Below are 103,981 nucleotides of genomic sequence, written 5' to 3' on the forward strand. Positions count from 1 at the left end.
GTTCCTCTTCCAGGCCGGATCGTTTCGCGGTCGGAATCGACGTATTTATGGCTCCGATCTCCGCTTCCGCTACCCGGTAAAGCCGCCCGGCAAATGTAACGGCACGTACTCGGCGCCGCCGCACGTACACACGTATCCGATGCACTAACACCACCGCACAGCGGCGAGCATAAGTCAGAAAGCAGAGACAGACAGCATAAGCTGCAACATAACCCCGCTTCCCGGCATGCACGGTGGTATGGGTAAGGAAGAATTCCAACCGCTCGCAAACCGCTCGCACACACTCGCAAGTGCCGTAACATCTGCTACAGTTGCACCGGTTGTGGGTGGCTGTATCCTTGCCGGCGGTGCCTACCCGTGATCGTACAGTGACCCGTAACCGGAAAGACACACCATTCGTAAACCATCAGCATTCCACTTCCGGTGAAAATTTGGGCAATTGAAAATGTTGAAACCCACTCATCTCACGCCTACGTTGTGATCTTCGCGGTGTTGAGTGACGCGGCACTCAGCAGGATGCACGATCGACGGAATGCGGAATGCGTGCCGGACCGGTCGTGAATGTGTGTGTATGTATGTGTGTTTATGGGAAAATGTATATGTTGCTATGTGTGTGTTATGTTTGAGCTTGGAATAGCGCTATCTCTTTCTTGCTTAGATTTTTTTCTCGCCATGTTTTATGCTTTCTCCCTTTTGTAGGGTTCTCACACTATGGACAAGTTGAGGTCTCCTGAATATTCAACTTCATAAGAAGAAAGCTTGCTCATATGTCAAATCGCTCTTTTCCCAAACCAAACTTTCCCATTGAAATTCATTAAAATGTCATTAATCGAATCCAGCTACTACGCGTACTAAAGTATCTCTAATAAAACGAATCTAACTGACGCATTTAAACGTACGATTCGAATTTCGGTTTACTCGTATCTCGAAGCAAATTATTTATTTATTTCATTAACAATTAATGGGTCTGGTACGACATGGACCTTGACCCTTGTATACTTAAATTAAGGTATAAGCTTAGTTGTGGCTATTGTCGAGGGCCTATGAATCTAAAATATTAACCTTAAAACACTAAGTAGTCATGTTGAAATCGAATAGGTCAAAATGTGTGTCAAACTGCCTACACATTATCAAAAAAGGATCGTTGTACGATGCTACCGTTCTTCTATATTCATTGTGCATTGCTCTGTCAATAATGCTCTCAATGTGCGTCCTGAAGGTAAGCTTGTCGTCTAATTCGACACCAAGGACTTTTATAAGCGTTTTTCGTTGCAACACATTTCCTCGAAGATTATAATTGTATGTACGTGGTTTCTTTAGACGATGGAAGGACATTATACAACACTTATTTTATGATAATTCCATATTATTGTTCGAACACTACTCACAGAAAGTATCTAGAACCTTTTGCAGCTTATAGCAGTCATCGTTATTCCGTATTGTTGAAAATATTCTAACGTCGTCAGCATAAAATAAATATTAGCCATCTGGGAGAACATAGCTTAGGACAAAAAAAATACGCTCGCTCGTCAGCGCGAGATCTAAAAAAAAAACTCGTAACTCGAAGTACCACCGTACTCTATTCAGCCTAAATCTGCACTACGCACAAGAGGCATCGTTGAGGAGAAGTCTCAACATCATTCATCACTACGACTCTCCCCGACTATAGTCCATCATGCGCCTTTGTGTCCCAGCGCAGTCCTACTGTGCACGCATAATTAAAAATCGCGTGAGCGACCAACATACTCGCCGCGTGAGTGCCTTTACTCCAGTTGCTCAGAACACGGCAAGCAGGTAGGACGCTGTCGCTCCGTCGTTCCACAAAACGTTCAAGCTTGCGCGTAGCATGCATTTCCGGCAGTTACGAACTTCGCCGTGATCCTTCCTGGGTGGTTAGCTGCAGCAGCTTTACTGTCACGGAACCAGTGTCGGGGGTGGGTGCATAACAAACAACTTCCCACGCCCGAAAGTGCGAGTCCAGTGTGCGGAGATGTGGTGTCCAGTGTAAAATGTCAGTTTCTACCCTTCTCGTTCGCATTCCAATGCGCAAAGTGCTGCTGGTGATGCTGTAGATGATGATGATCATGATGCTGATCTTTCGAATGTGAAGTGGTGTTTGTTTTTTTATTTTGTTTTAGCCAAGAAAAAGCGCTGTGCGCTACGAAGATCGAAGAAGAAAATTAATTGAAAGCCCAACCTGTGTGTCCAAGAAGTCATTGACGAGTCGGTTCGTGTATGGGTGCTGTGTGAGTGGTGTGAGAGAGTTTGATCGCGTTTATGTTGTGTTGGCCACTGGTGGGTTGTAGTGTGTGTGTGTGTGTGTGTGCATTGTTTCAACGACGACCACCCAGGTGAAAACAACATGAAGCAAAATGCCGTTCGTGAAGCGTGTCGTAACCCCAAAGTACATCGCCCGCTCGTCCAAGTTGGCACTGCAGCCGTACGCGGCCGCTCCGACCATCCCGGTGGCGGACAATGAGTTCGAGGCCCTGACCAACGTCACGCTCAGTAACGCCCTTCGTCAGCTCGCTTCGCTCGTGTTCATCTCCAACCAGATCTTCACCGAACTGCACGAGGAGCTGTCCAGCGTCAATGAGCGGTCGCTTGGCATCAAGCAGCGCATCGACCGACTGTCCCAGAAGGTGGAACAGTTCGACCCGAAGCAGGTCACAGTCCGTAAGTACATCTGGTGTGCTCTGCCTGTACCATTCGATCGAGAATTCCCTTCAAACTCGCTAGTATCAGTTTTGGAGAGCTGTAACTGAAGATTACAATGTCCGAACATGCTTCATCAAATTGGCTTAGGCATCTCCCCGGCCATGAGACTCTATATCCGACGCACATATGCGTATGGTTTAAATCAATAACCCATTAACTCCATCTGTGGCGATCAACGCAAACCAGATTCCCCAAGCAACGAGAACTCGCGGGGCCTAACTACTTAGAGCCATTTGCTTTCCGGCTGTTCCGGGCCCTTTTGATTATTCTCTGTTCCGCTTTCCTTGCTGCAAGCATTTACATGGTGGTGAAAGAAAATCTCCAACATCCCAATAATAGTTAAAGCCATACGCCGAGCAGAGATTACGTGACGTAATGTTAAGATCCCGGCACAAGGCCCGCTTACCAGCCCGGGTGGGTTCCCAGTACCGAGAGCAAATAAAAGTTGCCGGAAGAGAAAAGCAGATAGTGCGGCTTCCCTCCTCGCTGCACAGACGAGCCCCTTTTTTAGGTACTCTGGCACACGGCGAAGGGAGCGAAAGCGCACATCGCCCAGAATGCATCGTTGGCATCTTAAAAACCTTGCGTCGGGGTTTCGACGTCGGGAATGGCAGCAGCAGCTGCTGCTGCCTGTTGTTTGCAGCATCTTTACGAGCGCCTGCTGTTGGCTGCTGTCGGCTGTTACGAGCACGGTTGTCCGGAGTTGTCACCGGAGCATTCCCATTTGCGACCATTTTTCGGTGAGCGCGCCCTTCCTTCTTTCCCGTCGTCTGCGCACCAGTTTCAAAATCATTACCAACGTTGGTCGTGCGTCTTCTCGCAAGCAGTGCCCTTTGGAAACGAGGGATGAAACGATCGTCTTCATCGTTGTACGTTTGCTTTGGAATGCCCTGCGCGACTGATCGAGGGTCGGTTGCCGGAGACGCGATGGTTAGTGGGGTCCGTGGACCGTGCACCGCCAAGCAGTGGATGCTCGAGAGGCGGATGGTTGGCGTGTTCGCGAAGGGATGGATGGAAAAAGCAGCAAACGTGCATGAGTCGGTGCGCAACTCGTTTTGCTTCTACCTGTAGTGGTGTACGTTTGGCGTGAACCGTTCGCACACCTTTACGGTTTGATGCTGGACACACCAATACGAGGCCAAAGCAAAACACGCGTGTTTGGGTCGCGCAAAACCCGTCCATCACTTCGGTATCGGCGTTAAATCTTCAGCTAAAGCGGCGATGCTGCTGGCAGGGGTGTAGAAACCTGTTCTTTGATAAACTTGCAACGGGTTAACGGGCTCTGGTCGCACTTAAAACCATATCGAGGGTGTAATGCAATTGCTACATCGAACAGTGCTCCAGACTGCGTAGGAAGGAAGTGTACATTTTAAATAGCACCGTCAGCATTCGTGTGGTACAGCGCGAAAAGCTTTAAAATGAAATCAAACAGCGTATACTTGGCTTGTTTGATAGTGCACCAATGTTTAACCTCGTTCCCTGGCTGACTAACTGACCACTTAAGGGTAATTTATTGAGTCACAGTTAGTCAGCGAGCAACGTCGCTAGAAATCGTAAACCAAGCGACTTAAAAGAAAAAGGCATACAGAATAGCTGAAACAATCAACTCGCCGTATGTATGTGAGATCTGATCTAGCTGAGACGTTGACTCAGAACGGGCTCGGTGATTAAATCACAATAAACAATGTGTTGCTATAGAACATGTAAGCCACTTCTAATAATAGTTGCCTTAAATGAAACCTCAATACCTCAAGAAAACAACCTTAAAACTTTTTTTGTGATAAATTTAAAATGTTTTTAAACTAAATTATGTGTCATTAAATTGTTCTCCAAATTGCAAAAATAATGACAAATAACAAAGTAACGTCCAATATCGCCTTGCGTTCATTTTCAATGTTCAAACGCGTTTTTCTCGCAAAACACCGATACAACTACAACAACGAATCGGCAACTAGAAATTTTAGATGATCTTTGAACCGATCGACTCGAAGTTTTTACCAAATATCCAATTTACGTTTATTGTTTACCTACTCTTGTCCCCGGGACAGGCTATCTCGAGCAGTGTTCGAGATAGCTGATCGCGCATTTTTTTTTGTCAAGCCAGAACACTACTTCGGCTGTTCTTTTCATTGCTGATTCATGCTTTACTATTTATGTGATTTATGTTTGATAATATTTTTATACTAATTATCAATAAAACAATAAAAATTATACATAAAAAATACTCTTCTTTATTTTGCTAAGAGCCATTGTCCATTGTCGGACTTTAAATTATAGCAAAATAGAAGAAAATAGAATAAAGCATAATTCTTTCTATAATTTTACAGCAAAACCTTTCATAAAATGTAACAAAAACAAGTGACAATTTGTTGACCCTATTTTTTAAAAACTCGTGACTGTTAGGAACAACAAGGAACATACTTTCAAACGAAAACGCATTTCTTTTTAAAAGAAATCCCAAACCTTCTCAACGAGCATTTCAATATTGCTAATATAATAGGATCCACCACTTAAAATTTACGACTGGGTAAAGATTTCTATTTCTAGCAGTATGCATCGACCCCGTTCACAGCTGCAGTTAAATAAAATGAAAAAACCCGAAATGGAGAAGAAAGTTTAACACCAATCGATTGTAAAGTAAAATTAAATAGTAATTGAATTTAAAATTATCACAAAGGTTTCTTAACTGCATTACCTCCCTTAAGTCGCTGCATGGAAAATTTATGAAAACATTAATTTTTGACCCATAAACGTTCATTAACTCCTTACATCATTTGACACCTCTGGAGCGATATGCGGTGTTACGGTGCTCTACTCGCATTCTCAACCTCTCCTCCGGTCCATGCCGTGGCTCTACCTGCAATCATCATCATCATCATCAGCACCATGCCGACCGGTACCGGATCGTTCCCATAACGCTCACACACAGGCATCATTTGAAAAACCCATGGCAACCCCATGGACTATCCACACCATTCATTTGCCAACCTACCCTTCCCAAAACCTCCGACAGATGGTCGGTCGTTCCTGGGCCCTGTAATGCTGCTGCGCCGTTCTCGGTACCGCGTGCGCACGCCGCACGTTTTCTTTCTCCCTCCAGCCAGACCCTTTTCCGGGGGCCGGTGTTTTTTTGAGGTCGAAAAGAAATCTTCCGTTTGTTATTTAAATCGAGAGCAGCAACACAAAACCACGTACCTAACATGGCCACCGAATGGTCGTGCAGCATGATCATTATGAATGCCGTGCATGGTCAGGACTTCCGCTGAGCCGGTTGTGTCGTTTCGCAGTGCGCGGCATTTAATGTCACGCTCGCTGTGAGATCTTTCACGCGCGTATGTGCTGCGATCGCTTGAATTTGCCTCTCTTTTAATCATTTCATCCTCTTGCTTCCTTTGGCTGGCAAGTTTCGAACGGAAGTGAAATTAAATTTGACATTGCCATTTGCCATCTGACGAGACAACAATGGATTCGCTAACAATGCGACCGTAACACCATCTTCTGAGGCCCATACACATACACAACACTCTGCCAGCCGGCATTATCCCGTCCCAGCTTGTGGTGTGGCAACGGTGACGCAGGCGGTGCATGTTGCACTAATTTTCAATTATGTTACGACCGGTATTAACAACCAGCCCAGCTCAGCTTATCAAAAGCGGCGCATACAAAGTTGAGGTCCCCTCCTAATTTACACATTCCAAATGGTTGTATTTTTAAGTTCCGAGCAACTACCTTTCGGCCGGGTCTCTATCTAATCAACTGCCACCGGTTTCCGTGTCAAGGGCTGTCAGGGGAACCGGCGTGTGGCTATTTAGAGCAACGCCGGCATTAATTATCAGCACGGCGTAAAACAATCCACCAAACCGGGTGCTTCCCATACCCTCTTGCGTCGGCATCGGTAAGACCTCCGGACAAAAGTAAAAGCGAATTAGCATCAGCTACGAATGGGGATGGAATTGCGTACGGCGGTCTCGGTTTCTCCGCCCTAGCGGTTACGTGAGAAATCTCATGCCACAATCGCTCTAGCCCGGACGCTTTGGTTCGGCAGTCTCCTTGGGTATCATTTGTCCACTTCACTCGCTAGACTCACCTCGTCGGTCATCTCGCGGTTGCCGCACACTAATTTGCTTTCGCTTGCCGCTCCGATAATTTTCCTTCTTCACGCCTTTTAATTACGGTTCCCCTACTCCTTCCCAGCGGAAAGTGACCTCGATACGTTCGTGCAAATAAAGGACCACTACGCGACGAAGTACCATGTGGATACGGCACTGTTCACCGTGGCCACCCGGTCCGACACGGTGCGGGAGCTGTACGAGGCCGCCGCCAAAACGCCCGTCGCAACGATCGCCGAGATGGACCGTATCATGGGCAACATTGCCGGAAACAGCACGGAAGCGTTCATCTGCACCCCGGTGTTAAGTCGGCAGCGGCGCAACGCCCGCGCCCACAATGTCGACATGGACATCGAAGTCAGTCTGGTATGTATCACGTTACCGGGGGAAATAATTCTTCCCTCACATGAGTGTGTGTGTATCTCTTGCGAAGGTCTTCATTAGTGCCCGCCGGTAATGAGGCCGGAATCAGGGTCATGTCCGGAATCAAAGCATACCGCGCATCAGTGCGATCGGTGGTAGACCTACACTTTTTGACCACAAAGACCGTATTTATTTACGTCGGTTCACAATCCCCTTTTCCGTCTTTCTTGGTTCTTTTGTGCCGGTCTGCTCTCAGTTCGGCAACCCGATAGCCATCTTTTCCCCCGACACCTGCGGATCCCGGCAACTCCGTACGCAAAGGACCACGGTACAATCTAATCAGTATCAGTGCTCTTGTTGATTGATGTTACCTCCCCAATGCACGGTGAACTACATTGGACGAGTAGTGGAGTGGGGCCTAGTGTCGCTATCGATAGACAAACACGCTTGACCAAGTGTTGTGTAAACAGATCGAGGGAGACGTTGTTTGATTTGCCATTGACTAGCGTGTGTTTGGCTATCACTTTGCATCTTGAAATGTATACGCACCTTCCCATTTTTTCCTGCCTCGATTGGATGGGCAATTTACAAAAGTTGACGTGTCATGTTATTACTTCATGTTACAATGTTTTGAAAAAAAAAACTACTGATTAAACAAATAGCTCTTCCTACTAATAAAGCCATCATTCTTTGGAGGGATTGTTTCTTCGGGACCTTCGGAATTAACAATCATGTTAGACATGGACTGTGTCTAAAACTGATGAAACTCTCTTAGCTGCGTTCGAGAGGAAGATAATGTATTTTTGGACCCATATGTTTCTAGCTACGATAGGCTGGTAACGTCATGAGAATGACACCGGACAACCCAACCCATAAAGTTTCGTTGTTTAGGTTGTCCACATGGCCAGAGGAGTCGTGGTAGGTCCAAATTGGGGATGGAGTGATGGCTTTGATGCGTTCGCCGAAAAGACCGCTTAGGCTATGGCCATAGTCTCCTATCTATGACCACGTAAAATCTCGACCACGAATTTCTGACGAACGAGTGGGACATTTACATTAAGAACCCTTGCGATCGTATTCTTCTAAAATTTTGGCATCAGCAAAATGATCATAGAAAAATTTGGACATTCTCTGGAGATAAGCTTTGTCGAATCAGTAAGTTCGGCTATCGATAAGTCAACATCTTCAGGAACATCTTCAGTCAACATCTTGTTGATTTCGTATCGATTTCAGGAGGCTTTTAAGCTCAACAATCCAGTATGAGGTAATGGCTCTTCTATATATTAGCCTACTGTAATTATTTTTACCACGTAGCCAGAAAGTCAGTCTTTGCTCTTTTGCAGATAAGATTCATTTCTCGGACTAAACCGTACACCGAATCAAAGGGGCATTTTACAATCACCGAGTACACACATTAACCTTGCTTCACAGCAATAAAAATAACACTTGTATAAACTCACGAATTCCTTCAACTCTTTAATACTGCAGCCTACTGCCGTACAAGATCTACGCAAATGGACATCGTCGGAGGCAATCGGCGACGTCACTACCGGTGTTGCGTGCTCTGTTAAGATAGCGTCTAATAACAATTCCGTCCTACCGCACATAACCGAATCATGTACGACACCGTCCGATCTGACCGACGCACCAACAACATCCAACATGGCCGACGAAACGGATATCGATGCCATCACGACACTGGCGGAAACGGTCACCAGTAGTGGCAGTGGAGATGATCGTGTCGATCACCTGCTGCCATCGCCTACCGAGCAATGCCGTATTTTGGCCTCAAAGTATGTGTTTACCTTATTGAGGAACATTGAGTGCACGCCCGCATTCACTTCCTGTTTATATTGTCCTCTCTAACTCTCTCCCACCCCCAACTCACAGATTTCCAGCGGAAACTATCAAAATCGATACCTCCGGACGGGCGTTCGATCGTATGTCGTCGACACGGAAGTCATTGGTGTGCTATACGGCGACACGGGCCAAGAAGGACGATGCCAAGCCAGAAGAGGATACGGTTAGGCGGCGTTCGCGGTTACGGCGACCACGAGGCAAAAGACGCAACACTATCGCCAGCTCAGATCAGCGGGAAATTGCGGAGGTTATCAACAAGGGGTACGGTGCTCAATTCCATCCACAACCGAACGATCAAGACATTTATATCATCGATTGGCTTTTCTCATGCCCATACACAATGTTTCTAATTTATCACACAATCGACCGTTGTTGTGTATTTATGTAAAGTTTGCGCCTTTTGTTTGTGTGATCATCTGATGTTGTTTGTTGCTGGGTTTTGTTAAGTGTTGCATTTTAATAGAGCAATTTGCATCTAACTCGGCAATCTTGTCTGCTGACATTGCGCTATAGCATTTAATATTTCTTCAGCATTATGGGACAGGCGTATGGATGGCGATTTATTATGCTACATGCAAAATTTTAAGAAAAATGTAAAATATATCTCACTACGCAATCGGTCACACCATAATGCTGAAGTTTCATCACCGTTCTTGACGATTTCATTACTTTCGATTATGTTTTTTTCACAGTGAACCAGACAGCGGTGTCGCTGACGAGCATGAGGTGTGCGATTTCGGTGAACTAATGCCAGCCATTCGCAGCAAGTCGGGCGATCTGCTGCGCAAGGAACCGTCCTTCTCGGCCGAGTGGGCCAAAAGCTTCAACAAGATGTCACACTTCAACTCGCTGAAGCAGTGGGGCATGAACCGGCTGCGGATGATCAACCGCGAGTCGGCGAGCCACCGCGACAAGGATCAGGACATTGACGACTTCAATATCCACGATACCACGCTCGCGCGTCAACCCAGCATCGGCGGTAGCCGGCGCCGGGGCACCGACAGGGAGAAACGCCTTTCGCACGACCGAAAGCCGTCTTACTCATCGTCGGAACGCAGCTCGACCGGCATCCTGGGCGGCACGACATACCTGCCAGCCTCGATCAATCCGGTGAAGCTGAGGGAAACGTCCACGATTCGGCGACAGCGTCGTACAGCACTTGGCAATAGGGACGAACCGCACTCGTCCAGTGGGAACTGGAGTGCGAGCTCCGAATCCGGCAGGACATCGATCGGTAGTGAGATCACCACGACCAACACGCATCCCAAATCGAGTGCTTCGAGCACCTCGTTAAACCACAGCAATCCAATCAGCTCGAGTGCACCTCCGAGCTCGATCGTTAGCAGAAGGCGATTCTTCAACACGTCGGCATCGAGTAGCGTCACGAGCGAGGGAACGATCACGCCCGATCTGCAGACGTTTGATTATCACGATGAGGGCGGTGAGACTAGCTCAGTGTACTCGTGCGATACGGAGGGTTACTACACTTCGTTTCACGTGGACTCGGGATTGAAAACACTTAAAGAGGAAGAACCCATGACACCTCTCCAATCGACAACGGCTCTATCCAGCATCACATCATTCTCCAGCTCCGGCAATACGACCGTTGTGTCTGATTACGATGTGTACGGGAAGGGATCGACGTCAACGACTACCAGCTCGGCAGGTACAATCTGCACGGTGCTGGCAGAAGGTGACAAGAACGTCAGTGCAAGTGCCTCCAACTTACCCAAGATCCCCGAGCGTAAGAGCTCCCTGACGAAGCTGAACCGTAGCAACAGCACCGCCAGCAATGGCACACTGGAACGGAGCTACTCAAGCAGTACGCTCGGCAGTACGCTGGACAGTACCGGTACGATCAAACGCAACGGTGTACTGATCCAGAAAGAGGTGCTAAAGATCCTACGGCAGGAGAATAACAATCGGCTCGATGTGGCGGATGGAAACGCACCCAAGGTAACGTCCGCACAAGAACAGCAGCACCAACCGTCGAGTGGAGCTGCATCCAGTGAAGGTGGCAAGCTACCCCCCACTGCCGAACCCGAACACTCCGAGTCATCCGACGTGGAGTGCGTGGAGCGTACTGAAAGACTGAAAGTGAAGACAACCATTAACACGAGCCGCATTCCTTCCATGTGCATCATCACCCCAACGAACAGTGACGATGAGCAGTCGCAGCAACAACAGACTGGCACATCCGGTGCGAAGACAATCGCAACTCAATCATCGAAACCGTCCGACAAGGGTAGTGGCAACAAGCGACGACCCTTGCTTACCGAGTCTGCCTCGTTCGAGCTGAAAAAACCGAAAGATTTCCGCAAACATTCGCTTCTGCCACTGAACAACGTGTTCGATAGGATTAAGGGCGCATTGCCACATTTGAAAAAATCACCCACAAAGGAAGACGGCACTGGTGGGTTTGCAGCATCCAAGACGGTGGCCGGAACGGGCGCACCGACGGAAGAGGGCGAAGGCGAGTACGTTGAGATTTCCAAGGGTCGTAAAACACCGAACGAGCTGACGGTGCGCCGCAATTTGGCCACGGTACTGTCCGGCAATTTGAACGAAGAAACCGAATACGTGTCGCTCAACGAGCTGCCCTGTAATATCAAGTGTGAGAGCGCTAACTTCCTGGCGGTGGATGCGACCAAGTGCGCACCGGAGAGCGGTACCGACGGAGACGCAGGTGCGCTGCAACAATCGGGTCAAGATGGCGCCGGAAGCGGTACGGTTGCTGGTACGGCCGGGTGCGGTACGCGGCACGCTGCGCTGAAGAGTGCTGCGCGTGTGAAGCTGGATGCAAACGGGCGAGTAATTTTCTCATCTGACAGCTTGAAGCGACGGAAGGGTGCCCATACAACGTTCGCTCCCGGACCATGCGTAAAGGATGTGTCGTCACGCGAAGCGCAATGTAAACAACCGCACGTCGTACTACAGCATCCACAGCATCCACAGCAGGAACAGCAGCATCAGAAGCAGCAGTACGCAGGTGGCGATGGTGGTGGAACAGTGAGTACAACGAACCCAATAGTGGTTGGTGTCGACGGTGTACCAGTAGCAGCAGCACCATCAGCAATACTTCCCACGGTGCGACAACTGAAGCGACCCCTGGTTTCCGCACGGTACGGTACACCCCGTATCGGACCGTCACCGCTCGGGTCCGGTGTGTTGTTGGAACCGCCGAAGAAAACACTCGTGGCAACGATTCTCCCTAACAGTGCCAAACAGCAGCCACCCGTACAGCCGCCAATCCGGCGGGAAACCCGTGAACTTACCAGCATGCACTCCTTCTCCCCGTACGGCACTGATATGACTGACGCTGGTGCTCCACCGTACTACGGTGCTGCACCGATTGCAGCCTATCAGGCATCTGCAGCAGGCCATGCAAAACTGTATCCCGAAGGTAAGCTGCCTTTGCGCTTCCGTGTACACGAATTTTATGCACCACAGTAGGCCTCCTACGCAATCACCCGTAAGCACAAAACGTTGACAGAGAGTGTTGTGTCAGGCAAACGGGCGACAAAGGTACACTGGGCAAGTAGGCGATACCAGATAACAAACACGCACAAAAATTGCAACGCCATTTTGGTGCGCTTTTGTAATTACATTTGTTTGCTTCCTTATTCCGTTTCGTGTTTCTCATTGTGGTCTAACAAAACTCTTTGCCACAGCTACATTTAAGTGTACATAATCAGGCTTCTTTGAAAAAAACGCATTAACACACCACACTGATTGTTTTTAACGATACTTTTCGATACGAGTTAATTTTGCAGAGACATTGCGCGAGCGAAAAACAAACGAAACGCGACTCCTTCTCGTGGCATGTAGGATAAACACAGTGTGTTTTTTTCTTTCAAAGTATTCTTACAAATGGTACAAAAACAAGTATTCTTATTTACGCGGTGGGCAGGTTTTACTTACTATTTACGTGCGATTAATTGCTTTTGTTTTTTTATAATAAACTTTTGCTGAAACAATGTTCGTGTTCTGTTTTTCGAAGCTAATCTAACTATGCTCTTTTGATCAGTGACTAATTGATACGTTTGTGCCGTGTGTGTTTCGCGGTTTTATGTGTGCTTCATTTTGTGTTTCTTTTCCCTCCACTGCACTTTCACTTTATACATCTTGGCACAAATCTTGGAAACGGTAGTTCAATCACACACCCACCCACACAGTAGTAAAATCATCCTTCATCTGGCACGAGCTCACCTTACCGTCAGCTCATCCCTGAAGTAATTATGGACCTCGCCTCTACCGCTTCTTTTTTTGCAGGTGCTCACTCACTGGACCGTTCTAGCATTAGGAACTGGTACCCGGACAAGCTAACCGTCCAGCGGAACCTCGCCACGCTACCGACCCGGCCGGACTATGCGCGCACGTACCGGGCAGGCGGGTTGCAGGATTACGAAGCTCCGCGCGCACTGATGGCGGGAAGTTTCGCAAGTCCACCGGCCAGTCCACTCGTGCCGGACACGCCCGATCCGAACAGTCTGTACGCGGTTCCGAACAAACTGAAACCTTCGCCGTTGGCCGTCGGTAGAAGTGCCGTGCCAAAACCGATGGATCGCAGCCTGCGGACGATACTGGCCGAACAGAGTGAACTGTCGCCAATCAAACCTTGCCAAACGAACCCATTCCGTACGTCAACGCCTTCGAAGGAGGATGATGTGATGGGGCCACTGCACCATAAGCTACTGCTGTCCACATCCACAAACGTTCGCTCGTTGGGTAACTCGCCGGTACATTCAGGTCGTTCGACTCCGCGCGAAATGCTAGAACCTCAGGCACCGAGGGGCCGTCACAGTTGGGCGTCGAACAGCGTAGAAGTACCGAAGACATGCTCGGATCGGCTTGGGACACCTAAAACAAGCTTAATGGATTTCAAGAAGCTGCTGCTAGCTCACGGCACTAAGTCACACGCAAGTCCCGGCTCTAAAATGTCGGCCGTGGAGCTGTTGAAGAAGAGCAAGGAAACGGCCGCGACGCGTCCGAAAGAACAACCGAACTCATCACCCGCAAGCAATATGGCGATCCTGGATATGTCTGCTTCGCCGAAAATGTACAGCTACCGACGGATAGCACAGCAGGGCGGATACGGTGGATCCCCAACGAAGGGTGGTGGAGGTAAGGGAGGTGCGGCTCGGTCCAACTGGCGCTACAATAATATGCGCACGGGTGTTATCTCCACTGCCATACCGGAAGCGAACAGTGAGGAAGACATATTGCCCACGGATGGTAGGAAATCGATCGAGAAGGAACCCACCACAAGACCCACGCTTGCCAAGGAACCGGAACCGGAAGTGGAGGACACGATCAGTAGCTTTAAGGAGAACATTTTCCTCAAAGAGGACGAAAACAATTTCATGCGCGGTGAGATACCACGGTTGGCCAAATCGTTTGCCGGCTTTTCCACATCCGATGGGCCACGTGGTGGTAAGCTGGTGAAGGACATGGCAGCGAAACTGATTGCACGGGACCAAGGTGCGACTGGGGAGGATTTACACTCCACCACAGCCAAGCAGTCGATGGCTTCGGCAGCTCTCGAAACGGCATTTTAAACCGGTTCGCTGTTTTCAGCAGGCTGACGGCCCTCGCCTTCACCTCAATACTGTCCACCTTTCACAAAAACGAACCCCTGCTTTAGGTAGCTTAAATATGTGTACGCTGTTTCTTTTTAGCGCGCGTCTTTAAAATGAGCTCGAAAGTCTCATATTTATCCTTATTTATTCTAATTTATTTCACGTGTTTATTCGTTCAACTGTTGTTTAGATATTTATATTTTGGCGAAGGATCGTGCAAAACCCCCCTTTCGCGGGCTTCGTTTCAATGGAAGCTTTTCTTCTGTTGAGAAATTGTTTTGACAAAAATGACTTTCTTTCGCTATAGTATTTTGTTCCCCTTTTCTATACACGGTAAGCCAAGTACGATGCGGATGCATATTGTTTTCCCACCGTATCGGGTGCTTCGGAGGAAAAAACATAAGGCTTGCGAGACTTTTAGCTTGAACTCTGTCCCAACTTCAAGCGGTGATAGCCAGTCTTCATTGAGAGCAATAGAGCATTGATTTCGATAGGTCGTAGTAGAAGAGTAAAGTTTTGCTTATAGAATTGTGCGACAAAACGCCGCATGCTTCGCTTGGGCAATGCCAACGGTTAAAAAGATTAAGTAATGTGCCCCGAATCTTGCTAAGGTTCCAGTGCCGATTCAAAACTTCTTCAATTATCCAAATCCAATCCGTTTGTAGAGAGAGAGAGAGAGAGAGCTACATAAATTCGATCGCTTGAGATATCATTAGGAGAACTAAAACGAAAAACAAAGTATTACATCTTGCAAAAGAGGCACGTGGAACTAAACATATTGGAATGTAGTTTCATATCAAGGCTATATAGCATTTAAGGCTTATCGTATGCATTTACACCTAATTGCCCTCCCGTTTAGGTTTGGTGTGGTTAGTTGCAATTTCGACAACGCGACAGAGACGGCTTCCCCCATTTGGGGAGAATAGCAGGAAGATGGTTTTACAAACAGCTATCGATCAGTGTTCAGGAGCATCATCCCAATCTATAATTGTTACATTATTGAATGAGACATATTTAAACGAAGCAATTCAAAATAAAGCATTAAAATATTTAGCAACTAATTGATGCTTGTTCAGTTCGAATCATCTTCCAGTTGATGAACTGAGCGGCAGTTCTAGTACGATACTTGCCTATCATGCGCTACAACCGTTCCCGGTCAAACGTCATCGTGAAAGAATCTGGTACGCCGGACTTTGTTCCGGACGTCCTCTCTGTACGATTCGTCTTATCTGCACACATATTTGTTATATTTTCGTATTTTCTAATGATACACAAATAAACCTTACGGAAGAAGAACGTAGTAAATACGGCCATAAATCAAGGCTTAGCTTTTCTGGTTAAGCTGTGGCGGTGCGGTACTCATTACCGGGGGTCGCATCCCTAATCCCATCGGTGGCATACCCATCGTCGGTACCATCATCGGCGGAGGACGCATTCCCATCATCGGTGGCGGCAGTGGTCCGTTCGGTCCCATCAGTAGGGGCGGTGCGCCTGCCGGCATGCCGGGAATGATGCCTGGCCGGGGCGGCATGTTCATCGTCGGCGGCGGAATGGAAATGTTTGGTTTCGGTGGCCCAGTAGTGAACGGGTTCGAGGCAATCTTGCCAGCTTTGTACGCTGCCGTTGTCGCATCGATGAGATGCTGCGCCTGTTCCTCCATCCATTTCTGGTAGTAGAATTTCACATTATCTTTGTGCTTGCGGCCGGTGCAGTGTGTCTTCCGGACGCTGGGCGAATCGTGCGTGAGGTAGGTGTCACAATAGTCACAGTAATACTTCGGCATCGTGCGGAAATTCACTGTTTCAGAGCAAACTGCAACAAATTCTGTAGCTTCTCCTACAGCCCACCAAAACAAAGTTCGGAGAACGTTTGATGCCACTGTCAAAATGAGTCCAAGTTGTGTATATGGCAGGGTGTACTGAAAATATTTTCAAAATTTGTGGATTGAATTTCAGTATTTTTCCAGACAGTTCTGAATACTGAATAAATTAATAATTTATTTATAATCCTCTAGCAATTGGAAGGTGCGTTCATTTATCAATTATATCCCCTTTTTATGTTTTAGATCATCCGCCAAGAAATTGATCTAGATCAGTTGGAACACCGTTTACATATTCATCTTGCGCCACCCAGCTGCTCTTTGTTGACATTCGATTTGTTTATAATGTGCGTCGTAAAGTTTTCCCGTGTGGTTGCCGCAAAAACTATCGTGCCTCCTTGAATTACATGAAACTTCCTGTACACTTTCGCCGCATAAAATGCTGGTTCAACCGCTGCTGTTCATGTTGCGACCGGCAGTACGACCGATCAGTCAATTTGGTAAGCGAAGTCGAAGTACATTCCCGGGGCTCGGTTGTTTAGGACAGCGATGTTAACTAAACCTTTGTAGCATAGTATGATGTTAATTACGATTTTGCACTAAATTTATCCCTTGTAGTTTTTGTGTGGCAGTATCATTGGCAGTTAACCACGTAGTTGTGAGCTGATTTGAACGCCATTTGGCACCTGTGACGACTTTGCACAAATCATATGTTCCATTCTTTCCAACGCGTTCGGAAGGGTCGCTCTTGTGGCTGCATATAATGAAATTGTAACAGGTGAAAATTATTTTAAAGTTTCTGTACCTATCGGTATTCCTTCCACATTGTAAAGAATTCCATACTTCATCATATTCCCCGATAAAATACGTTTGTTTACAAATTGTTCTGGAAACAAACCGCGACTTTATATGTCTTCACCTTGTGCGACGTAGGCGCGATTTGAAGTATTTGAGCTAGCGTATGTAAACGTGATCGTGTTTGTAAACTTTTGTAGGAAAAAGCGAATCTCGTTCCATTCAAAATTTTCCGGCCGGTGCTTTTGTTTCGCTGTGGCAGCCTGTTTTCCCCTAGATAAAATTATCCTCGTGTATTTTCGTAAACGAATCGAATGTTGAGATCAATTTTGCGCAGCCAGATTATTGAGTGCAGTTTACGCATGTGACGTTCCGTTTTTGGCGCGATATTGCAGCTGGCGCATGGAAACTGACAAACGCCCAGAAGGGGTTGAATTTTCGCGCTTAAAACCGAGTTTTCTTTCACTTCGCGTGAGCCTGCCTGTTGACGCGTTCATTCGTTCTAGTCTGACGAAGAAATTTTACCAGTTTTGACTCAGCCTGCTGTGGTGTTTGTCTGTTTGTAACATTTGTCCATTTCATTTGTGTCGTTTACCATTTGTTGGTATAGTTTTTGGATCCATTATTCAGTAAGAATGCAACATTTTAAGCGGCGTGCGTGTTTCGATCCGGTGGAAATCTGATCGTGTCGTGTTGGGTTTTTCTCCCTGTTCACAGGACGCAACGTTTACAGCATGTTTTCGATAGCGAGTGAAAAGTTGGGTTCCAATGGAAAGAAGCCGTTCACGGTGTTCGTGGAGGGTAACATTGGAAGCGGCAAGACGACGTTCCTGAACCACTTCCAGAAGTTTGACGATATTTGCTTGCTGACGGAACCGGTGGAGAAGTGGCGCAACTGTGGTGGCGTCAATCTGCTGGATCTTATGTACAAGGAGCCCCACCGTTGGGCGATGCCATTCCAGACGTATGTGACACTGACGATGCTCGGCATGCATACTTGCCAGACGGACAAATCGGTCAAACTAATGGAGCGGTCATTGTTCAGCGCGCGGTATGATCATTATGAGTTGCAATTAGGCGTGGTGTGTATTTTGCAATAACTTTAATTTGCTCTACTATCATGAATAGAAATTGCTTCGTGGAGAGTATGCTGGCCTCAGGTTCGTTGCATCGCGGCATGTACAATGTGCTCCAAGAATGGTATGACTTTATCTGCTGCAATATCCACATACAGGCGGACCTTATTGGTAAGATACGGGTAGCAACACGGTGTACCCGTGTTGGTATGAATTTGCATTTACAATAAGCGCTTCCCTGTTCTTATATTCTAGTGTATCTTCAAACGAGCCCCGAAGTGGTGTACGGACGGATGAAGGAACGTGCCCGTTCGGAAGAAAGCTGCGTTCCGCTCGAGTACCTTAAGGAGTTGCACGAACTGCACGAAAACTGGCTCATTCATGGCGCGTCACCACGTCCCGCTCCGGTAAGCACGTTTTACTTTTGTTTCTTTTCCTTCTATCAATAATGCCGAGAGACCGGTTGGTGTTATTTCTCCCTTCCCTCAAAAAAAAAAAAAAAAAAACAAGGTGTTGGTGTTGAACGCAGACCTCGATTTGAACACCATCGCGACGGAGTACAAACGGTCAGAAACGAGTATATTGAAGCCGATCCTAATAGAAAATACCAATCAGCACTCTATTCTCACCTCGCCAGCAAAGCGCGCCAAGACGGAGTTTTAAACATTTCCGATAACCGATACCGGCTTTAGTTTGTAACTTTGTGCAAGCATCTTTCCTTTATTACTTATTTTATTCGGACGACCAGTCCACTCCCAGTGATGGTGAACACTTGATCGATCTAGGCGTAACTTGCCGATGGTGGCAAAGTTGAACAAAACGCATGCAAACGTATGATTCAAAATTAGTGTTTACCAGCTATTGTCCTTGGTAGTATAAATGGTGTAGTAGTGTAGAAACAATACGATGTTTGTGTTTTTACAACATTATGTATAATTTACGATAATACAATTATATATTCGAATAAAACTTGTGCCAGAAAATTGTAATCTTGACAAGCTGGCCCGAATGCACATGCAATCTTTTTCTTGTTCGCCAAATATCGTGGAGCTTACGAAACTCAACTGAAAATAAATTATTAGAATTACCTGCAAGCTAAAATTTTTTGCAAGTTGCAAGAGTTGTTTGATAACCAATGGAAAAATAGGTTCTGTACGCGCCCTCCCCTAGCTGTAACGGTCGCATTTTCCAACAACAAAGCGCTTGTTGGTCGATTGTGTGCAGTTTGAAAATTATGCTCGCCTGACAGCACGACGAAGACATTTCACGCACACAGGCACACTGGCGCTGTCAAGCTGTGTGTGTGTTTTCCCCGGACATCAAACGCTCGCTGGCAGCACTGCTTTTGTTTGGATGTTTGGGATTAACAAAAAAATAACAAATCTGCAGAATCTGCTGTAGCCATCAAAGTGGTTCTGGAAATCTCTACCTTTTTTCGGGTGTGTAATAGGGTTGTAATTTAGGAGTGTAATTAAGCGTGAATAAAGCGGCTTCTAAGCACGGGCACGGTGTGTAAAGGGTATCGGAACATTCAAATTGTGTTCGCCAGTGCACTAAAAACCGGAGGACGGTAAGGATTATCGATTTTTTTCCTGTCCATATGCAGCGAAGGTTTCATCGGCATTTTTTTTTCTTTCTTGCTTTTTGTTTGCCCGTCCGTGCGGTTTTCTTGGGGTATTCGATTGGTGCCGTTTGTTTGCAGGAATTTTAACCAAATGACCAACATCGAGCAACACCATGACGTGGTTAAGGAAAGCTTTTTTCACTTTATCCGTAAACACATACCGAAAGCGGACCTGAGCATTGTGGACGAGATCGTCCTGTCGTACGTAATATCCATCCTCGAGGAAGCCTCCCAGGATCCGTGTTTCGATGTTGAAGGTAAGCAACACACCTGCCGTCGGCGGAAACGAAAGGATGTGGGATTCTGTGTTGTATACGCGTTCTGTAACGTTCTTTAAAACAGGTTTCATCGAAATGATGTCGGCGTACTTTAATGACTTTGCCAACATTGAGCCGGAAACGGTGTGCACTTGGATATTCGAGCTAGAAAATCAAATCTCCAACAAAAATCCGATCTCGAAGACGGAATCGAACAATCTTTCGCTGAAGTAAGTAAAACCCGCTCGTATAACGTATGTTGCTGGTGCATTTTGCCTACGCTAATGTTTAATGTTATTTTTGTCCCCCAACCACAAAAGTTCCCTGTCCTTGGTGGACATGATACCGGAGGAGAAGCTACGGGGACGTCACTCGTCGGAAAGTGATCGTGAAGGGGTGGGCCACGATTCGCACAAACGTACCCACCGCCTGTCCGATAGTGATGGTGGATCGACCGAGGGATGCAATTACGATCTATTTGCGGAACAGTGCGATATACTGCAGGAAATGTTTCCCGACAGCTCATTCATCGAGGTAAGAAAGGTCACAAAGAGATGGTTGACATACACAGGCCCTTCAAATAGTTACCATTTTCCATCTCGCCCCCCTTTTTGCTAGGTGAAGCATTGCATTTTGATCGCAAATGGTGATGTCGATCGGGCGACACAAATTCTTCTCCATCGCCAAGAGGCGGGCCAAAGCTTGAAGGGCCCATCGAACAATATGTTGCAGGCGGGCAAACCGCACCAGCAGGTGGACGAACACGAGCTTAAAAATCGTATCATCTCTAAGTATGTACTACCAGTTACTAGAGTTTTTCGACAAAAACGTTTCTATTAATTTCGTTCTACATTTTTCCATCAGATATTCGTATGTCGATAAGGAGGACAACCGAGAGTATAAACCGGTTGCGCCGAAAGTGGAACCGAAGAAGCTGATCCGGTATCGGGACAATAAGATTGTTTCGTTCAAGGGCGAGCGGTACACGGAGGTGTCCCGTCGCGGTGGCGAGGAAGAGACTGAACTCAAAAAACCTAAGAAACCTATCTGTCCGTAACTAATGATACTCATCCCCACACTCACTAGTTCATAGCGAAACGTTAAGAGCTTCATCGAAGCTGTAGTCGAACGTGGACGTACCAGAAAGACCGCCAAACAGCAGCAGCACCACCATCAACATTGGCATAATCCGTACCGGATCGTTCCAGTTGATGCGTGTGGCGGCATACGAAACTCCCTTCCCCGTGCAAATGACTGCCTGCCGGTTAATCTCAAGACTTACAGTCATTCTTCTCGAAGTAAAATCATATAAGCATACGCATAGTGAAGATGGAACGATCTGAACCAGTTCAGTAAAGGTGTGTTGTAGTAGTTTTCATGGAAATTCGGTAATTTCAGCTACCTTATTTCAACGTATTTTATAGTTGTACAAACAAAAAAAACCCCCCCATGTTCGTAACGTAACGGTTAGTCAGACAGACGAAGGCGACCCGAAAGGATATAGATGTTTGTAGGAATCATCTGTACTTAAATTATATTGTGACGAGTAATGTGAAATGCACTTACGCATTGTTTTGTCGTAAGTGGGTTGCCGCGCAAGAACATTCACGGTCCCATGCTTTCTTGCGGACGGTTCTTAGCATCGACAATTTTTTGGGTTTTGTTACACTTAGTTCCTTGCAAGGGAAACATTGCCGCTTCCTCCTGCATTCCTTTTTCCTTTGTATTATTCATAGGTAATCGTAATACGTGTATAATAATAATAATAATAATAATAATAATAATAATAAAAGTGACAGTCAACCTTAACTTAACAAACTGCTTTTGGGTAGTTATTAGGGATTCAGTTTAAATTTTCGATACTGTCACACGCGGTCGCGTTTTCACGATTATAATACTCAGCTTAAGGTATTATTTGAACATTTAATTTTAATTGTAGATTCGAATGTTATTAGTGGCATCCACTAATGATTGCTCGTAGCCCGATCCAACCAGATCTTGCTCGCACAGTCATCGGGGGAAATAAAACACACTACACAGTGTAACCAGTTTTGTATGCAATAATACCGTGCAGATAGGATTTGCATTTAGGATTGCACATATACTACTATTGCTACTGCTGCTACGGATGCTTAGGGTATGGGTCAGTTTGGTAACGCTTGACTGGTTCGAAGCGTGAACCACGGACCTTAAATACCCTCCAATACTACAAGGGTGCAGGTCATTTGGGATGTGCAGGTGCAGTTGGTTCGACAACTCTTGCAGACACATGCAGGACGGAAAGCACTCCATTACTCAAAATCTTCATCACTATCGATGATCTGTTTGAACGAGAATGGCTGGAAACCATAGCCCAAACCTTCGTAAAACTTGCTCATAAACTCGACCCTGCAAATGAGATGGAACGAGATTAGCTTAGTTTGGTTCGAGAAGTACAGCGTGCAATGGATAAAAGTCCTACCAGTGCAAACGCAGGGTGTGCAGGAAGGCGGACAATCCTTCCATCATGACAAGAATGGCAAGTGTAAACAGGGACCAGGCGCCAAACACTAAGTACAGCATGATGGCACCTTTGTAGGACGTTTGCTTAAGACCCATCGACAGCACCATGTTCCACAGTACCTCGGACAGTTCTGACGGTATAGCAAAGAGCGTTATGCAAAAGTACCGCAAAGAGACATTTCTTATGGGAGTAATGGAGGATATACTTACGAGCATGGGCAAGGGAAAGAGCCCACAAGCGAAGATAGGACGCGGTATGCGAAACTGTACTGAGCACATACTCAATCGTGTGGATTGCCTGATGGATGAAGATTTCAGCCATCGGTTCTTCCTCGTGCGAGTCGTGTGGTTTCGGGCTGGAGCTATGGTTCGATTCACCTCCCTGATGGACGTCTCCATTATTGGGAATGGGTGTCTAAAGTACCACGAGGAAAAGAAACCGTATGTTATCTCTTATGTCGAAGAACGTATGTGTGCAACCTACCGGTGATGCATTCTTGCGCTTGAACATCAGATAGAATGGCTTGCCGAGCAGCATCCAGGGAATGCAAAGCAACGAAATGAAGACGAACGTACGCTGCAGCTCATTCTGACCGGCAAACATAAACTCGTCACAGCCGTGGAATGGTTCGGAGTTCTTGAACAGCATCATGTTGATGAACATAATCAGCACGGACGGGGCACAGCCGGGCGTGCGCGGTTGGTAATCGGTTTTGGCGGTATAGGCGATCCACTTCATGAACATCATGAACACCATGTACGCGAACAGCAGCACCAGGAAGATGATCTGTGGCAGGAATTCCAGCACGATGCTGATGCGCTTGCGGAAGAAGTTATGGTTGACGACGCTCATGCACACACCGAAGATCATGTGCACCACACCGAAGATGATCGACAGCTTCATTTTGTACGAGTTCAAGAAGATAATCTTGTTCGTGGCCAGCTGCCAGACGGGATCCAATCCGACCGGGTAGATTTCCGTGTCGTAATCGGTCGAACCGGGATTCAACGTAAGATCCTTGTTGCCCATCACCGTGGAGGTGTTGTAGTTGATGCTCCAGGCCGATCCGAAGATGTTCATCGACTTCGAGAAGACGTCGTTGTACACGAATCCGGTGTACATGGAGAACAGTCCCATCAGCAGTATAATATAGCGTCCGCCGAAGAAAATGTTCCAGATCTCGTTGGTCGACTTCTTGGCACCGAGTTTCTTCTCGCCCGTTACCATCCACAAACCGAACAGTGCCATTATCAAGCCGTGGCCAAGATCACCGAACATAATGCCGAACAGGAACGGAAAAGTGATGATCGTGTACAGGGCCGGATTTGCCTCACGGTACGATGCGATACCGTACGCATCGATCAGATTCTGGAAGCCGCGCGTGAACTTGTTCGTTCGGTTGTACGTCGGAGGCGCCTCGTTCGTATCGATCACGTTCAGGAAGGATGGGATGGTGCTGCCTACGGCAGCGGACCCATCGGAGAGCGCCTTCTGGACCTTGGGTAAATCCGGCACCGGTACCCAGCACTCTCCAATGAGACACTTCTTCGTCACATCCATGTTGAACAGATTCAGCGTATGGTAGATCGCCTTCATCTTCTTGACCATGATGCGCCAGTTGAACAGTTCCTTCGCTACGGTAGCCAGGACGATCGAACGGTGATCCTGCGTTTGGTTGAGCACCATCTTCAGATCCTCGAGGCGCGTGCAAACGCCCTTCACCATCTCGGTACGCTCGGAACCGGAGCTCGGGCACGGATACAGCGACACATGGTATCCGGTGCATACCTTCTTGATGCGCGCCTTCAGCTGCTCTCCTTGGAAGAACGCCACGAATACGGTTTTGAAAATTTCATTACCCTACACCGGTGAGAGAGATAGCGTTAGCTTCTATTTTTTAACCAGCCATGCTACCCAGGCCACTTCGCACAACTGTTTTTGTCGCAACTCTTAACACCTCAGCTGAAGGAGAACAGATCAGTTGTGTTTGATTGTCTTACCGTAGCCGGATCTTCCAACGGGTCCTCCAGTTCGACCTGGCGCAGAAAGATGTTACCGCGCGAGATACGCCACAGCATCCGCTCGAAGCCCGGCATCTTTTCGCGCTGGATCACACCGGCCACAAAACCCAACCGCCCACGGCTCTGGGCCGCGGTCGGATCTTCCGCAATCAGGTTGCTCTTGGCTGCGTCCGTACTGACGATCACCTCCTGCTCGAAGAAGAACGACTGCGTCCGTTCCAGCACATGCTTCAGCTCGGTCAGTTCGAGATAGTTCGACTTCAGGTTGACCGCGTTCTGCGACAGTTCCAGTATTTCGTTCTCCGTCTTCTCGAGGCGCGCTTCGAGATCGATGATTTCGCGTGGGTTCGGCGCCCGGGGCCAATCATCCACCGAACATTCCGGGATCTGCACGCTGTCCTTCTTCACCTCGCCCTCAACGTAACGCAGCTTACGCTCCATCTCATCGCAACGGCGCACCTCGCTGACAAACTTCCGCTGGAACGCATTCACGTCGGCGTTCAACTGTGGGAAACGAAAAGCAGCAAAGCGTTAGGGGGAGTAAGTTCAGGCAGGGTAGTTCGGTTGATGTGTCTCACGTCGCGGAACTGGACGGCACCCGTCTCTCCCAGCTCGGACACGGACGTGTAGGCCGCCTCCGGCTGGATAAACATTTGGCACAGGGCCATCTCTTCGCTCCGGAACATCATCGCCATGGTTAGGCGGTTCTTGCTGCGGTGCGCTGGTGTACTAGATTAAAGCTGCAAGAAACAGAACACACCATTAGAACGAATGAGAGCTGAACGCAAATTAATCTCAACAACTTCACAAAAAGATACTCAAGCTAACAATCATCTGTTTAGGCAACGATCGCTCCGCTTCTCTCAAATGCGTGTGTATGGAAAGAACTCGTGATGCCTATCACGTGATGCGCGGCGCGATCATGATCGTATGCCACAGAGCCCGTTCGCACAAAATCAATCACCTGACACGGCATCTGAGCCCCACAGTGCCTCGAGGCTCGATTCTACACCCTCCCGACCACTTACTTTCACCAATCTTCGCAACACTTGGCCGTCTGGGTCTGTCGGTGCGCTTCGCAACCTGATAACCCTGGCAGGGTTGGCTGAACACGATATTTAAAGTTCAAGGACGGAAACGGTGCCCGATCGAGCGTGGAACGCTTAGCAGATCGGGTGAATGCTGTCTTCCGGTCGAGTGTCACTGAACGACTGAGAGCGCGATTGTGCGGCGGGGTGCTTTCGCGTTCCGAGCAACGATCGATCGGTCGACGCGCTCTCCCCACCATTGTATGCGTCATCGTGGCCTTACTCTAGTAGCAGCAGCAGTGCTGTTCTAATTGCAACGGCCAACTGATGGTGCTGTTGTTTTGTTTGGTGCTCTGTGCGTGTGCGGTCCCTAGAATGGGTTCTATTTTACATTCGCTGGTACGGTCCCGGAGGTCGGTCGCGTATCAATGTAACCTCTTGTACACACACACGCGTTTTATGCTACTTTCGAACCGTATCGATAACGCTTACTTACACCACACAAAGCTGTTGATCGGTGATCTCTGGACCACGTGAAGGCGATGATTGTCGTTGGACGGGGCCAGCTCAACCATTAATCTCCCAACGAAACAAAATGTCGCTCCTTCCGCTGGGAATGGTTATTTGCAGATCCGCACTAATTTGCACCTCAAACAACACGACACGGCGCTGATGCGCGATCATGTGATGAAGAATGCCTCTTCCTCGCTACCCAGTCGACAGTACGTTGCACACGGATGCAACCGAAGCGAGTGCGCGGTTATCACTCGCGCGTTCGACCAACACCGCCTAAACCGTAGTGTGCGATCGCGATGATGCCTTGCTACCCGGACACATACGCAACGCGTACCGGGTGTCCATACCTCGTACATTACCAGAATCGCGGGTGCGGTAGCTGTCGTCGTCGTGGTCGGAAGGTCACGCGCTTGTACAGGGAGCGTCGAAAACGTGGAGGTTTTGCTCGCCGCGATCAGCAGGTGCGTTTCCTTTTCCCTTTGCCGGCTTCATCAGCCCATTTCGATTGATCGGGCCATTTTTGGTTTCAGGGTACGGTCGTGGTAGTGCACGCACTTGCAACCATGGAATAAAATGTATGTGGCAGACGTCGTACGCGTGAGCGTGTGTCGAGTTTAATGGTAGCTTGGTTTGTGGTACGACTGTGTTGTACTACGCCTGGTGCGGGATGCAACATGTGCTGGTACTCAGCTCTGTTTGCTAGTTCGCCGTGCAAACATTGACTCTTGGGATAAGGTGAGACAGTAGCATTTGGTACTGTTATTTTGCACCAAGACCAACGCACATTATCACCCTTATAAACGTTATATTAATGTTGATTTTTGAATGATGCTTCATACAACGTTTAATCGACTTCTTTTGAAATTTGTACCTAAACCAAGCACGATGTTAGTTCACTTGCGTAAAGAGATACACGCAGGTAATTATTTGCACAGTTCAACTATTACAACTGTTACAACAGTGAACACAAAATGAGGTCGGTTACTGATGGCCCATTTGAAAAAGAAAACTATTCACGCATTGGATCCAAGTCATGGGACAACGAAACTGCTAATGACATGTATGTAACGATTGGTGTAAATTATGTTCTCAGACGGTCAGCATCCGTTGCAATGTGATCCTCAACACGACTCTTTCTCTGGTATTGCGTAAAGATTCAAAAAACGTTATGGATGTCATCGTTTATGGGGAATGTTCCCCCAGCAGTATAGAAACCTAATCTTGTATTTTAAAATATGCAGTTTCCATTGTTCCAGGTCTGTTTAATTGATGGGTCGTTTTTTCAACTTGCTCTCTAATACATGGAGTTGTATCCAGCTTCGACCTTGATTACTATGAATGCAGTTTCCTCTCCGTTAGCAAACACGAAGGTCATTAAAACCGATTCTCCCACGGTACATTGATATCGATCGCATATCTTGTTGTGGTAGCGAAAGCGATGAAACGTTTCTAATACTACGCTTTTTATGTTCCATATTCGACTTTAGATATAGAGCACGAAAGACTAAGTCGTAAGCCAAAAAAAAGGAGTGGTCAGCCTTGTGGGAAGTCTGCCCAACATAGAAGGATACATCCCTGCCTCGGAAAATAGAAGACGAAGAAGAAGAATATTAGACTTTTTTATGGATACTCCCTGGGATACTTTGAATTCCGTAGAGATAACCATGAGTTAAGTTGTCGAAGATATCTGCAAGGTAACCTAGATCCAGTTCTAGCAAATATATTGAGAACTTGCGCAACAAATGTGATATTTGGTTGATTTATAACACCAAATGTTGCTATACCATCGTTTATTTCAATAGTGGCATCTACGTACGGCTTCGTTTAGTCGTTTATTCGGCTTCTTCCTGCTCCAGCATAGCCTTGAAGGAGAACGGCATGAAGGCATAGCCGAGACCGTCGTAGAATTTGCTCATGAATTCGACCCTGTCAAGGAAAAAACAGAAAGATGTTAATTACTTATTGATATGGGAAGCCAGTTATAGCAACATTAACTCTTCTTACCAGTGCAAGCGAAGCGTGTGCAAAAAGGCAGAAAGACCCTCCATGCCTACCAGGATACCAATGGTCAGAACGGACCAGGGCCAAAACACCAGGTAGATCAAGATGGCACCAACATACGAATCATTTGACAGCCCAATCGTGAACACCATGTTGTAGAGCACCTCCGATAATTCTGCAGAATGAAAAGAATAATAAGTGTACCATTCTTACTAGGCCTCCAGCGTTCTCGGGTAACTTACGGGCGTGAGCAAGGGACAACGCCCACAAACGCAAGTACGATGCGGTGTGGGAGATGGTACTGAGGATGTACTCAATCGTGTGGATTGCCTGATGGATGAAAATCTCACTCATCGGCTCATCGTCATGGTGGTTCGATGACGATTGATGTGCCACCTCCGAACCATGGTCGGTGCCCTTCTTCTTCCGCTGGAACATGATGTAGAACGGTTTGGCCAGCAGCAACCACGGAATGCAAATGAGTCCCAGCACGATGAAGATCACCTGCAGCGTGTCCTGACCGTCGAACATGAACTCCTTGCAGGTGTCGAGCGGTTCCTGGCTCTTGAACAGCATCATGTTGATGAACATAATCAGCACGGACGGTGCGCATCCCGGCTTCAGATGGTCTTCATCCGTAACGGCTGAGTACATGATCCACTTGAAAAACATCATGAAGCACATATAGGCAAACAGCAGCACCAGGAACAACATTTGCGGGATAAACTCCAGCAGGACGTTGATATTCCTGCGGAAATGATTGTGGTTGACCAGGCTCATGCTGACACCGAAGATCATGTGCACCACGCCGAAGATGATCGACAGCTTCATCTTGAAGGAGTTCAGGAAGATGATTTTGTTGGTGGCCAACATCCAGAGCGGATCCAACCCGTACCAGTACACCGTTTCCGAATAGTCGGTCGTGGGATTCAGCTGCAGCTCCTTGTTTTCCATCACCGTGGAGGTGTTGTAATTGATGCTCCATCCCGATCCGAAGATGTTCATACCCTTGGAGAAGAGATCGTTGTACACGAAACCGGTGTACATGGAGAAGATACCCATCAGCAGAATGATGTACCGTCCGCCGAAGAACAGCTGCCAGATTTCCTCCTTGTTCTTGTCGAGTGTCTTCTCCCACAGCACCATCCACAGGCCGAGCAATAGCAGAATCATACCGTGACCCAAATCCCCGAACATGATCGCGAACAGGAATGGGAAGGTGATGATCGTGTAGAGGGCCGGATTCGCCTCACGGTACGTTGCGATACCGTACGATTCGATCAGGTTCTGGAAGCCACGCGTGAACTTGTTCGTGCGATAGTACGTCGGAGGATCCTCATTGGTTTCGATGATGTTTAAGAATGACGGTACAGCGCTACCAACCGCAGCCGATCCATTCACCAGAGCGGTCTTTACATCCTGCAGACTGACCGTCGGCACCCAGGCCTCTCCGAACAGACATTTCTTCGATACGTCCACGTTGAACATGTTCAGCGTATGGTAGATGGCTTTCACCTTCTTCACGATGATCTCCCAGTTCGGCAGTTCCTTGGCGACGTTTAGCAGAACGCGCTGGCGCTGATCCTGCGTTTGTCCCAGCACCATCTTAAGATCCTCGATGCGCGTACGAACGCCACGAAGCATCTCCTCGCGCTCGTTGTACTCGTTCGGGCACGGATACAGGGAGGCATGATAACTACAACAAAAAATCGAAAGACATCCGTTACCTCGGCGAATCAACTATCCACGCGCGGACGGTTCCGAAAGCGTTGCTTTACCTACCCAGCGCACACCTTCTTCACGCGCGACTTGAGCTGTTCGCCTTGGAAGAATGCAACGAACACAATCTTGTGAACCGAATCACCCTGCGGAATGGTCAAGATAAAAGGAAAGTTAGCAAACAGATGGTAATGCAGAGTCAATACAGATATGACGATAGCCTGCGCCCCGGAACAGAGGTTGTACGGGGGAACAAAAATGAGGCCAAATGCCTCATTACCTATGGGAAGTCTGGCCGATGTTATGTAACTTTCACTTTATAACATTAAACATACACTGTGCGTTTTACCAGTTTGCACGAAATTTTACTAATCAGTCTTGATTGCTAGCAAACCGTTTCTTTACGGTGCGCCATTACACCTCGTGACCTTATCTGTTACAACTCAACAACCCCATGTGACCAGTGCTTGGAAGTTGTTACGCTTGTGAAACACACGGCAAGACACGGCCCCACTCGATCTAACTAGCGTTTTGACGTCTCCGACGTGGGCAGAGATAAAATCCATCACCTGCCCGTATCGCGGGCAACAACACGCGGCGTCACTTACCGTTTTCGGATCAACCAGCGCTTCGTCCAGGGCGGCCTGACGGAGGAAAATGTTACCACGTGATACGCGCCACAGCATGCGCTCGAAGCCGATGATTCGCTCGCGTGTAATGACACCGGCCACAAATCCGAGCGGCTTGCCATCGTTTGCTGCCTCACCACCGGTAGCCTCCAGGTTCTGGACGTTCGATTTGTCCGAGAAGAACACCTGCGCAATAGGAGAGGATCGAAAAAAAGGAAGTCGTTCATAAGAAAAGGTTTTACATTCGCGAGATGCACCTGGTGTCTACCTGCGTCTTCGCCAGCACATGCTTCAGCTCGGTCAGTTCCATGAAGTTCTGCAACAGTGCATGGTTGTTCTCCGACAGCTCCACAATCTCGTTCTCCGTCTTCTCGAGCTGCGCCTCGAGGTCGATAATTTCACGTGAGTTCGGTGTGCGCGGAATTTCTTCCGGCATGTCCGGGATTGTCACCGAATCCTTCACGATCTCACGGCGAATGTATCCGATCTTGCGCTCCATCTCCTCGCAGCGTCGAATTTCGCTCGTGTACTTCCGCTGGAACATGTTGATGTCCGCGTTCAGCTGTAAAACAAGCACGGTCGCGAATGCGGTTTCATCTGGTGGTCTGAACCGAGCGTTGCTTGTATGCCGGTTTACTCACATCACGGAACTGAGCTATGCCCAGTTCACCCAGCTCAGCCACCGATTGATAGGCAGCTTCCGGTTGGATGAGCAGCTGGACCATGCTCATCTCCTCGCTTCGAAACATCGCGCCCATGGTTGCGGCTTCAGCAGAGGAAGTTACCTTCCTTCTTCGTTAACAATAAACTTAAACCCGACTGAGCTAGGAGCACTGACACACGCGGAAAGGATGAACACCTGCTTGTTTCGATTGCAGTTTCACGACTGTTCCGTAGCACTGCTGCACGGCATCTGCGGCGTCTACGCATCGGTGACGAGCCAATCTCTGAATCGTTGATGTCTGATAGCGATATCTTATTTCACCTCCGCGGACGAACCCTTAGTGTGTCGTGTTCCGCAGGCGATAAGAACGTCACGTGAGGCTTAATGGTACCCAAGAATTTCTAACCATCATATGATTGCTTTCGTCTTCCAGTATAACTTGCCACGAAGCTGCGGCATTTATTGGACATGCTTTGGCCCTACTTTTGCTTGGGTTACGACAACAATTTATCTCCAAAAGTGGGCATTATAAGGAATCCATTTTTTATCCAAAAAAAGAAACATTTCTAGATAGTCTCAAAGTGTCACCTCTATCGGGCACATCTATGTGCGTGTAATTCAGTTGTTTATCTAATTTAAATAGAATACAACCGTTACCAACTCCATAAATCTTCAGGCTTTCACGGTTCATCACTAATCTCCCCCCTCCCTCCACATCGGGTTCGTATGTGTAGGCCGGCTTAGGGCAAATAGGTTGTTGAAGGGCTTTTTTTCGGAACACTCGGTAACCCAGGCGATAACGGGTGCGATAAGGAAATGCCATACACCAGGTGAATCGCATGACGCGCATCGACATATGCAGTATCGTGGTAATTAAGCACACAAGTTTATCTCTCAACTGTTGCACAGAAGCCTTTACCGATTGTTACGATAATTGGAAAACAAACCCGTACCAGTCGGTGGCTCGATGGGCTGCAGATGATGTAGTATGCAGCCATTCTTGCTTGCATACGAATGTGCTATCTTGCACAATTAGTACGCCATGTTTAGTGCTGCGTTGTGAATAGTTAGTAAAGAGCGCCTAGAAAGGCAAATAACCGTTAGGAATGTGTTGTTTCTAATAATGAACCTCTATGTCTATGTTATATCCGAGACAAAGACATAATGCCATGTGTGTATCAATGGAAAAATTGACTGAGACTAGTCTCAATAAGTTTTTCCACGTGTGTACTATCTCAACCTCTTCAAGAACTCTATAGACAAATAATCTGGGATTAGCGGTCCTTATTCTTGAACAGTAGGGCTGATACAGGTTATATTTCTCCAATAAGAAGCGAGGCTATTAACGGAATGGTTTTTAAAAGAAAACAAGCTATCTCATAGCATAACTGCCATGAATGTGCTATTCCTTACACCGTCATAGAGCTCGCTTATAGTCTAATCCACACGTCTGTCTACGCACTTCCCATCTATCCATCCCACTTCGACAAGGACATTTCTAAACAGTAATCCTGGTTTACAATCACAATAGCACATACTCTGCATGGCAGCTTACAGGGTTCGTTAGCCTTATATTCCGAGCTCCGCCTATTGCAAAACTAACTGTCAACGTACGCAGCCACTTATCACGTACAACGTGATTTATGTATTGACCCTTTTCCGTTGTGCTGGTATATGTTATCACGTTGCAAAAGAAGCATAATTTCCCCTTCTTAGTCTCTAAACGTTTTAGCCCCTTTTCCCCGCAAAACCTTTGCATTTCTAGTAAAATCTTTCTCACGCTAGATTACCGTACCCATACACAAGAACAAAACACATCCTGCGTTAATAACGTTACTGAACCGCAACGCGCGATCGATTCATTCATTTTTGTCTGACCTTTTCAGCCAATTCACTCGGTTTCAGTACACCGCGTTCGGTGATAATGCCCGTTATCAGTTCGGCCGGCGTAACGTCAAATGCCGGATTCCAGCACCCAATCCCGGGCGCGGCAATCCTCTGCCCACCGATGTGTGTTAGCTCGTGTTCTGGTCGTTCCTCAATTTTAATGTGCGAACCATCCGTAATAGCGACATCGATCGAAGTGAATGGTGCAGCCACGTAAAATGGTACACCGTGATGTTTTGCCACCACAGCCATCTGATACGTGCCAATTTTGTTAGCCGTATCACCGTTTGCCGCGACACGATCGGCACCGACGATGATGGCATCAATTTTACGGGTGTTTAGCAGGGCGGCTACCATGTTGTCTGTGATTAGGGTAGCTGGAAGTTTATCGTGCACAAGTTCATAAGCGGTCAGACGGGCACCCTGGTTGTACGGTCGAGTTTCAGTACAGTACACGTGTTCTAAAACGAGTTAGATTCAAACAACACCTTATTACCTCCTTTCATTGATCTTTTTCTTCAAACTGACCTAGGAGGCTCCTTTCATTTACACTCCGTATTACGCCTAGAGCCGTTCCGTAACTAGAAATTTGTGAGTTTAATATTAACCGTTAAATAGAAGAGACCCTAAGTCTTACCCTGCGGTTGCTAGCGATCCAGTGTTGCAGTGAGTTAGCAATTTCAATGGCCTATCTATTCCTTTCAACAGAACATTGGCACCGTTGTCGCCGATGGCACGATTATCACTTATATCCTTCTCCAACATGTGTTCAATCGACTTGATAACTCTAAAAGCATAAACATACAGCACATAAAATAATTAGAAAAATATTTTTCATCACTTTGCGGCAAAAACAACAACTTACTCCTGCTTCATCCCATCAACATTCACCGTTTCGTTGGCCAAACAACTTTCAACCAGTGACTTCACATCGTCAGCTGCCAGCTTCAGGTTGACTGCCGTCGGTCGTGACGTGACGAGATATTGCAGATGTTTGCTTACTTCCTGCTCGAGCGCAGCCTTCGTGTCATACTGTTTATCGTAAATCTCCACCACGAGCGATAAACAACCAACGATGGCGATGGCTGGTGCACCTCTCACCTGTGCGGAAAAGCGAAAAACGATTTACCGTGTACCAAAGTAACAGGTTTCCATGTGTTCCAACCTACCTGCATCTTATGAATCGCGATCCAACCATCCTTAACGCCGGTAATGGGAATGTATTTCGATTCCCCGGGCAACAGTAGCTGGTCGAGTATTTGTAGTTGGCCAGCTTTGTACTTGATGGCTTCGAGAGTCATTTTTCAACGGAAAACAGCAGCTAACTTTCGAAATATCACGAGGAAAAGACTCAGAAAGACGTGTATTACAGCCCTCGTTCTTATCACAACTGATTGTTTACTTTTGTGCGCGGCTTTTTGACGTTGACGTTTTGACAGCTGATCGCCAGCGCTTCTAAACTCATCGTGGCTTTGTGAACAACGAATCGATTTTCCAAGCATTTTCCTCAAAAATTTATTCCTATCGGAATGATATGGTCTCCTCACTAGCTCAAAGATGATTATTCTTAAGTAATTTGTACATTTTTTGTGCCATTTTTCGAGTTTTGTTGTGATTGCTACTCGCGTGCAATGTTTTACGTGCTCGCGCCAGTTTGCTGCAACTTGTATGCTACGCATGCAAAGCATAACCGAAATCATAATTTCCAGAGCTGAGGTTTGGCTTTGCCGGAAATCGTTGATCCGTTCGAAATAATGGTTACGTGCTGAGGGCAATGAAAGAACCGCATTTGTCCCTTCAAACCGATCGTTATCTTGCATAAATATAAACACCAGAAAAGGGTGCTTTACTTCCGGTCTCCAAACTTGGTGTGAATATTGAACGATTTAAGTCTTCCGTGCGATAAAAGAGTGTGCTTAAGCATACATAACCTTTTCCCCTGCATTGTCGCCAAGCGTTGCGAAGGGATCGTATCGGTGTATGTTTCTTTCCTTGTTTGAATAGCATCGGATACTCCACATCCATCAGGGATGCGCAACATGTATGGGGTGCGTGGTTTATGGGACCCTTTTTCTCACATGGCGGTTCGTTTTACTCTTTCCCATTCACGGCACACCGACCACATGCACACCAGACGCGCTGTGGCGAATGGGCTAGCCTGCCTACGCGTTTGCCAACCTCCGGGCCTACGCTTCGCTACGTAGCTGCTGGAAGCCAGCATCGACGGTTCGACAAACTCCCAAAAGCCTCCGTGTGTTCCGAAACGGGCAAATAACATACGCTTACAATATGCGCCTGTGCGCATGTGGGATGTGCATGAGGGCGATGCGGTGCGCATGTCAATAAAAACACGCTTTCGTTCACGCAGCAAGCGGAAGAGAAGCGCAAACCGAAACCAGCCCTGCGCGACCCTGCGTTGTGGCGATGAATGGGAGCGAAAAGGAACGCAATAGTAAATTGAAAAAAGAGGGAAAAGAACCGAAAGCCATGAAAACGTACTCGAAATATAACCAAAACCCTACAGCGCGCAGACGATCGTGACGGAGTGACAGGGCCAGGCAACATAGCGTGTACCGGAGTAGGCCCTGCTAAGGGCAGTGAGCGAGATAGCTGCATGTAAACATTACAAGCCCTTGTAAAAACGCATTGCACGGTGACTACTGGGCGATGCGCGCGACGATGATGAACGACCCGGCATGAAATTTGTGTCTCTATTTGTGAGTGTGTGTTCGTCGGTTCCTTTTCCGACTGCGCGGGATGCGCGACGCCGAGGACGAGTTTAGTTTAGATTAGATAATTCGATCAGATGCTCGTCGTCTCACGTTGGACTCGCTGTCTCGTCCCGGGTGTGTGCGGTGCCTCTTTGCTGTGAGACAGTCGCGAGAAGCCAGACGATCGAGAACGACACGTTTTTTGCGAGGTTGCGCGCTGTTGATGCTGGAGCGAAGGCAGATTTGTATCTGCGGGTTAGTGTAGGGAAGTGTTGTTTTTTTGTGCGTAAAACGTGGGTGTATCTGGCAGTGTGTGCCCAGAAAGCGTTGTGACTGGTAGTGCTTTGTTACATCTTTTCACTAAAATAGTGAATCCCGACAGTGTGATCATCGAAACGTAGTGAGAAAAAATGATACGAAACATACAGAGAAAGTAAGAGAAGTGAAGAGAGAGAGAGAGAGAGTGATAGTATGTGTTGTCGGATTGAGCAAATAAACATACGCTGGGAGATTTGATCCGGATTGCTTGAATGGAAAACGACAAAAGTGCAGTAGTATTTCCTCAGCCCTTCGATCAATAGCAATTCCGAAGCATTATTCGCTTCCTTCCGCTCACATTCCAATAGGCGGACGTGTGGTTTGCTAGTGTATGAGTGAGTGCAACATGCAAATTGCAGCAACGCATCTTGCCGTACCGAGGCTAGATCTCAGATAATGGTGTCTCACGATGCATTGAACTTTTACCACAGGAATGGAAGTCTAAGCGTTTGAGTGCTGTAATGTTTATCCCTTCGATCGATCGATTGTCTTTGTGATATCGTGATCCTCACTTTGAGTGGACCGAGTGGAGAACCGCTGCAAGAAAGTGTACTAACAGATGGATCCACTACCGCTGTGTTCAGGTGAGTGAGATGTGGCTGTTGCTGTGGCCCCAACAACGTTTGGTCTCGTCTGGTCTGCTCTTCATCTCAGATCCTCCATGATTGCATGATTATCCTCAAGTCCGATTTTTCAATTGATTCTACCCCGCTCTGCTTCCCTCCACGCGCTCGCCCACCGCGGACAGATAATCCAAACTACTTTAACGAAGATGCCGCGTCCGGTCCGGGTGAACCGCCGGAGGTGGAGCAGAAGAAGCACCGATTCTACCATCTAAAACGCCTGGTGACCTACTCGAAGCTGAAACGCACCGCCACGATCGCGGACGGCCGGGTAGGAGCCGCGGAGTACGCAGATTCACCACCGCCCGTCCGTGGCTCCACCACGATCTTTCGCTACCGGAGCAACAGTGCGTCATGTACGGGCGGTACGCTCACCGTGCCGGACGGACCGATCCTGGAAGATGGTGCACCGCGTCCCATGCTGGCCGTCGCATCACCACCAGCGCTGTCACTGCCGTTTGCGTAAGTGTTGTTCGGCTGTGGCGTCGGTTGTTCCACTTTGCGCTAATCGAAAGCACTTTGTAAACATTCCAAAACACCTCCCAGCAGCAGTGGACGGTCGGGGACGTTGCCGGAGCGGCGCCGACATTCCTTCGGGACGTCGACTCATCATCGCCTACAGCTACAGCCGACGCAACAACAGCATCCGCAGCAGTTGGAGCACAATGGTGGCCGCGAACTGATGTTGAAAAATGAAACCTCCATCGATGAGGTAAGTGTTGTGCTGCGTTTTTCAGTTCCTTCTTCTCAGCTGCCCTGTTCCGGTCCCTTCCCACAAGCCACTCGCGTCAGAACTAGCGGATGGTTTGCATCAATTCGGTGTTAAAGTCCTTCTATGTGCTTTGTTTCCGCTGTTCCATCATCACCCCGCCACCTTCCCATCCAAACCCCACCGCCAACGGGACGTATGCCAATCGGAACCAAACTAAATGCCGCTTTTGGACACGTCCATGTTACTTCTTGCAGGTGCCCAACTCGCCCGCCCCGAAAGCACCCTGCCAGCCGGCTGGGAACACATCCGATTCCGGTAAGTGCGATGCTCCCGCTGGAACATCAAGAAACATCAAGAATCGCTTACCATAACGGCGGTTACCGGCCCCTGGTGTTGTCTTTACGATTCCAAACAAGAACAAGAAAGCCCCAAAGAGAACGCACGCAAGCAGAAGCGTTCATCTCGTTCCGTGTATGGTACGGGCGTACTTCCTCCTCGCGCATTCTTACGGGTATTCTATGGAGGACGGGTTTTTGATGTCTATTTCCGCGTGTGTATATACACTTGTGGCCATATTAAAACTGTGCACACAAATCATCATCCGCCCAGCGAGGGAAAGATTTGGGAGAGGTCTCGCGTGTCACTATCTCACCCACCACTCCAGGAAACCGACTCTATGACCCGTTCTAATGTTTGTCCCCCTTCCTTCCTTCCTTCGCTTCCTAATTACCCACAACTCCAATCACCCGGCCGGGAGTCATCCACTCTCACCCGTAACACACGAAAAAAAAAACGCATTTGATTCCCGCATTCCCAACAGCAGGACGCCTTTCCCTTCCCATTCTATCTATCTCTCTCTGGTCGATGCTGGTCGATGCGAGAAACATCACTACACCACGTCATGCATTCAAATTTGCCCCCACGGGTTGGACGCGGCACGAACTGGACCCCGCGCACGCTCGCGCGCTATTGGCCATTTTTTTCCTTTCTTTCTTTCTTTCTTTATTTTGATCACGTTCCTTCCTTCCCGCGAGTGAACAAACGGCGGAACGGACGCGCTCGTGCTACACCACCACACCATAATACCGCGCACTGTGTGACGGTGGTTTATGCGTGCACTGTACACACAAACGACCGGAAAACAAACACATTAAACAATACCTCGCTTCCATCTGCGCGAGATCGGCCGGCCCTGGCCGCGGAACCCGCGTGTGTAAGGACGGGCGATGATGATGGCGAGGAAGACGATCGTGCTTTTTTTCCAGCGATCAGCCTCATCCGCCCGATCGGCTCGAGCTCTTTCCGGAGCTGCATTTCGTCGGCTAAGCACACTGCGTGCAGTGACAGTGGCTCCCGGTTTTGCTCAAGTGCGCGCTGCCAGCGGTTATTTGCCAGTGCCAGTTTCCGTGTGGCCTCTTGTGTGTAGCGTTTCTCGCTTGCTTGTGAAATTGTATCAAAACATTCGGCGTGTAATACTGGATCTCTGCTCTTGTTCCGATCTTGGTTTGTTTGGTGTACAGGAACGCTGCCGGCGGCTGCAATGGACGTGCTGTTCGTGACGGCGCGCCATAGCGAACATGGTATGCTGTGGGTGAACCATCTGAAGGTGTGCTTCGACAAGATCACCAAACAGCGTGGAAGGCTTCCGTTCAAGTGAGTACATTCTGTGTCGCTGATGGAACTGCAAGTTCAATTCTGCAAGATGAGTCCATCTGACATCTTGTTAATCTTTCTCCAACAAAAGATCGCGCTTGAGTTTTGTTGAATGACTTCAGCTTTAACGTTGTGGCGTTTTTTCTTATCTGTCAGATTCCTGCACATCAAACTGGATGAAGATGTGGTACAGCAATCAACGCACGTAATACAGCAGTGTGAATCCACGAAGCTACAGATCGTAGTCGTTTGTCCGGCACTGATGGGACTCTCTCCGTCGCTACTTCACACGAAGCTACACACGCTGCTCACACCGAACCGAGTGCTTGGCATGCTGCTGGATGTGTCCGAATGTGCCGTGAACGAATTCGCAAAGACCGCCCTGCCTGGGTACAACCGCTGGCGGACCTGTCCGGTGCGCGAAAAGGACACAGCGTTCGTCAGCGAGCTGCTCGGCATTGCTACCGACATTCTCGGTAAGGCGCTACGGCAACAGACGGTGCTGCAGCGCACGCCATCCGGTACGGAACCGAAGACGCCCACCTCACCGACCGGCCCTGCCGGCAGTATGGCCGGTGCGGTGGGAAACGCCACTAACGGGCACCGTTCCCACGAGTCTTTCGTGCTGTTCCCGCGCAAGGTAAAGGTGGGCCAGAGCAAGATCCTGCTGATCCTGCACGAACCGCTAACGAAGGAGGACTGGATAAAGATCAAGGTGGAAAAGGCGGACCAAACGATCGAGATAACGAACATCAAGCGGCGCAATCCCTACACCATACAGTTCAACGTGCCAGGTAGGTTGGGTTTTGTGAATGCTTATCCGTTTCTCACCTTCAAACCCGAACCGGGCCCGTTCCACCGATGGCTGCAATCCGAAACGGAAGTGCCATATGGATGGATTTGATGGATGAATGGGAAACTGACGTGTTCTTTCTTCTCTTCTTCTTTTCGTTGCCTTTGTCGCTTTGTGCACTTGATACACCCTGAAGAGGTTTGTATGGAGATATCGATGATGATTAAGATACGGCTGGAGAAGAATAGCGTCGATCTCGGCAGTCGGCCGCTCAAGTGTGAGAGCCAGATGCGCGAGCTGGAACAGATCCTGTCGTCGAAGGATGCACCGATGGAGTTGATCTGTCAGTCGGTCGGTCTGTCGACGAACGATCGGGACAAGCTTGATCTGCTGCTGCTGAAGGCATTCCTGCGAAATGTACCGCCGAACTACAACCTGCTCAACTACGGTAGCGGCGGCGGTGAAGTTGGAATGGGGTGCCATCGTGACATCTGTAGGTATCTCCCACGGCAGATATAGCGAATAGCTGCTGTTTCTCACGATGTGTTCTATTCCTTCCTTTGCCCTGTTCCCACAGATCCTGAAGAGTATCCAACACTGCTGCACTTTGCCGCCAGATGGGGCCTGGAGCGACTCTGCATGCAGCTGATCGAATCACCCGGCGGCGAGATTGCGTGCGAGATGCGCAATATCGGTGGAAGAACACCGTCGGACATTGCGGAATCGGCTGGCCATTACAAAATCTCAAGCGCATTGAAGAATTTCTCGGTAAGTCGTGAGATCGTGTAAGGTTTTTGGGAAGTACTAACGGTCACCGATGATTCTTCTGTTGCAGCAAATGAACGAACTTACCACGATGTATCACTACTTCAAAGGCGTAAGCGGTACCAGTTCGGATCAGGTTATGATACAACCGAAGCAGTTTGTTGCTGGCGGCGGTTCGGCTGTCCTTGCAGTACGCACACAGAACAAAACGGACGCGGAAAAGATTATGTCCCATGTGCACGCACTCAAACAGGCGGAGGGCTACATCGACATGAGCTGTGCGAACGGTTCCGATCAGGTGGACGGTACCGGGGCAAGCGTCGCTAACATACACTACTTGAACGATCGACCCGTGGCCGAGTTGACACCGCCGGGACCGGACGAGAAGGATGTTTGTGGCGAGAATGAGCACAATTTTGATGTGGGCCGCGACACGGACCGACGCTGCAACGGATCACTGCGGTCGATGGAATCGTCCGAACGGTCCAAGTACGACATCTTCAGCAACGAATGTTCGGATCTGTTGGAAAACTGTGAGGCCGGATCAACCGCATCGGCGGAGTGCGTTGGCAGCGGTGACTATATGCTGCAGCCTTCGAATGCACCCTTCACCCCTGCCGAGCAGACACCGACGCCGCCACCACCGCTGCCGACCACAGCGGAACCGATGGGCGATTATATGATACAGCCGTCCAACATACCGGTACACCCGTACTGCAACGTGCCGGAAGTGGTCGATCGAACCGAACGCCCCGAATCAGCCTCACACGTGCGGCTAAGCTTCCGCAAGGAGGAACCGTCCGAGGATACGTACGGCACAACGACGGCTGGCTTACCGCGACGCCGAAACACATCCAGCTCGGAGGGACGCACCGTCGACGACGAGCTGCTGGAGATCATATCCGACTTTAAGAACAACGTGTTCTCGATACAGGAGGTGGAGCAGCTGGTAACGCTGTGGAAAAACCGCAACGACGTACAGAAAAGCTTCCGCGAAAAGCAAGACCAGCTGCAGCGAATGCGTGAACATTACGAGCAAATACAGAAGGAGCTGAAGGACAAACTGAAGCGTCCGACACCGTTCGAGCGTATGAGGAGCTTCTTCTCGCGTACGAAACCCTCCACCGTGGGTGGCAAATCGGCGTCGAAACATCGGGGCGAAAATGGTGCCGCAGCTGCGGGGGCAGCGGCTGGAAACGGCGGTGAATTAAACGAGCCTACCGGCACTGACGTGTGCGACGAGATTAAGTTCTCCATGGCCGGTGGGAGTAATGGGGGGTATGCGGTGGTACGACCGCAAAGCCTCTCGCTCAGTATGAACAGTATGGGAAGTGATAATTCAGAACAGAGCAGCGGGCGAATGTCATCCGGTGCGGTGGTACACACGCCAACGGAGGGCACCAGTGAACGGCGCCTTTCGCACAGCAAATCTTGGCCGAAGGGTACGCCCGAGAACGAAAACTACATGATACCGCCGTCACCGCGACCCATCAGCGAAGAGCTGCATCTGGTGCGGGGTGTACGGTTGGGTAGCGGTACGCTCGTCGGTGCCCTCAACCGCTGCAGCAACGGTAGCTGTTCCAGTACCGCCAGCAGCCACAGCAACCACAGCAGCCATAGCACCGCCAGCAGCCACAGCAGCAGCAGCAGTAGCAGTACGGGCTCGTGGGCTGGTGCGAAGCACGAATCCCACTACGTAATGTATCCGTCGAATGTGCCGGTGTTTGGGAGTGCTGGCGAGTACATGAACGTACCGGCAGCATCCGGAACGCACACCAAAGATGATGAGCGTGGCGTCACGACGACACCGACACGGCCGAAGCTTGGTCGTACGCCGAGCGATACCGGTACGCCGCACCTCGTCACCTTCCAGTCGATAATGGAGTGTAACGAAAGCGCCGACAGTGTCGAAAGCGTCACCTAGCTGGGACGTCCGGAAGCCTAAAGCAGCGCACTAACAGGCTGCGGTTGTAGGCGTTCCGACGCAACCTCTAGGGAGTGGTGTCTCGACCCTCATCATCGGCACCGTCTCCAAATATCCAAAGGTTAATTGAAACGATAGTATGTGCGCGTTATACGTTCGGCTATAGTATATCGAAGAAAATGGAGAGAAAAATCAATCACGTATCAATAAAGGAAGATGTGTACCGGAAAGTTGGCGAAAATGGCATTAGTAGCGCTTGTTGTATTAACCGAATCGTGGTTTCAGTATAACAGCAGGACGCGGTACGCTGTTTGGAACTAATAGCAACATGCAAGTTTATATCAGGATCTTACCAGGATATCACGTTAACTTAATTCATGATTTTTTTTTAGTTGCAAAAGTTTCTAGATTTGCACACCACTTTTTAAATGATCTTAATGTAAGATTATGGTGACCGATAGGAAGAAACTGGCTTTTCCTCACCAATGATGCCACTGGAAAGTTTTGGGATAGGTCTTCATATTACTTTATTTTTGCTTCTATTCACTATCTATGATGAATCTTTCATCTTCAGTAACGTCTTTAAACGACAGAAAGCGTTTTAATGCCATGTGGGGCCTATCTCACCAACGCGGAACTAAGACTCCAATTATGGGTAAATTAAGCGAAGAAAAGTCATAAATATTAGGCCATGACCTTCTGTGGATAAGGTTCCCAAAAAAACTCCCTAGCCTAATCCAATAATTGGCCAATATGAAGGACGCCACGAATTAAGTTCTATCGCACTGGTAATCGCACACAATTCTGACAATGGGATAAATGATATAATTAACAATTTTCTTCGATGGTATTCAAAGTATTGTTTTAAGCCAAGAAAAAGCTGCTGTTTTCTTTTACCTTTTGTTGCAAAAATATCTCCAACGCGTCGGTCGATGTCATGTGTGGGTGAACATCATACCGGCGGTGTCGGGCTGGTGTGGTTGAAGACAGTGCGGTGTCGTGAAAGCTTAGCTAATATCCGTTTGATGGAAGATTGTCATGCAAGCTGAGGTGTGCGTCTCGGCGACAGCCCGGAAGAGCACCATCTGCGACTATGTACGTACGTACGGTAGCTGCGAGACGTGAATGAAGCAACGATGGTGGAAGCTCGTACGCTCGCTCGGCAAGGAAATCAATTACTTCTACGGTGTTGTCTCGGCAGCCGCGTATAATAGTTCAGCCCCGGTGCAAGGGTACTGTTCAACCCGGTACGACACGAGAGCACGTGGTGGCGCTTAATGTCTCCATTCAAGACTGCCGTATTTAGATTACATTTCGTAGTAGAAGATATATTTAAATAAACGGCGAGGAGTGAGAAATAGACGGTGGAATGCACATCCATAGACAAGGTACTTAGTATTCTGGTGGTCCGTAAGCTGCTGCCACGTAATGACATCGATTGTTGCCACTGTTTGATGGGTCATTGGGCAGTATTATTATTATTATTATTTTTTGGAAAGTACATCTTTGGTTTACGTAATTGATTTAATTACCGGTGGCGTTTGCACGTACGACGCTGAGGCTAGCAGTTTAAAGCTAGAAGGCAGGAAAGTTTGCTGAACCTGTTTCTCATTTCACGCAGAAATAATGTTCAACAATGTTTTGTTTGCTTGATTGCTGTCCTGCGTTTGAACGTTGGCTAAATTAAAATATTTTGCACGAAATGTTTGCCCCGAGCTCGCCTTCTTTTTGTGGTCGTTCTAGCAAAACCTTCAAACGCGTGTCGTTTGATTGATGGCTTAGGAAGATAAAATAAATTTTCGTACGGTTATTTTCGGAATCGGCTTGCGGAATGTGATTTCTAGTCTGTGGGAGTTATTTTCCGGATTTTCTTTTTGACGCTGGTTAAAGATTGGTAGGGACAACAAATCTATTGCAAATTCCATTGTACTAAGTTTGTGCCGCCATTCTCGTGCACCTTTTCGCCACATCTTCGATGATTTGCTACGCCGATCTCTAAGAATAACAATGTTTTTGTTAGAATTAAAATGCTTTTGAACTTCCATATTACGACAGAAGAGGCTTATGGTAGGCTTTGCAGACAAATGCCGTTTGGTCGCTAATGGATGGGGTGGAGCAAAATTTGGATTATGAAAATTAAGGCTTAAACATTTCAAACATCTGATTCTGAGTTCTTTAAAGCTGATGTTAAAAATCCCTCCGGATGAACTCCACGCATGTGGACTGATATTTCGTTTATAATGGTTAATTAAAATGAAGAACTCCCGAAATACCTGGTAATGGCATCAGGCAAAGTTTGGATTATAAAAAATAAGGCTTAAATATTTCAAACATTATATTATGAGTTGTTCAAAAATGTTTAAAAACTATAAGGCTTTTCTGTATGTACCAAGAGGTATCTTACCAAGATAAATCGAAATACTGATGTCGTGCGAGCAACACCAGGCAAGAAAATCCCTCTCTTTCGTAAAAGTTTCAAAGAGTGAGTTGAACCGAATCTTTGCGGATCTCCGTGTGGATCAGGGCGAAAAACTAAAGAATAATAATACTAAAGAAGTGTTTTGTTCAATCTAAAATCCCTACTTCTTCCTTGTCTTGTCCTGTCCGGTCCAATGGAGCCAGCATTTCGCCTCGTTCCAATGAACTCCGTAAGTTACGGTGACCGAAGAGGGTTGAAAGCTATCAAACTTGTTCATTTCGATTCCGCACCGAAATCCGTCTTGTACGGTGCTAGTGGTAACAACTTTAAAACGAAACGAAACGAACGTTACGATTTGTTTTAGACAACCGATAACGATAGTTTGGCGAACACTTGGTACGAGCCGGGCGGGAGAGAAAGATTCGCAATTAATTAACGAAGCACAGCATCCAGAGCACATGTTAATTCAGCATGACATCTGATCCGTACCGGGCAGAACGATCTGATCCATTAATCTTATCGCGCTAATGAAACACCTGTCGGGGCAGATGTTTTCTACAAGACGAAAACTCAATTTCATCACCAATTCACGACTCGATGACGGTATACACACGTTAGCATTTGCGAATTTCTTCATCACGGGAAGAAAGAGAGAGAGAGAGAGTGCGAGGAAAAAACTCGACACGGCTAACGGATATCGTGTCCGAACTTTGTAATAATAACACAATGAACCGGCGGGGGAGCAACCGCAATTATAAAGGCCACCGGAATTTACCGGGGAACTTCATAAAACTTTCGGCCAATACAACACCAATAAATTGTGCTTATCGAATCTGAGCAGAAAGAAAACAGGCCACAACATGGTAAAGGTCTTTGCTCCAGTGAACCATTTACGGTTCGGAGGGAAAACTTTTTCCTTCCTCCCGTTCCGGTTAAGGCGCGATTCGGTAAGATGGTCAGCACGATTGGAGACAACAGTTGGCAAAATAAGAAATGGACATCAAATGGAAAGCGCGTCAACCGTGCGCAATGGTGATGGGAGGAGGAAGAGGGGGAGGGTGGGGTTGGTCAGCCCACCGCAACATAACACCGGAGGCGAGTCAATTAGCAGGCGGCCGCTAGGGAAATGCAAACAAAGGCGGAAAATCGGGCATCGGCGAAGGCAGGGGCCAGCAAAGTTTTCCTTCATCACGGAAGCATGGCCACGGAAATCGCAAAATTAGAACTGGAGCACGGGCGACCGGCGGCTTGAGTAGGCCGGCTTAAACATGTTTACATGTTTATGTTTATGTAACAAGGCGGTCCCTACTAGGCAGTGGATGCATCGGCGGGCGAAGAACATTGTCATCACCTTACCTACCGTTGCGCCATGCATGTCGGATGTCGCAATGCACCGTTCGAAAGTGCTGAATAGGGGTGAAACACAACCACACACGACCCTCTCAACAGGTTCCAGTAACTTCACGCCAGTAACTTGCCGAGGCTACCCATCGGGTTGTTGTTCAACGTGGTTTAACCTCCGACTGTTGACGGTGGGTGACATGTGTTTTTGTTCGTTTTTCGGAGTTTTAAACACCAAAAACCTTACGAGCGCAGGACGGTGGTGAGCATTATCCCAACCCTCCCCCCTTCGGCGGGTTGTCGCTTTTGTCCGGAATTGCCACCACGGAACGGTTGGCATTGAATTAATTAGCATTTTGGTGCGATGCGCCACTCGGTTCAAGAACATCTCGCACACATCCCGTAGTTAATTTGCATTTTTGGCCAGAATCATCCCCCGAAATATGCGGGGTGGATGGTAAAGATAATTGCGTTCCCTCTGGTGACTCTGGGCGCGTATCCGCTGGCATCCGCCTGTCTGGTGGGGATGGAACGTCCCTGGATCCATATGGTACACCGCAAACCAAGCGCACCTTATGCTGCTTATGCTGCTAGAACGCAACATTTGGCTGGAAGCGAAGCAAAGGCGAGGGGGAGTGCAGACAGCATGGGGTAGGGGGGGACTTAATTCATGCGGCGTGCCATTTGCTCGGATGCCGATGCCGTGGCGCGTTACGCATTGTTGACTCTCGCTTGCATGCCTGTACGTATTTCCCACTTTACCATCACACAAATGAGGGAAGGGGCGCCTGATCTAGGGGAGCGCTCACTGAACCAAACGCCAACTCTTCGGTAGTCAGTGTGGTTGTGTGTGAGCAAACGTGCCAGTATAAACCATTTTCGTAGCGAAGGAGACACAATTAAAACCACCCTACCTGGTACATTGAAGGGTTTATGCCGGCACCAACTGGTCGCAGCTGGGTGGAGGGGAGGTGGGAATGGTACGTTTGGAAAATGAATGTTGGAAAATAATGGAAAAACCGACCGAAAGCCAGAAGGCAAACCGAACCACCACGTTCCGGGAGGGTTCGCCCGGGTCGCTTTAATTCAGTCGAAGCGTTGGTGTCGAATCCGCCGGATGCTCCAGAAGTCACACACTCGGCTATCGAGCTGCTCCTCTTCTCGGTTGCACGTTTGCGTCTTTCTGTTTTAGGTGACTTGCTTTGTGTTCCCATTTTACGCGTGCAAACATCACTTCGGCCACACTCGATCGTCACCGGGAAACTATTCTGCTGTGCAGTTTTTTCGTGCGCTGTATGGCGAGCGCATCACATCACCATCTAGCAACCACCGGACGACACAGGTTACCATCGCAACCGTCGGAGAGTTGCGGCGGAAGCAGTGTATGTAAACAACGCCCCAAAAAACCAAACCCCAAACTTCCCTAACGAAACGAATCCGTTTCGGTGGCGGTACACGCAGTGAACCTTTTCTGTTTTTTGGGTTGTTTGTGTGTTTTTTTTTCGCCAGTGACTTCAATTTCCAAAAGTTCCGACACATGATAACTCGCGTGCTCCAAGTGTTCCTGTTTGTGCAGTCAGCGTTACGGCCGCGCAAAAATCTCACTCCCGCCAGTGGTGTGTGTGCGTGTGTGTGGTGAGCTACTCATACTTACGGCTAGAACACGGTAACCATCTCAAGCATAACGGATGCAACCAGTGCACGCGTCACTGACCGCCGGTGTGTGCAGACGGCAATAATGTGATCACCAGGCCGGGTCGGTCTGATGTCGGTGTCCAAAATTGGCGCCCCCTGCGAAAGGTAACCGCTTTCCGCCCGGCAGCCATCATCGGAGATACTTCTTCAAGTGTCGGATGTAAAGAAACGAAACGTGGAAGTGCATTCCAACCCTGAAAGCGCTAGGAAAGAAAGGCGGAACGAACCTTTTTCTGTGCGCCTCTGTCTGTGGATTGTGAGTGTGAAGTGCACTTTAGTGGTTGAGTCGCTTTGTTGTTGTTACTATCTACCGTTTGCTTTGAAAGTGAAAAAAAAAATACAAAAACGTTTCTCACAATTCTGAGGTAGTTAGCAAAACCTTTACCGTGTGTCGGCAGCCATTGCGCCGAACGGGGAAGACGCAGAGAGGGGAAGAAAAACGAAGCGCAATGGTGAATTAAAAATTATGTTTTTGATAAGCCATTTTGTGTGGCCACAGCCACGGTGTTGTGACTTTCACCATTCAGCTGGCAGCTGCCAGCATCATCTCCACCACCGGCCGGGCGTCGTCGTTCGTGTCTGCTAGAGAGTGTGTGGGCTGGTCGTACAAGGCGCTTGTCGGTATGTGGAAAACATCTTCTCGCAAAGAATGAGGCAGCGTATTTGCGGCAGCGTGCAGTTGCAGTGAAGGTGGAAAGTGTTTGTGTGTGGCCAAAAACAGAAAAAAAAAACAACCAGCCGGAAAAACGCATGTGAGCCGTACGTCTGGAGCTGGATTTGGAGAAAGTGTTTCATTCAACACGAGCTCAAAGTTCGTGTAGGAATACAGGAAGCGGTGTGTGGTAAGTGAGATGCATTTAGCATGCAATTTACATCGACCATTTAACAGCTGTCACAAGCAATAGCAGGGTAATGATAAACGGTTGAATGAAAATCTGGAAGGAAGATGCTGGGACTGATTCGATGTTTTTACTTTGGGTGGAAAACAGTTTCATTTTGTAGCAAGACGTAATTGTCGGAAATGCTTAGTAACATCTGGTACACGAAAATGTTTAACCTGTGAGTTCTATCAGAATAGGTCGAGATTTCATCAAGAGAATAGGACAGTTGGAAAGGGTGTTGACGAATTTCCAGAAATGTGGACTTAACTGTCTATATTACAATCGGTAGTAACGATCGGGTAAAGCTAGCAGGACTCCTCGATCACCTCGATCTCGGTGTCATTAACTGTCTCTCTGATAATAGTCATATATTTCAACAAATACTTCATGTCTTGTTTATTATCAGTCTATTTCTGAAAGCCTCCAGATTCTGACGAATGTTTGCAAAGAATTGTAAAGAATAAACCGCAATAGTCTTGTGTTTGGAGAATTCGTTCTACTGAATTGTTTTTTGTTGCTCGCTTTGTAATGGGTAATAAAGGGTGTAAACTTGCAGTGTATATAGTTCAGGATTTCAGCGGTGACTGGAGACATTTGGGTCCAGAATTCTTCTTCTTTTTAGTACTAAAATCTCAGAGGTTATAGTCTGCCATTACTGGTCATTCTATACCTTGTGGTTATGCGTAGAGGAACGTAAGGATCTATTGTGTGAAAAATCCGCTATTACTACACCATTGAGCTTCTCTTATCTGTGGACTTAATACTCAGATCTATGTGTAGATGGCTTGTAGAATACGTCGACGAACTCACTGTCGTACAGCGAATTTGACTCACCCGGTTCCGGTGGGCTGATCACGTCATGAGAATGACACCGGACAACCCCGCCTTTACAGTACTTTTCGGTCCTCAACATGGATACAGGGGGTATATTCTTCTTGGTGTAATGACCTACGACTAGATCATGCCAGCCCATATCTGGCTTACTAGACATTTTTTAATCGCGTAACCGGATAGTCAGTCCTTGCTACAGGGGATTAGTTCTGATCGGATTTTGGACTAGTTCTATTATGTGCAGACCGGAGGACAGAGAAGGTGTGGTAGGCCCAAATTGAAATAGAGTGATGGTGTCGGGATTATGGGTTGACTGACGACGGTACTCTACCGTGAACGGTTTAGAGAACTCCTGCAGCAGACCAAGATTGCTTTAACGCAGGATAAGAGAGTAAGGAACCGTCTAGTCGAAATCCTATCTTATATATGGGTGCTGAGTAGGGGCTGAGTTTCGACTTTTTGGTACCAACAGCTTTGTGTAGTATGCTCTTCTAGTATAATGCAGCAATGATAATAGTCCTTCCAAGGAAGATATACTTCTAGTGCAGTTTTTAATTTTACTCATCTGGTAGAAATTGTGAAAACTGCCATCATTTGGGATTTAGCGTAAAATTAAAATACCACCAAGAAATCAAGAATTTCAACAAACAACAAATGTTCTTTTGGGTAATTCAATTCCAAGCATTTCTACACCAAGTTAAAGTGAATTCACTTTACGGTCGCTTATTTCAACGCATTAAATATGGTACTTTGCAAGATTGTGGAAATGATAGAGTCATAGTTCCCGCCACTCGTAAGATGCCAAACCGCCGTTCTTTCGAGATGTGAAACGCAACCTAGCGCAACGGATTCCCACGTGCGGTGCGTACCCTCACGAATGGGAAATATAAGAGCGGTTGACCAGTCTCTTAATTTTCCCACGCATTTTCATCACCCTTGCCCGAGTGTGGTGGCAGTGCTGGTGGTGGTGGTGGTAATGGTAGTTCATATCGCATAATGTACCTAGGGAAGGTAGCTGGTAGGTCAGCCAGCAAATGCTGTAATGGTGGTAGAGTTCATGTAAACATGAGCGAGCTTGTGATGCCGGCGAGAGTGGTGTGGCATTTTTTCCAACCGACAGTCGTCACACGACGCAGCGCGACCACATTTCGTCATCAGCCGCACGTTGGGAGTTGGGAGAGAGAATGGGCAAATGTCGTTTCTTACCGAAGCCAGCACGGGTAGAAGGGCAGCAGTTACGTGAACCGTCTGTTACCGCACCACCCCATCCATTTCCTCCATTTTCCGGCGGGCTCGGATGGCGTTTCGAACGGGGAGGGTGGGAGTGTTTATTTTCCACAGAAAATTAGGAATTAGGGCAGTCGGTGGAATTAGCAGTGGCTGTTTGTTAGGTGGTTAGGCTTACGGCTTTTGTGGTCCAATTTGAGGGTGGTTTCCGTTGATTGATACGATTAAATGGTTCGTTTGGAGCTACTCAAAAGACTTGCCACCGGGGTTGCAACATGTCCACCGGGGTTTAGAAAAACACCCCGAAAAAGGGTTGTTTATCGGGGAAGAAGAATTGTTTTGAGGTTGCAATTAAATGAGAACGATTTGTCTGTGTTTAGAGAGGACGATAAAACACAAATGATTAGCTGATGTAACGTTCACGACGGTTGATAGCATTTATTGAAGGTGCCACACATTTGCAGCCATCCGATTGGGTGAAACACACGACATGAAGAGCGCAAACATTAAATCATTGATATTTCTTCATTTTTTAATTTCCCATTATAATGGGAAAATACTGTGTTAAGTGAAATAATTGTAACAATTCGTATCATTTAACAACCAGTTTTAAGGCCGCTCTTTATAGTTGGCTTTAACTGGGTAATATTTGCTCATTAAGCAAAATTTGCGTAAGTGTACTAATTCCAAATACAGCGGAACGCTGATTATCAGTGCTAATCGAGACTCGACGATTGCCGGATAAACGGATCACACGAATAATAGGCACACATCATATTTATGATAAAATTAGCTTATCATAACTACGGGTTATTAGAGTATAGTTTATTTTCCCTGTTTGTTTTATTGTTGCAAAAGAATTTGTAATTGTTTTCTTTTAGAATTTGAGCTCATTTGATCATATACATTTGGGTCTTTCAATTCTTCCGACAATGGTGGTGAAATATGTCAAATTTCCTTCCTTTTTCCTTCAAATTCCTTTCACTCGAACTGTCATTTTCGAGCTGCATGGTTAAATAGCACCCGGAAAATTCGTGCTCTACTGTCAATGACCAATGATAATAAGAATTGCTTGTCAATGATAATAAGAATTGTCTCAAGCATACAAAAACAGCTAAATCGAGTATATCCTTTAATTTAATTCAAATTCATTTCATTTACGCAATTACTAATACATCTGACTATAAGCAGTTGAAAAAAGATCATATTTATGAAACTTTGTTGAACAAATGGTTAATTACACCTAACGACACCACGCGGCAATTTAATGTAATTTGAAGGTATCCCGGAAATGTCAGGCAATGAGAATTTAGTAAGCAGAAGCCTGACAGTAGTACTAATGGGATAAGTTCCGAAAATAAAGAGTGGATCCTCTTGCCTCTTGGATGACTGTTGAAAGTTATAAAAGTTCCACAATATTTGGAGCGTCGTTCCAAGGAGAAATATCTAGAGCGATATTTTAAAGGAATTCTTAAATCGTTCACTCCAAGTAAGGAGCGGAACTGTTCCACCAGATTCGTTCTTTATTTCCCATCACTAGACCCCCATAAAAAACGCCTTAATTACGGAAATAGCTAAGGGAAACTGTTGTGAATTGGGATTGGTTTCATAATTATCACACTTTTCTTGGCCCAGCTGAACAAATTGTGCTGTGTCAGCAGCGCAATCCAGAAGTTTTCAATTAAGCTCCATGACAGATCTTGAGCCTCCATACCTTAAAGTCACCGATTACCAGTGCCTTAAAACAAATATGCAGTTTAATAAACCTTTCCTTTGTTTACATGGGATCTTCGGTAATGGGCCAAGGTGGAAAATGGCGAACGGAACCGATACGTCCGAAGCCGCTGCGCAGCTGATTTGTGTGTGGGAAAAAACAGCTCATTTGATGAAGATACTGAAGTGAAGAATCTTTACGAATAGTGCTGTTCACATAAATAGACAATCGCACAGCTGGGAGCGATTCTTATCGTCCACACGCTTGACGTCCCAGCTTCTCATCATCGTACACGGTTCACCTCATTGTCTGTGACCGTGAAGTGTGCACTTTGCTTCGCATCAGCTTCTTCGGTTCGGTTCTGCGCGAACTCCTCGATGAAAAGTAATTACGACGGGCATTAGGCTACGTGCACAGCGGGTAAGGGAAGCGCAACTAACCGGTGATGAAGATTTATTTACCCAAAAGGGAAAGATAAGCAAAACATGCAACTATCGCTCACATGATCTTGAGCTAAATTTCTCCGTCCGGGTCGTTCGGCAACTTTTCTACCATGCCCGGCCAGTTACCGGCCAGCAAGGCGATAGAACGTGGGCAAGGGAGGTTGAAAAGTTTTCGCGTGCCGGATCATGTTTCATGATGTGTGTGCTGCACTATGAATTTTCAATCGCACGGTACAGCATTTCATCGAATCAATAAGCATCCGCGCTTGTTTTGGATGTTTCTGTTGATCAAAACGCAATTTCTAGCGAAACGGCAGCAATGTTTGTAAAGCTTCTTTCAAAACTACAACCTTCTGCGCCATGTCTGCTCGTTCGCTTGTTCGTCTGCAGTCGGTTGGCTTTCTCATTAGTATTTCTTTCTCTCCGCCCTTGTGTATATGTTTTATGTAGTGGCTGCTTGCTTTTAGGAATTCGAAACGCGAAGGTTACGTTCCAAGCACATAATTAGGAGAAGTTTGCAAAGTAAACTTGACAACTCACTCACAGCTTCACGAATGCATTCTTTGCTTTGTAATACAAAGTGTCACGGTTGTCGTTGCCTTTTTGAGGATTCAATTAAATTTTCCAGTAAATGGAGCGGGCAGATGAATGAAATAGTTTGTTAAAGTTCAGACATTTTTCAACGAGTAGATAGGTAGAGATCCAACCGTCCCATTGGATATAGGTGATACGCGCATCGTCGATTGACACGCTCGTTCTAATTTCCACTCAGGCTCTCTACTTAGGCTAATTCACTTATTCGCTTGTAAAGAAGGTGAAACTGTGGGAAGAGTTGATTTTTAAGACCAACTCCTTTGCTTTTTCGTAAGGAGATTCGAAAATTCGATTGATTTCCATCTCCGCCTAATTCCTTTACATTTTCGCATTGAAACATTGAAATAACTAATTAGTTCGTACTATTATGTTGTTTTGTTTCAGAAACGATAACATTTGGCTTAATGTTACAAACTAGAGGCAACTATGAAGCAAAATCGCACAACCGACAAACTACAGATGGAAATACTCAAACGAACGGTCTGTCGACTCAAGCCAGTTCGCAAGTTCTGGGCAGCAGGATCTCACCGCTTTCTGCAGCTAGTGCTTTGCCTTAGTTTTTGCGTAGCGCTGGTCAGCTGCAACCGTGCTCCAGTATTTCTGATCGACGATCATGCAGAGATAGTGATAAGATTGAAAGAGTTTCCAGAGACCCCGGTCGGTACGCTGATCTATCGGTTGCGCGGTTACGACGCCGACGGTGATCCACTAACGTTTGGCGTGCAGAAAAGTACCGACAGCCACATCATAAGACTGAAACAGAACTCTTCGAACGAAGCGTTCGTCTACCTCAACCACGAGCTCGATCGTGAAGCACGTGAGGAGTACACGCTCATACTGACGCTCACCGATGGTCGGCTGGGTGACGGCAACTTTGTGACGCAGAGCTTTTTGCTGCTGGTAGAGGACATCAACGACAATGAGCCGATCTTTAAACCGTTTGCCTCGGTGCTGGAGGTGGCAGAAGACAGTCCGCCCGGTATTCTAACCACGCTCGAAGCGGTGGATAAGGACGAGGGTGCCTACGGACAGGTGGTGTACTACATTCAAGGGTTAAGCGAGGAGAACAACGTATTCTCGATCTCAACCACCAACGGTAAGGGTGTGGTACGACTGACCCGTGCATTGGACTACGAACGGCAGCATTTCTATCACATCAATGTACTGGCAGTTGATCGTGCTATACAGGTGGGTGGGTAGTAGGATAGGAAGCCCTGATGAATCCCTTCATCAATTCCACTTAATTCCACAGGGAAGAATCAACACTGGAACTGCAGCGCTGCTGGTAAGAGTGAAGGACGTAGAAGATCAACCACCAGAGTTTCTAGTGACCCAACCGGTGGTACGCATCTCCGAGGATGCTCCTGTCGGAACGGAAGTAATGCGAGGTACTTATACGCGAAATATAATTCCCAACGTTCCACTAACATGTTCGAATTCACCGTTTCCCCATCAGTCAAAGCAGTAGATGGTGATCGAGGCATTAACAATCGTATACTTTATGGCATCTCGAACAACGCCTGTGAGCTGTTTGAGATAGATCGTGTGAAAGGTTCACTAAGAACGAAACAGAAACTTGACAGAGAAGACTCCAAAAATCCCATTAATGGTGCGTTTATATTGGAAGTTGTGGCCACCGAGGAGAGCAAGCAAGAACAAGTAAGGGAATTTTAGAACATTTAAGAACTTGCAATTATACTTAAACACCTTTGCTCTATCTTTCTGAATATATAGCCAGCACCTTCCTCCACCATGGAGATCACCGTGATCGTGACCGATGTGAATGATGAGATACCACGCTTCAGAAGTGATGGCTATGAGTGTGAAATCGGTGAGAACGCACAAGAAAACACCCTGGCCAGGTTTATTGATGGCAGTATCAACGAGGTGTTTGACTACGATCAGGGTAAAAACGGTACCTTCCGATTATCGCTCGATCCACCGAGCGATATCTTCGAGGTCATTCCGAAGCGAGCGATCAATGAGGCTACTTTTGGGTTGCGTGTGAAAGACCCAACACTGCTTGATTATGAGCGCATGCGCGAACTAACGTTAACCGTGGTGGCAAGCGAGATCGAGACACCTGCCCGTAGCAGTACGGCCCAAGTCCGGGTGGTGGTGTTAGATCAGAACGACAATTTTCCCGAGTTCGTACAGTCAACGTACGAAATAGACGTCCCGGAGAATGTGACAGCGGGAACGGTGCTAGCTCAGATACAGGCCACGGATGGCGATTCGGGTGTGTTCGGTAGTGAAGGTGTGCGGTACACGAACCTTACCGGCAGTATCTCGAGCTTTCTACATCTGGATCCCCGGGCCGGTACCGTCACGCTCATGGCATCCGACGGCCCTGTGTTCGATCGGGAAATCGTCCAAAAGCATTACCTCTCGGTGGAAGCGCGTGATAACGAAGGCCGGGGAAATCGGAACACGGTTCCACTCATTCTAAACGTCCTGGACGTGAACGACAATGCGCCACTGTTTGTGCAGAAGCGCTATGAAGTGCGGCTCAAGGAGAATGCGTTTGATTTCGAATCACCTATTACGGTGGAGGCGCGCGATAACGATCTCGAAGGTTCTCCGAACAGTGCGGTAGGATACCGGTTGGTCGGCACACACCATTCGGAGCATTTTCACGTTGATCGCCGAACGGGAAGACTGTCGGTGCGAGAGGCAGTTGATTTCGAACGACTCGAGGGTGGAGGAGGTAGTGATACGCGCACTATTTCACTGAATGTCGAGGCTGCTGATGGTGGTGAACCGGCACTGACCGCACAGGTTGAGGTGATGGTGTACGTGCAGGACGTGAACGATTACGCACCCGTTTTTCTCGAGTCACAGTACGCGATCGTTATACCGGAGGATACCCCGAGCGGTCTGCCCGTCTTGAGAGTGACCGCAATGGATGGAGATGGTTCCTTTCCCAACAATCTCGTCACGTACAGAATCCAACAGGGTGCGGACGGCAAGTTCGTGATAGGAGCAAGTACGGGTGAGATATCGATCACGCACGGTGCATCGCTCGATCCGAACCTGCTCGGACCGGATGCGCAGGGATCGGGTTCCACGTACGTGCTGGAGGTGATCGCCACAGATGGTGGTAATGGCGATCAGCAATTGCAAGGATCCTGTCTGGTGAATGTGACCGTTACCGACGTTAATAATAAACCGCCGTACTTTGTTGGCCCAACGGCTGTGGCGGTGCGCGAGAACACACCGGTCGGTACGGAGGTGTACCGGTTGATGGCTAGCGATCCTGATGATGGTGCAATGCTGCGGTACTACATCGATCGCAGTCAGTCGGAAGGGAAAACCGAGGAGGGCGCTTTGGTGAAGCTGGACGATTATGATTTTGTAGCGGCATTCGTTCTGAATGAAACGAACGGTCTACTTAAGGTACGTGCATGTGCATAGTGTTTGCGTATTTGTCCACGCTCGTCTAATCCTCATGCTGTATTACGCTCTTGTTCTAACAGATAGCGAAATTGCTGGATCGTGAAAAAATTGCCGAAATCAAGCTGGCCTGTGTGGTGGAGGACGTAGCAGCCGAACGAGGCGATCAAATGGCCAGCACCATGCTGAAGATAGCCATTCTCGACGAGAACGACAACAATCCAAAGTTCCGCAAACCGTTCTACAAACACTCAATCGCGGAAAATAGTCAGTACGGTGTGACTGTTTGCACGGTGGTGGCCGAAGATGCGGACCAGAACAAAACCATTAAGTATAGTCTGGAAGGCGATACGGGTGTGTTGGATTTGCTGCACGTGGACGACGAAACCGGCGAGATTGTGGTGCGCAATCGGATCGACCACGAAGAATACGGCTGGTTGAACTTTTCCGTACGGGCGGCGGACACCGGCAGTCCACCGAGGGCATCCTTTGTCGAAGTGTTTGTGCAGGTGCTGGATGAAAACGACAACAATCCGTACTTTGTCGACAATGTGAATGATTTCTACGTGTCGGAGAATGCCACCGTCGGTACAGAGATAGCGATCGTACTGGCGAAGGATCTTGATTCGGGAGATTTCGGACGCATCACGTACATTCTGGATCGTGTTAGCTCAAAGGTAACGGGGAAGAAACAGAATAACCATTGCTTGTCGACTACTAATTATCGGCCTGAAATTACAGGAAAAGTTTAGCATCGACCCGGAGAAAGGCGTACTGCGAGTGGCTGCTGCACTCGATCGAGAAGAAACTGCCGAGTACATGATGGCTGTAGAGGCGTGGGATAACTACCCTTACGGATATCTGAACGGCGAAAGCCGCAATGCGTTTAAACACATCCTGTAAGAAATCGACCGTAGTCCGTTAAAAACGTAACGCTTTACAACTTACTTCTCAACTCTCCTCTTTATTGACTTAGTGTGCACGTGGTGGACGACAACGATAATGCGCCGGTGATCCAGAAACCTGCCGGGTGCAGTCTGATCACAGAGTATCACAACATTAACGATCCAATCGTGAAGTTACGTGCGACCGATGCGGATGATCCGCTGAGCGGAAATGGACAGCTAAGCTTCGACATTAATGACTCGTCGGGGATATTCTACATCCAGCAGGTATCGGCCCAATCAGCGGAAATATACTCCCGCGGTCCACTAAAAAACCTCCACGGTAACTACAGTCTGGAGTTGATAGTGAGTGATCTCGGCAGTGTGCCAAACACGGTGCGCGATACGGTTGAGATCTGTGTGACGGATTTCAACGATCATGCGCCAGTGTTTGTTGTTCCCAGCGGTAACACCACCGTGAAGGTGTTTGAGGTGAGTAAGAATGCAACTCCGTTTTTTTTGTTTAACATAATAAGCAAAAGTTGCACATTTCCGGCAGAACACAACGGTCGGTAAACCATTCTTCCAAGTGCACGCGTACGACGAAGATGTCGGCGAGAACGCCATCGTACGGTATCGTCTCAAAATGGACGCATTGGGCAATTATCGAAAGTTCACCATCGACAAAGAGACGGGTGAACTTAGCCTTGCTGCGCCACTCGATCGGGAGCAACAGATGATGTACGATCTGCGGATCGAGGCGTACGATCAGGGAATACCTACCCCACTCAGCAGCACCATCGATTTGATCGTATACGTGCGTGACGTTAACGACAACCAGCCACAGTTTTTGCTCAAAGAAATAAGCCTCAACTTCACCGAACACATGGTGCCGGGTGTGGAACGAATTCGTCTCCCGGACACGGTCGACCAGGACTACCTTGATCCGCTCGAGGGTCCGTCACCGAGTGTGGTTTGCTACTACATCGTACAGGGCAATGAGGAAGGGCACTTTGGGCTGGATGCAGTGACGCATTACTTAACGGTAGGGTGGGCTCTATAGAACCGCAAAACCTTTCGAACCAATGTCCAATGCAAAACCTTTCACACTGTTTCAGGTGGAAAAAGAGCTCGATCGTGAGGAAAGATCGCTGTACAAGCTGCACATAAAAGCGTCGGAGGAGTGTTCTAACGCGAACCTATCGTCGGAAGCTGATGGACATTCGGGTAATCTACTGAAGGCCACAGTGTACATCAACGACATCAACGACAACTCACCGGTGTTTGAGTCGAAAATATTCACCGGCGGTATCTCCACCTCATCCCAGTTCGGTGCTACGATTCTGCAACTGAAAGTGAGTAATGCGCGCAAACAGCACATCATGCAATAATTAATATCTCACTTACGCATCTGCTTAGGCTCAAGATGATGATGATGGATTGAATGGATTGGTTCGGTACTATCGGCACGGTGAGGTGCGGAAAACCCTTGCCGAAGGTTTGGATGATTTGCGCACCGATCCGTTCCTGGTGGATGCGGACACCGGCAAAGTGTTGCTGAACTTTTTCCCCCAAAAATCGATGCGGGGCTATTTCGATTTCCCGGTGACGGCGAACGATTCCTACGGCTGTCACGACCGTGCGCACGTATTTATCTATCTCATCCGCGAAGATCAGCGCGTAAAGTTTATTCTTCGCCAGCGTCCATCCGAGATACGACATAATATACACAGTTTTCGAGAGTAAGTTGGCAGGCGGTGGGGCGCGTATTGGGCGGACTGGATAACTCACCACAACCATCTTTGCAGGATACTGAGCAATGTGAGTGGATGTATTGTAAATATAGATGACATTCGAGTGCATGAAAATCCGGACGGTTCGGTGGATCGGACGAAGAGTGATATGTTTATGCATCTAGTCGATCAGAAGAACAACTCCGTCCTGGAGGTGCACCAGGTGCTGCAGCTGCTGGACAAGCACGTGGAGAAACTTGATCGATTGTTTAAGGTTTGTTGGGCGATTGTCTTCCCGATATTACGATGAAGATCTCAGTAATCAAACATGTTTTTCCCTCCTCAGGAATTTAATGTTCTAGACACACAGGCGTCCGAGCTAGTACAGACGGCAGAAATGGACGAGCTGTCGGTAAACATCATCTGGCTGTTTGTGACCAACATACTGCTCGGTGCCCTGCTGATTGTGGTGATTGGTCTCTCAATATCCCAACGATTGTCCTACCGAAGACAGCTGAGGGCGGCCAAAATAGCTGCGTTCGGTAAGTGGTCGATCGAGTGTTTCCCCTCCCGAGGTATTAATATCTTCTCACTCACATTTTGCTAGGCTCATCCGGACCAACCCGAATGTACCAGGAGGTACTCGGAGCAGTACCGAACACGAACAAACACAGCATGAAGGGCAGCAACCCGATCTGGATCGGTAGCGGCAACCCGGAGGGCGAATGGCTGAAGGATGAGTTCGACAAGTGCAAGGAGGCAATCGATGCGCAGTACGAGCGGTCCCTGAGCTCGGGCTTCTTCATCGACAACTGTCTCCAGTACGAGGCCCGGAAGAGTCTCACGGGTGCGGAAGCGAACAATGCCGCCAACTATCAGATCAAGCGCGGCAGCGAATCAACGCTCTGTGCACGCAACCTGGAAACGACCGAACTGTAAATAAACCCGTCTGTACATACATTTTTCTTTCCCGCTGTACTCCAAAATTGGAAATAAACGCGAACTCAACAACGTGCGGCCTCTCAGTACGGCCTCTCGTTCATAACGTAATGATAAACTTCGGATTTCATCGATGGATGGGTATTGCTCAAAGAAAAACTCCAAAACACATTTCATTTTTCCAAACATGTATCGCACATTCAGGTGGAGAACCACAAATAAGATTTATTACCAGGTTGTTACGCGTATGTTTTCCCTCCTGTGGAAGCGTGGAGTTACTGTTCACCGTCCCTGTCTCCATCAAAACCACAGTCGAGCCAGAATTAACACACCATTATTATTTTTGGGGAAGGAGACGATAAAGGAGTTTGTTTGCTTGTTTCTTCTACTGCTGCTGCTATTGGATCCGTCTTTTTTTTTTGGGGGTTTTGCACAGACCCGAAGTGAAAGAGGGACATTACTTCGCTTAACGCTTAACGATTAAATTGGTCCTTTGACTCGCGTCTATTGTTTGTGGCTTACAGCCGTGCTCGTGCCGTGTGTTACGCGGCAGTGGTCGTTAGAGACCCTCCGTACGGTCGACACCGTTTCGCACTTATCGTGATTAATGGAGTCAAATCTAAATCTTCCGTCGATTAAATCGCTCTCGATTTACGGTCGTCCATTTAATTTCGTAGCGAGCAGGAAAAACCGCCAGCCGAGGTTTTGGGAGGGAGAGAGGGGGGGGACGACTAAATTCGTCCCCGGTCGAGGGAAGGGAAGAAAGGTCCGTCGCTATCGGAGGTGAGGGTGTAGACGGACCTTAAAAAAGCACGGTGGGAGCAACAGAGTGAGGGCAACAAATTCATCTCGCCTCGCCAATGCAAGAGCGCAGGGACAAAACGCATAAAACAACAGTATCCCTTTTTTGCTTCCCATTTTTTTTTTTGGTTTCACCGTCGACAAACCAAAGCCGAAAGATAACCCGACCCGACGGGACAACGCGGGGATTTTTCGGGTGTTTCGCTCGCTATAAATAAAGCAGCGGCCAGCAGGCTGTTAATCAGCTTAACGCGCGGCGTACCTGCTGCGGCGTGCGTTGGCATCTGGCACGTTCTGCGGTGTGTTCGCCGGAACTTAACTTACGTGTGTACCTTTGCAGGCGCACGGATACTACCAGATCTACCAGACGATGGAATGGAATGAAAGAAAACCCCCTTACGTGGTTTACATCCTTCCGAGGTTCCCCTGCATGGGAGTGGGAGAGGTCACTACACGGTGGGCAAATTAATTTACGAGAATTTCAATCTCTTCCTTCATCGTCACAATGAAGTACCACGGTCCCCGGTTTGAGTACCGGTACAGTGGGTACGGAATGTCTGGGGAAGCGTATCCGCACCGGACCGTAACTCTTCCGAACGTTGTACCCGATCTGGCTGACGCGGGATTTCAGCAGCGACAAAAAAGAAGACAAAAACCTCCCCACCACTAATCGCGCTGAGCTTCAAAGACTCTGTCCTTTGCCGCCAAACCAAAGAGACCCCAGACATGCTGGGTGTGGGGTGTTATATTTACAGCTCCTCCACCGATTGGCACGAACGCGTTCTACGACGTGATGCCATCGATCCGCAGATACCGTGGCCCAGCTCGTGCAGTTGGTGCTAATCCTTCACCGGCCGGCTCTGTGGATTGTCCTGGGACGCACAGCACAGACTGGTGGTTTGATTCAGCTGGCTCGCCAGTATCGTGTTCACCCGTCGCATGGGACCTGGTAGAGACGGAAAGTGAGGGAAGAAAAACCCCCGGAAGGACAGGGAATTAGTTGCCGCGCCGCGATGGGTTTTCGAAAGCGATTAAGATCTGTACCGTGGACACGAATAAATCGATTAGTCGTGCGGTTCGTTGCAATTCTTACCGGTTTGCCATTTCCGTTGGCCGGTCGGCGACTGGGAACCGTTGTACAGAAACGAACGTTCGGTATCTGGAACGAGTGAAACGGGACGGGACGTTACCGCGGTACTGGGAAGTGACCGTGACCACCCGGGCAATCCGGGCGACACGCGGAAAAAAAAGCCGCGGCTAATGCACACCATTTCTTACTATTCGCAAGTGGTCCGGTGAACCGGAGCACGAGTATCGGGACGTACCGGTGCGCCGGTGGCTGCTGGCACTGTCCGGTGTGACGCGCACGAACGGACAGCAGCGGAAGAACTGCTGGAAGCCGCGGCGAAACCTAGCCCGGGAACGAAGAAGCATTAGTGTGTGGACAGTGTGGAAAGCGGCACCACACACGTACTTACCGCGAGTTCATCCAGCAGTAGATGATGGGATTGTACATGGAGTTGCTCATCGCGAGCCAGTAGATGGCCAGGTACACCTCCTGGATGTACGATTTCTTCGTCAGCTCCGGATAGTACGACGTGAGGATGAAGTAGATATGAAACGGAAGCCAGCAAACGGCAAAGATTATCACCACAATCATCATCATCTTAACGACCTACGTTTGCATCCGTGGGACAAACGCGCGGCGGCACGGCGCGGCAGCATTGCGGAAATGGAAATAAAATACGACATTAGTTATGACGATGAGCTAATGAGTGTCCACGGTTTGCACAGTGCACACTAATACCCCTCCAAGCCCCAAGGCGGCACTGAATGCCGAGGTGGAATAGACACAGGAGACACAACGACATTTCATTTTCCATTACCGGTATGATTGTCTCGCGCCAAGAGGGAAACATTGGGGAAACCTTCCTTCCTGGGACGGTTGGGGAGCGTGGGCAAAGTTTGTTCCCCTCGCTAAAGCTTTCCCATCTGCTAGACCAGTGATCGGCAACCTAAATCAATGAGCCAAATATCACGACAATACACAGTGCACTTCAAAGAGCAGAAGTGAAGAGTCAGATTAGACTTTTCTATGAAGTCGATCACCAGAGATGCGCGTTGTCGACAGCCGATTGTCCTGATTCCACCGAATGATGCTGTTGTTTAGTCAGCGCTCTTATTAATCCATTGCATCCCAGACGTACGAAATATTAATCAAAACGGCATGAAACTTTGTAGTCCTTCTAGAAACGACCCAAAAATGGGGGGCTAGGACTGGGTCAATTAGTTTAATAAAAAAAGATTTTTAAAAGAGTATATATTATCATAATGGGTGTAAAACCTATGTGAGACTAATATTTTGGAACACCAACATGTTTGGTTTTTTTTGTTCCTACAGATATTATTGATTCATTGTCAGCAGTAATTTTTAATGAAAATCATCCATTCAATGCACAATAAGTATTTATTAAATTTTGGATTGCCATTCATTGCTTCAACTTGCTGCTTTATAGAAAAAGGTGGATAAGACTATTATTATGGGATGCACTGTAGTATGGCACAAGCCTCAAGGAACTCAAACAATCGAATGCAACGGTATTAGAAAAATCGCAAATTCTCAAGGTAATTTCATTAAAAGCATGAATTTGTTTGATGGATTGCGTTTTTTAACCAATTTAATGGTAAGATTTTAGCAAACTTGCATCATAGGATGGATCATTTTTGATGTAGAGTTACAATAAAAGTACCAAAGTGCCGTATGCGACTCGCGTGCCATTTTCTTTGCCGACCACTGAGCTAGACAGTTATTTAAACGATGCCCATTTTCAGCGAAACTTCAATCATTAAATACTGAAGTTTCATCCCCAACTTTGCACTCATTTCTGTCTCACCGGCCAAAAACTTTGTCCATTTCGACTGACGAGCAACGAGTTTCGGGGGCATACCGGTGGGATTTCTGTTTCGTACCTACCCGACGTTTGCTTTTGATGTTGTCCAGCTGCCGCTGCGTGCACTCGCCAATACTCTTGGAGCCCCACAGCTCCAGCCCAACCCGGGCGTACGTGTACGTCATTGAGCCGATCGGTAGAAAGTACGTTAGCAGCATAAACACGATATTGTACCTGCCAAGCATATTACCCCGGATGCAATTAGTTCACTTATAATGTGCTGCTTCCGTGTCCGGTAAGACTCCACTTACACATACTCCTGCCTCGAGAGGCTCGATGGACCGTCCGGCCATTCGGCGTAACACAGGATATGGTCCTTCATCGGGTAGGTCGTGAAGAACAGTAGCGATGGGCAGGAGATGATCGTACCGACGATCCAGATACTGGCCGCAACGCACAGTGTTGCCTTCTTGCCCATGCGAGGCTTCAGCGGGTTCATGATGGCCACGTACCTGTGTAGTTATGACACGAAAATAGGGTTTGCATGTGTGTGTGTGAGTGTGTGGTTACTTGTTAGATCTGGTTTTGACTTCAAACGGGCAGTCCGTAACTTGCTTTCTGCAACAGACTGGCCGTTTCGTCGTGTCGGTGTGGGGTAAAATCGACGGGTTTTTCGGGCTACGACTGCACTAGACCCACTACAGAAGCATCTACATCTCAAATGCGCAAACATACCGAGCACTGTACGAATTAGTCCGAATCATCCGAACCGAGTCGTCCCGGGGTATTAAATTAATACAATTGCATTAGTATGCTTCCGTTCCGAGCCATTTTCGCAAATGATTTAATCTCATCGTACGGCAAACGGCACACGGCAAGGCTAAACTGCCACTGCTTCCACACCATCGGAGATCGGTTTCTTGTGAAATTTCCCGAAACCAAACCGAAAGCTGACCCAAAAACTAATGGTAGAATTTCCCACAGAATTTCCTGAGGGGTGTTTTTTTTTCTTCTTACCAGCACGATCCTGTGCTCTATGTAGTGAAGAGGAACGCAAACGACGGCAAGAATGCCAGAGAAACAAGACACGAAAAGAAGAAGAAGAAAAAACACACACACAGAGGAAAACTAATAATTGTGCATCCTGCTTAAAAGCACCGATGCAGGCGAGAGATGGTTTCATCTAATTGTCCTAATTAAATATTCATCACTCGAGAGGCTGCTCGAGTTCGCTTCGCTTCGTGTCTTCTGCGAAACGAACGGTTCACTTGGCGCCCGCTTCAGCTTCAGCCCACACCAGGGGTCCAAAAAAAAACAGGCGCGCACCAAGTTGGCAACAGATGGGTTGGGAATTGGACGGAGCGGGATGCTGCACTCGAAAGCGCTTTTGAATAATTTATTACTTGCGCATAGTTTTTCGGGACGAACAGACACAAACACGAACACAGGCATTAAATGGTACGGCTGTTGATGATGCGATCATTTGGCCGCCAACCCCTCCCCCCGGGGACATGTTCGTGTTTGGAGCAAATGGTAGCGCACAAACTAGTGCGGGGAACAACAAGGAAAAAAATAGTACAGGAAACTAACCAAAAACAATAATGAGAAAGAAACACACCAAACACGGAGGCGAAACCGAGCGAAAACATCCGACATCCCTTGCCAGTTCTTGATAATTTATTTGAAGTACCCTTCGGTAACCTTTAATTCCGGCGGGATTGGAGGGGGTGGTGGTGGTGGTGGTGAGGTGGGCGCACTTTTTGAACGGTGCGATAAAGATAAGATTTATGAAGCGAAGGCTCATCGAAAAGCGCTGTTCGAGGGGACAGTTGCCGCAGGGCCAAAGGTGGCAGAAAGGTGCGTCGGGGACGGTGTCGGGGGTCCTGGGATATTCGTAACGTCTGGGAAAGTGTGTTTGCCGGCTTAGGTTAATGATCAATTAAGAGATAGTTTGCATATCAGCCTCATGTGCATTTATTTGTTCGTGCTATAGCGTACGGCTGTAGTGACGTAATGACAGGAATTATAATTTGTTAGTTTAATGCAATTTGTCTCAAGGCTGTATTACTTTTGGGTGATGTCCTTCGATGCTAGAGATTCCGCTAGGCTTGTGGAATAGATTTTAGTCTTGTTGGGTGGTCCTGTATTTCTCCATTCTCATCCGTGAATACTCAACTTAACTCTTGTTTATTATTGTTTTCTTACTTAAGTTAATTCCTCGGCTACGTGGTACAGGGTGTCCCACATAAAATTGCACCACGGTTGAAATGTTCTAGAAAATTATTTAATTGTTTTTTTTTTACAAATTTTGTGCAAAAGTAGTTTAAAGTGTATTTTTTGCAATGTTTTGTAAATTGGGAAAAAATGGCGTTACCTCAGCAATCGCCTTAGCACCAGATCCGAGCTGCTGTTCTTCACCGTCAAGGACAAATTTTGATGATCCGGAGGAATTACGATAACTAGAAATATAATATTTCGCTAGTGATCTGCATGTGTGTTCGAACAAAGTACAGTGGAGCGCTGATTATCCGGAACTCAACGGTTGCCGGATATTTGGATAACACTGTCATTAGGCACATCTGCAATTTGCGATTGCGAGAGTTGTAATGTATGCAGGGTAGGCAGAGTGTGTAACGTTTGCAGGGTAGGCCTTTTTAAGGCGTATAATTTTTTTTTGTTTTGTGGTTTATTGCTCTAAAAGAAATCTGTATTTGGTTGAAATTGGAGCACATTTCATAATCTACCTTTGGATCTAATTTTATATTTTTCATCAACGGTTTTGCAGTGAATGAGTCTAATCACTTCTTGAAACTGTCATTTCCGAACAGCACGGATAATCAGACACCCGAATAATCGGTGTGCTACGATGATGCACGTTCGTTAGTTCAATGCTTAGTTAGTTCGTAACCAGCGAGACTGTAAACTGAAAGATTTTCCTCAAGGAATCTTCTGGCCTGAATCTAGTTTCGTGCCAATATTCAATTTTTTTCCTTGACTGGTATGAAGCCAAGTTGCTCTAATTTGTTCCCAAGAACAACAAACCAACAGAGAATACTAGGCTATTATGAACCAGGTACTGCGGAAACATCCCAGTGTGTGAAAAAGTGAAAAACTACAACTACACAATATTTTATTGCCTGAAAAAGTTTGTTAAAAGATCGTTAAACTAGTTAATATTCTTCAATATTTCAACCATGATGCAGTTTGATGTGGGACACTCTTTAGAAGAAAGTATAGAAAGCAACTGCTAAACTTGAAATTTTGATAGTCATTTGACCTGTATAATCATCTATTTCGGCTATAAGCTAACCAAATTTTAACATGCAAAACAGTATACAGTTTGGTAGGATCAAGAGACCGATACGTGAGACTATGGCACGATGGAAGAAGATGGCGAAAAACCGTATCCAAAAGTAAATCTACACGTGTCCATCGATCCATGGTATGAAACCTGCTCTCCAAAATAGGCTCTTTTAACTACAAAACGCTGCTATCCGACTGACGGCCGGCTTTCCCATCTAGCTGGATGAGAAGGTGTAGTGCCTTCCACATTGTTTTCACAACTACGCGCGTCAATTGTGAATAAATTAGACTCTTCGAAGAGAAACACCGTTTCTGCTTTTCGCACACAGTGGTCTCGAACGAGCTGCCAAATTGTCTAAAATTGGTTTGGCTTAATGTCAGGTGAAGTTAAAGTAATGCTTGACGGCAAACTGACAACGTCGTTCACTTACAAACACATTACTGATACTTGAGTAATTTTGAATGTAATGAAGACGAACTCTCGTCACCGTGTATGCGTACAGCTTCGACCGTAGATACAGTGATTAGAGTGTGCTTCTTTAGTAATTTGTTTACAACAGATTCGTTTTTGGGAGTGGAAAAGTTTGTACCAAACACACGCACAAAACACCTTCAATGCTGTGCACGTACTGTGAACCAGGAAATTGAACGAAAACCTGTACTTCATGTCTTTGATCTTTTTAATCAGAGCACAACGTGCTCTAGAGGCATTCTTCCTTCTGGAGGCTTTTAAGATGAAATACACCGCTCCTTTAATGCTGAAAGTGCAATCACACAAAGTATTCATTGCTAAGTAATGTGTAAGTGGTTTTTGCGAAACCGTTTTTGCGAAATGGTCGAACTTTTGGACCATTTTTGAAGGGGCGTGTATTTGTGAAGACGAGGGATGAAGAAACTGATCGCCAGGATATGCATCATCATTTCTTTCATCCAGGTCTCCTAGCAGTACCGGATGAAAATCGGAACTAGTTGAAGATGGAGAACAGTAACGATGGACCTAAGAGAATTAAGGGTAGTACAGCCATCATCAGCCAGAGTGCTTGAAGTCAGCAAAATTAATCCTCGTCCAGGGGCACCTATTCCAGAAAGTACGGGACAAACCGGTCAAAAATAATCCTCCACTTTCAGAAATATTAAACCCCGTATTGTTTGAGTTCTCTTAAAATAATTAATGTACGGTGCGTGTTGAAGGATTTACTCGAGGGTTTTCCCATAAAATTCAAAAGCATTTTTAAGAAATTGACAAAAGGAAGCTATTGGAAAAGCTTAACATCTTGTAAATACACACCCACACACACACACAACGATCAGTTATAAAAGTGTAAAGTGAGTGCGAGAGTCCTGCCCTAATGGAGGATCCCGTATGGTTTGCGATGATAAACGGAAGAGGGCGATAAACATTTCACATAACGCAGACACGCTGCTTATTTTAAAACCATTAACTTTCGCCGTAAGGTACATCCAAGGTGGCCGCCCTGTTCCAATTACAGCGTACCGTCGCGAGAGTTATTGTGAGCGCCGCATGTACACTCGCACCCATCAAATGCTACTCAAAATGCCAACTCTAATCACTGTGTCACCAGACTGGGGTGTTTGATTTGTGGACCGTAAACAACAAAAAGAAAAAAAAAACCTAAACAAGTATAAACGAACACAGCGGCTCACCGGCGGGCGCTTATGCTGGCTGTTTCTCCCGGCGAGATGGTCGCCGGGACAGTCGCATGAAATATGCGAAACAATAGATCGCGACAGAAATACGCCAAAATAAGTGCTAAGCACACCCTAACAATCGCTAAGCTCACGGCTCACAGATTGCTTTCTCCCCCCCCTCCAGCCCTCGCGGCTTCGTTGTGCCGCGCGTTTGGAATGTTTATTGCTGACCCTGAAACAACGGCACCCGAACCGAAGGGAACACCGGAGGTGGCATGGCGCGTGTGTGTGGCTGTGCAAGTGTCCCTATGTTTGTGTGAAAAGAAGTAAATGCTTCTTCTTCGTCTACCGAAACGAGCTGCAGCTACAGCGGGACATCGGCGCTTCCGTCCGGTTCGCTTTACCCTGGGCCACTGAGCAGTTCCGCGCCGGAACGCATGAATGACGCGACTTGACGTGAAGCGAAGCGAGCGCGAATGGCGCATTTTCCGACTACGTATGCAAAATCGCTTTTTAAAGCTTAACTTTAAGCACTTAACCATTGTGTGTGGTGGGTTTTGGGGGAAAAAATGGAATGGGCGTGGAGGCCCCTCGCGGTTCCATCCTTTTCCTTTTCCTTCATCGCTCTCTCTCCCGCTAGTATACACTTTAGAAGAATATTTTCCAGCAAACGGATAAATACAGTCGTCATCGTTCTGTGTCTCGTTGCTGTCCTCGTCGACGTGTCCTGGGTGCCTATTATGCTCATGCCTGCTGAATGTCCTCGTCTATCTCCCCCCTTTTCGTGCAACAATTCGTCATTCCCCAACGCATCACAACACCCCTTTCCCACTTGGCAGGCGGAACGTTTGTTTTCTCGTTTCGCAAACATACGCCGCACCAGAGGAGCCAAAGCGTTCAGTTACGGTTGGGTGGAGAGCGAGAGCGATCACATGCACAACCCCGAGGACATTCTCGGGTCGCCCCAATGCCACGTGGCCCCGTCCACGGAGGCACGGTGGTGCGGCGTGCCAGCGTGTAAGAGTAATGAAGATGAAATGATGAAGTCAAGCGAAACGTTTATATGGCGACAAAAAAAAAGAAAGAAAGATAGAAAGCAACGGACACTGCTGTCGGTCGGGATGTGGAATGATGGAATCGGTTTGTTTTGCAAAAATTAAATAAAATGAGAAAGGGTCCTTTCCGGGTCCGGGCCGGATGTTTTCGGTTCGTCTCTCGTTTGTTTGTGTGTGTGACTGGTTTTGCTGTCGTTGTTGTTGTTGTTGTTGTTTGTTTATTTTTATTTTTCAACTACCACTCTGCTGGGCGTTGTTGTGCGATAGGCAAGATAACGTTTCGCTGTTTTGCTGCTGTGGATCAGTCCCAGGATCGGACTCAAGGATTGTTGTTGGGGATTGCGGTAGGTGGGGCAACATAAAAATATATTTTTGCTCCGATGCGTCGAGAAACACACCCTGCCCTTCGTCACTCGCTTTTTGCCAATGGAGGCCGCCCGCTACCTACCGATCTATCGCGATGGCCATCAGCGTGAACACGGAAGCGCATATACTGAGAATGGCAACGAACTGTGATATTTTGCAGTACATTGTCCCGAACGGCCAGTCCAGGTACAGCATGTACGTGTAGTTGAAGGTAACGTTCAGCGTGGAAACCATTGCGTCCGCTATCGATAAATTAACTGCAATGGAGAACGAAACGGCAAAGAAAAAAGCATTAGCCCCGGCTCCGGAAATGAGTGAGTGTTGCAGAGTGTAAATTAAAATGTTCCACCATTTTGCGCTTGAAACCGTACAGGCGGAAGTGAACCTTTGGGCGCACGGACTTCGCAGAATAAGGGCTGCTGCTGCTCCTGCTGGCGATGGTGGTTCGTTCAATCCGATCATATTACCTACCGAGAAAGTAGTTGGTCACCGTGCGCATCCGCTTGTGGGATAGGACGATCCACACCACGATCAGATTACCGACGGTGGCCGTTATTACGATGCCGGCGAACAGCACGTTCCACACGATCAGTCGCCACAGTGGCAGAATCGAGAAGAAGTCCATATTTTGTCTGCACACAGCAAGAGAACGAGAGAGAAAGAGAGAGAAGATAAACAATGAGAAGTCAAAAACAATAAAAATGCTACAAAAATATGAAATATGCGCGAGCGGTGGTCTCCCGAACGGTCAACGATACGAAAGGGAAGCTGACCGTCACATTTTTTCGCCATTTCCGGTATCCAGGGCAGGTTGACGATGGTTAGTTGTTGCTTCGGGCAAATGGTTTGCGAATTGAATTCATTAAAATTGCAATCGAAAGAATCAACAGGATGTTGCCGAAATGAAGGACAGTGGCTGCAAAACGGACGTCACCATGTCGAAGAAATTATTCACCCCGTAGCGGTACGCTTCACTGGAATATTAGATGAGCACGGATGTTTTGCCTTGTTTCGTGTGACCGTTGTGAATTAATTACATTAACAAAAAATGTTGTAGTTCATGTTAATTAATTGTGGACGATTGCTTTTCCGAATGTGCGTCTGCAAATTCTTCGAACTTGTTATTTTATACCATTTGTGGTGTTTGAGTTGGTGAGTCATTGGGTGGTTGTATTCGCAGCTTCATGGAACAAATTTAATCTTACAGGACAATTTTTTCTATTTAAAGTGTAAACTTGTATTTTGGATGCATTTTTGGATAATAAGAAAATATTATTGAATTCCTCCACGAATGCAATGGAGGCGCCCAGTGGTTCACTGCTTTTATTTGGCTGCGTACGTTAAGCGAACGCAACAAAGCAATACAACAAAGATGCTTTCAAATGTGCATTAATCTCTCTACAAACTGGAGGATATTCACCAAACTTAATGGTTGGTTGGAGATCTTCAATACTCCGCAGCATTGTTCAGTGTGCTTTCAAGATTTTCTCCCCTTAATGGAGAATGTTTAAAGCCATCTGCAAAACGAGGGCCAGTCAATTAACTATATTGTGGTCGAATCTGAATATGTAATCGATAATGGTATTCGTAGCTCTTGTGATTGTTCTGACAGTTATTACCGAGCAGCCAAGCAATCGATAGAGTGGATGTTATGCCGGTGGTTATTACACAATCTAACCCGAGATGGATGTCCTGCTCCTATTGCCATTTATACCGTTTAGAGGTTCTCTTATACTTATTAAGTGGTGATGATGAAATTATCGGGAATAAGTGATATAAGTGAATGCATTGTCCCTTCCTTGGCAAAGGGGGGGGGGGGGGGGATTGGGGTACTTTCTGATTATGTTCTATAACTTGTTAAAAATAGGTTAAAAACGTGTTTTGCCTAGGCAACTCATCAGCAAAACACAAGCTAATTTATAATTGATACACACGCTCCCAGTAAATCGATCGTCACCTCTAACCACATCGTCATTACCACCAACTCGTGATAGTTCTCGGAACAGTTTTGAAGGAAATCCCTCACACCACCCGATCGACCCTTCAAACATTGTTAAAAATCAATTCAAAACAACCACCCACTCCACTCCACTGGTGGGTGCCCGAACGAAGTTGCAAAATCTCTTGCCCAACCTCACACGGTGGCGTGAGTTTTAAACATCATAATCAACGTAACGTGCTTGCTGGAGCTTCCTAATTCCATGCTCCTTTTACTCACCGTGTGCGGCCGTGTCGGGTTTCGGCTGCCTAGTCTACCGAATGGAAAACTTTTGCAACTCTATGATGTGGTAGGGTATCACACGATACCCAACAGGAATGAGCGCTCTGCCGTACAATGTGAAGCACACGAGACCCTTGAGAATGGTACGAAGTTTCGTAGCGTGCTGTGAAGTTGATGCCAGTGGCGCACAATTCCGACCCACCGCCGTCTTGTTTTACGCGCAAATCAAAGCGTTTCGTTTGATCGAAACCGTTGCAAGCGTGCGCGTGTTTGTGTGTGTGTGTGTGTGCGACTGTTTTTTTATGGCTTCTGGTACGATACAAACCACTTGAAAGCTTTGCTAAATGCAGCCCAAAATCGTGTGTACATTCAATCGCGATACGGTACCCCGTTCGATGAAATCAAACCAGTGCAATCGAATCGCTTATAAGTTTCGTATCAACACAATGGCAACACACGTGCTGATTGGATTAGTTCTTCTTACTGTTGTATGTGTGCCGCTTTCCTGGCCGATTAGATTGGTGAGTAAATCTACAGCGATTTGTAAAAGCTGTAACAATGCCGTCCCAAACACTCCCAAGCGCAGTGCAAACATTAGCACAATTTTCATCGGTAATCCATACACCGGAAAAATAAGGACGGGCAAATCGGAGCTGCCGCAACTGGCAGCACTCTCGATAAAAATGGCCGTATAAAACTGCCATCGTCCGTGGGATGGTAAAGTGGATAAAATGCGGTAGCAGTTCCGCATGTTGTTACGATTAATTACGCTACATTAATTGTGGCTGGTTGCGGGGCGAACCGGGAAGCCAACCGGTGGAGGGAACAAGCGACCGTGTGGGCGAGGGTGTGTTTAATTGAATAAATTCCGAGTTTTCCACTTACGGTTGAGTAGCGTTTTGGCCCAAAATCGGAGTAAAACCCACAACCAATCGGTAGTACCGTTTGGGGCCCTGCGGTTGAGCGAGACGGATACGGATACTTGCCCACTCGTGATCAGCTATATGCACAACTCAACACACTTCAAACTGACCAATTATTTCAATCCGTAGCTAGGTGGCGTCTGCTCGCAGCTGGTCGGCGATGCTTTCCGGGCTGTCAGAACCAGACGTTAGGGACGGGGCAACTAGTCGTGCGTTTGTGTATGTGCATTTCGTGCCATTTAGTATCATCATTTCGTAAATGGGTAATCGCAAATGAAATAGTTTGCAACGGTACAGCCGGTGTGAGTGTGAGGGTGTGTAACAATCCGAAGCATTGCATACGTGTGGAGCGCTCCACCAGTCACATGGAATTCCCTTCCGAGAGAAAAGCTCAGGAAAGGGTACAGGGGTGTCTTTCCCAGAGCGACCGTCTTCTTGGAAAGCAGGTTGTCTCGGACTGTGTTCGAAATGCTGCACCGTTCTGCAGGTGGAAGCGTTTTGTGTGCATCGCATGCATACTATTCACATTGCGATTCGTCGCACGTCGCAACGTTGCACTGCACGACCCGGACATACTGTTGCATACATGGAATTCTCATTTGCTGCGATGCATTTGTAGAATACCCTTGTACGATTCCGAACTTTCTTCTACTGCTGCTTCCGCCCGCCCCGTTGCACTGTTTGTAATCGCTACGAAGAACGCAACTCTCTTGGAAGAGAGATGATGTTTTGATGTTTTTCTTTCCACCATGACCTCGTACTACGGACAATGCGGCCCCGGCTACGGCACCGGCACGGACCATCCTCTGGAACAGTGGGAATCTGGTTCTCATCGACGCTTTCAACAGTGCTTGCAGCTTACGGTAGAACAATGCATTCGAAGCCCCGTTGGTTGCATGGGAATGGAGACGCCCAGTAGCGTACTGCTTGCCACTGGCTGCGTACGTTTAGGTACGGGTTTTGCATTCTCTGTTTAGCCAGTGCACCATTTCTGAACTGCAAAGGGCTCTTTTGTTTGCTTCTGTTGCAGTGAAGAACATGCCAACTACTATATTCCGCACACCGAGCGATCCAGCGGAATTCCCCTGGGCTCTTGGGGAAGCGGCTCTAGTGCTGGAATGCTTCACATGACGCCAACGAAGGATGCTCCACCATGGTTTTAAAACGACTGCTGTGAAGCCGTTGCAAAATAATAAAAAAGCCGTTGAAATACTCGCCCTGCCCCGGTATGCACCGTGGTACGGTAACGCCGGCAGGAGGAAATCCGGTCGTTTTCGGCGTAGAAGGAAGCAAAAATTTAACCCCGCCTGCTGCTTTCACCCCTTTTGCACCCGACCGATAGGATGGGTTTTGAGTTATTTGCACTTTTATTCGGTGCATACATGCAATACATCGTAGTATCGTTTTCAAAACCACCCACTCTCGTGCACATTATCACGGAAATTCCTACCGGGCCGGCAAAAGAAGGAAAGGTTTGCCTAATCTAATCCGTCTCCTACACCGCACGCAAACACATGCAGCCGACAGGGTCCGTGCAAAACTTTCTCCATTCGTTTATACGCCCGTAAATCCACACAAAACCACTTAACACCGGATGTAACAAGCGTGGGAACCAAGAAGCAAAAAGTGTAGAAAAAAACACGAGCAACACACGAGAATTTCGCTGCATGCAGTTGGGCTTCTAATACACGAACGAACGCATTTTTTTGTTCGTGACTTTCAAAACCGGAAGATGGAAATTGCAAGATTCAGCTGTCAAATAAGCGTACGTACATGCTTTCGGCCGTGCCGTTCGGTTCGGGATGTTTGCCAGCAAGTGTCGACGGGCTGGCCGGTGTTCCTTCCCTCCAGGCGAACTCCAGCTCGGAGGAAGTCGCACTCCAGCCCATCTCGGCCGCACTTCCGTTAGCGTTGCCGGAAGGGCAGCAGTTAGTTCCGGTGGCCGATTTATTTCCTCCCGTCAGTAGGGCCACTGCTAGCTCCATGTTCGTCGGGCGCTGTCGGAGACTGGTGCTCGTTGTCTGAAACGATGGAAAAATCCGGTAAAGGAAGTTTAGTGAGATTTATTTCATTTTTCCTCTCCTTTCTTTGTTGTTTCTTCCTTAGGTCACTCGCTCGACGGTTGATTACCGAACAAACGAAGAGCATTAAATGACTCATTTACTGCAAAACACACAACAGGGCGCAGGGTTTGCATCGCCATGAGTTGGTTGTTAAATAAAACTATCACCGATTATGTCGTAATAAACCGAAGTGGAGAAAACAAACAAACGGAAGGATGTGCAAACCAAACCAGATAAGGGTTGGGACAGGGGACAGCGGAAATCAGCGGAAACACGGGGCCACAAGGGTCGGCAAGATTGTCATTTGCCATTAAAAGTTTAACACTAATTTGGGACCGACTCGTACCCGCCAAGTGTTCCCCCGAGAGTTGGCCAAACCGAACAGCAAACATAGGAAAAGGGATACACTGCAGTGGGTCCGCGGGGGTACAGGAACACGCGGGTGTGCTTTGCAATTTCCTTTCCAAAACCGAGCAACAAATTGCTTGTAAAACAAGGACCGATTTTTCCGGCTTCCGTTTTGTGCGGAACAGCCGTTATTATTATTATGCTCACGAGATTGGTGGCCGTTTGCTGCTGACATATTTTCCCGACCCGACGAAACGTTCGAGGGTGACGGAGAGCTTCACGGTTTGCGGATCGCTTGTGCAACGGTGATAATACAAGCGAGGGTTGGGAACAGTCCAACAGCAGCAGCAAACGCTCAGTGCTCGGTCGGTAATAAACTGCAGATAGTGATTCCTTACAACTTTAATCATCGTTTAGTTCGAGTGCCTGGCGGGTGAATTGAAATTGTTGGGAACGATATGTAACGGTTATGGTGCAATATGGTTGCTTCCTATCGTGGCAAGGTTTCTTCCTTTATTTCTCGCACCGCAAGCTGTCATAAATGGCAGAATTGTGTGAGTAAATATTTGCTTCTATATACCCCGAGTTTAACACGTTCAACGGCGCGTCAAAATTGTTTGAAGCGATTTCCATAAGACATCACCAAAATTAGTGGCGAACGTGTTAGTAAATATCGATACACTTTAAAAATATTATTAAAAAGCTCATAAATTTCTGTTTTGCAAGTGGCACCTATGAACTGCATGGATATTTCATTCTACATTTTGAGAATTACCTTCTTGAACTTGTCTAAGGTTCTTGGATTCGTTGAGAATTGGCATCATACTATTGTTATAAGAACAAACAACAAAGCCAATTGAATTCAAATTCAATATTTGATCAATCAATCAATATTTGATAAATCGCGTAGAATTTCAGATTGTTTTTATTTATGAGCCCCAATGGTTTCCAGCTTTTGATACTGTTCCTTTAATATCATAATGAACTTTAGAACCGAGAAATGATCATGTAGGATTCAAGATCAGATGTTGTCTCACGTTTTAGACTATATCCGTTCATGTTGCATATTTATCGTGTGGCAGTTGCAGTAAGAACATTTATTCGTCCGAGGAAAATAAACACATCTTCATCATCGATCCAACCGCTTTGTGTGGATGACTCTGAAAGATCAACAGCTGACAGAATGTCTTCACCATGCACATTCTGAAGCGTAGGTATGTAGTTAATATGGACATCAATATTAGACCAGAATAACACGGTCTATCTACAGATTGAGGTAGGGATTTACAACCAAGAGCTCGAAATGAAGTGCATTTTTTCACTGGTTGGTTAGTTCTGTAATGGTGCGCTGATTAGCCGTGCTTAACGGGTTGCCACAATGGTTGCCGGATAACTTAATAACATGGGTAGTAGACATAACTCATTTTTTAAGATACATGTTGGCTTATTATGTATGATGGGTTGGGATTTTCAAGTGTATAATGATTTTTTTCCAGTGTGTTTGATTGTTGCAAACGATATTGTAATTGTTTTCATTTCCTAATAGTTAATTATTTTAATTTATAGTCTTCCTGTTAGAATTTGAACTCATTTTGTCATATAAAATTTGGACTTTCATTCTTCCGTCATCTGTGTTGCCCGGACAATGTTAAGTTCACCTTTGAAATTCACCTTTCAAACGAACTTGGAACTGTCTTTCCCGAACTGCATGGATTATCGAACGCCCGGATAAATAGGACTCAACTCTTATTGGTAAATATACTCTTACACAAATACAATATTTCACTTTTTCATTCAATCATTTTGAGAAAAATGGCACCTGTACCGAATTTCTTCGGAAAACCCTTAATTCGCGCTAGTCTCTGATATTTTATCACAAACCATCGGAATCCAAACACTGAAGCTTAAGATTTTGATGTTTGAAATTTATGACAAAATGACGGACGCTTTAAGTTGAAAATTGTAATTCAATTTCCTTTTAATGGTCTCTCTCTCTTCTTAGCGTAACAACCTTTTGGTAAGGTCATTCCTAACCAGATAGACAAGTTCTTGCTACGGGGGATTGGTCCAGATGAGATTTTGGTCCAGGTTCGTGTGAAGACCGGTGCCGCTACCTTCATGCCATAGGGCCGCCCTTTGAATATTGTTTTTTCTTTCTCTAAGGTCTATTGAACAAAAATTGGTGGAAAAGAATTGTTATGTCTGGATGCCTTGGGCATATTTCTCCACTTGAGCATATTTTGTCGAACGGTAATAGGTTATTTGGGTAGAAATAAAAAAAAAAGAATGCAAGTAGTGAACTCAGCAGAAGGACGTGCTCCCGAGATTCCTTCTTGTTTATTTCTCAATACAATCCACCGAAGAAAACGATGACAATCAGACAAAAGGTTTACAACGCGTCAAAACATAATTTATCTTTCCGTAATACGCACATCGCATAAACGCCTAAAGTTAGGAAATGCACAAAATAAAATCCTATTTTTATAACATTTTACACGCAGCACCGATTACGGGTAATAATTTTCGGTAACACAATTCGAAACTTAAACCATTCCGCTACTTTTCCTGTTCTGAAGCTGAACGAAATCTTTCCTTTGTTAGCTGTATGATTGACGTGAACCGGCCCCGTTACGGGTTTCGAAACTACTTCCACACTTTGCTAAATCTTTTCGATATCAGTGCTCCGGGTTTTGTTTCCTTCCCTTAGGAAGTAAAATCTATGATCAGCTGCACAGCGGAACCAAATGAAAAGACAAAAAAAAAACAATAAAACTTTTCCCTTTTTACGATCAAAGTCCGACAGCATATGCAATAAAAAGCAGGGAAAAATTTGAACGATTGCTAAAACATGATAGAAGCATATCCGTGTAGCAGAAGCATGAAAAAAGAACGACGAACAAATGGATTCCAACCCAACCGTGGACGATTAATATTGGCATCGAAAAACAAAGCACAACAAAGCCAAATAAAAAACAAAACAGCAACAACAAAATGTCAAGCATTTCCGACAACCATGTCGACTACTATTAAACGGTTATGGAAAGCGTACGAAAATAAAAAATGACGGGCAACGACAGCAAGCACAAAAAAAATCGAGTACAAGGGAAAAACCGTTCACACAAGATCAAATTTGCGCAACCCCGACCGATGAATCAATTCATTAGTTCTGCCGGAAGGCAAGGTTCCCGGGCAAACGGAAGTAGCGGACCACGGGTGCTAGGGAAAAACTCCTGTTGCTAGCAATTTGTAAAAGTGTGTCCTTGGCTTGCGGACCTCTCGCCCATCCGTGTGCTGCTGTTTGCTGATAGTTCTGGCTGTCAATCTGCCACACCGCATCACCGCATGCGGGCACTACGGGGTTATGTCCCTGCAGAAAGAGGGAATGATGGAAGGGAGGGAAAGTTGGGAGAATTTTCCTCCCAACCGGCACCTCGTTGAAAGTTACCCACGTCCGGCAATATCGCTTTGGTGAAATCGAATTCAATTCCGTTCGGAGGCAATTTTCTAGACAGGTCATATGTAACACAATTTGTTATTTTTGTTTGGCAAGCGCCCACTTTCGATTTTCGGTTCAATCAAGTTCGGAATATTCGGAAGTGGCTGAAGAACCTGAAGAACCCCGCGCGATGGTGAGGTAGTGTAGTGAAGTCCCGATACATTTGTGTGGCCGTTTTGCCCCATAAACCAGGTCAGCAGGAAAAATCCGTTTCGTTTCGGGAAAAACCGAGAGACACAGAGAGAGAGAGAGAGATAGAGGGACAGTCAGAGAGAAAGAGAGAGAGAGATCGAAAAGCAAAAATCAGTGGGTGCAAAAAGTTTAAGAAATCCACCCCACCCCTCCAAAGCCGGCGGTACCGTGGGGGAAGAACTGGGTTACAATCGAAGGAAGGGAAGGTTAATATAGAGTGTGGGCAAAAGTTGGCAAGCAGTTCAATATCATCGTAACCGAACGGAACGGAACCGACGGTGTTTCTGGCCACCGTGTCGTGAAGTTAGCAGCAATCAAGGCGCCACCGGGCCACACGTACCAGACAAGGGCCCTGCCCCGGAGGCGGGTTGTGTGTGGGGAGTGTGGGGAAGGGGAATGGAAGAGGTAAGGTTTCTCACTTCTTATCATACCATCCCATCCCAGCGCCTTGCGGACCATTCCGTTATTGCCACGAACGCTCGTCGTCGTCGCACCATATGGCATCCCATCAGGGATGATACACACGGGAGGGCCAAACGTAGCCAAACACGGCGCTGTCATTTGGATGAAAATTTATGCGATCTAATGGAATAGAAAAGGCGGAGGAAGTTCGTGGACGAGGAGGTTGGCCGGGACGGTCGGGGTTGACGTGCAGCGCCCGTGGGTAAAGGACACACGAAGCGTCCGAAGACAAATCACCCTGACGTCACCGGCGGCAGCGGCGAGATGGTGGCTGGTGGCGACCACCGGCTGACTGGTAGTCGGCCACCCCGCCCGTGAGCCAAACCCAAACAAAAGCCTCCCGAAAAGCCTCGGATGACGATGATTGATGGATATCGATGGGAAAACCGACGATCGGTTCCTCTCATTTTGTTTTACTCCCCGCCCCCAGATCCTCCTGACCCCATCCATTTCTTCCACCCCAACTACAGGTGTGGTGGGGGGGGGGGGAGGGAGGGAGGTGGGGGATCGTGCTTCATTGTTCCCGTCTCATTTGTCTTCGATCGACGGCACACTTTTCGCCTTTCGTAATATTGGGGATGGAATTGAAAATGCAAAGCAGGAATCGGAAACGGAATTCCAACGTGTATTTCTGTTTCCCAACCCCCGGGGTTGCCAGCCCACATTTCATTGTCCGAGGAAGGTAGAGACACGGAGGATGGGAAGGGGACAAAAAGAAAAACCCCCGCATCAAGATACCACACACCGTGGGGATTTTATTTGTGGAGAGTTGAAATTTAAGTGAAATGTTGCGTCTTGTCGCTGTTTTCCAATTGCTTAAAAGCATTCGGCTGCCGGTTGCTTCAATTGCGCTCGTGGACACCGGGGAACACTGTTTCGATAGTCGAACGTTGAGCCACACGGACAAACAACAATTGGCTCACCGAAAATCGTTCTCCAACAACGACAAGACATCTGTAGGGATTTCAATGTATCCCGTGTATCCCGACCCACCCGACTGGGTGTCCTTCCGTTTTTTTATTCACTGCTTTGTTTGCTTCCTCGCCTACTCGCAGAAAGTTGCAAAATACCCTTACGGATGGATGGGCCCAGGGTTTATGGGCGCGTCGGGGTTTCCACTCGGGAGCGACTTGCTGTTCTCGATAATGTTCAAATTTGTTTAGCAAACTATTCCACTTAAAGAAGGGCCAATTTTGAGGTTAACAGAACATGGACACTTGGAAGCACGTCTGGGAAAGCAGAGAGAGAGAGACAGAAGCAAAAAAAAAACACATTTATGGGTTATGGGTTCTCCCGCTCGTCAAGAAAGGTTAATGATGCTTCCTTGATCGCCGCAACAGGGTGGGTGGTTTGTGGGTCACAGCAACCCAACAGGTTTCATTTACACCTTAACACCATGCGGGCCATATGTTGCTTAAACCGACCGTTACGAAATGAGCCAGGGGGTTAAATTACGCATTGGAAATCGTAACTGTCGCCAATGGACGACAAAAAAAAGGATAAGGATCTTCCACGTAATGGAATGGAATGGTACGGATTTGTACGTACCTTTTTAAGTCTGCTTTATGTGCAATTGCCAACAGCGGGAGGGAACCGGATGAGACTGAAAAAGGATTTGCCGTCCGGTTTATGGGCGGTCAGCGCAGTTGGGTGCTATAAATCAAGCCACACAATCCCCGTTCGAGCCGGGGGAAGAAAATGTGGCTGTTCACACTGTTGGAGTACACACACACACGCACACACACACACACTCGGTACGGCACGGCACACCAACACCACCGAGTAGCATTGACTATTGCGTTCGATTTTACGACACAACACTTTCACGGTGCAATTATCATAATCTTCCTATTCACGCACGCACACATGTTGCTGATGCTTTCGCGTGCACTTTCACTTGACACTTGGCGGGGTGGCGCGACAGACGCGAAAAACAATAACTGCGGGCAGCGAGGAAAACAACTTCCACGCGGAGCAAAACGGGGTCACAAAGGAATCAACCCCCGAATGTGTTGCTCGCACCGTCCCTCGCCGTCGCTTTTATGATGAAGATGATGATGCTACAATGCACGCCATTTGGCCCCTTTGTGAGGTGAGATGTTACGAAGGCGGACCCGCGTAACAGCGGGACGATCGTTTCGTTCCGTTTGCCCTATTTTGTCCCCTTCCTTGCGCCACCAGGTATCGGGAATGTCCGCTGCCTCATCGCGTCGGTTTCAAGTGGTGACGGTGAAGGTGATGCCATCAGCGCTCAATGGCACCTTTACCCGAGGACACCCATAAGAAGGATCGCTCTCTGGTCTTTTTTTCCGGCCCGTTTTTGTCCTCCTTTGTTCACGGCCGACTATGATGGTGCTTGTCTTCCGATGTTTCGTTTTTTTTTCGCCCTTATTTAGCTTTGGTTGTTGCGCTTTTTGTTGCTTCCGATACTTTTACATCTTGTTTGGCGGAAGTGTTTAACGGTGAATGGGAGCTGTAGATAATAGCCACCTTTTACCGCACGTTTTTTTTTGTCACACGGCACTACGACACGTTGCGAAGGACGAGCTGTTTTAATCACGGCACCGAAAATTGCTGCAGCATCGTCGAACACGTTCAAGACGGCACGCTGCCACGACTCGTACTCGTTCGCATGGGAACCGGAAGCGCGCAGAACGTACTGCTTCGGTTCGTGTCTATGTTGAAACTGAACTGAACGCACGAGTATCGGCTCGTCCATTGAGTCCTAGCTCCATCTGCGAAGCGCCACTCACGCACGAAACTGCACGAAAACGCCGGAGAACTCGCCGGATCGTTTTTCCATCTTTCTTGGTCGCTGTCTCTATCTCTCTCGCTCTTCCCATTGCTCATAAACAACACTCGACTCGATCGCAAGCGGAACAATGGACAGCGAATGCCAGCGAAGCGAGTGTCTTCGTCGGGTTTTGGGATCGAACGCGACCTCGGAACTCGACACGCGTCCGCACAACCGAAAGACCGGAAAACGGACCGTATTAAGATGAGTCCGACGGCAGCGGGCGAGCGGTAATTAATCGCCTTGCGCGCGTAATGTGCGCTTTTCTCCGCACGCTGGGGCTCGCTCGCTGGACCGCTTGGTCTGTAAACACTTACTCATCACATTTATCAATTACGCATAATAGGACTGGTTGTACCGGTTGTACGACCATGCGCCTCCATCTGTCGCTAGCTAGGGGGAAGTTTTTTTTCTCTCTTCCTTCTAATACACTGGATACTTTATTATCTCTCCGTTTTGCGTCCGTTTCTTGGGAAGATAGTTGCGAATAATCCAATTGAATTTGTCGTGGGAAATGTCTGGCACACGAGGCTGCGGCAGAAACTACTGCTACATTAATGGTTATTCGGAAATGCAGATTGAGTGGTAAATGTAGGTGAAAAGGTGAGTGCAACGGTGAATAAATTTAAATTTAAAAACGTCTCTGTTTGCTTCGTGTATGAACGAAGAAGTTTTTCTACTCCACTATTCAGCATGAGAGGGAATTGATGATTGATGAACGTCCCCTGAGTAATAGTAGTGATTGTGTGAATATTTCATTTCTCAAAGCCACAATGAACACCAACTGACATTCAGAAATTGATAGAAATAGAAATTGATGTACATTCAGGACGTTGCGTTTTAACAGTTTTATTGCTATTTATTTTCTACTAACATTTTCGCCTAAAGGTATGCAATGTGTAAGACATACCTTTCTTTGCAGGCTAGTGTGGTTAGTTTGTGTTTAAGTATTTGGTAGTGGCGTCAATCTTCTCACGAAACGACCAGTCCGAAATCCCACCCGGACCACAATCCCCCGTATACAGGACTGACTATCTAAAAAAAAGAAACCCAAAATAAGCGGTGGCGGGGGGATTAGATTGTAATCGTTAGATTTCAACGTAAATCTGTTAGATTGTAACGTACATCGGAGTATTGTAGTGGAACGGCATCATTAATGAGAATGCCTCATGAGTCATTTTATGCGAGCTGCCTGTAAGCAAACTATAGAAAAAGGTACGGAATGCAACTCTAGGGCAAATGAGCCAAAGCTGCAACAGCCCTGCACGAAACCAAACAACTTGACTGTTTAGTGTGCCTTATGCAAAAGAAACAAACACACACTAAGTGCATGGAAAAGAGTCATTCTCCGTCTGAAAGGTAATCGTAGGCGAACCAATCAAGCAGGATGGAGACGGAGCAGAGGACAGCGTCCAGTAGACATTTGCTTGGTCCAAGCGGAGCAAAATAAGTGGGAATTTAAAATGGAAATTGAAAGAGTTTGTATTGGATTGCCAATTGAAGAAATTGAATGGAGTACAGCAGCGATTTACCCAACAACCTTACTAAGAGTGTTGGTGAGCGACGACAATACTGATCATTGCTTCATACTAATTGAGTACGTAGTAAAATGTATAAAGGGAATACCTTAGCTCTGGCCCAATGGCAACCCGAAATGTTGCTTTTTTATTATTATCCATTATTAGCATAAGAAATGGTTCTACTACCAACACAAAATAAATAGTTCTACGACAAATGAGCTGCAACATAGAGAGAGGGAGAGATATTTCAAATTTATTGTTTACAACCAATTTCAATTTAGTGAGATCGATTAGTGTAAGCAATACGCCTAAAGGTAGGCAATCTGAACGAGTAAGTATCCTATTGTGCGTGAAAGATTGCCTACCTTTAGGCGCATTGCTTATACTTATCAATATTTCCTGCTACAACAAAATTGATCGTTGCAATAAAACTGTAATCCCTCTCAATTACCTTTACGTCCATCGACCGCACTTAATTAGATTGTGAACGATGGTGGCTTTAAATGAAAGCATTAAAAAGCTCACACCAATTTAGGGTACGTCCCGTCGAGCGCTAACGTGGGTAACTCATCGAAAAGCGAACGATAAGGACACCTCAAATCCCAAACCCCAAACACACGCACCCACAGCTGTGGGCTCGGTCGGTTAGAAAGCTAAACTAAACGGAATGAAACAAAAAGCCCGTCTAACCCCCCGCGTACACCCACAAGAAAATGGCAAATCACACAGATGCTTTCTGGGGCGAAACAAATCGCACGCTTACGGACAAAACTGGAACATGAGTGGACGCACACGTCCTCGACGTAATGGCCTTAAACAAAAAAAAAATGCTTTATTGGCTTTGTTCTGGAACTGGGAGAGCGAACGCGGGAACTGATGCTGCCAGGTTTCGCCAACTATTTCGGTTTGTTGGCGTGCCGCTTGTTCCGGTTTGTTAGTGGAAAAGGGAGACAAGGTTGACACGCTCGTTAGCGGATTACGGGCACACCAATAATACGGCTTGTAGCAAAAGTCGTCACAGACTCACACACACACACACGGTTTCGTCGCTTTGTCGCCTCAGCATGGATGCCTGTGTTCACGGTTGGCATATCTCGCACAATGAGCCGGCGGGAATTGATCACGACAATGAGAAGGAATAGAGAGAATAGGGCAACAACAAAAAAAAGTGGGGAAACAACAACACGAACGCTCGCGGAAATGGAAGAACTGAACCGGAAGAATCGAGTAACGCATCCTGGGCATGCGTTTGCCGATTTTTCGGTCTGACACAGTCGGAGAGTGAAAGAAAGTCAAGGTAAAAAAAGCGCGTACAGGCACCACTATCGTCGTCAGCCGTCATTATCGTCATCAGCAGCATCATCATCTGCTCATCATCTGCTCATCAGCACGCTGCGTGATAAACGCGGCAAAAATGGAAAATCGCGTATATTGTACGAGAAAATGGGGGAAAGAAAGAAAACTCGTCGAGAATATTACTTTCGTTTCGGCCACCTCCGTTCGGTGAGCAGCTTCAATACGTATCGAACGGGGTAGCGTTTCCGTATTGATCGTACTCATTTTCAAATTATAAATGCGCCTTACGGATATGCCGGAGGAGCGGTTTTGCAACCACTTGAAAACTGCTTTTTCTCTCGAGTTATTTCGAGTTTTCTAATTTTCGCACAAAACTCCCTTCTTCACGCGTCGGCCCCAAACAACATCCTTCCGCTCGGCTCGGGCGATTGTATCCCAGCCCGGTTACGATATATCCTGCTGTTTATTTTCTTTGCCTCGCCTTCGCCAGCTTCCACCTGTAAGCAATTGTGAACAAGCGAATCTTTCTTTTTTCCTTCCGAGGGGGGGAGGACCAAAAAAAAAGAGGAAAACATTCGTTCCACTCTACTTCTTTATTGGCGTATCGGTCGCTGGTGCGGTGTGTGCTCTCATGGTCATGCAAACGCGAAGATTAAAAGACGAAAACATCGAATGGTTCGTATCCCGTAACGCCGAAACTGGGGTTTTTGGAGGAAACCCTGAACAAAAACCACAACCCTTGTTGAAAAACTTTCTGCCCAAAAGAAAAACTTGCCCCCACCGTCCCTGGCAACCATCTCCACTTCCTGTGCGCCCTGTTAGCGTACAGAGCGCCTGCAGGGAAATGGGAAGTATGGCGGCACGCCTAGACGGGGCCAAACATCGAAATTGGTTCCCTTGGGCTGCATGGGGAGCGGAAAAAAGATGAACTATCCACCCATCCTCATCGCGGAACTCATGGACATTCCGTGGTGGAATGACTTCTTTTTTCCATACACAAACCCCAGTTCATGCTTGTTGGACGTAAAGTAAGATCGATGAGTTTTGCCTCCCCACTGAGCACCGTCCGAATGTGTGCGTGTGTGGGTATTCCAAAGTGTCCAAATATGAGGTAATATTTGACCGAGGGAAGGCTAACCCTTTCCATTCCGTACCATTCCGTAAGCAAAACCGGTGAGGCAGCATCATGCCCGTCCGCCCAATTTCGGTTTGTTTGTTTGCCCGCTGGCAAATAGATCGTTCCATTTATTTTTAGGCCAAACCTGCCATCGTTTCACTTTTCGGGCGATTTTTCGGGGCCTTGAACGGCAGGACGGACACACACTAGACACAATATCAGGCACGGGGCGTCATAAGTCACTCCGTGTCACTACGGGAGATGCCAGAGGATGGGGTGTGTCAATACAAGTCAAGTTCGTTCTGTTTTCGCTTCCATTTTGCGGTTAAACGGTTAAAAAGCATCATAACGTAAGCCGAGAAACGATCAAGGTTACGACGGTTGACCAAACCTGGTTAGTAATGGCACCTGCCAAAAGAGGGGATGGCTAACACGCAACAGTAACCTTTCCCATTCTGTCCATATTAACCCTTGGGTATAATCGATACAAAACTTCATACCTGTTGCGTGGTGCTGTGCGTGCCATTCTGCTGGAACGTTTTGCCAATTTCGCCCACGCGGAACCATACTTTGACCAACAGGCACTTCCACGAGAATGCGTATTGCTCGTAGCAAAGAGTGAGTACTCAAGACTGCACACAATCGCAATAACTTTCTTTGATGCTGTGTTTTTCTACCGCGTTGTTTCCATGTTTGGTTGGGTTGGGTAGTTCGTTTCCAGCGCTGCACACGCGCTTGCCCTTGATTATTCGCACCATCCGTGGGCCGCAGCTGCGATCAAAGGGCTCAGCCTCAGCATCTACTACGCTTGGTATTCACTTGTGTGCGTGTGTGTACTGTATTTTAACTTCTTCCGATCTGTGAAAACTGGGAAGAAAAGACGAACAAAAAAAATATCACAGCAACCCTTTTATTTACAGTGTGCATGGGCCAAATGTAGGCAGTTTAAAAATTGCCTACAACTAAGTGGAACAGAATTCAGTTACAGGTGATGAAAGTTATTTGCTTAAGTGATCCCTTGTCAAGTGAATCCCCCGGTGTAATAGCTTGTTAAAAAGCTAAGTGCATCAGACGACTGGTGGATTGTTTTGTTGTGCGGATTGCATACTTTTAGGCTAAAATTAAGTAGATGAAACTATACTTTTAAGCAGCGGCGGATCAAACGGTAGGCGGAGTAGGCGGTCGCCTAGGGCCTCGCCGTGTTGGGGGCCCCAAACAACTTGTGCCGATTGTGCGATTTTTGGAAATTTAGCAGCAGAGATAATTTATAGCATAAAATCTAATTAAAAAGGTAGAAAATTGGCTATCCTTGGTTAGATATTTTTTTTATTTGATTAGCTATATCGGCCCGGTTACACGGCTACGCAAGAGAAGTATGCAGTGTATTCAAACTCCTTATTCTTTATCGGCACGACATCTTTAGGATGTTTAAGCCTACCATTTCTATTTTTTTTACTTTATTTACCCGTAGGATAGTCAGTGCTGCGTACGGAGGTTTGGTGGTCCAAATGAAATTTTTCCGTGGTCCTATCTTGTACAGACCGACTGCGCTACCAATACACCATCTGGCCGCCCCGTGAACCCTTATATGCCCTTTTACTTCAACCTATTCATGTATTCTATTTCTTAAACGGGATTTTTTCATCTGTTCGTAAATGATCCTACCGTTAGATGCTAGAATAGAAACCATGCTTATTTTCACTTCCGCAATATTCGCAAGCTATTGCCATTGCGATACTCGTGGTGTGGTATTATTTTCTCTCACCGATTGAACCGTGAAAATGTCCTGCTTGCGTGTTTCGGAACAGTATTGTGGTGAAGTATTGTGTTTAGTATTTCGATTGTCACAATTTCTGCAAGTATGCAAGCCGGTAATGATGTTATAATTGACACAATCTGTCAGTGTACTACGACATAGCTAGCATTGTCATAGAATATGAATAAAAACATATTGCAATCATTAGAACTTTCTTTTTCGTTCGATATTTGATACTTCATGGTTCTTGGAATACCATTTCTGTCTTTCTTGATTATTACTTATTCGAAGCTGGATTGTAGGTTCAGCTTATGTCCACCCATCCCAAACTGTCCAAACACTTCATCATACCCCGTGTAGAATACTGTTCAAACTACATTGTTGTAATCTCGGTAACATTTGCATCGTTGTTAGACTGAAATTGTTTTAAAATTTCCAATTCGAAATCCTTACGTTTGAAGATCATCGCCGCGAAATCGTTGATCTAAATTAAAAAAAAGAACACGAAAAAAGATACTTGAAGAAATCAAGTATGCATTGATATAAAAACGATGTATTCAGTGAAGAACCTATCATAATAGTCTTGCTAAAACATTGTCGTGCGTGCTAAAAGCGGTCTCGTTTTTTGCATTGAAAACTCAGTTTGTTTGAGAAAAATTAGTGAGTGCTTTGTGGTGTTGTATCCCTGTAATTTGCTACTGACTATCAAATTGTGCCTGAGGAGCACATAGTGTGTTTCATATTGATGTAAATGTGCAAGTGTAAATGTGACGAAATGATCGCAAGTGTCTTCACAATGAGCGAAGAGATCGGCCCAGAAATTCTTGGATTTTTTGACGCACGGACATCCGACCTAAAATTGGAGCATCAAACTTCATACGCGAAGATCAAGCGAACGATCGATATTTACATTAATATGTGCCACTAGAGTTGACGAAATGCTGACAAATTTGCCCAATGACAGAATCAGCTGGGCAACTGTGAAAACCACCATGCCGTAGCCGCGCACACAATTGTTTTCAGATTTCCGATACCAGGAGAGCATGGTTTCCCAGAGGTGACATCTGCAGCTTGGGACAAATTTGCCCATCACAATTGCTATTGCATATTATCAAACACGTGAGAACGATCGCTAATAAGTAATATCAATAAAACGGAAAGCATCCTTCATCTCGCTCAAACTTTCCGTCGGTTGGTACGAAAATCCTTTCTAAACCAGCTGTTTTCCGATTTCCGATACCAGGAAAGCATCCACGGAAGACGTAGCACCTTGTACAGCAATTTTGGTCGAAAACCGCCGAAAGGTATGCAATATTTAAACACTAACTTTCCCGTTAGTCGAGTCAAATATTGCAGCAATTTTGCTCGAAAACCGCCGAAAGGTATGCAATGTTTAAACACTAACTTTCTCGTTGGTTGTGAAAAAATTCTTCGAAAACTACCAGTTTCCGAATATATAGTACCAGGAGAGCATCCACGGAAGAGGTAGCTCCTGGTACTGCGCCGTAAGGTATGCAATTTTTATACACTAACTTTGCAACCAATTTTCCGCCGTAAGGTATGCAATGTTTATACACTTTATTCGCAACACATTTCCGCCGTAAGGTATGCAATGTTTATACACTAACTTTTCATACAAACCAGCTGTTTTCAGATTTCCGATACCAGGAGAGCATGTACTTCAGGAGGTGACATCTTCCAACCCCCTCCCCCCTTCCCCGCCAAGATGGCGGACAAGATGGCGGCCAAAAGATGGCGGCCAAGATGGCGGCCAAGATGGCGGCCAAGATGGCGGCCAAGATGGCGGACACAAGATGGCGGCCATGATGGCGGCCAAGATGGCGGCCAAGATGGCGGCCAAGATGGCGGACAAGATGGCGGACAAGATGGCGGACAAGATGGCGGACACAAAATGGCGGCCAAGATGGCGGACAAGATGGCGGACAAGATGGCGGACAAGATGGCGGACACAAGATGGTGGTCAAGATGGCGGATACAAGATTTCGGCCAAGATTACGGACAAGATGGCGGACAAGATGGCGGACAAGATGGCGGACAAGATGGCGGCCAAGATGGCGGCCATGATGGCGGCCAAGATGGCGGACAAGATGGCGGCCAAGATGGCGGACAAGATGGCGGACACAAGATGGCGGCCAAGATGGCGGACACAAGATGGCGGACAAGATGGCGGCCAAGATGGCGGCCAAGATGGCGGACAAGATGGCGGCCAAGATGGCGGACAAGATGGCGGACACAAGATGGCGAACAAGATGGCGGACAAGATGGCGGACACAAGATGGCGGCCAAGATGGCGGCCAACATGGCGAACACAAGATGGCGGACACAAGATGGCGGCCAAGATGGCGGACAAGATGGTGGCCAAGATGGCGGACAAGATGGCGGACAAGATGGCGGACAAGATGGCGGACAAGATGGCGGACACAAGATGGCGGACAAGATGGCGGACACAAGATGGCGGCCAAGATGGCGGACAAGATGGCGGACAAGATGGCTGACACAAGATGGCGGACACAAGATGGCGGACAGGATGGTGGACAAGATGGCGGCCAAGATGGCGGACAAGATGGCGGACAAGATGGCGGACAAGATGGCGGACACAAGATGGCGGACAAGATGGCGGACAAGATGGCGGACACAAGATGGCGGCCAAGATGGCGGCCAAGATGGCGGACAAGATGGCGGACAAGATGGCGGACACAAGATGGCGGCCAAGATGGCGGACAAGATGGCGGACAAGATGGCGGACACAAGATGGCGGACAAGATGGCGGACAAGATGGCGGACAAGATGGCGGACAAGATGGCGGCCAAAATGGCGGACAAGTTGGCGGACACAAGATGGCGGACAAGATGGCGGCCAAGATGGCGGACAAGATGGCGGCCAAGATGGAGGACAGAAGATGGCGGACACAATAAGGCGGTCAAGATGGCGGACAAGATGGCGGACAAGATGGTGGACAAGATGGTGGACAAGATGGCGGACACAAGATGACGGCCAAGATGACGGACAAGATGGCGGACAAGATGGTGGACACAAGATGGCGGACAAGATGGCGGACAAGATGGCGGACAAGATGTCGGACAAGATGGCGGACAAGATGGCGGCCAAGATGGCAGACAATATGGCGGCCAAGATGGTGGACAAGATGGAGGACAAGATGGCGGACAAGATGGCGGACAAGATTGCGGACACAAGATGGCGACCAGATAGCGGACAAGATGGCGGACACAAGATGGAGGACAAAATGGCGGACAAGATGGCGGCCAAGATGGCGGCCAAGATGGCGGGCCAAGATGGCGGACAAGATGACGGACAAGATGGCGGACACAAGATGGCGGACAAGATGGCGGACAAGATGGCGGACACAAGATGGCGGCCAAGATGGCGGCCAAGATGGCGGACAAGATGGCGGACAAGATGGCGGACACAAGATGGCGGACAAGATGGCGGACAACATGGCGGCCAAGATGGCGGACAAGATGGCGGACACAAGATGGCGGACAAGATGGCGGACAAGATGGCGGACAAGATGGTGGCCAAGATGGCGGACACAAGATGGTGGTCAAGATGGCGGATACAAGATTTCGGCCAAGATTACGGACAAGATGGCGGACAAGATGGCGGACAAGATGGCGGACAAGATGGCGGCCAAGATGGCGGCCATGATGGCAGACAAGATGGCGGCCAAGATGGCGGACACAAGATGGCGGACACAAGATGGCGGCCAAGATGGCGGACAAGATGGCGGCCAAGATGGCGGACAAGATGGCGGACAAGATGGCGGCCAAGATGGCGGCCAAGATGGCGGACAAGATGGCGGACAAGATGGCGGACACAAGATGGCGGACAAGATGGCGGCCAAGATGGCGGACAAGATGGCGGACAAGATGGCGGACACAAGATGGCGGCCAAGATGGCGGCCAAGATGGCGGACAAGATGGCTGACACAAGATGGCGGACACAAGATGGCGGACAAGATGGTGGACAAGATGGCGGACAAGATGGCGGACACAATATGGCGGCCAAGATGGCGGACAAGATGGCGGCCAAGATGGCGGCCAAGATGGCGGACAAGATGGCGGACAAGATGGCGGACAAGATGGCGGACACAAAATGGCGGCCAAGATGGCGGCCAAGATGGCGGACAAGATGGCGGCCAAGATGGAGGACACAAGATGGCGGACAAGATGGCGGCCAAGATGGCGGACAAGATGGCGGACACAAGATGGCGGCCAAGATGGCGGACAAGATGGCGGCCAAGATGGCGGCCAAGATGGCGGCCAAGATGGCGGCCAAGATGGCGGCCAAGATGGCGGACAAGATGGCGGACACAAGATGGCGGCCAAGATGGCGGACACAAGATGGCGGACAAGATGGCGGCCAAGATGGCGGCCAAGATGGCGGACAAGATGGCGGCCAAGATGGCGGACAAGATGGCGGACACAAGATGGCGAACAAGATGGCGGACAAGATGGCGGACACAAGATGGCGGCCAAGATGGCGGCCAACATGGCGAACACAAGATGGCGGACACAAGATGGCGGCCAAGATGGCGGACAAGATGGTGGCCAAGATGGCGGACAAGATGGCGGACAAGATGGCGGACAAGATGGCGGACACAAGATGGCGGACAAGATGGCGGACACAAGATGGCGGCCAAGATGGCGGACAAGATGGCGGACAAGATGGCTGACACAAGATGGCGGACACAAGATGGCGGACAGGATGGTGGACAAGATGGCGGCCAAGATGGCGGACAAGATGGCGGACAAGATGGCGGACAAGATGGCGGACACAAGATGGCGGACAAGATGGCGGACAAGATGGCGGACACAAGATGGCGGCCAAGATGGCGGCCAAGATGGCGGACAAGATGGCGGACAAGATGGCGGACACAAGATGGCGGCCAAGATGGCGGACAAGATGGCGGACAAGATGGCGGACACAAGATGGCGGACAAGATGGCGGACAAGATGGCGGACAAGATGGCGGACAAGATGGCGGCCAAAATGGCGGACAAGTTGGCGGACACAAGATGGCGGACAAGATGGCGGCCAAGATGGCGGACAAGATGGCGGCCAAGATGGAGGACAGAAGATGGCGGACACAATAAGGCGGTCAAGATGGCGGACAAGATGGCGGACAAGATGGTGGACAAGATGGTGGACAAGATGGCGGACACAAGATGACGGCCAAGATGACGGACAAGATGGCGGACAAGATGGTGGACACAAGATGGCGGACAAGATGGCGGACAAGATGGCGGACAAGATGTCGGACAAGATGGCGGACAAGATGGCGGCCAAGATGGCAGACAATATGGCGGCCAAGATGGTGGACAAGATGGAGGACAAGATGGCGGACAAGATGGCGGACAAGATTGCGGACACAAGATGGCGACCAGATAGCGGACAAGATGGCGGACACAAGATGGAGGACAAAATGGCGGACAAGATGGCGGCCAAGATGGCGGCCAAGATGGCGGGCCAAGATGGCGGACAAGATGACGGACAAGATGGCGGACACAAGATGGCGGACAAGATGGCGGACAAGATGGCGGACACAAGATGGCGGCCAAGATGGCGGCCAAGATGGCGGACAAGATGGCGGACAAGATGGCGGACACAAGATGGCGGACAAGATGGCGGACAACATGGCGGCCAAGATGGCGGACAAGATGGCGGACACAAGATGGCGGACAAGATGGCGGACAAGATGGCGGACAAGATGGTGGCCAAGATGGCGGACACAAGATGGTGGTCAAGATGGCGGATACAAGATTTCGGCCAAGATTACGGACAAGATGGCGGACAAGATGGCGGACAAGATGGCGGACAAGATGGCGGCCAAGATGGCGGCCATGATGGCAGACAAGATGGCGGCCAAGATGGCGGACACAAGATGGCGGACACAAGATGGCGGCCAAGATGGCGGACAAGATGGCGGACAAGATGGCGGACAAGATGGCGGCCAAGATGGCGGCCAAGATGGCGGACAAGATGGCGGACAAGATGGCGGACACAAGATGGCGGACAAGATGGCGGCCAAGATGGCGGACAAGATGGCGGACAAGATGGCGGACACAAGATGGCGGCCAAGATGGCGGCCAAGATGGCGGACAAGATGGCTGACACAAGATGGCGGACACAAGATGGCGGACAAGATGGTGGACAAGATGGCGGACAAGATGGCGGACACAATATGGCGGCCAAGATGGCGGACAAGATGGCGGCCAAGATGGCGGCCAAGATGGCGGACAAGATGGCGGACAAGATGGCGGACAAGATGGCGGACACAAAATGGCGGCCAAGATGGCGGCCAAGATGGCGGACAAGATGGCGGCCAAGATGGAGGACACAAGATGGCGGACAAGATGGCGGCCAAGATGGCGGACAAGATGGCGGACACAAGATGGCGGCCAAGATGGCGGACAAGATGGCGGCCAAGATGGCGGCCAAGATGGCGGCCAAGATGGCGGCCAAGATGGCGGCCAAGATGGCGGACAAGATGGCGGACACAAGATGGCGGCCAAGATGGCGGACACAAGATGGCGGACAAGATGGCGGCCAAGATGGCGGCCAAGATGGCGGACAAGATGGCGGCCAAGATGGCGGACAAGATGGCGGACACAAGATGGCGAACAAGATGGCGGACAAGATGGCGGACACAAGATGGCGGCCAAGATGGCGGCCAACATGGCGAACACAAGATGGCGGACACAAGATGGCGGCCAAGATGGCGGACAAGATGGTGGCCAAGATGGCGGACAAGATGGCGGACAAGATGGCGGACAAGATGGCGGACACAAGATGGCGGACAAGATGGCGGACACAAGATGGCGGCCAAGATGGCGGACAAGATGGCGGACAAGATGGCTGACACAAGATGGCGGACACAAGATGGCGGACAGGATGGTGGACAAGATGGCGGCCAAGATGGCGGACAAGATGGCGGACAAGATGGCGGACAAGATGGCGGACACAAGATGGCGGACAAGATGGCGGACAAGATGGCGGACACAAGATGGCGGCCAAGATGGCGGCCAAGATGGCGGACAAGATGGCGGACAAGATGGCGGACACAAGATGGCTGCCAAGATGGCGGACAAGATGGCGGACAAGATGGCGGACACAAGATGGCGGACAAGATGGCGGACAAGATGGCGGACAAGATGGCGGACAAGATGGCGGCCAAAATGGCGGACAAGTTGGCGGACACAAGATGGCGGACAAGATGGCGGCCAAGATGGCGGACAAGATGGCGGCCAAGATGGAGGACAGAAGATGGCGGACACAATAAGGCAGTCAAGATGGCGGACAAGATGGCGGACAAGATGGTGGACAAGATGGTGGACAAGATGGCGGACACAAGATGACGGCCAAGATGACGGACAAGATGGCGGACAAGATGGTGGACACAAGATGGCGGACAAGATGGCGGACAAGATGGCGGACAAGATGTCGGACAAGATGGCGGACAAGATGGCGGCCAAGATGGCAGACAAGATGGCGGCCAAGATGGTGGACAAGATGGAGGACAAGATGGCGGACAAGATGGCGGACAAGATTGCGGACACAAGATGGCGACCAGATAGCGGACAAGATGGCGGACACAAGATGGAGGACAAAATGGCGGACAAGATGGCGGCCAAGATGGCGGCCAAGATGGCGGACAAGATGACGGACAAGATGGCGGACACAAGATGGCGGACAAGATGGCGGACAAGATGGCGGACACAAGATGGCGGCCAAGATGGCGGCCAAGATGGCGGACAAGATGGCGGACAAGATGGCGGACACAAGATGGCGGACAAGATGGCGGACAACATGGCGGCCAAGATGGCGGACAAGATGGCGGACACAAGATGGCGGACAAGATGGCGGACAAGATGGCGGACAAGATGGTGGCCAAGATGGCGGACACAAGATGGTGGTCAAGATGGCGGATACAAGATTTCGGCCAAGATTACGGACAAGATGGCGGACAAGATGGCGGACAAGATGGCGGACAAGATGGCGGCCAAGATGGCGGCCATGATGGCAGACAAGATGGCGGCCAAGATGGCGGACACAAGATGGCGGACACAAGATGGCGGCCAAGATGGCGGACAAGATGGCGGCCAAGATGGCGGACAAGATGGCGGACAAGATGGCGGCCAAGATGGCGGACAATATGGCGGACAAGATGGCGGACACAAGATGGCGGACAAGATGGCGGACACAAGATGGCGGCCAAGATGGCGGCCAAGATGGCGGACAAGATGGCTGACACAAGATGGCGGACACAAGATGGCGGACAAGATGGTGGACAAGATGGCGGATAAGATGGCGGACACAATATGGCGGCCAAGATGGCGGACAAGATGGCGGCCAAGCTGGCGGACAAGATGGCTGACACAAGATGGCGGACACAAGATGGCGGACAAGATGGTGGACAAGATGGCGGACAAGATGGCGGACACAAGATGGCGGACACAAGATGGCGGACAAGATGGCGGCCAAGATGGTGGACACAAGATGGCGGACAATATGGCGGCAAAGATGGCGGACAAGATGTTGGACACAAGATGGCGGACAAGATGGCGGACAAGATGGCGGACACAAGATGGCGGACAAGATGGCGGACAAGATGGCGGACAAGATGGCGGACACAAGATGGCGGACAAGATGGCGGACAAGATGGTGGACAAGATGGCGGCCAAGATGGCGGACAAGATGGCGGACACAAGATGGCGGACAAGATGGTGGACAAGATGGCGAACACAAGATGGCGGACAAGATGGTGGACACAAGATGGCGGACAAGATGGCAGACAAGATGGCGGACAAGATGGCGGACAAGATGGTGGACAAGATGGTGGACAAGATGGCGGACAAGATGGCGGCCAAGATGGCGGACAATATGGCGGCCAAGATGGTGGACAAGATGGCCGACAAGATGGCGGACAAGATGGCGGACAAGATGGCGGACACAAGATGGCGACCAGATAGCGGACAAGATGGCGGACACAAGATGGAGGACAAAATGGCGGACAAGATGGCGGCCAAGATGGCGGACAAGATGGTGGATAAGATGGCGGCCAAGATGACGGCCAAGATGGCGGACAAGATGGTGGACACAAGATAGCGGAAAAGATGGCGGACAAGATGGCGGACAAGATGGCGGACACAAGATGGCGACCAGATAGCGGACAAGATGGCGGACACAAGATGGAGGACAAAATGGCGGACAAGATGGCGGCCAAGATGGCGGCCAAGATGGCGGCCAAGATGGCGGACAAGATGGTGGATAAGATGGCGGCCAAGATGACGGCCAAGATGGCGGACAAGATGGCGGACAAGATGGCGAACAAGATGGCGGACAAGATGGCGGACAAGATGGCGGCCAAGATGGCGGCCAAGATGGCGGACACAAGATGGCGGACAAGATGGCGAACAAGATGGCGGACAAAATGGCGGACAAGATGGCGGACAAGATGGTGGCCAAGATGGCGGACACAAGATGGTGGTCAAGATGGCGGATACAAGATTTCGGCCAAGATTACGGACAAGATGGCGGACAAGATGGCGGACAAGATGGCGGCCAAGATGGCGGACAAGATGGCGGACAAGATGGCGGACACAAGATGGCGGACACAAGATGGCGGACAAGATGGCGGACAAGATGGCGGACAAGATGGCGGCCAAGATGGCGGACAAGATGGCGGCCAAGATGGCAGACAAGATGGCAGACAAGATGGCGGACACAAGATGGCGGCCAAAATGGCAGACAAGATGGCGGACAAGATGGCGTACAAGATGGCGGACAAGATGGCGGACAAGTTGGCGGACACAAGATGGCGGACAAGATGGCGGACAAGATGGCGGACAAGATGGCGGACAAGATGGCGGCCATGATGGCAGACAAGATGGCAGACAAGATGGCGGCCAAGATGGCGGACACAAGATGGCGGCCAAGATGGCGGCTAAGATGGCGGACAATATGGTGGACAAGATGGCGGACAAGATGGCGGACAAGATGGCGGACAAGATGGCAGACAAGATGGCAGACAAGATGGCGGCCAAGATGGCGGACACAAGATGGCGGCCAAGATGGCGGACAAGATGGCGGCCAAGATGGCGGACAAGATGGCGGACAAGATGGCGGCCAAGCTGGCGGACAAGGTGGCAGACAAGATGGCGGACACAAGATGGCGGACAAGATGGCGAACAAGATGGCGGACACAAGATGGCGGACACAAGATGGTGGTCAAGATGGCGGATACAAGATGGCGGCCAAGATGGCGGCCAAGATGGCGGCCAAGATGGCGGCCAAGATGGCGGCCAAGATGGCGGCCAAGATGGCGGCCAAGATGGCGGCCGTGATGGCAGACAAGATGGCAGACAAGATGGCGGACACAAGATGGCGGCCAAAATGGCAGACAAGATGGCGGACAAGATGGCGTACAAGATGGCGGCCAAGATGGCGGACAAGATGGTGGACACAAGATGGCGGACAAGATGGTGGACAAGATGGCGGACACAAGATGGCGGACAAGATGGTGGACACAAGATGGCGGACAAGATGGCAGACAAGATGGCGGACAAGATGGCGGACAAGATGGTGGACAAGATGGTGGACAAGATGGCGGACAAGATGGCGGCCAAGATGGCAGACAATATGGCGGCCAAGATGGTGGACAAGATGGCCGACAAGATGGCGGACAAGATGGCGGACAAGATGGCGGACACAAGATGGCGACCAGATAGCGGACAAGATGGCGGACACAAGATGGAGGACAAAATGGCGGACAAGATGGCGGCCAAGATGGCGGACAAGATGGTGGATAAGATGGCGGCCAAGATGACGGCCAAGATGGCGGACAAGATGGTGGACACAAGATAGCGGACAAGATGGCGGACAAGATGGCGGACAAGATGGCGGACACAAGATGGCGACCAGATAGCGGACAAGATGGCGGACACAAGATGGAGGACAAAATGGCGGACAAGATGGCGGCCAAGATGGCGGCCAAGATGGCGGCCAAGATGGCGGACAAGATGGTGGATAAGATGGCGGCCAAGATGACGGCCAAGATGGCGGACAAGATGGCGGACAAGATGGCGAACAAGATGGCGGACAAGATGGCGGACAAGATGGCGGCCAAGATGGCGGCCAAGATGGCGGACACAAGATGGCGGACAAGATGGCGAACAAGATGGCGGACAAAATGGCGGACAAGATGGCGGACAAGATGGTGGCCAAGATGGCGGACACAAGATGGTGGTCAAGATGGCGGATACAAGATTTCGGCCAAGATTACGGACAAGATGGCGGACAAGATGGCGGACAAGATGGCGGCCAAGATGGCGGACAAGATGGCAGACAAGATGGCGGACACAAGATGGCGGACACAAGATGGCGGACAAGATGGCGGACAAGATGGCGGACAAGATGGCGGCCAAGATGGCGGACAAGATGGCGGCCAAGATGGCAGACAAGATGGCAGACAAGATGGCGGACACAAGATGGCGGCCAAAATGGCAGACAAGATGGCGGACAAGATGGCGTACAAGATGGCGGACAAGATGGCGGACAAGTTGGCGGACACAAGATGGCGGACAAGATGGCGGACAAGATGGCGGACAAGATGGCGGACAAGATGGCGGCCATGATGGCAGACAAGATGGCAGACAAGATGGCGGCCAAGATGGCGGACACAAGATGGCGGCCAAGATGGCGGCTAAGATGGCGGACAATATGGTGGACAAGATGGCGGACAAGATGGCGGACAAGATGGCGGACAAGATGGCAGACAAGATGGCAGACAAGATGGCGGCCAAGATGGCGGACACAAGATGGCGGCCAAGATGGCGGACAAGATGGCGGCCAAGATGGCGGACAAGATGGCGGACAAGATGGCGGCCAAGCTGGCGGACAAGGTGGCAGACAAGATGGCGGACACAAGATGGCGGACAAGATGGCGAACAAGATGGCGGACACAAGATGGCGGACACAAGATGGTGGTCAAGATGGCGGATACAAGATGGCGGCCAAGATGGCGGCCAAGATGGCGGCCAAGATGGCGGCCAAGATGGCGGCCAAGATGGCGGCCAAGATGGCGGCCAAGATGGCGGCCGTGATGGCAGACAAGATGGCAGACAAGATGGCGGACACAAGATGGCGGCCAAAATGGCAGACAAGATGGCGGACAAGATGGCGTACAAGATGGCGGACAAGATGGCGGACAAGTTGGCGGACACAAGATGGCGGACAAGATGGCGGACAAGATGGCGGACAAGATGGCGGACAAGATGGCGGCCAAGATGGCAGACAAGATGGCAGACAAGATGGCGGCCAAGATGGCAGACAAGATGGCAGACAAGATGGCGGCCAAGATGGCGGACACAAGATGGCGGACAAGATGGCGGACAAGATGGCGGACAAGATGGCGTACAAGATGGCGGACAAGATGGCGGACAAGTTGGCGGACACAAGATGGCGGACAAGATGGCGGACAAGATGGCGGACAAGATGGCGGACAAGATGGCGGACAATATGGCGGACAAGATGGCGGACAAGATGGTGGACACAAGATGGCGGACAAGATGGCGGCCAAGATGGCGGCCAAAATGGCGGACAAGATGGCGGACAAGATGGCGGCCAAGATGGCGGACAAGATGGCGGCCAAGATGGCGGACAAGATGGCGGCCAAGATGGCGGACAAGATGGTGGACACAAGATGGCGGACAAGATGGCGGACAAGATGGCGGCCAAGATGGCGGCCAAGATGGCGGCCAAAATGGCGGACAAGATGGCGGCCAAGATGGCGGACAAGATGGCGGACAAGATGGCGGGCACAAGATGGCGGCCAAGATGGCGGACAAGATGGCGGACACAAGATGGCGGACAAGATGGCGGCAACGATTGCGGACACAAGATGGCGGACAAGATGGCGGACAAGATGGCGGACAAGATGGCGGACAAGATGGCGGACACAAGATGGCGGACAAGATGGTGGACAAGATGGCGGACACAAGATGGCGGCCCAGATGACGACCAAGATGGCGGACAAGATGGTGGACACAAGATGGCGGACAAGATGGCGGACAAGATGGCGGACAAGATGGCGGACAAGATGGCGGACAAGATGGCGGACAAGATGGCGGTCAAAATGGCGGACAAGTTGGCGGACACAAGATGGCGGCCAAGATGGCGGCCAAGATGGCGGACAAGATGGCGGCCAAGATGGAGGACAGAAGATGGCGGACACAATAAGGCGGTCAAGATGGCGGACAAGATGGCGGACACAAGATGGCGGACAAGATGGTGGACAAGATGGCGGACACAAGATGAAGGCCAAGATGACGGACAAGATGGCGGACAAGATGGTGGACACAACATGGCGGACAAGATGGCGGACAAGATGGCGGACAAGATGTCGGACAAGATGGCGGACAAGATGGCGGCCAAGATGGCAGACAATATGGCGGCCAAGATGGTGGACAAGATGGAGGACAAGATGGCGGACAAGATGGCGGACAAGATTGCGGACACAAGATGGCGACCAGATAGCGGACAAGATGGCGAACACAAGATGGAGGACAAAATGGCGGACAAGATGGCGGCCAAGATGGCGGCCAAGATGGCGGCCAAGATGGCGGCCAAGATGGCGGACAAGATGGCGGACAAGATGGCGGACACAAGATGGCGGACAAGATGGCGGACAAGATGGCGGCCAAGATGGCGGCCAAGATGGCGGCCAAGATGGCGAACAAGATGGCGGACAAGATGGCGGACACAAGATGGCGGACAAGATGGCGGACAAGATGGCGGCCAAGATGGCGGCCAAGATGGCGGCCAAGATGGCGGCCAAGATGGCGGACAAGATGGCGGACACAAGATGGCGGACAAGATGGCGGACAACATGGCGGCCAAGATGGCGGACAAGATGGCGGACACAAGATGGCGGACAAGATGGCGGACAAGATGGTGGCCAAGATGGCGGACACAAAATGGTGGTCAAGATGGCGGATACAAGATTTCGGCCAAGATTACGGACAAGATGGCGGACAAGATGGCGGACAAGATGGCGGCCAAGATGGCGGCCAAGATGGCGGCCATGATGGCAGACAAGATGGCGGCCAAGATGGCGGACACAAGATGGCGGACAAGATGGCGGACACAAGATGGCGGACAAGATGGTGGACAAGATGGCGGACACAAGATGGCGGCCAAGATGACGACCAAGATGGCGGACAAGATGGTGGACACAAGATGGCGGACAAGATGGCGGACAAGATGGCGGACAAGATGGCGGACAAGATGGCGGACAAGATGGTGGACAAGATGGCGGACAAGATGGCGGCCAAGATGGCAGACAATATGGCGGCCAAGATGGTGGACAAGATGGCGGACAAGATGGCGGACAAGATGGCGGACAAGATGGCGGACACAAGATGGCGACCAGATAGCGGACAAGATGGCGGACACAAGATGGAGGACAAGATGGCGGACAAGATGGCGGCCAAGATGGCGGACAAGATGGTGGATAAGATGGCGGCCAAGATGACGGCCAAGATGGCGGACAAGATGGTGGACACAAGATAGCGGAAAAGATGGCGGACAAGATGGCGGACAAGATGGCGGACACAAGATGGCGACCAGATAGCGGACAAGATGGCGGACACAAGATGGAGGACAAAATGGCGGACAAGATGGCGGCCAAGATGGCGGCCAAGATGACGGACAAGATGGTGGATAAGATGGCGGCCAAGATGACGGCCAAGATGGCGGACAAGATGGCGGACACAAGATGGCGGACAAGATGGCGAACAAGATGGCGGACAAGATGGCGGACAAGATGGCGGCCAAGATGGCGGCCAAGATGGCGGACACAAGATGGCGGACAAGATGGCGAACAAGATGGCGGACAAAATGGCGGACAAGATGGCGGACAAGATGGTG

General features: G+C 48.4%; 10 protein-coding genes across 12 annotated transcripts; 5 read left to right on the forward strand and 5 right to left on the reverse strand.

Moving 5' to 3' along the window:
- Positions 1–2,131: 2,131 nt before the first annotated feature.
- On the forward strand, positions 2,132–15,681 carry LOC128310160 (uncharacterized). Its single transcript, XM_053046728.1, has 6 exons — positions 2,132–2,676; positions 6,913–7,193; positions 8,679–8,983; positions 9,081–9,311; positions 9,743–12,453; positions 13,323–15,681. The coding sequence occupies exons 1-6, from the start codon at positions 2,373–2,375 to the stop codon at positions 14,606–14,608; spliced, it is 5,118 nt and encodes a 1,705-aa protein (XP_052902688.1). The 5' UTR covers positions 2,132–2,372; the 3' UTR covers positions 14,609–15,681.
- Positions 15,682–15,854: 173 nt separating this feature from the next.
- Positions 15,855–16,471, reverse strand: LOC128297818 (U1 small nuclear ribonucleoprotein C). Its single transcript, XM_053033519.1, has one exon. The coding sequence runs from the start codon at positions 16,410–16,412 to the stop codon at positions 15,954–15,956; it is 459 nt and encodes a 152-aa protein (XP_052889479.1). The 5' UTR covers positions 16,413–16,471; the 3' UTR covers positions 15,855–15,953.
- A 345-nt stretch (positions 16,472–16,816) lies between these two features.
- Positions 16,817–19,322, forward strand: LOC128297035 (deoxynucleoside kinase). Of its 3 annotated transcripts, none has more exons than XM_053032585.1 (5): positions 16,817–16,948; positions 17,961–18,294; positions 18,372–18,490; positions 18,575–18,726; positions 18,830–19,322. In XM_053032585.1, the coding sequence occupies exons 1-5, from the start codon at positions 16,888–16,890 to the stop codon at positions 18,980–18,982; spliced, it is 819 nt and encodes a 272-aa protein (XP_052888545.1). In that variant the 5' UTR covers positions 16,817–16,887; the 3' UTR covers positions 18,983–19,322. The 3 variants fall into 3 exon arrangements, with proteins under 3 accessions (XP_052888545.1, XP_052888548.1, XP_052888547.1); XM_053032588.1 differs by lacking the exon at positions 16,817–16,948 and adding an exon at positions 17,685–17,714; XM_053032587.1 differs by lacking the exon at positions 16,817–16,948 and adding an exon at positions 17,738–17,872.
- A 407-nt stretch (positions 19,323–19,729) lies between these two features.
- On the forward strand, positions 19,730–22,163 carry LOC128299132 (CUE domain-containing protein 2). Its single transcript, XM_053035001.1, has 6 exons — positions 19,730–19,889; positions 20,022–20,200; positions 20,286–20,430; positions 20,521–20,734; positions 20,819–20,991; positions 21,065–22,163. Exons 2-6 carry the CDS (start codon positions 20,035–20,037, stop codon positions 21,255–21,257), a joined length of 891 nt encoding a protein of 296 aa, XP_052890961.1. The 5' UTR covers positions 19,730–19,889; positions 20,022–20,034; the 3' UTR covers positions 21,258–22,163.
- A 289-nt stretch (positions 22,164–22,452) lies between these two features.
- Positions 22,453–26,334, reverse strand: LOC128299131 (V-type proton ATPase 116 kDa subunit a 1-like). The gene is made up of 7 exons (XM_053035000.1): positions 26,249–26,334; positions 25,303–25,464; positions 24,704–25,228; positions 23,187–24,563; positions 22,913–23,117; positions 22,662–22,833; positions 22,453–22,588 (listed from the first exon to the last, which is right to left on the reverse strand). The coding sequence occupies exons 2-7, from the start codon at positions 25,417–25,419 to the stop codon at positions 22,492–22,494; spliced, it is 2,493 nt and encodes an 830-aa protein (XP_052890960.1). The 5' UTR covers positions 25,420–25,464; positions 26,249–26,334; the 3' UTR covers positions 22,453–22,491.
- Positions 26,335–28,049: 1,715 nt separating this feature from the next.
- LOC128299834 (V-type proton ATPase 116 kDa subunit a 1-like) lies at positions 28,050–31,677 on the reverse strand. The gene is made up of 7 exons (XM_053035948.1): positions 31,259–31,677; positions 30,886–31,179; positions 30,597–30,803; positions 30,052–30,134; positions 28,512–29,965; positions 28,273–28,444; positions 28,050–28,194 (listed from the first exon to the last, which is right to left on the reverse strand). Exons 1-7 carry the CDS (start codon positions 31,373–31,375, stop codon positions 28,101–28,103), a joined length of 2,421 nt encoding a protein of 806 aa, XP_052891908.1. The 5' UTR covers positions 31,376–31,677; the 3' UTR covers positions 28,050–28,100.
- A 911-nt stretch (positions 31,678–32,588) lies between these two features.
- LOC128297616 (methylthioribose-1-phosphate isomerase) lies at positions 32,589–34,547 on the reverse strand. The gene is made up of 5 exons (XM_053033294.1): positions 34,338–34,547; positions 34,034–34,269; positions 33,806–33,955; positions 33,697–33,749; positions 32,589–33,629 (listed from the first exon to the last, which is right to left on the reverse strand). The coding sequence occupies exons 1-5, from the start codon at positions 34,467–34,469 to the stop codon at positions 33,145–33,147; spliced, it is 1,056 nt and encodes a 351-aa protein (XP_052889254.1). The 5' UTR covers positions 34,470–34,547; the 3' UTR covers positions 32,589–33,144.
- Positions 34,548–36,346: 1,799 nt separating this feature from the next.
- Positions 36,347–42,862, forward strand: LOC128309575 (uncharacterized). Its single transcript, XM_053046002.1, has 9 exons — positions 36,347–36,781; positions 36,946–37,282; positions 37,370–37,532; positions 37,787–37,847; positions 39,053–39,185; positions 39,342–39,979; positions 40,175–40,471; positions 40,556–40,746; positions 40,814–42,862. Exons 1-9 carry the CDS (start codon positions 36,757–36,759, stop codon positions 42,665–42,667), a joined length of 3,699 nt encoding a protein of 1,232 aa, XP_052901962.1. The 5' UTR covers positions 36,347–36,756; the 3' UTR covers positions 42,668–42,862.
- Positions 42,863–54,238: 11,376 nt separating this feature from the next.
- Positions 54,239–60,761, forward strand: LOC128297635 (cadherin-23). Its single transcript, XM_053033316.1, has 13 exons — positions 54,239–55,000; positions 55,065–55,200; positions 55,269–55,471; positions 55,547–57,208; positions 57,289–57,882; positions 57,947–58,104; positions 58,182–58,581; positions 58,649–59,134; positions 59,208–59,444; positions 59,509–59,831; positions 59,898–60,096; positions 60,169–60,364; positions 60,430–60,761. The coding sequence occupies exons 1-13, from the start codon at positions 54,239–54,241 to the stop codon at positions 60,759–60,761; spliced, it is 5,688 nt and encodes a 1,895-aa protein (XP_052889276.1).
- Positions 60,762–61,466: 705 nt separating this feature from the next.
- On the reverse strand, positions 61,467–75,956 carry LOC128309915 (tachykinin-like peptides receptor 99D). Its single transcript, XM_053046417.1, has 9 exons — positions 75,745–75,956; positions 71,299–71,459; positions 70,910–71,084; positions 64,765–64,965; positions 64,537–64,687; positions 63,041–63,237; positions 62,831–62,973; positions 62,656–62,721; positions 61,467–62,508 (listed from the first exon to the last, which is right to left on the reverse strand). Exons 1-9 carry the CDS (start codon positions 75,954–75,956, stop codon positions 62,402–62,404), a joined length of 1,413 nt encoding a protein of 470 aa, XP_052902377.1. The 3' UTR covers positions 61,467–62,401.
- Positions 75,957–103,981: the final 28,025 nt, after the last annotated feature.

This window comes from Anopheles moucheti, chromosome 2, assembly GCF_943734755.1.
Source record: "Anopheles moucheti chromosome 2, idAnoMoucSN_F20_07, whole genome shotgun sequence".
Taxonomy (NCBI): domain Eukaryota; kingdom Metazoa; phylum Arthropoda; class Insecta; order Diptera; family Culicidae; genus Anopheles; species Anopheles moucheti.

Excerpts from the sequence above, each read along its gene's own strand:
- LOC128297035 (XM_053032585.1), top strand. The coding sequence starts at position 16,888 with ATGCTGGTTCAACCGCTGCTGTTCATGTTGCGACCGGCAGTACGACCG. Across the intron at positions 18,491-18,574 it reads CATACAGGCGGACCTTATTG|TGTATCTTCAAACGAGCCCC; the intron begins GTAAGATACGGG and ends CTTATATTCTAG. Across the intron at positions 18,727-18,829 it reads CGTCACCACGTCCCGCTCCG|GTGTTGGTGTTGAACGCAGA; the intron begins GTAAGCACGTTT and ends AAAAAAAACAAG.
- LOC128309915 (XM_053046417.1), bottom strand. The coding sequence starts at position 75,956 with ATGGAGCTAGCAGTGGCCCTACTGACGGGAGGAAATAAATCGGCCACC. Across the intron at positions 71,460-75,744 it reads AACGGCACGGCCGAAAGCAT|ACAAAATATGGACTTCTTCT; the intron begins GTACGTACGCTT and ends TGCTGTGTGCAG. Across the intron at positions 64,688-64,764 it reads CTCTCGAGGCAGGAGTATGT|GTACAATATCGTGTTTATGC; the intron begins GTAAGTGGAGTC and ends TATGCTTGGCAG.
- LOC128299131 (XM_053035000.1), bottom strand. The coding sequence starts at position 25,419 with ATGGCGATGATGTTCCGGAGCGAAGAGATGGCCCTGTGCCAAATGTTT. Across the intron at positions 22,834-22,912 it reads TCTTTCCCTTGCCCATGCTC|AACTGTCCGAGGTACTGTGG; the intron begins GTAAGTATATCC and ends CTATACCGTCAG. Across the intron at positions 22,589-22,661 it reads CACACCCTGCGTTTGCACTG|GGTCGAGTTTATGAGCAAGT; the intron begins GTAGGACTTTTA and ends TCTCATTTGCAG.
- LOC128297616 (XM_053033294.1), bottom strand. The coding sequence starts at position 34,469 with ATGACTCTCGAAGCCATCAAGTACAAAGCTGGCCAACTACAAATACTC. Across the intron at positions 33,956-34,033 it reads GTTGATGGGATGAAGCAGGA|AGTTATCAAGTCGATTGAAC; the intron begins GTAAGTTGTTGT and ends TTATGCTTTTAG. Across the intron at positions 33,750-33,805 it reads GGATCGCTAGCAACCGCAGG|TTACGGAACGGCTCTAGGCG; the intron begins GTAAGACTTAGG and ends ACAAATTTCTAG.
- LOC128299834 (XM_053035948.1), bottom strand. The coding sequence starts at position 31,375 with ATGGGCGCGATGTTTCGAAGCGAGGAGATGAGCATGGTCCAGCTGCTC. Across the intron at positions 30,135-30,596 it reads CGCTGGTTGATCCGAAAACG|GGTGATTCGGTTCACAAGAT; the intron begins GTAAGTGACGCC and ends ACCATTCCGCAG. Across the intron at positions 29,966-30,051 it reads GTGAAGAAGGTGTGCGCTGG|TTATCATGCCTCCCTGTATC; the intron begins GTAGGTAAAGCA and ends TTTTTGTTGTAG.
- LOC128297818 (XM_053033519.1), bottom strand. The coding sequence starts at position 16,412 with ATGCCGAAGTATTACTGTGACTATTGTGACACCTACCTCACGCACGAT.
- LOC128299132 (XM_053035001.1), top strand. The coding sequence starts at position 20,035 with ATGACCAACATCGAGCAACACCATGACGTGGTTAAGGAAAGCTTTTTT. Across the intron at positions 20,735-20,818 it reads CCGACAGCTCATTCATCGAG|GTGAAGCATTGCATTTTGAT; the intron begins GTAAGAAAGGTC and ends CCTTTTTGCTAG. Across the intron at positions 20,992-21,064 it reads AAAAATCGTATCATCTCTAA|ATATTCGTATGTCGATAAGG; the intron begins GTATGTACTACC and ends TTTTTCCATCAG.
- LOC128309575 (XM_053046002.1), top strand. The coding sequence starts at position 36,757 with ATGGATCCACTACCGCTGTGTTCAG. Across the intron at positions 37,283-37,369 it reads GCGCTGTCACTGCCGTTTGC|CAGTGGACGGTCGGGGACGT; the intron begins GTAAGTGTTGTT and ends ACCTCCCAGCAG. Across the intron at positions 37,848-39,052 it reads TGGGAACACATCCGATTCCG|GAACGCTGCCGGCGGCTGCA; the intron begins GTAAGTGCGATG and ends TTTGGTGTACAG.
- LOC128310160 (XM_053046728.1), top strand. The coding sequence starts at position 2,373 with ATGCCGTTCGTGAAGCGTGTCGTAACCCCAAAGTACATCGCCCGCTCG. Across the intron at positions 9,312-9,742 it reads GCGGAGGTTATCAACAAGGG|TGAACCAGACAGCGGTGTCG; the intron begins GTACGGTGCTCA and ends TTTTTTTCACAG. Across the intron at positions 12,454-13,322 it reads TGCAAAACTGTATCCCGAAG|GTGCTCACTCACTGGACCGT; the intron begins GTAAGCTGCCTT and ends CTTTTTTTGCAG.
- LOC128297635 (XM_053033316.1), top strand. The coding sequence starts at position 54,239 with ATGAAGCAAAATCGCACAACCGACAAACTACAGATGGAAATACTCAAA. Across the intron at positions 57,209-57,288 it reads AAACGAACGGTCTACTTAAG|ATAGCGAAATTGCTGGATCG; the intron begins GTACGTGCATGT and ends TTGTTCTAACAG. Across the intron at positions 59,832-59,897 it reads AATATACACAGTTTTCGAGA|GATACTGAGCAATGTGAGTG; the intron begins GTAAGTTGGCAG and ends CCATCTTTGCAG.